This window comes from Seriola lalandi, unplaced genomic scaffold (genome assembly GCF_002814215.2).
Source record: "Seriola lalandi dorsalis isolate HSWRI2012SDOR001 ecotype SW California unplaced genomic scaffold, Sedor1 jcf7180002054522, whole genome shotgun sequence".
Lineage (NCBI taxonomy): Eukaryota > Metazoa > Chordata > Actinopteri > Carangiformes > Carangidae > Seriola > Seriola lalandi.
Window position 1 is genome coordinate 1,175,858 of NW_019525075.1, and position 141,559 is coordinate 1,317,416.

Here is a 141,559-nt window from a genome sequence, read left to right on the forward strand (position 1 = left end):
TCAGAACGTAATCTCTTCCTCAAAAAACTGTTCACTTACTACGTTTAGCAAAAGTTCACTTGCTTGCCAAATGAGAAAAATATGGCAAACAAAAATATAACTAAACAAATAAAATATGCATTTTTTTGTTTGTTTTTCTTTTTAGATGAAGAAGTTGGAGGTCACAAGGGAATGGAAACATTTGTGAAGCATCCAGAGTTCCAGAAATTAAACATTGGCTTTGCTCTCGATGAAGGTAAATAAATAACTGGTCACATTTTTCAAAAGTTACTAAATAAAAACCTGAACACTGAAGGTCACTCAGTCACTTAGTAAGTTGAAACTGGGGTCACTGGTCGTGTTAACCACGGCCACAGAAAATGATCTTGTTATTGGTTATTGGTTTTATTGAAATTTGCAATAGGGGTACATTTAGGTCTGTAAGAATGCCACAATGTCAGTATTTTGATTTTTTTTTTTGCCCATCTCTAGGCTAATGTTTCCAAAGTGAACCTGCCTGCATAGTGGTTTTTGGTACAGAGCCTGTACTTGATTTAATCTGATGTGCACAGATCAGAGAGAGTATGTGGTCACTAGGGTTAAAGTCTGATGATCAAATATTCAAATGGACCAGTCCTAGCCTGGTCAGATGCGTACACGAACTGATGAAGCCTCTTGGATGAGAGGTGAAACGTCTTCACAGACAAATAACCTAGTCGAGTTGTTTTCGATTTAAAAAAAACTCCTTTAGTATTCAAATGTTATATTACTTACTGTGTCAAATTGCCCACATTGACTTAAGGCCAAAGTCAAATGTGTGCTGATTTCAGTCTTTGGTTCTGTAGGTTCACTTTGGTTTACTTGCAAATCATACATCATGAACCGCTCTCCTTTGGCCCACAGTTAGTCCTTTTTATAGTTGTCTTTCAGTACGTTTTCTCTGCATGTGTTCTGTAGGTCTGGCTAACCCTGGTGAAGCGTTCACTGTGTTTTATGGGGAAAGGAACCCCTGGTGTGAGTATAAAATACACACAATGCAAGATAACCACACATGTGATCAGATTCCAAGACTTTCAGATTTCATCTTAGTTCTGCTTTAAACCGTGAAGGATGATAAAGTGGGTCATCCTTTACAGGGATCACAGTCCACTGCCCAGGAAGTCCAGGCCATGGGTCTAGGTTTGTGGAGAACACAGCTGCTGAGAAGCTGGTAAGTGTCAGTGTCATGCAACCAATTAATAAAACTGTTTCAATCAATGAAACCTGTTGTTACAAGGTGTGAGGAGTATTGTGTCAATGACCACGCTGTCTTTCCCTTCATAGCGCCAAGTCATAAACTCATTCCTGGACTTCAGAGAGAAGGAGAAACACAGGTAAATGCACATATATGCCATGTACAATATTATACTGTATACTTTTAATATGAAGAATATTACATTTTCTTCATATTATAGATTTTCTCACCAATATGCTGCTTGGAGTTAGTTTGGGATGATAAGTTTTAAAGGCAGCATATCTATGACACTACAATTAATGATCTGCTTTTTGCATTTATTTCTTTTTCAAATATAAAATCTTTAACAATCTTTGATTCCCTGCATGAACTCCCAGTATGAAAGTTCCCCTCTATGCTTTTATTCATACGGTGGATATAAATAATATGGTGAAAGCAGCTTACAACGGCTGTACATTTAGAATTTTGACTTTTCCAGCAGAGTAAGTGATGATTTCAGGGGTTTGTGGGTCTGCTTATGGCTGGTTCCTCCAAGAGTAATGCTACTAACATGCTTTCATGAGCTATTAATAATTTGCAGTAATAATGCCACATTCGTGTTCAAAGCTGAAGAATGTACGCAGCCCTGATTTATGGACTACACTGTTGTGGCAATAATGTGCCACCTGTGCTCAAGCACATTTATTGGGATAATAAAACAGTGATGTTATGCAGGTTGTGTGTTCCATGAATACCTTAAAATCTAAGTCTGTTGTTATGAAAAATCTTGTAATATCTTGGATTTTAACTAGTTAGTCTCTTAGAGTTTATGGACATGTGGTTTATCTAGAAATTATACATGGTAACAGTTTATTATACAGGTGCTTAATTCCTTTATAGTTTACAAAAGTTTTTGCAAAAATACAGTTCTGCTTTAGATTTCACTGCAGTGTAACTGTATTGGAATTGCAGTAATTTCATTACTACCTTGTGTGTGAATTTCAGGCTAAATACAAGTGAGTGTTTCACGCTCGGTGATGTCACCACAGTGAATATGACCATGGTCAAGGGAGGCGTGGCCTACAACGTCATCCCAGCTGAAATGGACGTCAGCTTCGACCTAAGAATACCACCTACAGTAAATCTACAGGTGTGTGAGTGGGGATGTCTGTATCTGCGGATTGACTTGTTATGGCTCATATAGTCATGCAGCCATCTGATCTACAGGTGGATGTGTCAGTGTTCAATGGCCTCCAGCTCAATGTAAACTCTACACTAACTTCTAAATTATTGTTATCCTGTCAGGAGTTTGAAAGACAGATCAAACAGTGGTGTAGGGAAGCAGGAGAAGACGTCACTTACAAATTTGCTCAGGTAGGTATACATAAACTCAGTACTCTGTCGTACAACTGCTGTTGGTTTGTTCCCGCGGTAAATAGACTAAATTAACTGCCATTCTTTGCAGAAACACATGAACCAGAATGTGACGTCAACAGAGGAGAATGATCCTTGGTGGAGTGCCTTCAGTGTAGCCTGTAAGGCAATGTGAGTACACTGTGCACACTAATGTATACGCTGCTTGTGTTTTCACATTTTCTTTTTCATGTTAGAGTGCAGATCCACAGGTACAGGTACAGATGCTCTATAAAGTATAAAATATAATTTCTATTGACACATCCACTAAAATTACTAAAGTATATTGTGATAACTTTAACCTCAATCTTGGTCCCATTTCCATCTACTGTTGTATCTAATTTAACACAGGTGAAATTTATTTGATCAGTTAAGCCTTTCTAATTTTACTCTCTGGCTGACAGAAATTTAACATCTGTAGATGAGCAATAGAGCGTTCAGATTTCCCAATAAAACAGTGTCCACTGTATTAGTGTATCATCAAAGATTTTTTCTTACACATCCCTTTTAATATATTCACTCCATAAATCTTCACACCTTAGCTGCAAACGTTCACACAGCTCCCACAAAAGAAGCGTTCTGTCTACCCTGGCTACAGTTACCGATCTGAGGAAAAGCTGATTTTTCCTTTTTCAACTGTTGTTTGTTGCTGTAAATATACAAGGCTCTGGTCATATCTGACACAGCTTGTAGCAGTCTAAGGATGTTTTTTGGAAATGTTAATCCAGATAGCTGTAGCTGACAAAACCATAAAGTCACTATAGGTCTGTATTGAGTCTGTCCTTGTCAATATCTCCTTTGTAGGAATATGACTCTGGAAAAAGAGATATTTCCAGCTGCCACAGATAGCCGTTTTATCCGAGCAGTAAGTATAAGTAGCAGTAGCAGATCAGTAGTTTTTGCCATTTCATTCATCTATTTATGATGACATTTGACGTTGGATATTTATGTTTGATGAATCTAGGTGGGTATCCCTGCTATCGGCTTTTCCCCAATGAACAGGACACCAATCCTGCTGCACGATCACAACGAGTATCTGAATGAGCAAGTCTTCCTGAAAGGCATCAGCATGTACGAGAGGCTCATCCCGGCTCTTGCCAGCGTTCCTGGCTTTCCTGATGAGGCTTAGATAAGCCCTCAGTTTTAATCCTCTCTAAAACGTATATCACTGATGATCTGAATATTTAACTTGAAAAAATTGCAGAGATTACCAAAGATTAATAATATCATTAAGCCAAACTGGTACTATTGATTTTTTTTTCTTTTTTTTCTTTTTTTCTTTTTTTTTTTTATGATTCTCAGGATATAGGCACAGTAAGCTTTGCATTACTCAGTATTGCAGCAGTTTTTTTTTAACAACATAATATGTCAACATTGTTGATTGAGTGTGCCTGTGTGTTTGCAGTCTTGAAGAAATATCACCAGTTGTGTAAGCCATGTTTTTCCATTAGAACGTATCAGCTGACTAACATGTGAAGATAACTTTGATTGATAAATTCTTAGATCAAACGTCAGTTAATAGCGACTTTTTAAATTTAGCTTGATTTAAAAATGATAATTCCAGAGATAGAATTTTATTTAATAAACTAGACTTGAATAAATATATTTGTTCATTTCTTCAGTAATAATATTCTCTTTTACACAAGTTAGTGATTTGTATGATGCCACACTGACATGCAATTGAAAAGACCTATGAATGAGCTGTGGAGGAACATTTCTTAGTGCCTAAGGCAAAGGCATTTAACCTCTAACCCAGTGGTTCCCAACCTGTGGGCTGCATAGGTATTGCAGGTGGGCTGATAAATCATTTGCAAAACAGTATAATTTTGGTGACATAATGTAATTATAAAAATATCTAAATATAAATAATGTTTTTAAATGTTTTAAAATGAAATGATCTTTAAAAACATTAAACATGTTTGAAAAACTCCTTTCATTGTTTTTTCTTTTTCTCTTTGTATTAAGCCCTGTCACTGTGATAAGCCAAAAGTAGGAACTTTTACGATGTCACCACTGGACCACATCATATCCTTTGCCGTGGCAAAAACTGGAGTTTCAAAATGGATAGCCGGTTAGCAACAGGAGGAGTCAGGAGACAGATGGTGAATAGTCAAGTGATTTTTCACCCACCTAACAAAAAAAAAAAATTGAGCTTCTACATGTTTCCCCTGCTTTCAGCTCAGTCCTGAATCTATGATGGTCACTTTAAGCCACACCTGGCTTACAGGATGGCAATGTCAGTTAATCGGTCCACCACTATGGTCCAGGCTAAAATATCTCAACAGCAAAGGGACGGAATGCCATGAAACTTGTTTGTTAAAAGTTTGGACACTCTCCCACGTGTGTCCAAACTTTTGACCTACTATATGGTCCCCAGAGGATAAACCCTACAGGTTTTGACTCTGCCTCTGAACCAACCATGAGGCTCATAATTGTGGTTTTTAGTAAAGCATCACACATCTACTGAATGCCACCATATTAGTGCAGATTTCTATCTTGAATTGTAATAACTTTGGTGATGCCCTGACCTTTCATCTAGGCCATCATCAGGCCTACATTTTAATTTTCCTAATACTGATTTATGACATAATACCTTCAAAGCTAATGAAAATCTCATTAGCCTCAGTTTTACTTGGTGATAGTGCTAATAGGCAAACGTTTGCATGCTAAGATGCTATGGTAAGGTGGTGATAATGACAAACCTGTTAAACATCAATATGTTGGCATTGTCAATGTGAGGTGTTCACATTAGCATTTATTTATATGGCTGACTTCTCCCGTCTGTAACTAGCATTTTAGCATATAACATTTAAAATCCAGTGTAAATGTAAAACTGGCCTACAGTCATTGTCAATGTGTAGGGGCCAGCTATTATGTCTCTGTATTTATGGTTGTTTATAAGAGCAGCCTACATCAAGCTCACCTCGGGTGGTAGTGTAGAGTAAGGCGGAGTCTATATTTGTGGCACAGGTGCGGCAGACCGGCCAGTGATGCGTGTGTAACGCAGAGATCTTACGGCTTTTACCGCTCTCACACCGGACACACCGGACACACGTAAAAGCCAAGCCAGCCATCATATCATCAAATTTTGTTTGCACCATAGAAGTAATTTACTGTAACCTGAATTCTTGATTAAACTTGAACTTCACCCAACAGTGACTATTACCTGGACACCCAGGCCACAGCGCTGCAAAAGCTGCCTGTTGTCTTCTGGATAACGGCGAATTCATCCCAACAGGACAGAAAAGGTTGAGGTTGCTGACACCGACTAACACAAATCAAAGGAGGCTCCCGAGGTGAGTGTATACACCTGTATGGATGTTTTAATCGCTTTTTGGAAGCGGCAGTGGGCTGCATTGAGGAGGATTGTTGTGTAGCTATTGCTGAAGTCAGAAAAACTGAAAGGAAGAGATTATTGCTCAACCATGTGATTATGAATGTGTTGTATGGACAAGCAGAAAGTACACAGGTTGTGCCATCAACTTGGCACAGCATCTGTGTTGGGACCCTACGCATTTGTTGAAATTTAATGATATGCCATAGTTACTGTTGTCATGTCCATATGAATCTCAATATCCTTTGCTTGTGAGGTCACACAATGTTGTATTTGTGTATTTATGTTTGGTCGGACATCATGTATAGATGAAACACATGGCACTTTTGAGCCTTGAACCAAAGTTGGGGTGTTCCCTTTTTGGCACAAACTCATTTGTCTTTGGGTTAAATTCAAGCCTTTGCTGTTTACGTCCTTTGCTCACATAGGAACTCATTCAGCTTGAATGGGCCTGTCCCCCAGCATCACTGCCTTCCAGCACAGAAAGTCTTGCAGCAGCAGCTATTTGTGTATCAAGCTCAAGTTGCTTCTTTTTTCTTTCCTGTCTGCATTTCTCCTCTGTTGCCCTAGTTCATGTCTCTTTTGCAGAGCAACAGCTTGCTCCATCAAAGCTTTGCTTTTACACGTGCAGATGAAATTAGAAACAGATGATATTAGACACATTATCTTCAGAATTAATGTCATCTTGGCACATAGATTTTGCATTTCCATCTTCATCATCATCATCATCATTTGCATTTTCACCATCATTATCAAATCAAATCAAATCTCCCTTCAACCATATGTAGCCTTTTTTGGGTGAAATCATACTTCCTGCTTTCTTTGTTCCCCCTCGGGAAACTCTGAGCAATGTGTTATGGAGCTCAGAGACATTTTGACCTAGGCTTTTGAACATTTTCCTTAGAAGCCAAGAGAATGGTGATATTTATTTTTAACTGCTATGTCTGAAAGTGCCATTCCTTTCCTCTTGAAGCTTATTGGTTACTTTCAGACTACCATTGCAACCAAACACTGGACTGTCTCACTCAGCCCGAATCACAGAATGTTTTCACAGGCTAAACAGCTGTGAATCTCACGTCTGTTGCTACACAGGGCCAGCAAATACTGTGCACTGGCTTCAATCATCGATCACAGGATCCTATTACAGAGACTACAACGTGTCATTGGCATTAAAGAAACTGCACTAGGCTGGTGTAAGTCATACTTTGATAGATTCGTTTCGAGTTTGTTGGAGGTTTCTTCCTGTTAAAAGGAGTTTTTCCTCCTCCTTGTCGCCAAGTGCTTGCTCTTTGTGGGGACTGTTGGGTTTCTCTCTATAATAAAGTAAGGTCTTGACCTTACCCTGTAAAGTGCTTTTAGATAATGTATATTATGATTTGGCACTATATAAATAAAATTGAATTGAAAGTGAACCTGCACAGAACACTTACCTTGCAGCAACCATTGCAGCTACCAACCATACTGTAACTCCTAAGCCAACAGTGCAACTGCTGTTACAAGAAATGTGTCAAAAAAACATGTCCTGCGATCACGACAGGACGGTTGCTGGACCTGGAGAAAGTGGTGGCTGCTGCTTCAAACCAAGGGACCTCAGAGGACCCAAACATGCACAGCTGCATCACTTTACAGATGCCAGCAACCATGTTTATGGCACAGTATCTTATGTGAGGTTGGATAACCTGGAAGAAGGTACTTATCTTTCATTTATGTTGGGTAAAGCCAGAGTCGCACCATTAAAGTGGACAACCAGTCTGTTGAGGAAGGAACTACAACTTCAGTTGGAGAAGTCGTGCTTCACCATTGTAATGAAGTCTGTGCTGAAGTATATTAATGATGAGACCAAACAATTTCACACGTTTGTGGCAAATAGAGTGGCATCTATAAGGGAAGCAACAAATGCCAGAGGTGGAATGGCCGAGACTATTTGATCTACAGCCTATTTCCTCTAAAGATCCAGAGGTCAAAGGGGATAGATATATTGGCAAATGTCATCATCACAGATTCAGAAAGTGCAACAACCAAATTCATGAACTATTTTCCTAAGTGGGCTAAACTCAAGATCTCTGTCGCTTGGTTCCGTAGGCTCAAAACTATTTTTCTGGAGCTAAGGAGAAAGACGAAGGAAATTGTGGCTCTAACTGTTGCTGGCTCAACCAAACAACCAGAACAATTAAAAGAGGAGATGGCAATGGAGATGCCATTGGTAGTCAACCACTATCTGTAAGTGACCACTCCAGAGGAGAATCTGACATCATCCGCTTCAGTCAGCAAGCCATGTTCAGGGAAGAAAACTCTTGGTTGACTGTCCTTGAAGTAACTTTGTTTGTTTGTTTTTTGGAAAGTGTAGCAAGTGTAGTGTAAGGAAAACCAGTGATATCTACAGATTATATCCTATGTTGAACTATGATTAATCTCCAAGCATCAACATGTATCCAATCTCATTCTGTGATACATTCACCAACATGCTGGGAGAAATCATATGCTCTCCACTTTGGACGAAATTACTGGATTGCAAATGCCAAGTCTGCCTGCCGAAGGATAATATCAGACTGTGTGGTTTATTGACAGGACAGCCAAGTGAAAAGAAAATGGCTGACATGCCAAAGGAGAGAATTAGTCCAGACTTGTCTTCTTTTACTAACGTAGGAGTGGACTACTGTGGGCCCATTGAGGTTAAGAGAGGACGTGCTATGGTCAAAAGGTATGCAGCCATTTTTAGCTGCATGTCTAGCAGAGTTGTACATTTGGAGATTGCTTACTCTCTGAATACTGACTTCTGGATTAATGCCATAAGAAAGTTCTGGTGTGACAGAGGCCACGTCTGTCATTTGTGTCAGACAACACCACTAATTTTGTTGGAACATAGCGAGACTTAAGCTTTGGCTCTGTTGTATTCTTATAGCAAATCCCCTAAACAAGATGTTATTTTTATTCAGGAGAACCTGCTCTAAATTACAAAAAATAAAATAGAGAATAAACAAGGGTGTCATGAAATGGAGGCGAGAAATAAAAAATGTCTTTTGATTTGTAATGCTGTTTACATGAGGTAAAGGTCGGTCTCATCTACAGCTCAGCTCCCTTTGGATTTGTCGTCCAATTAACAGTGTATGGCTCTCCAAGGGGGACTGGCAGGAAGACTGAGCAGTCAGTAATTAGTCTTCTCTCTCCCCAGGACATGACAGCAGTATTAACACATGGGGCCGTCAGGGAGACGACTAAAAGCTGAGCCCACATCCTTCCTCCCAGAGGGGGCAGGAATAGGTGCAGTCATCCTGTCAGGTCAGCTGTCGAGCATCTGAATATATTGCTGCAGAAAGACTATAGCTGCTGTTAAACAGTTTATCAGAGAAAAGTTCCTTGTTCCACTATTTCAGGAAAGCTTTTCATGAATTTGACACATTACAACCATTTCAACCATTACATTACAGCCTGGTCTTTCTGTATTGTGACCAAAGCCAGTCAATTGCTATATAAGCATGATATTTCTCAGGAAATAAAAATCCATCCCTCTTACTCTCTCTCCCTTGGTCAGAAGTCAGGATCAGATTCAATGGCAATGACTGTTAGGCAAGGTGAGGTGGGGGTTCAAGTCTCAGTCAAGGACACCTGAACAGGGGGGTTTTGCCCACATGGAGACATTTAACTTGACTCCTGCAGTCTCCCCACACACCCTGCTGTGGTGTTAACAGGTTTATTATTATAATACACAAACAGTTCTCAAAGATTTATTGCAAGTAGGGGACTGACTTATGCTTCCCGTGCTTGTGAGCTATGAAATGAAACATCACTTTATACACTATATGTCTCAGAGTAGAGTCTCAGTTCTCTGGTTTTCCTGCTTCTGGGGAGAGCTGTTATTATTCACAGATGCTGCAGTGTATGAAGGAACATGCTGTACATACTGTAAATCGTCCAGCTGAAAGGCATGTTTCTCTACTGTGATCTCCAGCACTGCAACTACAACAGTCCTCTGGTGGTAATTACAGCCAACCCCTCTTGTAAAGACCATGTGATTCTCCATTAAGTGGGAATTAATTGTAGTCTGCTCGAGATAGCAGTTCAGTGATCACAATACAGTGGTCAGTACATTTTGTTGTACTGTTACACTATTGTTCTTGAATATATTTCATGTTCTGTAGCTTAGGAAATTTATTTTGAGTATAAGCTGAAAAGCTGGAGTAGTAAAAGCACAATGTGATAAACCAGCAGTCTACACAGCCACTGTTAAAGAGGGTTGTTGGTTTCTTATGCTGTGTTTTTATATCTGAAACACTATTGATCAGTTGTACTTAATAGCCTGTGAAAGATTCAAAACAAATTTATAATTTTCCTTTCACTTCCATCAATTGATGATTTAAGTCCCATGTTGCTTCTCACTTGCCCTTTATTTTTCAACTCCTTGGTTTTCATATATTCTGTTACACATTTTAAATGTATCATTCTAAATCGTTTTTGCTTATACCAAGCATGTCTAAAATATAAAATATAATACAGTATATATCACTGTTCCTGCACAGCAGAAAGATCATTGGATATGACTATCAGAGCCGCTGTGTATTACAGTAATATTATGGTATGACCCTATAGATTTCAGTGATATGATAATTTGATATAAATATTTAACTGGGTGTTGTCTGCCTCCAACATCACTCCTGCAGTTGCTCTAATCTTTATTCATGGCTGATGTTTGATCTCCTCAAACTGGACATGAAAGACATACTCAGACACTTCTTATTATAATATAACCAGCAAGGAAAATAAGAAATAATGTGCAGGCAAAATGGGAAACAGATAACAGACTTATTTTACACAGATTATTTAGATGTGAATCGGCAATGTCATACCTTTAATGTAATGCAGCTGTAAATGATGTTGACTTTTACAGCTGTATTTAGTATGCATCAAATTACAAACTGACCCCTGTCTGAAGCCTCCTGCAACAAAAGATCCACACTTGACACTCCTCTGCAAAGATATACAAAATACTGCTGCACACTATAAAAAAATTGCCAAAAGAAAGCCTGAGATGCATGTTATATTTTCTTAAAGCTTAGCTATCCTGAAGTGAAACGAGTTTAAACAGGTTTGCAAATTTATTTTATTGTAATGAAATGTTACTGTAGCCTCAGTATATGTATGAAGAAAATAATAAACCAAAATAAATATTGGACTTCATGATACAATTCTGGTCATGATCAGGAGCACAAAAACGTGTTTAGGAAATCCCTATTTTTAATTGACTTATTTGACTCCCATTAATAAATGTCAATACTAACTTCAAACAAGGGCTCTGACTGAGGGGCCCCTTGATCCCTGAGGCCCCTAGGCCTGTGCTGTGCCTGATGGGACTATTCAGTAATTTATCCATGCACATAGACATCTGAAATGTGTCAATGGGCCTGGACTAGTCAAAGATTTTAGTAAAGGTGGTGACAACCGGAAACAACAGTTTAATCTTTAACTAGCTATTTCAGTTAAATGTCCAAAACCAAATGATTTACAGAAGGCTAAATGTGGGATTTGTAGGGCCCTTGGGGGTTGGGGCCCGATTGGTGATGCAGTCTTTTGGGGGAGTGAAGCAGTAGTTTTAACGGTTTCTTAATTTAGTTGCAGTCAGTGACCCTCAAGTGCTTTAACTGTAGCATCCTCCAGGCCTCCAGTGCCTCATACAGACGAGCTGGCGGTCAGTCTTGAATAAAAACTAAATTTATGCCGATGACAAATCCCACGTGGCTCTGCAGAGATAAATAAAGCCAAACTAGACTCTTCTACTGCTCCTCTGTTGCCTGGTGAGCGTGAACGCGCCTGGATCCACGGGCTGCTGGAGAGAGAGAGAGAAAGAGAGACAGAGAGAGAGAGAGAGAGAAAGAGAGAGAGGGGGAGAGAGCTGTTGTGGACGCGCCGGCCTGTGAGCTTGTGGTGGTGGTGGTGTATGTGGGAGCAGGAGGAGAGACTCTGCAGTGTCTTGGCAGCTGCATTCGTGCATCTCCCATCGTCCGCGATGCCTCCACGGCCATTGCCTGCCTCCTCCGCGTCCACTTGACAATAGAAACCGATATGAACTCGTCGGGAAACTGAGCCGGAGGTTCACACCACAGCTCCTCGTTTATATGTCCCCGGAGACAGTCCGGAGCGCTTCATTCACGCACCGAAACCCCGTGACGAGAATATTTTTTTAATGGAAAATGGCGATAGGCAAAAGGTCTTGCAGCATCGTCTGCTTGGTATCTATCCAGATTATCTTGATTTTCAGCGCATCGTGGCCTGGAGCAGCGGCTCTCACATTCCCCCAGCAATACACGTAAGTAATAGGCACCCTGATTGAAAACATAGCGGGGCTCTGATGGGAGACAACTTTGGGCTTGTCCACTCAGCTCTGTTGCCAGGAGATACTTCAGTCATCCTGTTTTATTTTTTGCCGTTATATAATTTGACAGTGTTGGCGATTACATCAATGTAAACGCTGGGTATTTAAAGCTCAGGGCTCTGTAAGGTGTAGTCCACACTATGACTGGGCATACATGAGAAAGCTATTGAGATCATTTACAGGCATATATTGTTTTAGTCAAACAGAAGAGCTAATTATCAAGTTGGCCTTAATATTAGATATAATTAGTAGGATTTGGACAATAATTTATATGCTCCATTACTATATGATTAGTTCTAGCCTTCATTTGAAATTCCCTGAATAGTTAAAGCTATAGAGCAATTGGTATATTTCCTAAAAAAATGATGTTTATATCATTCAACATTACACTCATTACCCTAATGTTTTTCCTTTAATGTTAAATCTGGGTGTCATTAATTTAAAAAAAAATAATGGCAGTGATGGCGAGCAGTGATGTGAAGTGAGACTTAACTTTGAGTAAATGAATGCCAGTGAAGGAATAGGTGAGGTTGACCATGGCTTTAATTAGTTTAAGTTGTCAGAGACTATATTTGGCACCTACCATCAAGTCTGTGCAATTGTTGCAAAACTGAAGAGGGTTTTTTTTCTTTTCTTTTTTTTTTCCCTTCTCTGTGTTCCCCCTGCTGTTCTTGTGCGCCAGTACTAGATTTTTCCATGCCTGCTTTCAAGTAAAGAGCAAAACATTTATTTTATTTTGTGAAACACCCGCCTTTCGACAACCTTTTGAGTCAACCAACAGTACCATAATAGCTACTAGTAGTACTGCATGCCTCAGTAGTACTAGTAGTAGGTCTACTACATTGAATAGAAGAATAAAGGTGTGGTTTTTTACTGTGAATACTGGTGGAATTCCTGCATTAGAAGCATTCCTCTTCTGTTTTTTTTCCTTTTTTTAATCGATCGCGTGCTTAGTTCTTCATTCTTAACCTTTAACCCATTACTGTTAAGTACAGCTGGCACTTAAGTTGAGACTGCAGTTATCCGGGCCCACCTCCAGGCTCTGCAATCAGGCTGCTCTGGAGGGAGGAACAGGCCAGATGGTCCACTCATCTTCGGGGCACACAGTGAGGGATTTCTGGCCAATCACAACTGGAGAACCAAGATGTATTTACCAATTAGGAATGGGATCTATAAATCTGGGAGGTGTGTGTATGTGTGAATTTCATGATGAATTGGGTTATTTCAAGTAGGGTATAGCTGCTGCTCTCTCCTCCTGCTGCTGCTCCTCCTCCTCCTCCTCCTTTGCACGGATTTTTCTGCTGAGTGCTCTGAAACAGCTACACAGCCCTCTGCCCTGGGTCTCTTCATGTAAGCTAAATGAAGCAGAATCGCTACGCTGAAGAACAGCATCTCATTCCAATTAAGAATTAATACTGCAGCAGTGAGGATTTATTCCCCTTCTCCCTCTCTCACTTCGCCCTCTCCACTCCCGCCCCTTCTGTCTTGACTCTGCCTCATGCTTTCTGTCTCTGCATATAGATAGATAGATAGATATTTGGCAATATTTTTTTTCCAGTCTAGGAAGAGTGGCATCCTCATCCTGCACAGAACAAGACTTTGACACTAGAGGCTGGAGTCTGCATCGTGCTACTAAAAAACTTGGTTAAGGTTATGGGGAAAATCATGGTTTTAAGGCTGTAACTTTATTGACCAATTAATCCAACGGTTCTCAAAGTGTGGGAAATGCATGATCCTCAGTAGAAAAATGTGGAATAGACCTAAAGCTGGATGAATTGGACTCATATGGGAACAACAAACAAACAAGAGTGCTCTGATGCGAGCAAGGCTGTCAGTGTTTCAGTTAGCAAGATTTATTCTACAAAAACAATTAGTAAAGTGCAACGTGTGTGGAGGTTGAACAGAGGCAGGAAGAAAAACCGGCTGATGCTCAACTGGTGAGAAGAAACACATGAAAACACAAGCAAAATGTAATCAATGTACAGTGATCTAAAACAGAGGAGCAGCGTATACTCACATTTCGGCATTTGTGCTTCTTTGTTGATTAGGTTTCTTTTGATTGACAAGACAGTTAAATCTAGTACTTGTTGCAGCACTGCTTGTTTTTGGTTAAATTTGTGGTTCAAGTCAGAACTGGCTTTTTCTTTTTTCTTTTTTTTTAAACCAAACATCATGTTTCTACAGTGGCCCTGAGAGCTCAACACTGCAACTCAATAAGACACATGCAAATGCACAAAAGACAAGTAAATTTAGAAAACATCTTCATCAATTTGACAACACAACCAAATACAGAAATATGTTGTACATGTGTGAAATTGATGGAGACATTTTCCTGAATTTGCTGTGTCTTCTTAAGTTGTAGTGCGTTGAGCTGTGAAGGCCACCATATGTTCCCCTCACCTAAGCATTGTGTTTAGAGCTGCCTGAACATAATCATAAAAATGTTCATTACAATTTGCTTGTGGGGAAATAAAAGAAATGTCAAGGCACCTGGTTAACACACACACTCATGCTGAGGAAGGCAGAGTCCAAACATCTTGTTTGTGTAGTGGACTTTTGCCAAATATTTAATAACAAGACTGAGAGTTTGTAGCCATGCTAACAGCTCTGTGAGACTACAGTGGTGCTTTCGGTTGAATTCTACTGTCAGCATGCTAACATGCTCACAATGACATACTGTGATAACTATGTTTATCATGTTAGCCATGTTTATTGTGTTTGAATCCTATAATTAGCCAATTAGTACAAAAGGTATTGGATCACTGGAGTCATACCAGTTCATCTTGAGATAGAAATGAATGTATGAAACAAATTCTTGACAGTCCATCCAACAGCTGTTGAAACATTTCATTTGAAACCATGAACGTGAACCTCAGTAGAGGAAAAAATCGAGATCAACAAAGTCAGTAGAATTCATTGTCTGAGGACCACCAATGTCCGCACAAGATTTCATGTCCAATCCATCCAGTTGCTGCTGAAATATATCAGTCTGGAACCAATGTGGTGAACTGACCGATAGACTTGACACTGCCATCCCTAGAGCCATGCCCCTTACATTGCTAAAATTGTAACTGGGACCGCGTTATGCCTCCTACAAATCATATTTACTACTGCAAGTGAATATGAATTGAATTTTTAGCAGGCTATGGTTCTAAATAGATAAATTGATAGAACCCATACACATAAACCTCTAAATGTCTCCTCTACCTGCCTCCACCTATCGCTCTGCTGCTCCACCCTCTCAACCTCTCATTCTCTCCACTGTAAGTGAATATGGGTCACATCACGCAGAGCTCCTCTCGCTCTTGTCCCAGGGGTGTGTGAGAATAGCAGGTAACAGAGTAGAAGCACAAGCCGCCTCATCGCAGCACTGCGATACAGACTTTTCTGATATCCCTCTCTAGAGGAGAGCAAATGGAGCACATGATAAAATAACTTGGGTTTGTGCTTTAGCTGCACTGACTCACACAGCTAAAGCTGCTCTGCAGTTCTGTGGGCTACAGTCATGTAAGAAAACTGGCACATACTAATGTAATAGTTTATGTTAAAAATCCTATTTGACCTATTTCAAGGATTAAAGATAACACTGAAATTTAAGTTTCCCTAAATGTATAGAGGCACTGAATAATAATCCTAAATGGTAGTCCTAAGTGACACTGAGACAAGTCCACTCTCAATGTATTTTATATCAGAGACAGCAAATCTGATAATGTCAGAAATTTAATTCTCACAATGTTATTGGTGCTATAAACCACATCTACAAACTAACAAAGCACTGTTTATGTGTTAAGTAAAAAAACTTTTTGCTGCATTTTCGAAAAAAAAAAAAAAAAACCGAGGGCAAACTGCTTTGTTTAGCTGAAGCCTGAAGAGGGCAGTTTGCTGAAACATTTTTTGCAGCAGTTTCAAAACGTAGGCGGTGCAGATGGATGGTGTAAATTCATGAAGCATTTGTTGCATCTGACATGCTTCAAAATTGATATTGCACAGTGTGACACAGTTTGCGGTCGAGATTTTATAGAACCCATTTTGCGCATGTAATGATCCTGTAAGTCTGTACATGTACTCCTCTCTTACACTTTATAGATTTTCCTCTATGTGAGGATTGCTGATGTTATCACTAAATATGCACACGTGAAAACTTTTTTTGATGAGAGATCAACAGACTGTGTAAAGTTAGACTGTTCAGAGAATAATCCCGAGATCACCTGTGAAAGTTTCAAGGATATTTTTATTTTAGATATATTTCTACCAAACATATAAGAATTGTGTGAAAAGGACAAGATGCTGACTCGCCATTGTTCCGTGCAATCTTTTATAGTTGGGAAAAGTGTCTCTGTGGCAGGAACTGTTCATTTATCATTTCATAAAAACATTAGATCAGCCAAGGTGGCCTTGGTTTCAGCGCTCACAGTAATAACATTAACACATTGGCCTATGACAGCTTAATAGAAAATTAAGCTCAATGACAACTGGAGTATGTTTTTGAAATAGTTTATCAGGCAATGCATATGTTTCCTGATGGTTACTACATTCACAGTTGTCACCACGGAGAGGGTAAAAAGCTGCTCCCTGCTGCAGCTCTTTTTCACTTACTGCCTCAAACTGAAAATAATTTCACTTTTAGATAGTGCTGTGGTCGTCAAAGACTCTTCATCAGGCATTCAATCATGTCTTTAATGGGCCCTCAGAGTGATAGTCTTGATGTTGCTAGATGGCTTACATCTTAGTTTTTCACACCGTTCCCTTAACTTGGCATTTTGTAGAAACCCAGAGGTAATGTTCTACTTCAGTGAAAAAAGTCTAGTCCTGTACTGAGGGCTCTCTATTCATCTTCAGGTCCGAAAGTGTTTCACGCCCTAAGTTTCAGCTGATACTAGCATCAAAAGAGAAAGGGAAAGCTTGGCAACATCCAAAAAAAAGTTGTGTCTTGCTGTGGATCTGGACAGTTGAGTTGAGATTTGTGGCTCGTCTGACACTAGAAACAAGCTCGACAAGACTTTAATCTGTGTTGCTGTCTTGTAACTCTGCTGGGAGCTGTCTGACTGATAATGGATCGACTCTGTGGGCACTTACAGGATTTTCTCGGTATTAAGATTTATTTCCCTGGTTCAAACTAATTTAGGTAAAAAGCTCAAATAAATGTTTCACCACCCCAAAGACTTCTTTTAATTCTTTTGGCCATGCAGACGGAACTGTAGGATCATCTGATCAGCCAATGAGTGAAGGTTGAAACACTGGAAGGAGGCAGGTGAACGGAGGGAGCTAGGAATCTTTAGTGAGGCTACGACCATTCAGTGATCCTCAGGGTATCTTGAGGATAGGGTGGCAAATTCTGAGCATACAGGGAGTCTGTAACATAAATAGTATAGTATTTACTCATCTTTAGAGCATGTTTAGCATCTAAGCAGTTCTGTTCCCTGTGGCGTCAATGTTGCATAAATGCACTGAATATGAAAGACACTGGTTCTTATACCGCAGTGTGCTGCTTGTGTTCTGATAGGTTGTGTAGGATTGTGTGTGCTGCTTTGAAGTTGCTGATTGGGATGTGATTATGCCACAGTATCTGTCACTGAGAGCACATCTTAGAGGAAGAGAGTCAGAGCAATGAAGATAGTGTGATGCCGTTTTTTGTTTCATCGATTCAAAATCATCATGGACTTATGGCACACTGTATTTATCAAAAGATTTTCCACAGAGACATTGTGGAAAATATGTGGTTCTGTAGAGTTCCCATTATGGGTTCTCGTTATATATTTTTCTTTAAATGATATCCTCAGTATAAGTGAACCAGACTCTCCTAGATGATGTAACAACCCTGTAGGTTAATGCTGTAGCCAGCAGTTTTATTTCATCTTCGAGAAATTTTGTCATTTTGGTGTGATGGATGACTCTAACTACGATAATACCCATGAGCCCTGAGCTACTAGTCTTTGTGCTTGTTTTATGTCTGTTTATCATATTGCGTGGAAGAAATGCGATTTTGTGCCCCTGTAAACTGAACATTGTATATGGCATATGGTATATGTAATGACTACATTGTACCATGAGAAAAATCCAGTCAGAGGCATCAGAGTCGTAGCTAATTAAAAATGCATCGTTGGTGCAGTTGGGAAGAAAACATATAAAGTTGTTGAATTCAACCAATATTAACACAGAATCCAAAAGTGAATTGATTTAATCTCCATGCTGTAAAATCAATTTCCTCAACAGTGAAATCTTCAGCTGCCGCCTGCTGTTACCAGCAAATGTAATAGAATTTATTCAGACTTTATAGTGATCATGCATTATTCCAAGGTGGTTGACGCTAATGCTAACAGGCTAGATTAGCTTCCTTTGTTGTGCTACATTGTTGTAGCAGTGCGTTACCAAGTGAAATTGGACACAAACATAATCAGAGAAACATAACACCTATAAAATGATCTCATTTGTATAAGTGCTAGTATTGGATTTTATTTTGATGTCCCTGTCAGCTGCATTTGCAGCCATTCTGCCAGCAGTTTGTATATATGAGAAGTGTTTATAGGGAAGTTGAAACAACAATTAGTTGTAATTAAATGTTTTCTTTCATATAATTGTTTTTATCTTGAAATAATTAAATGCAGAGAAAGAGTGTGCTGGCCAAATTCTCTGACCCTACATGCCTCTCGTCTTTGTCCCACTGCCATCTGACCTTGTGATTGTTTGGAGTAGTCCACACTTGAGGCTGTGGTCACTGGCAGGTCAGGTAAATCTCAAAAGCTTGTTAACCAGTTGCAGTTGTTTTCTGAATGTGATCTAAATAGAAATAGATTTTACTTACAGAAAAGATTTATACCTGTATTTTTATTGAAAGGAGAAAAAACTTAAACTGCAAATTTCTATTTTCGGGACACTGGCAAGAAAGCAGCTGGCCTCTAAAGATTCATCCTGAGTTTCCTTTTATGTCACTTCAATGCTTGACGTTTCTCCCTGTGAGTTTACATTCTAAAAATAATGAAATTGATCTAGAAGGAAAGAGAAGATGGTGTTTCTGAAGGAGATACTATATCCAAGTGCATTAAACAAGTCCAGTATGGTTTTCTGGACATCCTAAAGGAGCAATATATACTTGCAGTACATATTTTGAATTTGGAGAATCAGAAGCCCTTTATTGGACTGTGCGTCCTCAGTTCGTTGTTAAAGCCTCTTCAACATCCAGGAGGATGTTTGTGTGGGCTGGGAGGGAATTAGCTGCTGGGGCCACGTGTGCTGATATACTGCTGGCTTGTGGTTCTGGCATTTCTGGTGTGTGTCCGCTGGTGGGTGTGATTAATGTGTTGGAGTTGACATTTAACAGAGAGATTATTAGGAGTGCTGCTGCTGTTGGAATCGTATTAATTAAATATCAAGATAGCCAAACCTTTTATTGGTCAAAAATGTTCCTGTTGATTCTGGCAGTGCCCCATCATCAGGTGCAGTGGTTGTCGTCGTTGTTGTTGTTGTTGTTGTTGATGATATCACTGGTGTTTCCGCTGCTGACTTTGATGAATTCTCAACACACTGTTTCACTACCCCAGCCTGGGGACTCACTCTTAACAAATCCAGCTCATGTTGTGAGCGTTTGTGTGTCCAGTAGTGAATGTTTCGACATTACAAAGGAATTTGCACATCATAAACAAAATCTTTAGGATGAAAAGTGGGGAAGGAACTGACAGACTTCTATTGTAGAGCATGGTCATCCAGCTAGCTGAAGAATAGGCCAGTGGTTTATTATAGTGGGTTATGTTAAGCCTTTTTATGATATACAGTAGATATCATGTCCTCTGAATAACTTAACAATTTTTATTTTTTTTCTGAATAGAACAGTAACTTTGTCCTCGTTTAGATCATTTAACCAGGTGATTAGAAATACAATTACGTTTCTACATTTCTATCATCAAACATTAAGAATTTTGAATATATTTTTCAGACAAAACAGATTGTAAATATAAATTTGGAGTCCTCTGATGTAACTGAACACAAAGTAGAATTGTATAAAATCAGGTTTTGGCCAAATATAGCACAGTAATGTACTGTAATACTGCACTGTAAAATTACAATAAGTGACATCTTCAGAGAAAGTTGTGTGTGGATTTTGTCTTCTGGTTCAGAACAGTGTAGGAAAATATGGACTCAACCATAAACAGAAAACAACCTTCATTTGACTGCAGTTCATTGTCTGAACAGCAGCTTGACAACACAAGATCATCAAAACTCCATGACATATTTCAAATTTTCAGCTTTAAGGTGTTCTGCTCAGAGATTGTTAAATATGCGTACATGTGCAGTACAGTATACCTCTCCCTCTCGCCGCTCACATCACAGCGGATGTTTTATTTATTCTGGCTCATTAGTTGCTCTGTCTCTGACATTGTGACAAATTCCAGTTGCATCAAGTAATGTGCGGCTGCCACCGCAGATTTTAAAAAGCTATTTATGTACCGAATAATGATGTAGCAAATGGTATATATTTCTTTGCTTTGGAAATATCCTTTCACAGAATTATGATGATTAGTCAACAAAGCTGATTAGGTGGTGTTAGTAAAATCTCAGGGCTTACTCTCAACTTTAAAGATGGATGCAGCTCTTGTAAGCTTCTTTTCTGTTGCTGAACTGGTGTAATCAGTGGTAATAAGACGAATGGATGTATTATTTTCTTGAAGGGATATTGTTGATAGGTTACCAGTCAAGTTTTCCTGCATGTGTCTGTAATGTCTGGATCACTGGAGCCTTTTTTATTGTGTAGGTTGCAACGTAGAAGCACATTTTGTATTCATTTAATACATTTTAAAACGATATTCATTTATTTATTTATTTATTTCAATGAGAGCCAAAAGAAATAATCCTCTAATTTACAGAGTACGGTTGTCTCTTTGAAGCCGTTTATGTGTTTTAGTTTTTTCTTAAATTAAGCACATTTTCATAATTTGTGTTGTGATCCTTGCAGTGCTAAAAGCTATTTTTGTTGCAACACCACTGCATACTTCTGTAAAACACACACACACACACACACACACACACACACACACACACACACACACACACACACACACACACACTCATCTTTTTCATTTGTCGAAGTTGTGTGACAATCAGCCTTTGATGTTTATCCACAGGATAATGCACTGGGCCAGACGCATCGAGCAGGAGATTGACAGAGTCTTTCAGCAAATCACTGGAGCTCAGCAGTTGAAAGGGGTGAGTGTGTAACTCTCTTTTTTTTTTTCACATTGTACAGGTCTTATTCATCATAGTGCTGCATAAACTCAATTAGAAAGCACAGAGCAGAGAAGTCAATGTGCAAGACAGCTGTAAATCCATTAAGTTAGAGCTAAGGCGAAATAAGTGCATAAAACAGGAAGACAATCACAGTCTGCCTTTTAAAAACCACTTTGTTTCTTCTTTCATGATTTTCTGGGACACCGTGTAGAGTAATGAACAGCCAATAACATAATGTTTTCCCAGGACAGACATAAAACTCTCTCTGAAAGCTGTTATATTCAGCAGTTTTCAAAATGTATGCTCTGCTTTTTAGATGTTGTGGCCAAATTTTGCTGGCACTTCTATTGTTTGCAATGATTATCAATCTTGAACACATTGTACGATTTCTTTGAAGCTGAAGGGCTGCCTGAACACAGGCCAACAGTGGTTAGATTTAGAATATCTAGAGTAATGTTTCATGAGGTCATGAGTTTTTTAACTTAAACATTCATGAATATTAATCCAGACCTTTCACAAGCTGACCATGTATTGCCTGTGTTAAGTGTTAATGGCAGAACGGCTCATCTGTCACTGTTTTCATGCACATGACACGTATCTGTCATCAAGCTCCCAGTTAGAAGTCATTACATATTCACATCTGGTGCATTTTCACATTACGTTTTACATTACATACAGTAAGGTAATCTGATTCCTGCTGCTCTGCAGTAACCTGATTTTCAAACCATCATACCCTGTAAATCCTAGAGAAACCTGGTTTCTTTATTGAGGTTAAATGGGCTCAATTTCAAACAGTTATTAGATTTCTAACAGGACATGGTTTTAGAAAGAGATATTTCTGTTGAAAACTTAGCATAAGGTTGGTGATATTCTCATTTATTTCAAACTGTTGACAAACCTCATGAAAAGGTAAAAACCAACACACACTTCCTCGCAGCTCCAAGTCCATTGGTTCCAACTGAAGAAATCTTTACAAACAGCTCACAGGTCATTTAAAAAAAAATAAAAAGGATAAATAGTTGGGCATATGTGTTTTCAGCAAGCAAAATGCCTATGAAATAATGCATTTGTGGGGACTATTTTCAACCACAGATTTGATGTGCTTGTAAGAATTTACAGACTTTGTATGTGAGTCTAAATGAACGACAGTGTCCAAGTTCATTGTAATCAAACAATGTGCAACAATGTATCTCGTGTGTGTTGGAGCTCTGTGGCACAGAGGAAGTAGCTAGATCGAGCTTATTTGGTCAATTCATTGTTAGTTTTGGAAATGTAATATATCACCTTATCTTTTAAATGTAACTTTCCTATGCTGTACCACAAAAGATTCAATTCGATTCAGCTCCATTGTAGTAGAGAAATTTGAGTACAACAATACAAGTGATAAAATATTATTTTTTTAATTTGTTATTTTATCAAACTCCTGTAAGGGGAAAGGACAAATCTGAATTAATCGGCATTAATCAATAGTTGTCAAGTATTTGATGGTTACAGTTTCTCAAATGTGAGGATTCTTTTTCTTTTATAATACTACATGCAACAGAACTGATCTTTGTGGAAGAAACTGAAAAGTTTAAACCACAAAATGATAAGTTTCAACCACATATACTGAAAACTGGGGGTGTCCAGTTTCCTGCTTTCTCTCACAGTAATGTTAACATTGTTGTCCATCGTTGGGGAATACATGTCTCACTCATCAGGATATCATTTACCTGTCGTGTCCAACAAGTATCGGGTTATTTCACATCCTCACTGTAACAGGTGGCTTGGAGTGAGGGTTGTCCCTGAAAAGACGAATGCCAAAAATCAGGACCAAAGATCATCTGCAGGGGGCAAGAGAACCGTGCCCTGGGAAGATGTGTGGGGGCGTTCCCTCAGCAGAGAGCGGCAGCACGTGTCCTCTCTGTTTGTGTCACAGCAGAGCAGATGGTCAGCCTGCAGCCTGCAGTAATGCCTTGATGTGAGACTCACTTGTTCATTCTGTCCTCATTAATCCGTCTATGCTCCTAAACCACTCTGGTTCTGTTAAGAAATTGTTCTGCTCTGCCTGGAACGCTCCGCGCAATCTTCTCTTGTTGAGGAAATGCCTGAAATTCAAATTAAATGTAATTTTCAATTCCTCAACCACAAAGCCATGATAATTATGATATGTCTCTGTGGTACAGCCCGCGCTCGACATTGGATATTCAACATCAGCATGCTAACGTTCACACAATGAAGCTGGTGTTCAGAACGTATGACATTTACCATGTTCAAAATCTTAGTTACGCCTGTTAGCATGGGAGCGGATTACTATTCTGTCAACGAATACCAAACATCTTATTGTGTTTGGGTCAAATTTGAGGTTGTGTTGTGCAGCCACTGGTAACTTCAGAGTGGTGAAGAATTGTTTTCCTGTAAATAGTTTAAATGTTGGCCATTAGCAAAATGTCAGCAATTTGGCGATATGTGATTTTAAGGGCAAAAAATGACGTGATTATAAATTATACTGCAGAAGTAAATAATTAAATACATAAATAAATGCATAAATAAATGGATTTTAGTAATGAAAAATGCTACTTCTACATATCCCCATTTATTCATTTATTTATTTCTGTGTCTGTACATTAATTAGGACGGCGGTCCTACCTTAGTCTAAAGCCAGATTGGTTATGGCAGTGTGATCCATTGGATGAATCTACTACTACTGCTTAGACTTGTTCCTTTGTCTGACAATGGAAACAGAAAAACATGTAAATGAGAAAAGCTTTATTGGAAATTCAGCAGTATTAAAATACTGTATATGTGAACACAAAGAGAAGGAGAGACGCAAACAGATAAAGGGCTGAAAACCGGGTGTTACAAGGCTGAGTGTGAATACGACATGATCACGCACATATAGAAATATATACATGAATAAATCTAGAAACGCATGACTAAATGAATAGATATATAAATGAATAATTAAATAATGCAGAAATAAATAAATAAATACAAGTAGACTGTATGATTAAATAGAAAAATGTAAAAATACAGAAATAGCCTTTTTCATGATCAAAATGTATTTATTTTGCATTCATTTATGTATTTAATTATTTATTTTCTTTCTTTCTTTATTTATACTTATTTTTTGTCCTTCATACACAGTTCACAGAAACACACTGTTCATTACTGCATGTTCCCATCTGTGCATCGTGGGCCAGTAAAGCATCTGGTCAGTACACGACTTGAGGGATGTCTTCAATTTCAATTTGTAAAGTCCATTTATAGGTTGAGGGCTGTCACATGGTATGTATGCAGGTTTGCCAAATGTATTTATCCAGGTCACTGTCTCCACTCCTGTCCTGTCTTCATCTTCTGTCTGACATCTGTCCTCATAGTGAACAGAGTGTGATGGGCTAAAACAACACTAGATACCAAGGCTTGAATTTTTTTTTATTTTTTCTTTAGATTTTGGAGCTCAAGGCATTAAAATTACTGCTTTGTGCTCCTGTTTGTGATAAAACATGTCCTGAGCAGGTGGAAACTTGCATCCACTTCACTTCCTGATCCGGCTTATTTCGAGCCATTATCGAACATTTCATATACTGTGTGAACCTTGTCTGTCTTTGCACCTCAGTTCGCTCATGCAGTTACAGTGTTATTCATTCTGAGTTGGAATGAGCTTGAAACAAAACTGAATTTAAAAAAAAAAAATATGCCTATAACAAAAATATTACAGGAGTTTTACTCCATGCAGCATTATCTGCTTTCACTCTAGTGACATTCCCAGATGTCTCCTGATGACCTTAAAGCTCTCAGGTGTCAGACATCACGAGGAATAGTTTGCAAGGCCATATTTCAGATCCTCTAAAGTTAACTGTGATGTGCTTCCATGTGTGGTCTAATTTAACTCCAGGCCCTCTGGAGAAGAGCATTAAGAACATCATCTGGGCGAATCTGGCTCTTTCAGTTTGCAGAAAGCTTTAGACCCAAGGTCAGAGTTATTCTTCCCAGCCAGGGAGTCTAGTCAGATGAGTGGTTTCAAATGGGTTTTTATATACACATAACAAATATGTAATTTCTTTGGTAGTTTTTATTTTCATTGGAACACAAGATAAACCTCAATCTAAGGGACAATCTGCCTCTTATATGAAACGATATCACAGGCTGTTGCACTTCAAGTCTCACATTCAACCAGGCAGCTCGACAGGATTTTTAAGGTGGTCCAAACCTCATAATCATCTCACCATGACTTTATTGCACAAAGTCATGCTTTGGCTCTGTGATGTTATATTGTTATTACAGACCACAGGAAACGTCTTCCATTATTACACAAGTGTGTTTTTTTTTCATGTAGCAGTCACGAGTCAATGTGTTGTCTTTGATTTCAAAGACTCTTTTTAGAGAAATGTCATGTTTTGATCCGTCAATAACAAGATTGTTCTTTTATTTTAAAGAGTTGAGGAAGATAATCTTAACATGGATACTTTTACTTTATGGCTAAAAGAATATCTGCCACATGGTGTCAGCGTCATTTAGGAATAAAACTCTGTGATTCCTCTGTGAAAACTATTCCAAAGACAACAGACATTGTGTTTGGATAGATTACATGAAAGGAGCCATATTTAGATTTGGATTGAACATACAAACACAACAACTGACTATTCCCTTGTGTCGGTATTTAAATATAAAAAGGATTTGCTTTTGCAAATTCATGAGCTTTGAATAATAAGGCTGTGTCTGCTTTCAGGAATGCTCTCTGAGATGTTGCAATTCAGATTTTCCCTTTTTGCATCTACTTTCTTAAATGTTTCCTTCTCTAGTTTTACAAAATACAGACTTATCAAATAACATCACTCACATACTGCCCATAACAATCAACTGCATTAATGGCAACGAAGCTTTTTGCCAAGTCAGCTTAGACAATAAAAGTCAAGGGTTACAAATTGTCAATAGAAAGACATTAGGTCAGCAGAAACAGGCCTTACAGACTGACTGTGCAGCTGTTATTGCTCTTACGTTTTTGACATTGTCCATTAAAAATTTACAGATATACAATGAAGAAAGAAGACGATTTAGTCTGGTGAAGAATCAGCCTCGGAAGATTGTGGAGAAGGTGGCCTCAGACATAGAAAGACTCCTGGCTAAGAAGCGTAAAGCCCTTGACGTAAGTATATCTTTTTCCGGACAAATATGAAACACTGTATTGACACCACCGACTGTGCGATTCCACAGTATGTGCTGCTTATTTCGTCTTCTGTTTTAATGTAAATGTGAGGTGAACTCTCTCAGAACTAAATTGTAGCAGTGAGTGATCAAGTAAAATTAAGCATATTATCTATTGAATGTTTTAAATGGAATATAATTTCATGTAATAACAATGCAGAATTACATTTATACATTTCAATTTTATCTTTTATTTTACAGTACAAAATTCTTGTAAGAGACACCAGGTGTTAGCTCTGAGTGAGATCCATCCAGTGGTAATGAGAATTCGATTTGTTTATCCATTGGGAAACTTCTGGATGAGTTTGCTGACAAAGCAAATCAACTCTCTTGCAACACTTGCATTAAAGTTTAGTAAAGATTTAACAGCCTTTCATTGTTGTTTGTTTCCACAAAGCAGCAACATCTCAGCTGCAGATGATACACAGTATATGCAGAAGATTGATTTTCTATTGTTTTAATGTCTGGTAGTAGCTACAGGGTTTGCAAAATACAACCAAAAAACTTGGCAATGACAGAGAGGTATTTGAAAGACAGCTTTCCTGATGTTGTCAGAACAGTTCTGGTGTGGTACAAAATGCAGACTGAATAAAGAAAATGCAATTTACAAATACCAGTAATCCCAGGTCTGTCTCGGAGGAACCCACACTCTGTCACAGTGTTCGTCCCTACTGAGACAAGACACGTCATTAAACTTTCTCCTCTAACGATTCTCTCTTTTCGACATTTAGAGGTTAGCCAGTGAAGCAGAGCGGCTCCAGCGAGAGCATCTATGGCAGGATGGGATCAAGGTAAGACTTGAAAACCGTACATACGATTTGAGTGGTAACACTGCTGAGGGCCATACAGCACGATCCTTCATCTGATTACCATTATTGACCCTTCTTATCGCTGTGTTCCATGTAAACTGCATTTAAACCCAAAAACCTCCATTTGTCTATGTTAGGTCATCACTTTAAGCCCAGACAGTTCGTTGCAGCGTTGGTGGTTCATTGCATCTGTCAGTGCATCTGTCTTTTTATTCGTTGATCGGTCATGTCCCGTCTTTCTTGTTGAAGGTTTCTTCAACACATTTTGCTGTTTCTTCATGTCTGTAGTGGATCTGAACTCGAGGTGATCTACAGTAACACAGTTTGGTCGTCAGTGGGAAAATGTCAAGGAAGTAGAATGATATTGTTTGCTGTGTGATCTTTTAACCACTGTTGTTTTAAATTCACTATCATGGTTTACTATAGACAATGCTTTAGTCACTGATACATCTACTGTAGATATACAACAGTGACCTCGGTTCGCAACAATATTAATTATTTTTTATATTATTTTTATTAAGGATTTTGTCTGTATTTCTTTACAAAATTGTAGTATAGGATAATTTTAGAATGAAGACATCACGTTAACCTTTTACTCCTCTGTCAATCAAAAGATGTAAATTCAAACCAGATGGGCTTGTCTCGGAGCGCTGTGGCTCTAAGCGGCGACTTGAGAATGAAAGAACATTTACACCAGTCAGCTGAGCAGATCCCTGAGCGTTTGGCTGGGTGAAACAGATGACTGGGTGCACTCAGCCGTGCGGTTCTGTTGAGTCCTACACACAGTGGCATTCCACTTTTCCACTCGGCCTGCTTCATACGCCCAACAAAATGAGACAGGGTTAACCTCATCCTCTCACATCCTCCTCGGAGGCACTGACCCCCCCCCCCCCTTTCATTTTAGAGGACTACACTGGTGGTTTTTCATGTTTTATCCCATTATTTGAAAACTGTGTGTATGTCATAACACTGTCAACCATGCTATAAGCTTTTAATTTGATTTCCTTCCTTCCAGTGATCTATTGATTTCAATTATTTCTGTATATGAAAATTGACCTGAAAGGTCTTCATTCAATACGGCTGATTTTATGAATGTCTTCACAAATAAAATGACCTCAGTTAGAGATTAAATCACAACAGCTAACTAAACGAAGATTGCGGTGAGATTGTTATATCAGCTGCCGATTCCGAGAGTAAGACTGAACATTCAATCCAAACATCTCTCGCAGAATAAAGTGATACATCTTATCACATTAAACAGGTGAAATATTTGGCAGAGTACTGAAGCAGTTCTCACAGGCTCAGATCTAAAGAAACAGAGCTCTCGGGAGAGGTTCACATGCAGGATTAGAAATGTCACTTCTTTGGACTGACTGATAAAGAGCACTGGCTGATAATGTCTGGTTGTGTCAGATCTGTACTCCACGGAGAAAAAGGAGATCTGTATAAGTAGCAGCAAAAACACAGCAGACAGAAGGGAAAGTTGTAATGTTTAGTTGAATTCTGATATAGGCTGAGGTCTTCTTAGGAGATATGATTTGATAATCAGAACAGACCCAAAAATAGAGAAATATCAGCCTTTGAATAGATGTCACGATTATTCTGAAGTATGTTGAGTCTCGGCAAAAACTAAGACTAACAGATGGCTGAGCTCTGCCCGGGCCCTACAGCCTGTCTACTGATTCATAATGTGACAGTATGGAGCAGAAAACAATGGCAAACATTTGGTAGTTACAGATTTGCAAATGGGGCAATTTGCTGCTTTTCTCTATTTTGTATCATTATGTTCTTATGTCCTGCCGCCACGCTACATGGTATGCAGGATATTATGTCATCATGCCGGCTTCTGTTTCTCTTCATAGTAAAAACCTCATTCTAACACCACAGGCATGGCATAGATGATCTGATTAGATTTTGGAGCATCTTTTATCAATTAGTATGTTAAGGAGTGAACACAGATTTCTCAAGAATTGCTGTAACTAATTAACACTTAAAGCTAACAAGTTCAAACTGACGACAGATATGTAGTTTGCAAAAACAAACATTTTTGGTGTGAAAAATCTTTGTTAATTAATCAGCTGCTTGGCTCTTAAAGGATGAAACAGATTTTTCTTGTGAACACAATAACTCAAGAACAACACATGAGCAGAAACGTCATACTTACACCACAGCTACCCCATATGAAATAGATTATATAATTACACTTTGGTGTGCCTGGTTGCATGAATTTACATATTAATGAGGTAAAATAGATTTTTTGAAACTTATGTGAGCATTCTTGATGAGAAACTGCTTTGTCTTTTGTTAACATTTCATAAATTGAATGGTCTACAGTGGTCTACTTGCTGCCAATCAACATCAGTACTCCTGGTTCTTGTGAGACAATGAGCTGTGATGCACAGTTGTAGCTCCTCTTTGTGTGATGCAGTCCAAGCAACATGTGTTTGTTTGTCTCCCAGTCTTTTGAAATGTTATCACTAGTACCCTTGACCAATATAAAGTCAGAAAGGTTAGTGACTTTGTTTGACCTTGAGGTTTGTCGTTGCACTGCATCCATTTTCTCCTATGTAATTTCTGGGTTTTATGCTATTTTAATCCACGATTTCCTGTCGGTTACAGATTTGACTGATTGGATTACTGTTCTGTAATGAGCTGTCACATTTGACACCTTTTTTAAAATTACAGTTAAATGTATTATGTAATTGGATTTTTCCAGGCAGAACCTAACCTCTACATTCCTGTAATCCATCGTAGATTTTTTTCTGTAACGATTCACATCAAATGCATCTTTGTTTGTGAATAGATTTGGTTATTCTGAAAGAAAATGTGCATTATGTCTATGTTTGAAGATAAAAAGGTGAATTAAAGAAAAACAAAAAAGGTGTTAGTGAGCACTGTTATCATTAATCAAAATAATCTTTAGATGCAACCCTGAATCTGTACCCTCTCTATGTCTAGTAGGTGACGTGACCTACATACAAGTGATTATCTGTCCTCATATTGTTTCATGGTTGTCATATCTGCGTCTGTTTTCCTCCAGGAGCTGGACATGGCTTATTATGACTCTAAAGCTGAGCTGGATTATGTGAGTAAGGGACAAATAACCAGGTTCCTCTGCTTTTTTTATACTTATTGAGGCTTTCCAGCAGAAGGAAGATTTTTTTAAATTTTTTTATGTTATTTATCAAATGTGTCTGATTTGAAATATATTTTTATATTATAAGGCAATTTAAAGCAATGAAATACATGTGAAATGGTTTCTGTTGTTGTCATATAGTATTCCATGGATGGAGAAGGAGAGGTGGAAAACCCATCACACATCAAGCTGGAGTTTGTTTATGATCCAAACTTCAAAAACAATGTCAACTATTCATACACAGCTGTTCAGATTCCCACAGATATTTATAAAGGAGGCAAGTGGTTCTCTTACTATTCCTTTGTTCTTTTCCACTGCACCTTGTAATGATATCAAATACTTATGATTTAATTTAACTAATTTTACATATTTTATTGCGTCTTTCATGTCGGATTCTTTTCCCATCAGCTCCAGTCATTCTGAATGAGTTGAACTGGACGCAGGCGCTGGAGAAAGTCTTCATGGAGAACAGCCGGGAGGATCCGTCACTGCTGTGGCAAGCGTTCGGGAGTGCGACGGGCGTCACCCGCTACTATCCAGGCACGTTTCAATGTGGAATATTAAGAGGGAATTTTGTGTGTTATTTTTAAAATAATTGAACAAAGCCTAATTCAAATTTACATTTTCTTTTACTTTTACAGCGACACCTTGGAAAGCACCTGATAAAATCGACCTGTATGATGTCAGGAGGAGGCCCTGGTACAGTATGCTGCTGCTGCATTTGCTATTGTTGGCTTTTCACATGTGCACTGAATGTAGAGGGTTGAAATTGTGTATCCTCTCTTTTCCTTTGTCACAGGTACATCCAGGGCGCCTCATCCCCTAAAGATATGGTCATTCTTGTTGATGTGTAAGTAATTAATGATGTTTGAGAAAGATAAGTTGGGAATTCTCTTGCCTTTAGTAATTTGCTTAAATGTGGGTATACTGGCATAAATACAGTATTTGTGTGAAGCTTCTACTACTGCTGTGAACCAAGGAACATAAAAACCTTTTTCTTTCCTCGCAGTTTTAAATAATTAACTGCTGTTGAAATCTATTTGTGATTTCTTTCTTCTTTCTCACTAACAATTGAACAGACCATTTATGTTGTTGCTTCACACACGTAGGCAGCGTCTTTGGGCTCTTGGTGCTATTTGGCCTTCAGTACTGAAGAGAGAGGCTGGACTAAAGTTGTTGTGTTGTAGGAAAACAATGCACCTGGCACACGCTCTGCAGCTCATCCTGCTTATCATGTGCAGACAGCCCAATGATTAAGTTAGAAATGATTCAGAGACAAATATAATTTTAATTTAAAATAAATTATAAATTTAAAGGGAGCTGACAAAAGAATTAATGTAAAAAGGGTAGGTGAAATAAGCTAAGGCTTCAGCCTATACCTTTTCGGTCCTGTTTTGATTCTTGTTTATCTTGTTGGAAAATAACTTAACTAAACTAAACGAGAAGACACTAGAACAAAGGAGTGTTACAACATATAGTGGATACACAATTTAAGGCGACATGACCTTTATTGAAGTTGACTATTTAAAAGAATAGTACGTCCTTCCCATCTAACTCTCTGTCAGAAAACAAATAAGCACATTCGCCGCCAAAATGTCAAATTATTGCTTTAATCTTCAACATGATCAGACAAGTTTTCTTTCCTGTGTGAGAGCGTGCTCTGCTGAGTGTATTCAGACTCATGGCCATGGTCGAGTGCAGCAATCTGTTGTTGTCACCATACTGGACTGTCCCCATGTTTGCTATTCATTTTGTTGATAAAGGGTTTTTCATTAGCCCTCTTTCCAAGGTTAATCCTATTATTCAGTGGAATGAGGAACATAGGAGAGAAACCCTTACGAATGATCAACATGAAACATGTTTGTTTGCTCACCACATAAAGTATGCGTCAAGCTTGCCAATCAGGCAGCCGTGTACTCAAGTAAAAATAGGAAACAATAAGTAAGGAACAATGAACATTTTCTAACCCCATATGTTCACCCGCAGTGAAGGAATACTGCTGAGTAAACCACAGGCCAAAAACACAAAATCTATTTGAATTCATTCACACCAGGGTTTTTGTGCTTGTAATTTTAGCAGCGCTGCTGAAAATTGTGTTTGGGTTTATGCAAACTGCACAGTAGTGCGTTCCTCTGTGGACTGAAAAATACAGCAGGAGGGAATGGAAATACAATCAAATGGCTACTGAAAAGGATTTATCAAAACTGGTTAATCACTGCTGCAGGGGAAACTGTGTGTGTGAGTGAACATCTGTAACATCAATACTACTGAGGACTTTAGTCAGGCACTCGAGGGAGAGAGAGTGTGCATTGTAATAGAAGGAGTTACTGTACTTTTGAAATAGGTAGAGCTTATATTTTAAAATCTGTTTAGGCAGTAACAGAGTTGGCCAAAAAATCTTTGGTAAATTTGATTGATGATTTTTTAATTTTTTTTATATAATTCTGAAGGGATTTTAAAATTTAACCGCTGATCTTTTTGTTGACTCAATATGTCCTCATGTATCCTCCATCGTGGAGGGTTTTTGCACTGAGCTCATATACAACTTCAGTGTTAGTAAATACTCTGCTGAACTGAAACATGCACTACTATAATTTTTCAGACCTATGCATATGTAAACTCTTTGCTGTATTCCTGTGTGTGTATTTAAGCATGTGATTGGGGTGATGCTTGCGTGTTTCCTCAGGAGCGGTAGTGTCAGCGGACTCACCCTAAAACTGATCAAAGCGTCCGTGATGGAAATGCTGGACACTTTGTCTGATGACGACTATGTCAACGTGGCCAGGGTTAGTGTCTGCTACACTTACCATTATCACTGATCTCTCTATCTTCTACTTGTTTCCTTAATTTTGAAGTCTTATATATATATATATATATATATATATATATATTTTAACCCTGTCCGTGTCTCTCGTTGTGTTTCAGTTCAATGAGAAGGCCGAGGCCGTGGTTCCTTGCTTCAAACATCTCGTCCAGGCTAATGTGCGCAACAAAAAGATCTTCAAGGATGCAGTGCAGCAGATGCAGGCTAAAGGCACCACTGACTACAAGTCTGGATTTCATTTTGCCTTCAACCAGCTGTTAAATGTAACTGACATATTGGTTTAGATTATGTTAATACCAATGTCTTCACACACTGTTTAACTGTATCCTCCAAACTCATTTTCTTTCTTTCAGAAGACAAATGTACCCCGGGCTAACTGCAATAAAATAATCATGCTGTTTACTGATGGAGGGGAGGACAGAGCTCAGGACGTCTTCATGCAATACAACTGGCCCAACAAAACGGTTGGTTTCTTCTGATTCTTTCACCTCCAGTGCTTTACCAGGATCTATTGTGGTGTCTTAATTGCCCTCTGAAAACTTGTGTTTAATTTGCTCTATTTGCCCCCCCCTAAGGTTCGAGTATTCACCTTTTCTGTGGGTCAACACAACTATGATGTCACTCCTTTACAATGGATTGCATGCACCAATAAAGGTGAGCTGAATTTTCTTTGTAATTCATTCATTTTACTTTATTGCTAATATCACATACTATACAGCAGTGATTCCCAGCCTTTTCTGTCTGCTCTAACCCCATAGTCCTGCTAGATGAGCTCAAGTACCCTGTCATCAACACCCCCTGTCATGTTCCAAATATGTTCGTATCAGTGGATTATAAACTGGATGTTATTTGACAGTATTACTTATAAAAAACTCTCATACAGCTTAAATGCTGCTTTGGGCAGTTTATTACCATTTATCTATTACTTTAAGCTATTAGTTTCAACAGTTTATTCGTCACTTCAAGCTATGTTTAAACATGCCAACTAGTTTCCATGCTCTCAGGTTGACTGGCTTCTTACTGCTTATTCTATTTATTTAAGATCATTCATAATCCTATTTGGCTGTTTATTTTCCTCATTATAATGTATGTTTATTTATTCAAATCACATTTACAGTTTTTTAGTTGAGTTTTGTTAATTAGTTGAGCTTTTCACTTACCCTCTGGCAACCGCAGAAGTTCCCCTGGGCTACAACTTGCCGTGGTTGGGTATCACTGCAGTAAATTAGGAAAACTACACAATACGGATGCAATTGCCCCTTTATCACAAAAAAGGAGACTCCAGAGGGTTTTCAGAGGGTAAGTCTGCAGTCTGTAATTCATTTGCAACACTCCAAAATAATAAAGCAAATGAAAGAGTCCTTACTTTTTGTGCTGAGTCCACACTGGATCGTTGTTATAAGTTGGACTTTAAAACCGTGATACATATTGGCTGTGCTTTCCTGCCACATGTAAAGTATCAGCAGTAAATTGAGCACATGTATTTCTTTATCTCTTCATTCATTCCCATAATAGGCCCACTCTATCAGTCCATACTATAGAAGAGTTTATCACTTTATTACTTTATATTGATTAATTGAAGCCTAGAAGTGCACTTAATAAATAAATAAATAAATAAATAAATAAATAAATCACTGAGCCAAATGTACATACACTGATCCTACTAATGGGCCTATGAGCAGTCCAGTGTCCATACTCTGTTCGCTCACGCAGAGGTCAGTTATGTTCATGCAGATCAGATGTGCTGTCAACTGAGAGATCTTTCCAGAAGAACTCGTGTTTGTGAGGATTGTTGTTGCTCGTGCAGGGGCACTGACTTACTGACACAGAGAATACTGAAAGAGTTGCCCTTTGTTTATACAGTGTTTTAGTTTTGCATGCAGGTTTTGCTATTATTCTGACATGACTGGCTGGATTTAAGCTGAGGGGGAACATTTTTTTATCCGAGGCTTCACTGACCCCAGATCAGTTCCTACAATAAGTCAGCTTCACAGCCGATGATGGCACATGCAGTTATTTGGTATTCTGTGTTGTTGACTGTTAAAGACTATGGCCCACATCATTTTATCAGACAATTTGTGTTTATTAATTAATAATAATACTTATGAATAAACATTTGATTGAACTTTGTATTATATATTTAATTTGTAGTAAAATATCAGACAGACACTTTGTATAAAGAAGTTAATGTAAATTTAATTTTAACATAGTCTCAGTCTATTCTTCACTCCTGACTGCAGAAGAGGTGCAGTGTTGTAGATTAAGAACTACAATAATAACTACCCAAAATGCCCTCTGTCAAGCCCTGAGTCGGCCAATAGCAGGCCTACAAAGGTGATGTGTGATGGCTGCATCACATCAGTCATCTCAGTTTCATGCAAACCTTGTAATGATTAACATCAAGAAGAACATTGTATTGTATTATATTATATTGTATAGTAGGTTTCCTCCTATAGTTATGATGACAATATTAGATATGCTATTTGGTATATATATATATATAATTAATAATTAATTGTTGCTGTTTTTACAAAGCAGAAAGGGGTCAACCTAAAAATAAAACATTTCCTTAAAAAATGAATGGCACGTTTATCTATTAATAATCTGTTTAATTTGTAATTTTTAACAGGAGAGACCTTATTATTAAATTACTTTGGAGCTGAGAGCAATTCTTTATATTTGGGAACATTTGGCACTTCTTCTTAATTGTAAGAATAAGAGCAAAGTGATGTCACGATTTTGACGCCAAAAATACCAAAATTGTAATCGGAGTGGCTGTGCACTTACTTCCAGATCTTACATTTAAAAATCCTGATTTGAGATAATCTGATCTAATGGTCTTGACTGAACTGTACAAACACAGATACCTCAGTTTTAAAAGTGAGTGGTATTCCTGTTTAAGCTTCCTGTCTGTGGGATTTAAGTGGCTGAGTCACTGGGTCTAGTAGCATCTAGTAAAATCTGGAATATTTATGAGCACCACTCTGTTTTTTTCTAATAGCATCGCTCACACTTGCTCTTTTTCTCTCTCTTTTTCTCTCTCTGTTTGTCTTTTTTCTCTGTTGCTTGCCAGGTTACTATTTTGAGATCCGTTCCATCTGTGCTATAAGGATTAACACCCAGGTGGGTTTGTCTAGTGCCTCTGACACAGCTGATCCCCGTTCACTGTTTCTAGTTCTCCTTGTGGCGCTCACTCACTTTGTAGACATCTACCTCTACTTCCATTTATTTGCACGCCCATTCTCACACCCTGCAGATGTTGGTTTGTTTTTAAAGTTCAAGCCGGTCACGTATCTCTTCTGTTTTGTCAGGAGTACCTCGATGTGCTGGGGCGCCCCATGGTTCTGGCAGGCAGCGATGCCAAACAGGTTCAGTGGACCAATGTGTATCAGGATGCATTGGTGAGACTCCATTGGGTGGATTTTTATCAAACATAGTAAACGCATTGCACACACTGAAAAGTTCATGATTTATATTATTTGGGGTTTGTCATTTGAACCTGCAGGGTCTTGGCATGGTAGTAACTGGGACTTTGCCTGTATTTAATCTCACCATGGATGGAAACTCACAGGTAACTGGTAGTAACATGTCAGGCTGAGTGTTTTTATGTTATTACATATTACATTATTACATATTGACATATTGCAGGTTACGGTCACTTTCTCTGTTTGCTAATGCAACATTTCAAAGGCAGGATTTAGCTCTGTTGTGTAATATGACAGAATACTTAATGGCAACCTTTAGAGGAATATTTCAATATTTTCTAACAATTAGATAAAAAGACTGATACTACTCATTACTGTACAGTAAATTTTAAACCACCAGTTAGCTTAACCTAGCATAAAGAGGAAAGAAGAGGGAAAAAATGACACAGGTTATTTGCTGGACTATTAGCCAAACTAAACTAAGATAAGATAAGCTAAGCCGAAATAACCAACTTTGCTTCATACTTACCATAGAGCTCTAAGAGTGGTATCAAGGTATTTCCTAAATCCTGAACTATTCCTATTCCTATTTAAATGTATTGCTGCTGTTGTCTTACCAGAATCAGCTGATATTAGGTGTCATGGGAGTTGACGTGCATCTTGATGAGATAAAGCGACTGACGCCACGCTACAATGTATGTACATCCCATTAGCACCACTATCAGTCACACATTTCCTCATTTTTATTTTTAATGGACAATACAAACACAGTATCACACATTATGTCTCATTTTTTGTCTCCTAAACAGCTTGGAGCCAACGGATACATATTTGCCATTGATCCAAATGGATATCTTCTCCTACATCCTAACCTCCAACCAAAGGTGATCTATATTTAACCTGGCAAAAAGCATTAAATTTACACTGTGGATAGTTGTTTTGAGAACCAGTGGGAATAGCCATTAGAGGTCAATTTAAACTGGGTACAGATTGACTACAGTTCATTGATGATCAGCATGCTATTTCACCTGTTTTACATGCGATGTGACTCTAATGTAAATGTCTTTTTCGCACTCACTCCTTTCAGCTTGTGAACCTCCCTGAACCTGTGACGCTGGACTTCCTAGACGCAGAGGTGGAGGACACCAACAAAGAGGAGGTGAGCACTTAGTGCCAAGTGGAACCGAAAAAGTTTCAGGCGTTTTTTGTTCCATGCTGTTTGTTAAGCTCATGTTCAAATTTATTCCTGGGCCGGTGAGCAACATTATCTGCCTCGGGACAATCTGCATACCAGTCCGCAGGGTCCTGTGCAGGTAACTTATAACTTATAACACTGTGTTTTCATGCTCTAGATCCGCCGACAAATGATTGATGGAAGACCAGGGGACATGCAGGTCAAAACACTGATCAAGTCGATTGACGAGGCACGTAATTTTTCTTTTGAAAAGCTTTTCATATTTCACCTCTTTAGTCTGACTGTAGCTCTCATGTAGAGTTCAGTGACATATCAAACAGCGTTTATTTATCAGGTCTAATCTGGGGTAACCTCTTATTGTTGCAGTATTGGCCTAGATGTCTCAGTTACAATACAGCTGGTTACCATTAAGTAGACCTGGTGACACCACATACTTTTATAGATTTACAATGCTGTTTAACAAAATGTAAAATTCCAAAAGTTTAAAGCTGAAATATTAATCACTGCAGAGCTGCTTCTAAGTCACCTTTGTCCTACTTTACTGAGCACTGCACACAACTCTATGTGGAGTAAGTTATGATACATTTGGAGAAATCATTTTTAACTCTCACTATGCTTTCATTTCCAAACAAGTGGTAAAGGTAACTGTGTAACACTCTCACCACGTGATCCATTCACTAGCTGTTGTAGTCCATGTTGGTGTAAAAACATATTGTAACTATCACTTTTTTCTACCGTTCGAAGTTGAAAATATAAACCCATTTGTCTTCCATTTGTTGTGTTTATAAATGTTATTGGTGTAAAGAAAACGCTGCATCAGTGTCATCAGTGTTAGCGCCTATATTAAAAGATATCATCACAGATTATGTTAATTGAATCTATGAGGGTTGTGTTCTGTGGGCTCAGCAGACAGTGAAATGTATCATTGCTTATATAAGATGGGAAAAACTGCAATATTAAAACCCAGGTTGCAAAAAAATCACAGTCACACCTCCACAAAACGACATTGCACACATGTTAAAGTAAAATTGGGTAACCTGTAGCCTGTTTACTTTGACTGAGTATTGAAATAACTCTTTTACTATAGAATTACATTGATGAGGTATACAGGGGTTACACCTGGACTCCTATCAACGGCACAGATTACAGGTGAGTGGCCGCGATGTTATGCATTATAAATAATACCCGATCAGCTGTGCCCTGGTGAGTGCTGCACACAGGGATGGATTCACTCATAAGACCCTTCCTCTCCCTGTCTCTCCTCATTCATGCGCCTTCCTGTTGGGATGCTGCCCCTTGCAGTCTTGGCTTGGTACTACCCCCCTACAATGATTACTACATCCAGGCAGACCTGAGTGATGTGATGCTGCAGCTCCAGTGTGAGTACCAGCGAGGCAGCGCTCTCACATATCTGTTTTTATATAGAGAAGTAAGATATACAATAGATGAGATGAAAAATATAACATCACCTCTCTGTGTTACAGATATGCAGTCGCTGCTGCCCAGCTCCTTTGAATCATCAGGACATGTGTTTCTAGCTCCACGGTGACTCTGATCTCTCCCTTCCCTCTCTTCATTTCACTCTTTCTTCTGTCTGTTAGTAAAGAAAACATCATTATTTATTTATGTTCTCCCTCTGCAGGGAGTACTGCAAGCGTCTGCACCTTTCTGACAACAACACCCAGTTTTTGCAGAACTTCCTTTCGCTCATTCTGGATATTTCTCCAGAATCTGATGAGTGTGAGTTACATGTGCTCTAACCGCTTTCAGCAGTAGTTTATCTGCCGCACCGCAGATACACCAATGAGATTATCTGCTTGTCTTTTTGTCTCAGGTGACCAAAGCCTCATCCACAACCTGATTTTGGATTCTAGGATTATTGGGCAGCTGGCCTCTCGTGTATGGAAGAACAAGGACCTGAATTCGTGAGTGAGCTTGTTGTTGCTCTGTACAGTGTATTTACACACCATCTACCGTGGCAAAAAAATGTGCCTCTGAGAAAGAGACACATCATGCAAAACACTGAATTTTCTAAGTCAAAACTGATTCTTACAGGTACGGCTTCCTGGCTGTGTTTGCATCCACAGATGGTGGAATAACGCGAGTTTTCCCCAACATGTGAGTAAGATTGATATACTTAAAAATTCACACAGAGAAATCTCACAAATATTCTATCTATTTTTTTTCCATATAACATTTAATGATTTGTGTTGTGTTTGTACAACAGAGCTGCTGAATTATGGGAGGAAGATCCTGAACCCTTTAATTCAAATTACTATAGACGGAGCCTCGACAACAGAGGTTACATGTTCAGAGCTCCACCCAGATCCTGTGAGTAACTGCAAAATGATGGTTAATTTCAGTTAAACCTGAACTCAAAATGATAAATTCAGCATTTATTCGCTTGTGACATACGACTGTAAGTTGTCATCAGCTTTTTAATTGCACGTTTTGTTCATGAACAGCTTTGGACGACCCTGTAGGTGCAGAAAACGGCACTCTTGGAATTCTGGTCAGTTCCGCTGTAGAGGTTAATTTAGGAGGCAAACTGCTCAAACCCGCAGGTAAGAAAAACACTTTCACGTGGAAAGTCACAACTTGATGTGGTATATTGAGCAATGTGGGGTTCTCAGCATTATCAAAAGTATATTTCAGCTACTTCTGCGCTGCCTCCTTGTTACTGTTTTTGGTCTGCTGCTGTGCATCTCATCATTCAGTGGTTGGAGTGAAGCTGGACATGGAAGCATGGGTCGACAAGTTTAAGATCCTGGCCAGCAACGTGTCAGACAGTCGTCAGGGCTCGCACAAGGTTCACCACAATGTCACTGTTTTACTTATAATCATTAATCACCCAAAGAAAACTGAATTTACTTCAACAAAAGTGACATTGTCTCATTACACATTTTGTTAAACAGTGCGGACCATCCAGAAGTTGCGAAATGGACTGTGAAGTGAACACTGATGTAAGAACCTTTTTGTCTCATTTATTTTACTCTCATATTAACACAACCACTGGACTGTGGCAAATTAGTTTAAATTTAGAGGTTTAGCTGTTTTTTACTGAGGGTCCTATTCAGGCAGTCAACTCACAGATAAAAGGAGCCCTTGTAAATGCTCACATCTCCAGTGCAAATTATACAATCCACAGCTGCCTGTATGTATGGACGATTAAGAGGGTGAGGATGTTTCAGGTTGTGAGACTGTGGACGATATTACCCTGTGGAAACAACTTCTTAACAAGTGTTTTGGTCAAATATTGAGGCCTAAAATTGTATTTTCTTTAAAAAGGCATAAAAAAGCAAGAAAAAAAAATCTATGAGGTGAGATTATTTCAACAGCTTTTCACACATACTAATTTATCTCAAAAATCCTCTTCAGTCCTGGAACCTTGATATTAGATCAGCGATTTGCCTTATTCTGTTGTGACGTTAAATAAATAGAAAACTTTGGGCAAATATACAGAAATAATCACTTTTTATAAAAATTCTTTTCTATAAAAATTATAAATTAGAAAGTTGTTTTTTGCAATATTAAATATCCATTTACTGTTAATAAATATCCTGCAGCATGTGTTAAGATATTGAATTTTCAGTTTCACAATCTGCTGTTTTCTCTCTAGTGATGTCATGCCAACCTTTATCCTGAGATTTTCTGCTGCTCTTCAATGATATACTAAACAGGTAAAGATGCTGCTATGTTAACTGTGTTGTTCTGTTGTCTGTAGGACCTCCTCTGCTATCTCATTGATGATGGTGGGTTTCTGGTTATGTCCAATCAGAGAGATCACTGGAAAAAGGTATGTCCTTGGATGTTTTTTTCTTCCTTCAGATTTTTAGTGAATTGGTTTTTGGGGTTTTGATAAACCCAGACACATTTTTGTTTTCATGATAGACGATGAAGTGTTGCATGTTTGTATCATGTCTCTCCACTGGATCAATAAAATATTCAGCTCAGCTGAATTCCCAGGAGGAGAATGAAACAAATGGAAACCAGTAATAAACTTTATGTTAAACCACCATGTGATGCTGTTTCCCCAAATATACCTGTCTTTCCTTTCTTTCATTCCATCACAGATCGGTCTTTTCTTTGGTGATGTGGACCCTTATCTGATGCACGCGCTCTACAACAACTCTATTTTCTCCCGCCGTCAGTCTTTTCACTACCAGTCTGCATGTGAACCAGTCAGCAGCAGCCACACCGGTGCAGCACCGAGAGGCATCTTTGTGGTAAGAGACGGACTGCAGATTTTAGACTATGGGACAGTTTAACATCTGCTTTGATCTCTTACTATACTCTGTGTCTGCAGCCGTCCATTGCTGACATCCTCAGCTTGGCCTGGTGGACGTCCACAGTGGCATGGTGAGACTTTGTTTACTGCAAATCAAATGGCACCAGGAGCATGTGAGCTGCCAACAATCTTAACTGTGTCCAGACTTCTGCACATGAAACCAGGAAGGAATTTTTTTTTTCATGCTTGGCAGCTACCGGTCCATGCTCGACTATTTTCAGCTCAGTGTCAATGTAGCACATGACATGTGTTAAACTCTAATTTATTGATGTTTCCAGAACATACTTTTCTTTAACAAGGTGCAATGTGACAACTATTTCAGGTCTGTGGTCCAGCAGCTACTGTATGGACTGGCCTACAACAGCTTGCTCTACCAAGGTTAAGCATCAACTCAATCTCTGTGTGTGTGTGTGTGTGTGTGTGGAAATATCTGCATGAAGTGATGGATTAATTGCTTTTAGTTTGATTATAAAAGGATAATAAATAGATTTATTTTAAAAAGCAAAATCCACAAAAATATGTGTAATCAATCAAAAATCAGTGTTCCAAGTATATACAGCAGTTTATTTGCATTTTGGCCTTATTTTTCCTTATTTCCTTATTTTTAATGTCCCCAGTAAATTAGGACTCAACAACAGTGTTCTTGCACCAGGAAACAACAACAACTTTAGGATGAATATGTACATAAAATCTGTGTGAAAACGAATGTAAACCAAAATACAACAACAACTGCTAAAACTAAAATTATGAGCTTTAGGAATGTTTCACAAATGCCACATAAAATACTGAGTTTATGTGTGTGTTTGCCTTTTAGACGATGTCCTAGTTGAAGGTTTTGAGACAAAAGAAAGCAGCTGTGTGACCATCCAGAGCCAGTTCTACTTCACAAACACCACCAACTCCTACAACGTGCTGCAGGACTGTGGAAACTGCTCACGGTGTGTTTTCTGGAGCGTCAGCAGAATATGTTAGCAGTGTGCCCTCAGACATGCACTGTACATATGGAATCAGCTAAATATCCATCACTGTCTCCTGTAGGCTGTTCCACGCGAAGCGGATAGAAAACACCAACCTGCTCTTTGTTGTTGCTGAGACGCTTCCCTGCAGCTCCTGTGAGATCGAGAGATTGACCCAGGTGAGGACGGAGTGTATCCTTTCTGTGCTCACACCCTCTGTGGTGCTTTAATCTGTGCTGAGGGTGGAAAGTTCATCCATCTTGTGCGGCCGGTTGAGTCCACTGTTACTGTTACCTCCCTTAAGTAAAAACCAACAGTTCAGGAGGAGAATCCGTGTGAAGTACTGAGCAACGCACGATATCGTAAAGGCCCGACTTCCTGCTTTGACTACAGTGCCTTAGTAAGTATGTTCACTTGATTGACAAGTTATTAGGAACAACTCGCTAAAACGAATACAACAATCCTGCAATAAATCCTTCTACATCAAGGTTATAATGTTCAGTTTTTATTGAGAGCTGTTTTAGAGATGTTTTGATTCATCTCCATGATAATTTTGGAGCACGATGTAGACTGTGGTGCTGTTGAACTGTTGCATCATACAGAGATGTGTTTCTATTATTTAGCCTACCTGCTACAAAACAACAGAAAACACCTGTCCATAGAAATATATGTTTTCCAAGCATATAAATGATATTTTGTAGAGAAATTTTTATCACATGAAGAATAACTTCATTTTACCCGCCGAAAATGTCAGTGTGTTTGCTGTTTGTTTTTTGTTATCCTGATAACCTCTGCCACTCAGAGATCTGTGTCCTCCCAACCTTTTATGAAACTCCTTTTGTTAGTGACTCTCTACTTAGCTATCATGGTTTGTAGCTACACATTTGGAAAACCTGAAAATCATTTATGTAGTTCCTGGAAAAAAACAAAAACATTATCTGACTCAATATAGATAAATCTATGAATGTTACATCTCATTTTTATATGGTGATGAACATGCTGTAGTAATTTTTTTTTTTTTTTTTTTTTTTTTTTTTTTTAAAGGAACTACATTAATGAGCTCAGCTTAGTTAGCTAATGCTTATGTGGCAGAAGTCAGCTGTCAACCAAGATAGCTAGTCTGCAAGCTAATAAAGCACAGACTAACTTACAAACAGAATTTCATAAAGTTTCCTGAAACTTGGAGAGTAACCAAAACTCTATTTATCTACTCTAGTTTGGCTGCTCTGTGTCTTAATCCTTACTATTGTCTCTGTGCTAGATTATTCTTTGTGTGATAATAATCACTACTGTAATTTATATGCTTGAAAAATAAGCTTTTCTGTCGATGAAATGTTCCATAGCATGCTGAAGGCTGAGGCACAGATTCCATATATGAAGTGCAAACAACCACAAGTGCTACTGCTCCATTTGCTCTGGAAAAGAGGATTTATTGTTGACTCTCTTTGCAGGAAAACACGTCAGAGTGTGGACGGGGTCATTCTCTGGAGTCCTCCATAGGAGTCCTTCTCTTTATTCAGCTTATTCTGCCTCTCTTTCATCTCTGACACGTGCAAACATCTTTCATCTCTTTGGGTTAAGGCTCGGATCTACTGAAGGTCAGATCAAACAGCAACTGCAAAATCCTTTTTCTTTTTTTCTTTTTTTTTAATCTACAAAAAGCACACGATGCATTGTGCTAGTGGTAAAAAAGTACCTGGATCAGCTCTTTGTTATTTTTTTGCCTTATTGCATATGCATTTGTTGGTGTTTGAGGGCTTAAATGCAAAATATAGGTAAAGAATGTGTTGAGTGTGCATGCTACTTACACTAGGACAAGCATGTTTGAAATTTTTTGCACATGGGCTCAGCCACATAATCAATCACGCAAAAAGTCAGGGAGGCAGCCTAAATATACTTTTAATAGGCCAATAAATAAGCAACCTGCTGGAATAGATGTACTGAAGGGAGGTTATCATAACATACCGTAGGAATACTTTGTATCAGGTAAAAGTCAAAATTTAAAAATAAATAAAATAGTCCCTAACATATTAATATGGAAGCAGCATTTTGATGTTGTAACTCGTCAAGATGGAGCTAATTTTCACTACTTTATACACTGCTGAGTATTATGTCTGTAACAATCTATTTAATAAAATTTTCTGTGTAAAATCGTAAAATGAGAAGTAAGAACTTCTGTCAATTATGTAGTGGAGTAAAAAGTCCAATATTTTTCTCTACAATATAGTGAAGTTGAATAATTAAAAGTGCTCTGTGCAGTTAAAGCTTCTGTTTACATGCGCAGTTCAAAACTAGGGCCCACTTACAAAAGCATGGCTCTACGAGTGGTCGGAAACTCCACATGGTACCTTTTTAAATAGCATAAAGTGGAAATACTTCAGTAAAGTACAAGCAACCACAACAATACACCCAAAGACAGTAGCATACTAAATGGTCTACATTTAAATACAAAGCTGGACACGCCTGGTTTTTATTCAGAGGATTTCACAGTTGAGTGATTCAACTGCTTTCATGAGACATTATTCTGAGTTTTTAGATCTTTGATTGTATAGTATTGTTAAACAACTCTGAATCTGCTGTAATTTATTTAAATTTTTGTTGGTATGGATTTAAAGTTTTCATACAGTACAACTCCTGGGTAAAGCAGTCCTCGGCATTTCCACAAATGACAATTTTACATGTGCACACCACACATTGAGATAACTGCTGCAGCATGAGCATGTAAATAAATAGACAATAAATAGACAGAATTGGCTGCTGGTTTAGCTTTAGGGTTCAAACTCCCACCTGTAGTTCGCTCAGACACTGCTTGTGGCAACTTTAGCTTTTGTTGGCTTAAAATGAATTATCTACTCCTGTTTTCTTTTGCATGTGGGGTCCTGGTAACGGTTGCTGTACATAAAGGAGTAATGCACGTAGAGCTGTTTCTAGTCAATAGTAGATCCGGGCCTGAACCTCACATTCACTTCAGTGTCTTTCAGTCCACCTCTGACCTTTGCCAAGACAATTTCAGTATTATAAATTGTATCATATGTGACCCAGAATGATTTCTTGCTGCCATTTTTGTCTCTTAAATCTCTTTAAATCCAACAGACAGAATTTCTGACAGAAGTTAGATGATTGAGAAGAGTTTTTTTTTTTTTTCTCCTAAAATTATTTTCTCAGAGCACTTTGACACATGAGACAACAGATCAGAAAAGCCAGTATGATGAGTTATACCAGTGTTAGACCTTCAGCAAGATTTTGTGACTTTTCATGACACACATCAGTGATAAAACATCCATGTAGTTTAATTGTGATACAAAGATTGTTTAAGTCAGGGTTTGTGTTGTTGAAATGCTTCCACAGATGCGGGGTATGATCTTGAAGTGCTTCCAGTCAGTTCCAGTAAGAGGTTGTTAAAAGATGTAAAAATCAAACAGAAGACCAAAATCATCAAACATTCATTGATTTTGAGTAGAAGTGCATCCTCAATTGACTATAATATTTAAGAGCAGGTGAAACTGCGCAGTGTTTAATGCAATAATTCTATTATAATTGGATACTTTATTCTAGCAGTGATATTTGGTTTGTGATCAAATGAAGAGTAATTCAAATGCAGTGTTATCTGTGTAGTCCTATAGCACACAATGTGCAGACGTCTGTGTGTGGCCGACATGTTTTTAAATGTGTTTGTTGTTTGATTGATGGGAAGCTCTTTGTCCCTGTTTTTGTATCTTGTATCATCACTATTTGTCAAATCTGAATTTATGCACTTATGTATGCTTCTGTATGGGGAATGTAGCTTCTGAACAGCTTTCGGTGTTACCAATATATTATTAGTATGTGATGCTTTTTGACCCTGAGTTGAGATTCCCCTGATGTCTCATTGAAAGTGATGATTCTCTGTGGTAGAATATTTTCATTTTATCATGCATACCTCGTCTTCACAGCGATGTCTGATTCAACTTTTTATAACATGATGGAGCTGTAAGACTTACCAGTTTAGTCACAGTGAGCTGTCTGCCCAGTGCTGAATGTATGGGCTCATTACTACATGAGCTACAAGTTGTTTTTTTTTGTTTTTTTTAAATCTTTATTTATTTATTTTACCAAACTCCATTTATAGTTTAATATGACAAACAATCTTTTTAAAGATGTTTAAAAACACGTAAGACATACAGAAACAAATTGTTCTTCCTCATCAAAAAATCCTGATTCTTAGAAAATGCAAATCTTTTTTGCTTCAAAAGTTTAACTGCTGGACACAAGTCATCTCCTACTTTACTATTAAGTCTGTTCTCAATATATGTGCATTGGAGGATCCAAGTTTCCACATGACACTGGAGGGAGTTGATTATTGATTATTGGCCCCAAACTAATTATGATGTCACAAATCATGCTTGTGTACACACATGTTAAAGTCTGATTTACAAAGAATGAAATTTTCCCTCTTCAAAAGATGTTTGTGAAATGTGAAAACTGCCTTCTAATGTCGAACTCCGCACATACATCATTCTTCACAGTGGAGGTCAAACATCTAGGTAAAAGCAAGAAAATCTATTTTGAGTGGAGGAGGACTTTAAACCACTTTAAAGCAACAAAGACTGACAGTGGTAGAGACTTTGTGACCTCAAAGTGTATCCATAAAGAGTTATGCATGATAAAACCCTGAAAACATTTTCCCACAGTGACTTATCAGCCCCTCACTCTGGTTACAGAGTTAGTGGGAGATATTTTTAAAAAGCTTTTCTGACAAAATATTTGTAAAATGCTATTTCCCCCCCCCCCCGTCTGCCAGGGTGCTCCACCCTGCAGTGCCTTGTTGCACTTGTTTTGGATGGCAGGAACATTTGGTTCTTAGCTGTGGAAGTTCATCCTGCAGGCCATGTGACAGACACACTTGAATTTCAAGGGTTGCTATGGTTCAACTCTAAATGGACTCCTTGGTCAGCGATTATATATTAAAAAAAAATGCTCTTCATGAACTTAGATTTTTAAAGAGCACAACAGAAGTGTGTTGAGCAGCTGGCCTCCCCTCCTGCCTTCTCATGGACAGATGTTTGTCGATGCGATGAGAACAAACCCTGCTGCCCTTCTGCTTCGTGTCGTTTCTCTCTACACTGTGGTTCAGCCTTGAATCAAAGCACAGACACTGTCCATTTTCATAGGTTTCTACTTCGTCCCATCTGCACACTGTATATTCTGTATTTGAAGCCTGTTGGAAACATGTACTTTTCCATTAGGAAACGAGTGAATGTTTATGTACAGTATACCTACTGTTGTGCTTCTCTACTGTACCCCAGCATGGTGGGGACCTGGAGAAACAGATTAAAGCTCAACACTGTTTGGAGACCTCAGTTAAAAAATAAAAAAAACCCACTGCAACAAAAAACTAACAACAACAAAAAAAAAGCTTTTACTCTGAGACCTGCAGTCGGGTCATATTGCATTATTCAAACAACACTGTTGTACATTGACGGAAAGACATTTTGTGGAACTCTTTATAGCCTACAATATATTACTACTGTTGAGGTCAGTGTTGTAGTTTTGTTTTAAATTATCAGTATTTATTTGCATGATATTTTGGACGATTTACAGATTTGTGTACATAGCCTGATGGATATTTTACATTCCTGTCCGCATCCAGCTCTCCATCACTCTGGGGAGACGCGATGGCGCCCTCTGTGGATATTTCGGGTGATGTGGAGGCCTCAGAGCTCTTTGCTGTGTGTAAACAAATGAAGCTGAAAGTTTGACTTCAGTGAAGCCTACAATAACTGTCAGTGTTTGCAACTTAGGTGTTTTGCCGCAAGTAAAAAGCACAGAGATGTTAAGAGTTATGAGCAACATACTGCCTGATCAAACTTTTGTCATTTACTTATGAAAAATGTCTCCAAGTGACATAAAAACGCTGATAATGATTTATGCATTTAAAGGCTGTACAACAACCAAACAAGGCAGTGGCATGTGTGGGGATTAATGAACTTTGTTTATAAAATAGATTTAAATGTTGCTTATTTAATTTATATATGTATTATTTTAGTTATGATTGATTTATTTGGGTATTGTGAAGAATATTTGTATTGAGCAGAAAGGAACTGAATGTGATTGAAGCTTGTGTGGGCACAATAAGCAGTTTACAAGAAAATCTGCAAAACAAACAAAAATATATATATTTACTGTATGTCTATGTCATTTTATTTGCTGAGTATCAAAAGATAAGAATGTTAATGTTTTTGCTGTAACTTTGCTTTTCGTTTTGCTGACGTTGTCGTTTACTCGGGACAGTTTCCTCTCTTTGTGCCAGTCTCCAACGCCACCTCATTTTTGTACAGACGATGTGAAGCAGTCTGCAGAAGATGAAGGTTAACTTTGTAAAGATTTTGTCAGTCACATTACAAAATAGATATTTAAATGTTTATATCTTTGGTGATTAAATGCTATTGATATTTTTCACTTCAGCTCTGAATTGTTATTGTTTCATCATTGATTTATGATTTTTTTTTTATCACCACTCATGTTAATAATTAAACAGATGTAAAGTGGCCCCTGTGCAGATGGTCTCACAAATCCTCATACAACCATAATATTCTATACAGTAGAAGGCTCCTCAGTCCAATTTACTAAAGGACAGAGCTTTAAAGCCAAGAAGACCTGCAAATTGTTAAAGGTTTTACTTATTTTTAATTAATTAGACAAATATTCTTTATTTATATTATTTTCAGAGTAATCTTTCCTCTCATCATAAAAGACACCACGAAATCCAAGTGAAGCAGAAAGAATGAAAGTTTGAAGAAGTTAAAAAGTAATTAAGCAGAAAAACAGAGTTTTCTTCCAGTGGCGGTTCTAGCTTGTATGGTGCCCTGGGCAAATACCCCCTTCAGTCCCCCCTCATCCAGCTACAATACAGACACACTATTCTGCACAAACTAACTAACAGGTTATCATAACTTTTAAAAACTAAATAAATGATACCAATTATACACAATCATAAATACCAAAATAAAGTAAAAAGAATAGAAAGATTCTCTGTCTCTTATACACTGTTGCACAGAAAGTTGGAATAAAATATTTTTTTACCTCTTTCCATGAAATAATTGTGACAGTGTGATTTATTTCATTTCACCTGGGTAATTGGGACACATAATGTAATCATTGCACCTGGTCAAAAGTGATTACTGATGCATTTAAATAGGAATAAACAGAGGATTGTGTCTGAAAACAAAATTATTCCAACTTTATGGGCAACAATGTATATACAAAACAACAAGGGACACAAGGGAACCTAATTAACCTGCACACTTCAAACAAGACACACACATTTTAAATTGCACAACTGTCATGTCTCTCTCTCTCTCTCTCTCTCTCTCTCTCTCTCTCTCTATATATATATATATATATATATATAGATATATAGATATATACATACATAGTATTATGAATTAATTGCGTAGCTATTCTCGGTGTAGCTATTCCTGGTGTGACTGATTTTACTAATTGCATTAGTGCTGTACATAGATAGAAATGCACTATTTCATAGATTCCCCCACTCCAGTGGGGAGACGTGTGGCCAGATTACCCCCATGGCATAATATCTGAATTTACATTCACATGTACATATATGTACATGTGTTGAATTTTCCATATATGAAATATGTGTACATATGAGGTAAAATCATAGCTTATGTATGTAAAAATTTAGATATGAAACCATATATCGTGTTTTGACATGTATGTCTAGCTAATGGAAACATGTATTTTTAGTATGTCTGTTTATATTATATGTTACATTAATATACATCCATCCCATAGCCTGTTAGTATATGTTCATATTATTTATGTGAATATAAAAGATAGACATGTATGTTTAAAATTAAGAAAATCATATACAAACATATATAATTTCAATAAGGATTTTGTTTTAAAAAAGTGGATTGATTTTATACTAATATAACTGATTATATCCTCTTATAGGTGACACATATGTCAACATTATGCATAGTATACTAAGGCATAAAAACGTAATAGTATAGTAAGGCATAAAAAGTCAGAAAAACGTCACAGTATAGTAAGGCATAAAAACATCGTAGTATAGTAAGGCATAAAAAGTCATAAAAGAGTCAGAGTATAGTTAAGCATAAAAAGTAATCAAAACATTATAGTATAGTCAGGTATAAAAAGTGATGAAAACGACATAGTATAGTAAGGCAAAAAATGTGAAAAAAACGACATAGTATAGTATGGCAAAAACTTTTTAAAAATGACAAAGTGTAATAAAGCATAAAATCATCAGAAAACCTCATATTATAGCAAGGTATGAAGACGTCATAGCATAGTAAGGCCCTAAAAGCAAAAAAAAAAACAACATAGTATAGTATGGCAAAAAACGTGAAAAACACCATAGTATAATAACCAATAAAAACATCAATAAAATATCATAGTATAGTAAGGTATGAAGACGTAATAGTATAATAAAGCTCTAAAAGTGAAGAAGACACATAGTATGGTATGAGAATTTTTTTTTTAAAAATGACAAAGTATAATAAAACATCAAACCATCAGAAAACATCATATTATTGCAAGGTATGAAGACGTAACAGTATAATAAAGCCTTAAAAGTACAAAAAACGACATAGTATAGTATGGCAAAAAAACTGAAAAAAATGACAAAATATAATAAAGCATAAAACCATCAGAAATCCTCATATTATCGCAAGGTATGAAGCAGTCATGGTATAATAAGGCCTTAAAAGCAAAAAAAAAAAGACATAATATAGTATGGCAAAAAACGTGAAAAAACGACATAGTATAGTATGGCAAAAAATTCAAAAAAATGACAAAGTATAATAAAGCATAAAACCATCAGAAAACGTCATATTATCGCAAGGTATGAAGACGTCATGGAATAATAAGGCCCTAAAAGCAAAAAAAAAACAGTATAAAGGTGAAGAAAACGACATAGGTCAGTATGGAAAAAAACATGAAAAAAATTACAAAATATAATAAAGCATAAAATCATCAGAAAACGTCATATTATCGCAAGGTATGAATACGTCATGGTATAATAAGGCCCTAAAAGCAAAAAAACAACATAGTATAGTATGGCAAAAAACGTGAAAAAAGTATATAGTATAATAAGTGTAGTAAGTAAGTTTCATAAAAATGTCTTGGTGTACTCAAGCCTAGAAGCCACATATAGCTGTATATTCTCAAAGGGAAATGGGATTCATTAAAGTACTTTGCAGAAAGTTTCCAAGTGGGGTTTGAACTCTGCACCTTCTCATTGGGAGTCCACAGCTTTAACCACTGCACTGCGATGCTAGTGCTTAAGAGGACATCATAGTCAGAGTCTCAGACATAAAAGTCTAGGAAGGTGCTAAGGAAAATGGTATCCAGGCTAAAAAAGGTCATAGTATATAAGGCATAAAAACATAGAAAAACTTCATAGTATAGTAAGATATGAAGACGTCATAGCATAGTAAGGCCCTAAAAGCAAAAAACACAACATAGTATAGTATGGCAAAAAAAACTGAAAAAATGACAAAGTATAATAAAGCATAAAACCATCAGAAAACGTCATATTATCACAAAGTATGAAGACGTAATGGAATAATAAGGCCCTAAAAGCAAAAAACACAACATAGTATAGTATGGCAAAAAAACTGAAAAAATGACAAAATATAATAAAGTATAAAACCATCAGAAAACCTCATATTGTCGCATGGTATGAAGCCGTCATGGTATAATAAAGCTCTAAAAGTGAAAAAAACGACATAGCATAGTATGGCAAAAAACGTGAAAAAAGGACATAGTAAAGTATGGCAAAAATTGTTAAAAAATGACAAAGTATAATAAAGCATAAAACCATCAGAAAACGTCATATTAGCGCAAGGTATGAAGACGTCATGGTATAATAAGGCCTTAAAAGAAAAAAAATTGACATAATATAGTATGGCAAAAAAACGTGAAAAAACGACATAGTATAGCATGGCAAAAAAACTGAAAAAATGACAAAATATAATAAAGCATAAAACCATCAGAAAACTTCATATTATCGCAAGGTATGAAGACGTCATGGTATAATAAAGCCTTAAAAACCAAAGAAAACAACATAGCATAGCATGGCAAAAAATTGAAAAAATTACAAAATATAATAAAGCATAAAATCATCAGAAAACATCATAGTATGGCAAGGTATTAAGAGGTCATGGTATAATAAGGCCCTAAAAGCAAAAAAAAACAATATAAAGGTGAAGAAAACGACATAGCATAGTATGGCAAAAAACGTGAAAAAACGACATAGTATAGCATGGCAAAAAAACAGAAAAAATTACAAAATATAATAAAGCATAAAACCATCAGAAAACGTCATATTATCGCAAGGTATGAAGACATCATGGTATAATAAGGCCTTAAAAGCAAAAAACACAACATAGTATAGTATGGCAAAAAAACAGAAAAAATGACAAAGTATAATAAAGCATAAAACCATCAGAAAACGTCATATTATTGCAAAGTATGAAGCAGTCATGGTATAATAAAGCTCTAAAAGTAAAAAAAAAACGACATAGTATAGTATAGCAAAAAACGTGAAAAAACGACATAGTATAGCATGGCAAAAAAAATGAAAAAATGACAAAATATAATAAAGCATAAAACCATCAGAAAACGTCATATTATCGCAAGGTATGAAGCCGTCATAGTATAATAAAGCTCTAAAAGTGAAAAAAACAACATAGTATAGTATAGAAAAAAAACGTGAAAAAAGGACATAGTAAAGTATGGCAAAAATTGTTAAAAAATTACAAAATATAATAAAGCATAAAACCATCAGAAAACCTCATATTATCACAAGGTATGAAGCCGTCATAGTATAATAAAGCTCTAAAAGTGAAAAAAACGACATAGTATAATATAGCAAAAAACGTGAAAAAAGGACAAAGTATAATAAAGCATAAAACCATTAGGAAAACCTCATATTATTGCAAGGTATGAAGCCGTCATGGTATAATAAAGCCTTAAAAGGAAAAAAAACGACATAGTATAGTATGGCAAAAAACGTGAAAAAACGACATAGTGCGTAAGTTTCATAAAAACATCTTCATGAACTCAAGCCTAGAAGCCACAGATAGCTGAATATCCTCAAAGGGAAATGGAATTCATGAAAGTACTATGCAAGTGGGGTTTGAACTCTACACCTTCTCATTGGGCGTCCACAGCTTTAACCACTGCACTGCCATGCTAGTTCTTAAGAGTACATCTTAGTCACGATTAGTAAAAGTCTAAGGAAGGTGCTAAGGAAAATGGTATCCAGGCAAAAAAAGGTTATACTATAGAAAGGCATAAAAACGTCATATTATAGTAAGGCATAAAAAGTCATAGTATAGTAAGGCATAAAAAGTCATAAAAACGACATAGTATAGTAAGGTATGAAAACGACACAGTATAGTAAGGCATAAAAAGTCATAAAAATGTCACAGTATAGTAAGGCATAAAAATTTCAAAAAATGTCATAGTATAGGGAGGTATAAAATTGTCAAAAAATTTCATAGTATAGTAAGGCATAAAAAGTAAAAAAAAAAGTCATAGTATAGTTAAGCATAAAAAGTAATCAAAACATTATAGTATAGTCAGGTATAAAAAGTGATGAAAACATCGTAGTATAGTAAGGCATAAAAACGTCATAGTATAGTAAGGCATAAAAAGTCATAAAAATGACATAGTATAGTAAGGTATAAAAACGTCATAGTATAGTAAGGCATAAAAAAGGCAAAGAACATCATAGTATATTAGTGCGTTCAGTGGCACAGTGGGTTGAGCAGGCGCCCCATATGTAGAGGCCACAGTCCTCGTTCCAATCCCGCATCGGATGGCCCTTTACTGCATGTCATTTCCCCTCTTTCTGCCTCCCCATTTCCTGTCTCTCTGTACTGTGCTGTCCAATAAAGGCATAAAAAGCCCCAAAAAATATATTTAAAAAAAAAAAGTCATAGTATAGTAAGGCATAAATAGTCAAAAAATGTTGTGGACAATAAGGCATAAAAATGTCAAAAAACATCATAGTATAGTAAGGCATAAGAAAGTCATAGTATATTAGGGCTTAAAAAGTCATAGTATAGTAAGGCATAAAAATGTTAAAAACGTCATAGTATAGTATGTCAGAAAAATGTGGGCCCTCTGTGCTAGTCATTTTAAAACCATGTTGGAGCTTTGGTTTGGTTGTGTTGTTTCTGTTGCTGCACCATACAACATTCCATTCACACACTTCTTCACACATGCACTCACTTACACTGCTGATTTTACAGATTACACATGCCATTGTTAGTTTAAGTTCTTCTCCTAAATTTATTGTCTGTTTTTTTTAAATAAAACATTTGTTAATTCTCTTGTCTGTGTCCCTCCTTTGTCATGGCCGTGCTGCCTGGTTTGTGACATAAGGCATAAAAAGTCATAATATAGTAAGCAATAAAAAAGTAAAGCATAAAAAAGTCATAGTATATTAAGGTATAAAAAAGTCATATGATAGTAAATCATAAAAACCTCATAGTATAGTAAGGATAAAAAAAGTCACATTATATTAAGGCATAAAATTCATAGTATAATAAAGCATAAACTACACACAGAAATGCCCCAGGCCAGGGAAGTCATTGTATAGTAAGGCATAAAAAAGTCAATTAGCATTGACAGTTAACCTAATGTGCATGTCTTTGGACTGCAGGAAGAAGCAGAGTGCACAGAGAGAATCCACACAGGCACAGGGAGAACATTCAAACCCCACTCAGAAGGCCCAGGGATTCGAACTCAGAACCTTCTCACTATGAGACGACAGGTCTAACCATTGTACCGCTGTGCCAACCCATAAATAAATCATAGTATAGTAATTCATAAAAAGGTCATATTATTTAAGGCATTAGAGTCACCAATAAACCTAATGTGCATGTCTTTGGACTTTGTGTAGTCATAGTGTAGTAAGGCATAAAAACATCACAGTATTGTCAGGGTTTTGTGCTTTTAAGACCCAAAATGCAGACCATCCAAAAGTGAAGGTGGAAAAAGATGTTTTATTAAATAACAAAAAGGGAAGCTTACAAACAGAACACAAATCCAAAATAAACCAGCAAGGAACAAAAAAAACAGAAAATTCAAGAACTACAGAAAACACTGGAGAACAATGAATGGGAACACTGGAGTGAAATAGTACAACCGGGAAAAGCAGAATACAGGAACAAACAGGAGTACCATGGCAAACGGGACAAACTGACAAAGACTTATGGGTGTACAGAGACTAAATAGACAAGGGTAATTGAACACAGGTGAATCACATTAGGGTGGGTGAGACAACCTACTAGGAGGGAAACAGTACCAATCCAGGAAGTAAATAATGTAAGACCCACAAGGCAAGTGATTACAAAATAAAACAGGAAATAAATCAAATCCAAAACAATCAAACATAAAGTGTCCAAAAGAATCCAAAGTCCAAAAGTGTCAAAACAAAAAGTGTCCGTCATTCAAACCATGACATGACTCTGTGGATCTCTCATCCCTCCATGGGGAGACAGAGAGAGGAGAGGAACAGGGCTAGAGAAGGAGCTCGAGGGCCGGACAGACAGGCAGGGCACCTCTAGGGATGGCTCTGAGGCCGAACAGGCAGACTGGGGAACTCAGGAGGATGGCCCAGAGGCTAGACAGACTGGGGAAGCTGCATAAGAGAAAATCGGCTGGGGTGAAGGCAGGACCTCTCTGGAGGTTGAGCTGGAGACCGACACGCAAGACCGAGTTTCTCCGGAGGACGAAGGCTGGTCCCCTCGGGAAGCTGAGTAGGAGGGCGACAATGAAGGCAGATCCCCTTGGGAAACCGAGCATGAGGGCGATGACGAAGGCAGGACCCCTCAGGAGGCCGAGCTGGAGGGCAGAACCACTGGTAGAGCCCCTCTGGAGGGCGAGCAGGAGGCTGGCATCGCAGGCGGATCCCTTCTGGAGGGCAGGCAGGAGTTGGCCGGACTAGTGACTGGGGACCAGGTGCGGGAGGCAGCCATACCACCAACAGGAGATCAGGAGCAGGAAGCAGCTGAACTGCCGACCAGAAACTAGGGTTTGATGTAGGCCAGGCCACCAACTGGGGGTCAGGAGCTGCGGACATCCGGACCACCAGCCGGAAATCAGGAACAAAGGGTGGCTGAACCGGCAACAGAAAACCAAGAGCTGAGTTTGGCCAGACCGCCATTCGCCAACAGGTCAGTGACAACTCGAAACCAAGCACACAAGGGAAGTGATTTCAAAATAAAATAAAATCAGATACAAAACAATGAAACATAAAATGTCCAAAACAATGAAACATAAAAATGTCCAAAACAATGAAACATAAAATGTCCAAAAGTATCAAAACAAAAAGGGTCTGTCATGCAAACCATGACAAGTATAGTAAGTCATAAAGACGTAGCACCTTCTCACTGTGAGGCGACAGTTGGACTACCGTGCTACCTCATAAATAAATTACAGTATAACAAGGCATAAAACGTCATAGTACAGTAAGGCATAAAAAGTCATTGCAAGGCATAAAAATGTCATACTATGAAAGGCATAAAAAAGTAATTGCATAGTGAGGCATAAAAAAGTCAGTTAGAGTTGCCAATTAACTTAATGTGAATTTTTTTTGGGCTGTGGGAGGAAAGAAAACTGATCGCACAAATGTAATAATTTTTTTTTTGCGAGTGCCCTGCCACCCCACAACAAGATGCCCATGTCGCCCATATCTAAATCCACCACTGTCTTCTTCACAGGATTTGTACATGAAAAGTAAACAGTTAAGAAATTCAGGGTTGAGGCAGCATTTACTGAAAAAGGAGCCTTTAAAGGAGCCCATGATATTAATTTAGTGTTTGTCTCTGGATTACTGACAGTGTAATGTATGAAATCAATCTTAAGCATTTATTAATCTTTTGATTATTTTTTCAATTATTGTTTACCCTATAAAATAGCAGAAAATAGAAAATAATAGCCACCAGAAGTTCCAAGCGTTGAAGGAATCATGAAATATTTGACAATTTTTGTCTGACAAAACAATTCAATGATTATCAAAACTGACTGTTGCTGATTTATTTTCTGTAAATTGACTTGTCAATTAGCCGACAAATCATTTTATCATTGAATGAAAGTGGGCTGTTGTACTTTGTTTAGTTCCTCCTTCTCAGTCTTTTAACACTGAGCCTGCGACAAAAATATTTATATGGGCCCTTAAATGAGGTACAGGTATGGTTAGTCAGATTCTTAGAGAGTCAGTTATGTCCTGGCAGGAGACTGTAGGTTTACAACGCAGTGCTCTTGGGTGAAGTGAAGCTCCTGAAGGCTTCATTACTCCAGTATATTCCAGCTGGCATTATCTAATGCAGAGAGACTTCTGTGTCAGCTGTTGAGGATTAAAACATGAATTTTGGGCGGCCTGGTGAGGACCAGAAAAGAAATCCAAGAGTCAAGTCTGGTGTACATTTGCTCCCAGTGTCAGTCAGTAAGGATATCAAACAGTAGGCTGGGGTTTTCAAAGGAAACATGATATGTCACTAGCTACTGCCACAGACACTTACAGTTATGGGTGTGGGGTTTTGGGATGTTTTGGCTTCTCCGATTCAATAAACCAGCACTCCTGCTTGTCAGCTGCTCTCAATAGCCTTGCTTGGATAAGTGATACCTTCTATCCAGCAGGCATACTGGCATCATTATGTGACTCAAAGAGAAATACACTGTCTGATTTAGCCATGATATCAGAGCATCAGTGTTTGGCAAAGCCGTTTAAATCTTATTTTCATTTAATGCATCATGTGAGGTATAACCAACAAAGCTCAGAGGCTCCTGTCTCACAAGTTGAACATAAGAGTCAGTGAAGAGATGAAGCTTTCAGGAGAGACAAGGTTCGATGCTGCAGAGTATGAACTCCCTTTGGGTAAAACTGCTTTTAATTACATTGTTTTCAAGGATGAGCAGGTATAACTACCAGATAGATGGAAAACTAGTTTCAGCATCAGCTGTTGTATCTAAAACCTTTTTTATGTCTTACAAATATGATGACATACTATATTTCTACATATGTTTGCATTTCAAATTATTTTTCTGAAAAATTACGAAAAAAATGTTCAGTTGGTTGTGTTTGAAAGCTATGATTGATTACATACTTACAATTATGTACTAATTTAGCTCTTAATCTTCTATCAAAATCTGATATACTGTGGTCTTAAACTGGTCAATGACCGACAGAACTAGTGTGTAAATCAAGCTAATGATGCATCTCCCTGAGGTGGACATAAATGTTCATGTGTGTCTTTTTGTGAATCCAAAACTAAAGTAACATACCATCTTTTCTTGCCTGTTGATATTTATGCTTAAGACAGTAAAAGGACCAAAATACACAGTTTAAAGGGACAAATACTCATAAAATGTGCAACTGTCTCCTGTGTGTTAGGCACAGAGAGTCCTCTAACAATAACTGCACTAGTATAAAGTCGTGTCTGACTCACAATGAGCCAAAGATTCAGGAGCAAACAGGTGCAATAAGATCAGTGGTGGGAGAGAGGCAGCTGTCATTTGTCACAGTGTAAATGAAATGGCTCCCCAAAGAGGAAACACATAGTACTGAGCGGCTGCTGTGCTGCAGAGGACTGTGGAATTTATGTATCTTATTTATCTTTCTCTGCTGTCAGGAAGAGCAGTGATGTAACAAGCAAAACACGCTTCATCTTTACTCCCACTTGCCACTTCGCAATATTGATTAAACAATTAATGTCTTGGAAAAAACAATGCCTCTACCAAGAGTTGACATATGAGGGCTCCAGCTGTGTTGTGTAACAGCGTGTGTTGAATTTGCACTGCTGTGTAGGATGAACACTTCATTGCAGGTAGACCAAGTCAGAGAAGCCCTACAGGCTGCAGGTATGTGTCAGACAATGACGAAGATGTGTTTTTAAATTTAGTACAATTAAGTGAAAAGTTTTGTATTAAAGATAAAATAAAATAAAAATCGAAATAATATCTAAGAGTTGGCATTTGTTATTCCTTTTGTTGCAGCCCTAAGTTCACTCTCTGGTGGTATTTTTTAATATGCTCAATGAAATTAGAGGCTGACTTTTGTATTTGAATTAACCCTATTAAACTAGGTGTGTTTTATCAATCTGCCCACCACTTTCTCACTCACTGCAGAATTGTTCACCTCTCTAAGATGTAGGTATTCATCCTAATCTAAGTAAAACTTTTCATCTCATCACTGAAATGTAATGTTCTGATTAAGAAAACCTGATGAAGGCTCATGTGTCAAAAGACTGTCAAACAGATTGGAATTGTTCCTGGATGTTCATGTGGATGTTTTGCTCAGTGACACAGTACTGTCTCTCCCATGTTTACTACATTTCCTCTTACTCTACTCTACTCTACTTCTCAGAATGTTTTTCCGTCGTGACATGTGAAGATGAGACATGTAAGATGCACTTCTTTTTCTTTAACTCAGGGGTGGTGCTTCTTGTTTTTGTGGTGCAAAGAAACATTTAAAGGCGGCACATTGGCAACATATATTTATTGAATGTACACTACAATACTTAGTGAGAGCTGTTAAATAAAAAATCATATTTTATGATTTTCATCTATATCTCTCAAAGATGTTGCTGATTATTCTTCAGCGTCCTTTGCCTAAAATGGAGAGAAATAAAGATAATGAATATTCCACAGACAGGAAAACTATTCTGTCATGCAACACATGTTGTAGTTTTTCACTCTTGCCATTTAAAAAAAAAATTAAAAGGAAAAATTAAAAATTAAAAGAAAACAGTCACCAGTTAGAAATCTGGAGCAGTCCCACAACTGTTATGTATACTGCTTTCCTCTAACACAATAAAGGACCACTTGACATTTTACGGCTCGTTAATTGAGTTACATGTCTTACTTACTTTTCCAATTTCCCGACTCTTTGCTCTCAGCTTGTTGACCTGAGACTCAGCGATGTCAGCTCTCTCCTGAGCCTCCTCCAGCTCGTGCTGAACCTTCCTGTACCTGGAGAGATGAGTGTTGGCCTGCTCCTCCTGTGGGGAAATTCAACAAAGGAGCCAACAATCATGGAGACTGAAGATGCGGAGATGAACTGATTCTGGTAATTATGTTTTTTACTGTCAGACATTTTACAGACATAATGGAAGTGTGATGATATAGTTTTTTCAGTTTCAAGGCTTTTTTTCAAGCAATACAGTTAATAAGTTTAAACAAGTTTCTGACTTACAGCCTCCTCAGACTGCCTCTTGTAGGCCTTCACTTTCAGCTGCAGCTTGTCCACCAGATCCTGAAGTCTGTTGACGTTCTTCTTGTCCTCCTCAGTCTGCAGAACCAGGAATTCATAATTAAAATGTATTCATATGCCTCATGTCTGTACCAATCAATAAGAATAATAATAATAATGATTAAGAAATACCTGATAGGTGAGCTCCTTCACTCTTCTCTCATACTTCCTTACACCTTTGACAGCCTCTGCTCCACGTCTCTGCTCACCTTCAACTTCAGCCTCAAGCTCACGCACCTGAAATAAAACCAGTGTCTGCTGTTACTTGGAGGTAAAAATGTAATACTGAAACTAAAGTTGAGATTTGGTTGGCAAGCAAATTCATCTTTACCCTGCTCTCCAGTTTCTGGAGCTGCTTCTTGCCACCCTTCATGGCCAAATTCTCAGCCTCATCCAGACGGTGCTGCAGGTCCTTCACTGTCACCTCCAGGTTCTTCTTCATCCTCTCCAAATGAGCGCTAGTGTCCTGCTCTTTCTTCAACTCTTCTGCCATCATGGCAGCCTATAACACGACAACCATGACTACAGACATTCCTCCAATAACAGAAAGAAGGAAGGAGCGATATCTGAATCATTTTGACTCACATCAGTGATGGCCTTCTTGGCCTTTTCTTCAGCATTTCTTGCTTCTTGAACAGCATCTTCTACTTCACCTTGGATCTGGACAAGGTCAGCCTCCAGCTTCTTCTTAGTGTTGATAAGGCTGGTGTTCTGTTATAAAAGAAGCAACAATGAAATTTCATGTATTTAGCTGTAGAAGAACAAAGTTTCAATTCTTGCTTGTCAGCTTTTGAGGGTACCTGAGAGTGCAGTAGTCCCACACGTTCGCTGGCATCAACCAGCTCCTGTTCAGCCACTTTGCGGCCTCTCTCCGTCTGCTCCAGTGCAACTCTCAGCTCCTCAATCTCAGCCAGCATCAGGTTGTTCCTGCGCTCCACCATGGCAACCTGCTCTTTCATGTCTTCCTGACTTCTAATGGCTTCATCAAGATGAAGCTGAGCATCCTAAATTGTAAAACATTGATAGCTATATAAGCAAAAATATTGAGTTACTTTCTAGAAAGCAGAAATGCTCTGCTACAAATCCTTAAGATACCTTGAGCTGTCCTTGCACGTTTCGCAGCTGTTTCTGGGCTTCAGCTGCCTGGCGGTTGGCATGACTCAGCTGAATCTCCATCTCATTGAGGTCTCCCTCCATCTTCTTCTTGATTCTCAGGGCATCATTTCTGCTCCTGACCTCAGCGTCCAACGTGCTCTGCATGGACTCAATCACTCTCTGGCTGTTCCTCTTGATCTGCTCAATCTCCTCGTCTTTTTCTGCAAGTTTTCTGTCAATTTCACTCTTGACTTGAGTGAGCTCAAGCTGAACACGCAGAATCTTGGACTCCTCATGCTCCAGGGTAGCCTGTGAACAAGTATGACCTTTATCAACTGGAGCACAGAACAGTTCCTTCATTAAAAATACAGAAACTGAGGCTGAGTCACAGTGAAGAAAAATAGCCATGAGGTGTTAAGTCCAAGATCCTTCACAAGATTAGTCTCACACAGATTCTGCTAATATTTTAAAACTGTCTTGCAGCTTAAACACGCTGTGCACTTTGTTCTTTTTGCAATATTTTAGATTTTGTATCTATATTTTATATTTATATTTAAATTTGGTCGTGAATTTTATATTTCACTTTTCTTTACATCTCTGCTTAAACAATGGCTGAATGATTTGGACAAGGTGGTTCTTCTGTCACTGTAACTATACGCTATCATGATTGATATGATGAATCAGTTTTACCTCAGCTTCCTCCAGAGCAGTCTGGATCTCTGATTTCTCACTTTCCACCGTCTTCTTTCCCTTCTCAAGCTCATGAATCGTCTTACCGGTCTCACCCAGTTGTTCACTCAGGTCTGAGATCTCCTCTGTTGAAGCAGGTTTATAAAGCATACATTTTAGGATAACAAGCAATGTAAAAAACATTCATATGGATACTCAACTGAGTGCATATCTATTTGAGAAAATTAAATTAACTTTCTTACGTTGCAGGTTCTTGTTCTCCCTCTTCAGGGTCTCCAAGTGGTCCAGAGTTTCTTCATAGGAGTTTTTCATCTTGAACAGCTCAGTACTCATTGAGCGAGCGTCCTTCTGAGCTCCCTCCAGCTCTGCCTGGCTCTCCTCATACTTCTGCTTCCACTCAGCCAGAACCTGAAAGTACAACAAACAAGTGAATGTTTTTGTTGCCTCATGTATATAATAAAAACCAAGTTTATACAATAAATATCTAACCTTGTCAAAGTTCCTTTGCTTCTTGTCGAGGTTAGCAGCTAGAGCATTAGCTCTCTCCACATCGATCATCAGGTCCTCCACTTCACCCTGCAGTCTCTGTTTCGTCTTTTCCAGAGAGGCACATTTTGCGTTCACAGCCTCGATGGACTCCTCAGCATCCTGAAGACGCTGGGCAAGCTTCTTCCTGTTAGAACGTACAGTAAACAGGTTTAATGATCATTTACAAAATCAATGCATGTGGAAACAGTGTGACTTCAGGACTGTCCATTACTTAGCCTCCTCCAGCTCCTCAGTGCGCTGGATGGCATCAGTCTCGTATTTGGTTCTCCACTGAGCCACCTCGCTGTTGGCCTTGGACAGTGCACGCTGCAGCTCAGCCTTGGCCTCCTGCTCCTCCTCATACTGCTCTCTGAGCAGGTCGCAGTCATGACGGGATGATTGAACAGAATGAGCCAGGGCGTTCTTGGCCTTGGAAAGAAACAAAGGCATTCATTATATAAGGCATTTCATTTTATTCACTAAACTGTATTTCGCTTCAAACTTTGAACTGTTTTAGCTGTGCAGCTTTCCAGTTCTGTGATAGTCTGTGTTTTTAATATACACATACTTTAACTTCCTCTTCAATATGCCTCTTGAGCTCTTCAGTCTGCTGGGTGTAAGCCTGCTTGCTCCGTGTCAACTGAGAGATCAGGGCTTCTTTCTCCTCCAGCTGGCGACTGATTTCACCTAAGGCATGACAGGGATGGACATTTAATTAGAAATGTCACTAATCAGAATCAGTAAAAAAAAAATGCATCAAATATAATATTCTCACCATTCTCCGTTTGCAGTCTTGCCCTTTGAACTCCAATATCATTCAGTTGTCGCACATTTTCGTCATTTTTGGTCTTCATCTCACTCAATTGATCTTCAAGAGTACGACACATTTTCTCCAGATTGGTCTTAAATGAACAAACATTATGTTTATATAAAGTAATGCAACATAGTATAATTCTGTGACAGCTGAATAATGGCAGAGGTGCAGCAGTGTAGTTTTTGTTGACAAGGTTGCATGTGAAATGTTTTTACTTTACCTTCGCTTTGGCGACAGCCTCCATATTGCTGCTGAGGTCATCGATCTCCATCTTGTATTCACTTTTCTCTTTCTCCAGCTTCTGTTTGACTCTCTGGAGGTTATCGATCTGTTCTCCCAGCTCTGCCACACTGTCAGCCTGCTTCTTGCGCAGAGCTGCCGAGGTGGCCTCGTGCTGCAGGGTGGATTCTTCAAGATCACGACGCAGCTTCTGAAACTCTGCCTCGCGCTTCTTGTTCATCTCAATCTGAACAGCAGTTGCTCCACCAGCTTCTTCGAGCCTCTCGCTGATTTCCTCAAGTTCCCTGGAGAGATCAGACCTCTGCTTCTCCACCTTGGCCCGAGCAGCCCTCTCAGCCTCAATCTCCTCCTCCAGCTCCTCAATGCGAGCCTAATATTTAAATGTTCAAAAACAGATGAACATAGCCACATTCTAATATCTTTTTGTCTACAAGTCAAGCACATCGTCAAACAAAGTGGATACTTTACCAACCTGGAGTTCCTTGATCTTTTTCTGAAGCTGAGCAGAAAGTGATTGCTCATCCTCAATCTTGCTGAGAAGCTGGTTTGTTTCAAAGTCCTTCCTGTGTAGTACAATTAATAAACACATTCAACATTTATTTTTTATTTTGAAATAAGTGAAACAATGAGTTGAGTTTATTTCATTTAAACTGCACTTCAGGAAACTTTTTCAATACAGTATGCTCTTTGGCTACTGTATGTCTTGACAAATACAGTTTGGGCAAATATACCACACTTTTTCACTTGATAAATTAATTTTCACTCACTTCTTTATTTTCTCCTCAGATTGCTGCTTGTCATTCTCCAGATCCATGATGGTTTCGTGGGCCAACTTAAGATCTCCCTCAAGCTTTCGTTTAGCTCGCTCAAGGTCCATGCGAAGCTTCTTTTCTTGCTCCAGAGAACCTTCAAGCTGTTTTAACCGAGACCAGGTGTTATTTTTGTGTTTACAGTTTTCAAGGAAACTGAAATCTGTCTATTATTACTTACATCATCCACTTGCTGCTCCAGCTTGGTCTTGGCCTTTGTCAGAGTGTTGACTTTGTCTTCCTCTGCCTGCAGATCATCAAGGACCTGCTGATGGGCCTCCTGGAGGGCTTTCTTCTCTTTGGTCAACTTGGCAATGGTCTCATCTTGAGATGCCATTTCCTCAACCAGGTTTTTAACCTAAAGAGTTTAAATAAACACATTTTTTAAATATTTGATCAAAGTATATTTACAATGCACACAGTTGAATAAACTGAAATCATGACTGTCACCTTGTTCTCAGTGGCGTGTTTCTCCTTTTCCACCTTTGCCAGGGTGAGCTCCAGGTCATCAATATCCTTCTTCAACTCAGAGCACTCATCCTCCAGCTTCCTCTTCTTTGCAGTCAACTCAGCATTCATTTCCTCCTCATCCTCCAGCCTCTCAGTTGTTTCTTTGACTTTGGCCTCAAGCTGGATTTTTGCTTTAATGAGCCCCTCACACCTTTCCTCAGCATCAGCGAGGTTTTCACCTTCCTAGATTTACAATGAAATACAATAAAATAACATTTAGTCAACTGTAAAACCCAGGATCTCAGAAGTAACACATTTTTTCTTTCTACTTAACTTACAGACTGAACTTGCAGATTCAAGTCATTCTTCTCCTGCAGGAGAGAAACCATCTTCTCCTCCAGTTCTTTCTTCTTGGCCAGAGCCTTTGCTAGCTCCTCTTTGGTCCTTTCAAAGTCCTCTTTCATTTGGGCCATCTCTTTCTCAGTCTCTGCACTCTTCAGTAGAGGCTTAATCTTGAAGTACAGCTTCATCCATGGCCAGGTTTTGACATTCATGAATGAGCGGATGTTGTACTGAATAGAGTAAATTGCCTCCCTGGGGATAATGGGTATCAAAGAAAATAAACAGATTCATTTAGATTCTGAAAGCTGTATTGATGAGAAGTATGGATTGGGTTTTCAAAACGAATATGTGGCCTAAAAATTATAATCAAGCTGTCATCCATAAACGTACAGTTGCCCTTTTGGTGTTTGAAACGTCTACAGTACCTGCGCTCCATCATCTTAACAAACTCTCTCCTCATGAGGAAACCTCTGCAGAGAGCCTGAGTCATTGTGACCAGGGCAGCAAGTTTCTCATCTCGCATCTCCTCCAGAGTTCCCAACAGACCAGCTTTGAAGAACACCTAAAAGAAAGTGTTACTTGTGTCACTTTACATGAAGGTGCACTTACTTACAGTATCGAGGTAAGTAGTTAAAAATACAAACATCCATAACAGAGAAACTGATTACCTTTGTGTGTCCAAATTTGTACTGAGTATGGTCAACATCAATAGAGCCCAAGAGTTTCTCTGAGGCCTTCTTGTTGTCAATGAACTGCCCCTCAGGGATGACACTGGCATTCAATACTTTGTATCTGTTTGGAGGGAAATTTATCATTGAAGAATACTTGATCATGAGCTGGTCAAAAAAATTGGTAATCTTAGTAGTTACCTCTGCTTGAAGTCACCATAGAGGATTCTGCTCGGGAAACCTTTCCTACAGATCCTGATACCTTCCAGCACACCGTTACACCTCAGCTGGTGGATGACCAGGAAGTTCTCCATAAGACCTTAAAGACATGCCAAGTACAGTTTTGTGTTGCATGAATACAGTATTCTTTATTATTAGTATTCTAAATTAATACTGATGTACGAATTACCTGGAGTCTTCGATTCATTGGGAATCAAACAACGTACAAAATGAGGATGAGTGCTCCTCAAGTTGGTCATCAGTTTGCCCAAATTCTCCTGAAATGTTGAAAAAAATTAAATTACTAATTATTAAAAAGGACAAGGCCTATTCCCTAGATCGGTACCATTAATAGCATTTGGGAATTTAGTTATCTAGATATTGTATTGTAGTTATGTCTTCAGGCAGTTATTTGTGTTACTTACCCTGAACAGTGCAGATACAGTCTGAAAAGACCCACCCTTTTTCTTGCCTGCCTTTTTTTGACCACCCTCAGCTGTGACATTAGGATTAAATTTGAATTATTTACATTGAAAAAATTGAATACAGTTTATTTAAACGGTGTTATTATACTACAAATGAACAACTGCATTTTAAAATGTATTGAGAACACCAGGAAACACCTCCAAATTTTGTTTTATAAAATATGATTTTTACCGTCTGATCCGGCATGTGCTGCATAGAGGTGACCCAGCAGTTTTGCTGAAGACTTCTGGTAGAGCTGAACCACTGAGTCGTTCAGGGGATCTTTGTTCTTGTCCAGCCAGCCAAGGACATTGTAATCAACAGTGCCAGCATAGTGCACCAGAGAGAAGTGGGCCTCAGGTTTTCCTTTGACCGGTTTTGGTTTCTGGAAGGGGGTACTTTTTCCAATATGCTGGTCGTACATTTTGTTCTTGAAGGTCATGTCTGTTGCCTTGGGGAACATGCACTCCTCTTCAAGGATGGAGAAAATGCCCATTGGCTGTCACAAGGAAATGATTATTTAAAACAAATGATTTCCAGTCAGACAATTTTCTGTATTTGTGAATGTACAACATCTTCTCACCTTCTCAATAAGCTCAATGCAGGCAGCCAAATCCATGCCAAAGTCAATGAACTCCCATTCAATTCCCTCTTTCTTGTACTCTTCTTGCTCCAGGACAAACATGTGGTGGTTGAAAAACTGTTGCAGTTTTTCATTGGTGAAGTTGATACAAAGCTGCTCCAAGCTGTTGAACTAAAGAGATAAAGATATCAAATGTCAGCAAAGGCCTTAACACTAATTAAGCATGAATTTATTAATACTCTAATCTTTGATGCTCCCTGATTTTGAATTGAAAACTGCAAAATTATTTAAATAAAGCTGTATAGGCTCATGTAGTATCAGCCAGACATACTTACATCAAAGATTTCAAACCCAGCAATATCCAGGACACCGATGAAATAGCTTCTTGGCTGCCTGGTATCCAGCATCTCATTGATTCTGACGACCATCCACAAGAACATTTTCTCATAGACAGACTTGCAGAGAGCCATGACGGAATTGTAGACCTGATTTTGAAAACAAAAGGTACAACATATTATAAATTGTAAAAATTAACAAAAGGTAATTCTATGTTGAGGGGTTAAAACAAGCTAAAGAACATACAGAGCTGAGACCATTAGTAGAGAAAATATTATCAACATGTTTCTTGATATGTAAAAACAGAAAAACAGACTTTGGTGTTATTTGTGTTTCGTCTCCTTTACCTGATGGACAGTTTGACCTTTGGTCACGTACTCGTTCCCGACCTTCACTCTGGGGTAGCATAATGATTTGAGCAAATCAGAAGAGTTCAGACCCATGAGGTAGGCGATTTTATCTGCCACTAAAACAAGGAGAACACAAATAGCCATCTTTAGAACTCATAATACCAGGGTGAAGTCATCAGTGCAACTCTTAAATCACAAGTCAAAGCCAGTGCTACTACATTGAAGCTGATGGTGTGTGGGTGTCATACCCTCAGTGCCATCAGGCTCAGCCTGCTCTTCACGCTGCTTCTGCTTGAATTTCATGTTCCCGTGATGTACCACAGCTCCAGTCAGCTTGTACATGCTTGCCTTCTCTTCTGCAGTGAAGCCCAGGATGTCAATAGCAGTCTGTGGTAAAAAGAGAAGGTTTTAAAACACAAGCTTATATTATTCATGGAAGTAAACAGTCGTTGCTGCACCCTACCTCCACATAAGTTTAGCATATATCACATACCACAAAGATAATACAGTTTAATTAGCTTTAAAGCAATAAGCATTGGTAAAATCAAAGTTACGTAATATTGTTAGCTATAACACAAATCAAAACTGGGGTTTCTCGGTAAAGACACTTTTAGTTTTCAAATGTGGATTTTTAATATTTCCCCCATTTAACCTAAATGGAAGAGGACATTACAACTCCACTTCATATAATTGAATCGAGTGCAACACTGTCATCAATAACAGTCTCAAAAATTACTAGTGCAGAATCAGTGGCAAAAAAACATAAATCCTCAAGCTCTCAATCTTCATTAAAATAGGATTTATTGCTTTAATGAATTGGCAACTTAGTGTTACCAATAATAACAAAAACAGTAGTAGTAGTGTATCTATAAATGTAAAAAGTAAAGTAGTCCTTACATCAGTAGCAATGAATTCTTCAATGTCATCGATACTCGTGACAGTAATTTCGCCCTGACTGACCATAGAATAGTCATATGGATTTGTGGTGATCAGCAGAGCCTCTGAAGAAAAGGAAAAAAATCCAATGTAAATAAAGCAGATTACATCACTTGCTTTCTAATGAATGATACCATTATTCACTAATGTCACACCTATCAGCTCAGGTTTGTGGCCTGTCATGAGCTGATAGAAGATGTGGTAGCTCCTCTCAGCAGACAGCTGGAACGTCACCCGAGACTTCTCCAGCAGATCTGTATGGGTTGAAGTTGTTAAAATTAAGGACAATCTCCCCTGAGTGACAGCTGAAGGATTTGATAGTATAATAAACATATAATGTGAAATCAGTATAATAAAAAAATCTTACATGTTTCAATATCAGCTGAAGCTAGCTTTCCCGTTGTCCCAAAGTGAATTCTGATAAATTTTCCCTACGCAGAAACAAGTTAACATTTAAATCAAAATTCTCATTTGTATAATGATCATTGTCACAAAACAGCAAACCATTTAAAATCAAAGAGAAATTACAAAAGAACTTACAAAACGAGAAGAATTGTCATTCCTCACAGTCTTGGCATTACCATAAGCTTCCAACAGTGGGTTTGCTGCAATGATTTGATCTTCCAGTGACCCCTAAACATAACATTCAGTTTGTCATTCTGACAGCGCTCAGATTCTTTTGATTTTAGATTTCATATTAATATCGTTCAAGTTCTTGTACCTGCATTTTTCCAGGAGCTGCATCAGCTTTTTTTCCTGAAGCCACTGCGATTGTTGCAAAGTACTGGATGACACGTTTGGTGTTGACAGTCTTTCCTGCACCGGATTCTCCACTGGGTTTAGGGATATGTAAAAATATTGTAATTCTTATATATTATATATTATCTGTTATATAAATATGTATTATTATAAATATTTAAAATGACTGATATTACTACTGTACTCAGTAATACAAAGATTTTGGCACTTACGTAATCAGGATTGACTGGTTCTCCCTGTCTGTAAGATATCAAAATGTCATACAACAGTTAAGAGTTACTTCTCCTGAAGTGCAGCACCTGTATTTATTGACACACAGTAGCTTAAAAAATGATCGATACCTTGGAGCATGAACTGATAGGCATTGTCCGAGATGGAGAAGATGTGGGGTGGAGCCTCAACCCTCTTTTTTCCTCTATATCCTGCTACAACCGATGCATCATACACTGGGAGCCACTTGTAGGGGTTCACAGTGACGCAGAACAGCCCTGAGTAGGTCTACAGTGTAAAATATTGAAGAATGATTAATTTTTCTACAAAGTTCAGTTGCGTGCAAAAGTTTAGGCACCCCTGGGAAGGTTTAGCTGATACAGGAATGGTAATGCTCCATTCCACTGTGCATCGTTGATGCACATGGAAGAGTCATCAGAAGGAAAAACCTGACTTGGGACCTCAGTGCAACAGTCTATAACTGATGTCTACAAAGCAACATCTGGATAAGCCAGAGTCAATTTGGAAACAAGTCCTGTGTTTAAATTGAGCCCACAGATTGTGTTTGGAGAGAGAATGGAGCATCACTCGATCAAAAGTACACTTTGCCAACTGTTAAGCATGTGACTTGAATTATTATGCTTTGGGTTTTGTGTGGCTGCCAGTGACACAGGAAACGTGGAAGAATGGATGCCACTAAATATCAGCAAATTCTGGACTAAAAAGAGGCTGGCTTCTACAACAGGACAATGATCCAAAGCAAACCTCAAAATCCACCACGATCTATTTCATTAACATTATCATCATTGAAAATCTCAGCAGAGCTTAAACATACTGTGTGTGTGTGTGTGTGTGTGTGTGTGTGTGTGTGTGTGTGTGTGTGTGTGTCTGCGTGCGCGCGCAGGCCAGCTTAAAAAGATATCAGAAGCTGATGTGATCTGCAGAAAAGAGTGGGTGAAAATTCTTAAATCAAGAATAGAAAGACTCATAGCTGCTACGCAAAGTACTTGCAAGCAAGCTGTGATATCTTCCAAAGAGGGGATTACTGAGTGCTGAGACTTGATAAACTGTAAAACTGTAACAATGTGTTAACTCTTGAAGAAAAGCTCATTTTTATTGTTTGTTCTCTGCCGGGGTTGTATTTACTTAACATATGTTGTTAAATGTTTGATTTTTAACGTTATCAGCCCAGGTGTGACTAAACTATTGTATACATCTGTATGTACAGTATATGCAATGACAGTAATCTCTCCTTTGCACAAAACTCACGTAGATCATCCATGCTGCATAGCGCTCTTTGAGGTTATACAGCACAGACGGCTCACTGAGGTGGGTCATCATGGCCATGTCCTCAATCTTGTCGAACTTTGGAGGGTTCATGGGGAAGACTTCATCTTCTTTTACAGTGAGAGTCTGTTACAGAGACAGAAGAGACACAGAAATAACAGTTACCATCTAGCAGTAATTTATTGTATAATTTACTGTCACAAATCCCTCATAGTTGCTGATCACAGGGGGTTTCAACTGCTGCAAACCAAATGTGACAGTAGAATGAACAATTATTTTTAGCTTGATTTTATTTTTGTTTTTCAATACATTTTTTAAAATCACAAATGATCAAAGAGTTAACATATGTCACATTAGTCTAGATCCTACATTAAAAATGTAAATCTTTGTAAAACTAAAGTGGTCTTGTTCTCACCTTTCCAGTGAGAGTCTCCACGGTGGCTTTGCCACCCTCTCTCTTCACAAGTTTCCCCTTGAGGTACATTTCAGCAGGCTCAGTCACAAAGTAAGCCGTTTTAGCATCAAAGGGAGTGTTTTGAGCTTCAATTCTCTCTCTTTCTGGCTTCCGGAGGAAAATGGCCGCCGGGCCAAAGCATTCCATTTCCGCGTCCCCCATTATTGATGACCCTTCACTGCAAGTGAGGACACAAAAGCATTCATTTTAAATACCAGAAAAGTAGATGGATGGATCCACAAATGGCGACTTCTACATCTATGTCTGTTAATACAATAGTCATAAATGGTCTACCATTACATTTGGTGAAATACATGTACCATAGCTAACGGCCAAGCAGCACTTCAAGTACCAAAAAAGTTGCAATGTTCATAGGGAACAACTGTTACATGTTTAATACATATGCACTGGTGATTAAACCATATCTCATACTGAGTTATTCTCCAAGACAAATACGTTGCTCCCAATTTACCTTGGAGCACACCAGGTGAACAGGAGTGTTTCTAGCAATCTTCAGTGCCCACTTCTGAAAAAAGGAGCAAAGATTTAAGGTTCACAAAACTTACTTGCAAGAGTTAACTCTATCATACTCTATTTTAAAACTTGTTGAGGGAAAAGAAATGTGTGTATATACATATATATATATATGTGTGTGTATATACATATGTGTGTGTGTATATATATATATATATATATATATATATATATATATATGTGTGTACACTGATAAACTAAATTAAATCTGTCTGTATTCATATACATGTTTATTCCATATTTTAAACACAATATTGACTTGAAACACAAAAAGTATGATATCTTGTACTGGACCAGTTGAATGACTAAATACATCTGGTCCACCTAGAAACTTACCTTTGCTGGGTGTCTGTCCTTGGTGGAGGTTTGCTGTTCCTTTTATATGGCGTGATCAGAGCCTATCACAAGTGTCTTGCTGTATTTGGTCATGTTGCCTGGCACTATGCTTGTGCGTTAGTTATTACTTCTGGCTGTAACGTTACACAGTTTATGAGATGTCTTCGATGTCAGATCATTGGCTGGCTCTGAATTTGTTGGGAATTGAGGTTTTTATAAATATTTATTCCTTTGCTCAAAGAAAGAAGTAGGCTGTTGATGTCTTTAGCATTGTTGTCTGAAAATGTGAGCATGAAAGCAACATTTTGAAATTATGATGCATACTACTGTGTATGCAAATGGGCTACAGATGTGAAGTTGTTTTAGTTCTTGCTCAAGGTTAAGTCAGTAGTTACAGTCCAAAGGTGTGACTAACACATCTTTATAATGCTCTCTGGCACAACAGTAACCCCTTGCTATGCTTTGGAGAAGCTTTAAAAAGTCACTGATATACTGTTTCAGAGTCCTTACAAGTCAGAAATTATTAAAAAACAAAATGAGTGCCAATGAGCTTTAAAGAAAGGGAAAGATTGCCAAGGGATGATTTCTCACAACAGTGCCAACAGCTGTTCTTATTCTTGCTCTTAAGAGGTACACAAGGGAGACTGAGACAATCCTTAAATGTAGAGCAACTGAGTGATGGATCCCAGCTCCACTTCCTTTATGTTTCACTGTTCATCTCGCCATGAAGGTTTTTTTATACATGTCAAAGTTCAGCATGTGTCTCTCTGGATTCATTTCTAAGCTGTTTTGTCCATTAAATGTCTACAGCAAGTGAAGAGACAGAGGATGCTGTCAAAATGACAAGTGTACTTGTGTACCAGACATACTTGCCAAGAACGTGGGAAACAGCCGGTACGAATTTGAAAGTGTGGGTAGAGCGCCATTAGGCACTGTTTCCATTGGAAAGAGGATCTTCTTACGGCAATGAATAAGAAGAAGAAATTCTAAAGTGGTTACCACCAAGATATAATGAGCCTCTGTCTTCAGTTAGCGTGTGTTACACGATTCCTGCTATGAAATCTTCCGTCTTATTAGGGCAAAACTCAAATATAGCACAAGGCTTGTGTTGATGCTGTAGCCAAATGCCACATGCTCAAGAGGCTTATTGTGTTTTTATGGCCTTTGATCTTTGTCTGTCACTTTCTTCATTTGTCAAGCAGCAACTGTGCTTCGGATAACAAACCAAGGTGGGTGTTGAGTAACATTCCAGTTTACTGGCTGGCCACAAAGAGCATGGATATACATTTACAGTAACAGTAGCATGCATGTTTAACATTGTCAGTATATGTATTTTTAGTTTATTTCAAATTTTTTGTATGTTTGTGAAGTGTATGATGATGCATTCTGCATTATTGTATTATAATTTTTAAAGGTAAATTTCTGCAGAAAAGGTTTGGTGTACTACACTAGTAGTTATGTGCAAACACTAATTGCCTTTGGGCTGACTCTTAGAAATGATTTACAAGATTGACTATATGTTGTGGTACGACAGTCATTTACACTATTTGTAAGTGTTCGTATGGTTATTTTATGATTACAGATTTGAACATTTTCAAACTTCTCAGCCCCTGTGTGTTTGTCTCGATGTGCATGTGAAGCTCATTAACCCTGCAGCCTCAGCTGCAGGGTCGTCAACAATCTCCAGAATGAGTTTCTCATCTATGTCTTTATGGAAACTGCTCTCTTCATATGTCTTGAACATTGTAATATCGTCTTGTAATCTTCCAATGCATGTTCACAATAAGCTGTACTCATACTGCTCCATGAACCAGTGACTGCAATTGTTGTCATTTTGGAGAAAGTCAGAACATTTTGTTTGTGACAAGGTTTAGTGTGTTGGTTAAAGTTAGCTCTCAGTGTGAGATTTTGGCCCTGGCTGCTTGTCCTTGCTTTAGAGTTCCTGAGATTGTGGTGGGAGAGGTGAGGGTGACTGTGGATCTTTCTTCAGCAGTCTATTGGACATCCACTCTATGTTGGAAGCTACTGACTTCATGTAGAAGAAAATTGTCATAATCACCAAATAATTTATGTTTAAAATACACTGTGAGTGGCCTTTCTGTGATATTGATAAGTTATTTGAAACCTTTGTGCAGTAACATGAAACAAACTTTTCTATATCTATACCTTGAACTACTGACAGCGTGTGCACAGCTTTGTTTACCATTCTGCAATCTTGGCTGAAGACCAAGGGTGACTGGGCCTTTTCTGTTAGGGCCCCCACTCTTTGGAACAGCCTCCCCTGAGGAAGTTAGACTAGCGAGCTCCTTATTCTCTTTTAAATCCCTCTTAAAGACACATTTTTGTAGGTGTGCTTTCTCAGGTCTAATGGTCTGAATTTACTGACTAATGTCTTGAATCTATTATTATACTAAATAATTCTCCTGATTCTTATTTTATCTATTAATTCAATAACTTTGGAATGTTCTTTCTCATTTTTACTCATTGTTTAAAAAAAAAATTGTTTATTGTTATTTTTCGTCCTCAGTTTTTATCTTGTCATATAAAGCATTTTCTAACTGTGTTTTGAAAGGCGCTACATGACTGTCACATTGATGTGGTGGTGGGGGTCAGTGGCATCTTCTAAACACCAGAGGGAGCCTCAAGTTGCAATGGTGTAAACATGCTACTTATATTACCAGCTTCTCTATCATCATCCTCTGGTCCACTAACATACCTCATCAACTCACACTGAGTGGCGTTAGATAGTATGTTTATCAGTCTAAAATCGTTTATTATCATATTTATATATAGATGTGTGTGTGTGGGTGGGTATGTATGTATGCATTTTTCTTCTTTTTTTTTTACGTTTTCCTGTCTATTTGTTTCTATACAGGGTCACAGAGGTACGTTGAAGTCTATCCCACCATGTATTGGACAGAAGGCAGGAAAACACCCTGTATGGTCCTAAAATATGGTATGACACATTTACACATCTAGATTTTTAAACCATCACTTGTGATTTATGTTTAGAAGTTTTAGTACATACATGTCAGCTCTTCAGTGTGTGTGCCTTTGCCTGCTCTTTGTTTCTATGTTTTGATTTTGTGAGAGTTCTGAACCCACTGGTTTTGCACACATGCATTGGTCTTAGAAATATGGAGATAAAAGATGAAATTCAGTTAATTGCTTTGCTATATAAACTCTCATTGGTTGTAATTGCTAAGTCATTACTTCATAACTGTATTATGTTTATGTTTACTTTGCCATCTTTACCTAGTGCCCTAGGAAAAGATTTGACACTCCCCTCATAAAATTTTGCAGGAAGATGTTTATAGTTTGAGTACATTTTAAAATTTCCAGTTTATTTCAGAATTACAAAGGATAGACACAACAATGTATACACTCATGTCTGCTTACTATATACAGTATATAACTGTATAAGCCTTGTTTAACTAGCCTTTCCTGTTTTGGCATTTTTAAAGACATGTTTTTATTATCTACCCAAATTCCAGTAGGTTTTCTTCGCAGTGTTCCTTAACCTCCTTTTCCATCATTCTCCCTTATTGCATGTGAAAATAATGATATTATACTGCGCAGTTTATTCTCTTTCATATATAGTTAATACCACTCAAGAGATACTGATATACGTATTTCTACTACCTGATTGCGTAGTTGGTTTATTACAGCGATTTCTTATACATAGTTTGAGGGAATAAAATCTGCCTTCTTTATTGTCCTATTTGTGATTTCATATGTCATGAAGCACTGTAGTTCACAGAGAACTGAAATTTAAGCTTATTTAAATGAATATTGAACAGCTATTACATTACACTATCGGTTGAAATGTGCAAGTGACACTAGCATAGCCAGTTGCAGAGTTCTAGTACAGGACAGCTATGTGTCACCTACTTTATGCAGCTGATTTATTACACCCTGTGCAGAGATTAAAATATTATTCACAGATCCACTCAGGCATCAGTAACTTATCTGTCCCAAGGGACCAATACTGAGCATTGCAGTTATGTCTTTGTTAGATGGGTGCTACTGGGATTTAGTGTTGTACTTCCTTAAAGTTAGAAAACTCACAAGAGACAAATAAAAGTAGAATGGTCAAAATTAAAGCAGCAGATGCCAAGATATCCTGACTTTTAGCTCATAGTATGGTTCTAAGCTACATTTCCCATCATGCAGCTCAATAGCATCTTTAGACAGACTTAGTAAACCATTTTGTTCCCATGTTATTAGCTGCTTCTACAGCCACTACATCCTGTTTCATTTCCAATCCAGAAAACCAGAAAACTAACTAACCAAACCAACAAACTGATGCTGTATTATTCCTCATCTACACAGGAAGTGGAAGAAGAAGAAGGAGAGGAAGAAAGAAGCTAATGGATGCTAAATGAGAGAAACGTCAAAGAAAAGTTTAACAGCACTGTAGGTACAAAACTAACTATTTGTTTTATAAAATTAATTCCCATTAATTTATCTAAGGGACATGTACTTCCCCCAGAACACAGTTGGAAACAATGATAAAAGGGGAGGAAAATAATACAAACAATTCTCAAAAAACCTACCCTTATTTGCTTTGGGGTGCATGACTCACAGAATGAACAAGTTAATTGTTCTTCTTTTCGTCTGTGTAATTAAAAGTATTCCTAGATTAAAAAGATTTGGGAATAAAGTGATATGGGAAGGCTCATTAAGAAATATACAAGCATGCAAAGTTAACTAAAAGACTGGATACTGGTCTGTATACCAGTGTAAAGAACCACTCACCTTTGGGGAACAAAAATAATCAGAATTACAAAAATGTCAACATAGGAATGAATATATTACTAAATATAAAATAGAAACGTGCAAAATGCAGGGAAATCCACAAACTGTTACAAACATTTAAACAATAAAAATTATACATGGTCATGAAATTGATATTGTATATTAACTAACCAGTTGCCTCTAAGCAAATTGGTTTGAAATGCCCTTTTTTATTATGGGCCTATTGAATATGTAACACTTGTCTGAATTTAATTAAAATTAAATCTTAGATTTTGTTAAAATGAATTGATGGATGGGGTGACTGCTGAAAATGTCCAGACAGGTGACAAATTGAAGAAAAAACCAACATAAACTGTTTCATCAAGAGGCTCTGTGAAAAGTCAAGTTTTTTCTTGAGATTAATCTAAAAAAAATATTAGTAGTTTTGTTGAAATGCACCACTCCCAAAGAAAGGATCATAAATCAGTAATCAGACTTACCAAATCAATTCATAGTCATTCACTGACAGCATCACGCACTAACGCATCTCGGTTCAGGGAGGTCTAGAACGAGCTGGGAAGTTGAAGGGATGACCTGGCATTCCTGTTTCTCAGTTCAGCAAACTAAACAAAAAACATTTATTGCAAAAATGCACTTACAGACTGTATTTACATTTCAAGTCATGCTGATTTTATGAAATGTTATGTCAACAGGGATTTTACCTTCACCTCATCTCCACACTTACCTGAGTATGATCTCTTGAAATTTTATGGAATCCACAAACGTGCATCATCCATGCAAATCATATTTCATAATTTTCTTTTTGTAAAAAGATGATATACAGTAGAGGACACCCAGAAATGCATGAAGTAATTTAACTATCAAGGGCTACTTGTTACTATGTGCCGGCGACAGTTATGGCCGGAGGCATTATGTTTTCAGGTTGTCCATCCATCCGTACGTACATACCATTCTCCTGAACCCTAAGTAACGCCTTGAGGGAATCGCTTCAAATTTGGTACAAAAGTTCACTTGGAGTCAAGAATGAACTGATTTGATTTTGGTGGTCATAGGTCAAGGTCACAGGTCATACACTAATTATGACACAATTTTACACAAATGTCTAATGGGATAAAATGATGAAGTGATGATATTATCCAAACGGTCAAAGGTCAACTTCACTGTGAAATCAGAATGTTCTGCAAAAACACTTCTGGCCATTATTCAGCGCTGTAACTCAGGAAGGGGAGATTGTAACCATATTTCCTGCAACTTGACTGGTTGGTGGAAGCATACAACTCTGAGTCAGTAATTCTAGTTTGATACTGATTGTATCAATATGATACAATTATTGTTAAGTAGTTTTCAGTACACCATGCCAATTAATCTACTGCATACTGGTATGCAAGTACTGAGATTTGAATATTTCTTTATGCAGTTAAATGTGTAGAATATTAGACCAACAAACTGAGAAGGAAAAGGGGAAAGTTACTTGGCTACAATTGATGTCCCTATCTTAAAAACAGTTCAAGCTTCAAGCATTCACTCTCAGGCCAGATCAGGGAGTTCAGCGTGCTCCATCACTGCATCACATATCAACAAAAAGCCATTACTGTATGTTGAATACTTTTATAAAGTGTGGCTGTATCATTTTACAATGTCAGTATCATTCTGACTTTGATGAGATGAAGACTGATGGTATAATTTTCATTTATGATGCAGTCTCCACATAAACGGCAAACAGCAAATTAATCAATAAATAAAATCATGCCTGTTGTCACAGTTATAACCTTTACAGGTAACAACTTCAATACTATGTCCCATACTTATAAATGAAAACAGTACCATAATAAGTACAGGATATTTCACAGGTGTAAACAGAAAGGCCCACTTGGTACATGTATTTTAATTATTCGACTTACCTGAACTTGCTGCCTTCAGTAAAACAAACGTAGTCATAACTTTTTGGTGTCGACTCAAGAAAAACACAAAGAAAAGTGCCATTGTATATCTTTCTTTTCCTCGCTCCCTTTCTCTCCTAACTAATTTGAATTTCTCTCTCACACAAGAGTAAATGGTAACACAAACCATACACACAAACAAAATCCTCAGTGTGCTGCGTAACACCTGCACAGAGATGTCTTATTTATCACACTCAAGGGAGTATTTGGTGAGTTCAGAAATGTCTTGGCCACCCTGAAGACTTGACAGTGTTTACAGAAAACCAACAGGTGGTCTATTATCTGAAGAAGTTGTTAATTGTTTCATTTAAACAAATATTTGCAGTTGATTATTTGTTCTACTTGTTATTTATTAATACATAAGATACAATTGAAAACCTATAAATGAAGCAATTCAGAAAATAGAGCATTCTGTAAGTGCCAGTATAGAGAATTATATAGGCTATGTTTTTGTGTGGGTCATGTGAAATTACAGCAGCTGCACTGGTCAGATAACTCTGGATCTCATATGTACATATGAGCTTCTCAGGGTCTTAATTATCTAGAATAGAGCAAAATCTTTTACCAGCTTTCCCTACCTCATCTTCTCTTGGTTGCTGAATAACATACGTTAATAGCACAATATCTTTTACAGTACTGGCACAACACAACACGACCTATTCCACACAACTAAACTAAAAAAAAAATCAAGAAGAAAAATTATCATGTGTTAATTTAGTTGTTCTTACATATTTTGATCTCTATATGTTTACTTTATCCCCCCAGGAACATATACTCTGGATGTAAATGATGATGTATATTAATAGTCATGTTGAAAAAAGTTGAATTTTCCTAAAAACGTTTTGGTTTTTAAAGATTACATTTAGTCTGACTGAAATGTGCAAAGCACTTAGGTTCATCTGATCACTGCTAGCATTGTGTTCCACTAGCACACAGCACGCTGCAACCACCAATAGTTAAGAAAGATAAGAGATAAGATATTCCTTTATTAGTCCCACAGTTGGGAAATTTGCAGTAAAGCTAATTTCTTTATATTCTAACTATATTAGCTTTGAATGCAAAGAACCACACAGTTACACATACCTCATTTCGCAGACAATTAAAGCATACATATTTGCAGCATCAGAGGCTCCTGCAGGAATTAAACCATGACCAGTGACCCATAAAACTCATCAAACTAAAGAGGAAGAGAACCAACAACAAACCTCTGTTGTGTCTACTTACCACGATACAAAACTAAATTCAACTGGATTAGATTATGACCTAGTCACAATACTGTTAGTCTGAGCCAGGAATACGGAGCTTCACAGCGTACACATTTTTCTTAGGTGCTTAGTAATAGGATGCTGAAATACATCTGACATGTAATTAACTGAAGCGTTCAATGCATTTGTAAACAATTGCAATAAGTAAGGCTTGGATATTTTTGAGCTGGAGGCTATATTTGCTTTAAGTCCTAATAAGACTGGAAAGAAATGCCAGACATATTGAATGTCACCTTTTATTGCAACTGAATCACACCACAAGAGAATACTTTTCACAGCATCCTAGGTGTCATCTTTCTTTGGGGAGAAAGCACAACAGTATAATGGACCATAATGGATCTTAAATTAGCTTCAACTAAACACTTGAGCCTCTGCTCAAGAGATGTTTGAAACAATGTCAAATGTGTCTTTGCAGATGGAGACCAAAATCCTGTCAAAATGAATATGTGGTGCACATTCACAAAGATTTTGAGTAACAGCTTAATTCCTAATTTTCATTTATATAAGATATAAAATAAAATATTTCTTGAAATACATTATATACCATTTATTCCTTCTAGTAGAACCACTGTGCACAAAGTATGGCATGTTTACATGTTAAAATGCATAGTCAAAGCCTACTGGTTAGTTTTTGGACAAGACTTAATGATTTTGATCTGGGGTTTAGCTCAATGTTTGTTTTTGTATTATGTAGGATAAGGTGACACCAGTGGCGATGATGAGATTGGGCAGCTATCTCATACCATTCTTCTTAGACAAGCTCAGTGACCTTAACAGGAGGGCTGCTCCTGCATGGTGGCCAGCGATTTCAGTATAAAAGCGGCGCTCCCAGGCTCCACCAAAGTTTTGGACTGATAGGCTGCCAGAGGAGGTAAGTCCTCTATCACGCTTTAACTGTGATCTGTGGTTTATTCATTAATCTGCTTTGTGAGTTTTTTGTCTACTTCTAATTTGAATTTGACTTTTGTAGTATCCACACAGCAACTGCATCACTTGGCATCAAAAAGGTAAATGAGATTCATGTGACTTAAATGAAAAAAAAAAAAAAAAATCAAATAAAAAATGTATTAATAAGCCATGCACTTTTTTATTTTATAGAAACCAATCTTAAATTATCTTTCTCTCAAATAAAAATATTAATAGTAGTAGTAGTAATTCTTATTTTTTTTCAACAGACGCACCATGAGTGGGGACCCAGAAATGGAGTGTTTTGGCCCGGCAGCCATATACCTCCGGAAACCTGAAAGGGAGAGAATAGAGGCTCAAAACACTCCCTTTGATGCCAAAACAGCCTACTTTGTGACTGAGCCTGCTGAAATGTATGTGAAGGGTAAAGTAGTGAAGAAGGAGGGTGGCAAAGCCACCGTGGAAATTAAGGGTGGGAAGGTATGTAGATGCAATGACACAAGTGAAAGTAATGACTACATATTCTCATGATGATGCTGACACTTTCAGTACTAATCTTACTTTGTTTTGGGGGCAGACTCTAACTGTAAAGGATGATGACATCTTCCCCATGAACCCTCCAAAGTTCGACAAGATTGAGGACATGGCCATGATGACCCACCTCAGTGAGCCGTCTGTGCTGTATAACCTCAAAGAGCGCTATGCAGCATGGATGATCTATGTAAGACCAGTTTAAATACTGTAGATAGATAGATAGATATATAGATAGATATATAGATAGATAGATAGATAGATAGATAGATAGATAGATAGATAGATAGATAGATAGATATTGTAAACATGGAGGTCACACTATATTTAAATATCCTCTTCTTAAAACAGACCTACTCAGGGCTGTTCTGCGTCACTGTGAACCCCTACAAGTGGCTCCCAGTGTATGATGCAGTGGTTGTAGCAGGATACAGAGGGAAAAAGAGGATTGAGGCTCCACCCCACATCTTCTCCATCTCTGACAATGCCTATCAGTTCATGCTCCAAGGTATTAATCATTTTATAAGCCGCTCTTTCAGAGAAACCAACCTTTGAAAATTATACAGTGTTTTAGATTGTTGTAATCGGTAAACTTGCAACCTATGGGCACACCCTGACTGCTGTAATATAAAATATCATATAGTCTCACTGTTCATGATAAATGGATGCAATAATACAGCATAAGTGTTCAAACTGCATTCTCTCAACAGATCGTGAAAATCAGTCAATCCTGATTACGTAAGTCAACACTAAAGAGAGCAAATTTTGACTAATATAACTTAGACTGATTATTTCTGTACTATTATTACTACTATTATGTCTGACTTACACTAACAAATGTGTCATATAATTAATTCTAGTGGAGAATCCGGTGCAGGAAAGACTGTCAACACCAAACGTGTCATCCAGTACTTTGCGACAATCGCAGTGGCTTCAGGAAAAAAAGCTGCTGAGCAAGTTGCTGGAAAAATGCAGGTAAATAATGTAATATACTGTACATGATGATATTTATGAAAATGAATATAAGAAAATACTAAGACACACCATGGAACATCATTTTCAGGGGTCGCTGGAGGATCAGATCATTGCAGCTAACCCACTGCTGGAGGCTTATGGAAATGCCAAAACTGTGAGGAATGACAACTCATCCCGCTTTGTAAGTGTTTGCTAACCTGAGTCTTTTCGCACAATATCAGTTTTTAAGAAGTAATAATCCTAATTCATAGTTTTCTTTTGAATAGGGTAAATTTATCAGAATCCACTTCGGAACAACTGGGAAGTTGGCCTCAGCAGACATTGAAACATGTAAGGCTAGATGTGGCACAGCACACAAACCTTAGTTTGTTCTCGTACCCTCTGTTCGTTGAGCAGAACTGACCGGTGTCTAACTGTGTGATTGACAGATCTGCTGGAGAAGTCTCGAGTGACGTTCCAGCTGTCTGCTGAGAGGAGCTACCACATCTTCTATCAGATCATGACAGGCCACAAACCTGAGCTGATAGGTGAGCAATTTAGCCATACAATATATACATTTATCGAATAAATGCGTGCTTTACCTGAATCTGTATAATGAAATAAAATCCATATTTTTCAGAGGGTCTCCTCATCACCACCAACCCTTACGACTTTCCCATGGTCAGTCATGGTGAAATCACTGTCAAAAGTATCGATGACATAGAAGAATTCATCGCCACTGATGTGAGTAGACACGCTGCAAAATCAGAAAGATTAAAAGTTACACTAACTTTAAAGGGATTAAATATCACACCTGATGTAAGGATTTCTTAGATTATGTCAATGATGGTGTGTTTTAGCAACTGATAACTCACAATGAACAAGTAAACCTTTCTGTGTAACGAAGGGTTTCTTACTGGAGATGACCTGAGAGGAACAGTTTTCAACAGATCTGTTTTTTTGATGATTCATTCTACAGACTGCCATTGACATCCTGGGCTTCACATCAGAGGAGAAGATGAGCATTTACAAGCTGACTGGAGCTGTGATGCATCATGGAAACATGAAGTTCAAGCAAAAGCAGCGTGAAGAGCAGGCTGAGCCTGATGGCACTGAGGGTAAATGAGTAAAATTTCTTAATATTATAGTTGGAGCAATTTATTTTTTACCAATATCCTGTATTCTTTTTAACTGTGTCCTATAATCAGAGATCCAGTTTCACACATACAGTAGTGTTTGTATATTCATTTATGTTTCTACTATTGAGAATAGTTGCATTGTAAAAGTTAGGGTGTCTAGAGTGTTTCAGGGTTTCTTGGCTGAAGGCCAGGTAATGAAATCAGGTAACTGGAGGGAGATCAGAGTGGACCTGCTGGTCCTTTGCACTGAAAGAAGCCAGTTAAAGATACCTCCCAGATGCTTTTCTAAGTAATGTCCTCTGAGCACACTCAACTGGCAGTAGACCCTCGGGCAGACCGAGAACATGCTGGATGCCTGGGATTGGCTCAGGATTCCCCAGGAGCAGCCTGAGGATTTGGCAATGTCGATGATGTCACTGCTACTCTGCTTAGCTTGAAGTCACTGTGGCCTTGATCCACCTAAGCAGCACAGGCTGAATGGATGGATTTTGTAAAAATACTGTAGATTCTCATACCATCACCAATCACCTTTGTAACTTGGAAACATCTTTTAGCAATATGTGTTAATCTTTGTGGTTTCTGTTTTTTATCAGAGGCTGATAAAATCGCCTACCTCATGGGTCTGAACTCTGCTGATATGCTCAAGGCACTGTGTTACCCAAGGGTCAAGGTCGGCAATGAAATGGTGGTTAAAGGTCAAACTGTGCCACAGGTAATTTACATACAGATATTAGTCTAGGAACATAAATGTATTAATTAATATGAAAATACCACTTGTCTTGCATAACCAGAACTCCAACTCTTTCCATCTTTAGGTGCATAATTCCGTCATGGCTCTCTCCAAGTCTGTCTATGAGAAAATGTTCTTGTGGATGGTCGTCAGAATCAATGAGATGCTGGATACCAAGCAGCCCAGAAACTTCTTCATCGGTGTCTTAGACATTGCTGGGTTTGAAATCTTTGATGTAAGTTAACTACACACAGCACTTGTTCGTGCAGAGTGCAGCAGCACAATTAACGTTTGGCCATTTATCATCTTTCTTATTTCAAGTTCAACAGCTTGGAGCAGCTGTGCATCAACTTCACCAATGAAAAACTGCAACAGTTTTTCAACCACCACATGTTTGTCCTGGAGCAAGAAGAGTACAAGAAAGAGGGAATTGAATGGGAGTTCATTGACTTTGGCATGGATTTGGCTGCCTGCATTGAGCTTATTGAGAAGGTACTACAGAAGAGATTTTCAATAATGAAGAAAAATGTATTTTCTCCACCATAATATGGCAGTGCAGAATTTCATTTTGTTTAATTATCAACAGCCAATGGGCATTTTCTCCATCCTTGAAGAAGAGTGCATGTTCCCCAAGGCAACAGACATGACCTTCAAGAACAAAATGTACGACCAGCATCTTGGGAAAAGTGCCCCCTTCCAGAAACCAAAACCTGCCAAAGGCAAAGCTGAGGCCCACTTCTCTCTGGTGCACTATGCTGGCACTGTTGATTACAATGTCCTTGGCTGGCTGGACAAGAACAAGGATCCCCTGAACGACTCAGTGGTTCAGCTCTACCAGAAGTCTTCAGTCAAACTGCTGGGTCACCTCTATGCAGCACATGCCGGATCAGACGGTAGTGTTTTTTCATGCTCACATATACAAGCAGAATTCCCAATAAAGCTGTTCTTAATTACATGTTTTTTCTGTTTCTGTTGTCAGACAACAGAACAAGTTTGAAATAGTGACTCAAAAGGCCTATTAAGACTGCATGTTAACTTCTACGTTATTTCCAAGCTGCTGCTCTACACGGCTAAAATCTTGATTTTAAAAAAGCAACATCACATCAACAAACACATAAATTAAAGACATAGACTGTGCTGTGATTTCAGCTGTATGCACTTGTGAAATGATCGCTCAGAGAGAAAGTTAAAAGCACAGCGCTCAGCCTCTTTCTGGGATCCACAATAGTTTTCAACTTCTGTGTTTCCTAAAAAGTGATTGAATGACCATCATACTTACCAAAGTGCAAAATGAGGATGTAAAATAAAAATAAAACTGTAAATGCTTTTTACAGATGCTAAAGGTGGAAAGAAGGGTGGTGGCAAGAAGAAGGGTGGTTCCTTCCAGACGGTGTCGGCTCTCTTCAGGGTAATTTTTATTTTTACAAATATGTTTTATACTCACTTTTCAATAGTAACACATATGATTGTGTGTAAACAGTGCACAGGGTTGTTCATAGTCGGAGATCCTAATGCCAAGCATTACACAAGGAACATGACTATAGAACATCTGTGACTTGTTAATACCAGAGATTTGTAGCAGGCCTTCTTCGTTACCTAAATGCACATTGCTGCAAATGAAGGTGTTGTATTAATTAGGAAGACTGTCCAACATGGGTGGTCTGGATTCATTCAGATTTCTAAAACATTTATTAACATAATTACATAATTATTTATTAAAAACACAAATTCTTTGAGGTAAAACAAAAAACTATACAAACAAAAACATATTTCAGTTGTGATATATATAAGTTCAGATATACCACCAAACTTTTTAACCTTTACAAATTAAAACTTCAATGTTAAGCTCATTTATCCGCCAACATTTGTATTTTTTGTGCTGTGGGGTTATGTTATCTAAAGGTTATGAAACATGTTGGGTAATGTAGTCATGTTAATGTTTTATGTAATTGTTTGGGAAAGAAATTCAAATTCAAAATGTTTTGTCTGTCACCAGGAAAACCTGGGGAAGCTGATGACCAACTTAAGGAGCACGCACCCACATTTTGTGCGCTGTTTAATTCCCAATGAATCAAAAACACCAGGTAGGTCCAAAAAAGTCACGTCTACTAACAAAAGTGTACACTGTACACGAATAGCATGCAAGTCTCATTTCCTCAACACAGCTCCTATGAGAGAGGTCTTCATGCAGTTTTATAATCATCTCATGAGCCCATAACTCATTGGAATACTTATTAATTCATTCACCTACGGTATGATTAGCTTGTCAGACCCATAGTCGCCTAAACAGTACTCTTACTATTTAAGGTCTTATGGAGAACTTCCTGGTCATCCACCAGCTGAGGTGTAACGGTGTGCTGGAAGGCATCAGGATCTGCAGGAAAGGTTTCCCCAGCAGAATCCTCTATGGTGACTTCAAGCAGAGGTACAGTAGCTACTTAGGTACCCGTTAGTCGACATATGATGATTCTGCTTTCTAGATGATCTGATTCAAGTCAATCCTTTCAGATACAAAGTATTGAATGCTAGTGTCATCCCTGAGGGGCAATTCATTGACAACAAGAAGGCCTCAGAGAAACTACTGGAATCCATAAGCGTGGACAAATCACAGTACAGATTTGGCCATACCAAGGTAAATAAAGAGACTCAATTACAATCATGAAACGGTAAAATAAATTTTAATTTTTTTTTGGTTAAGTCATTGCCATTGTATCGATGGATAGGTATTCTTCAAGGCTGGACTACTGGGTACACTTGAGGAGATGAGAGATGAAAAACTGGTCGCGCTGGTCACAATGACTCAGGCTCTCTGCAGGGGTTTCCTCATGAGACGAGAATTTGTCAAGATGATGGCAAGAAGGTTGGTTTATGATTTTATATTATAAATAAGCTGTCATGTAGAGCATTTGAAAAAAAATGAAATGAAATTTTTGATAGGCTATTAAAAATATTTCTTATATACATATATGGGATGATACAGTTTTCAAGATACTGTACGTGGTTTACATAATGTAGTGCAGGTTATGGTAGTTGTTGCAGCAGCATATTGTTCAGACTTTCCTATAAATATAATTGTCAGTGCAATTACTGGAGGACTGGCTTGCTGTTGACTCTGACCTGGTGTTTTTATGGATATGTGGGGTTGCTTCAAAGTGGTTGCTCCTAGCTAATATTCAGTACAGTCAGTACTGTGGCAGTGATGGAAAAAGCATATGTCTGACATCCTAATGAGATCCAGGGAGACAGAGGAGCCGCTCCAATAGCATTACAGAGCATAAGAATGGATGACATGAATCATTTTGGACAGATTTCTTACTAAAATCTCCATAGGTATTGCACATGATGATACTTAAGCTTTTATAATTTTGATTCGTTACTTAACACATGGTTCATTCAGCAGCATAGCAAGTGCAAGCTACTGGTTATCTCTTTGGCATCGGATTAGCCCGCCACGTGTCATTACCTCTTTGTTTTCAGTCACCGAGTTTGAGCTCTGTAGTGTAGGGACAAGGGACTCCCAGGGAAAAAGGTTACTTGCTGGACCAAAGATATCTGGATATTGAACACAGTTAATTAACACCAGACAGTTGTGTGTGAAGCTGTGGAATATCAGAGACTCAGAAGAAAAGAATTTTTGTCTTTATTAATTTGTTGTCAGGGAGGGCAAGTTTATTTAGGCAGCACCATTCAGACACAATGCAGTTAAAAGTGTGTATAAAGTAGACCACATGATCTCTTTCCTACGGTGGAGATCAGAGAGGAGGTGGATAAACTGGGGTTGCCAGTTCTTAGGGTTCATATGTGGTGCACTGTTTGATGTCTCTTCCTTTATTGACTAGGAGCTCCTCAGCTAAGGCTTGGTCCCTGAGGTCAATAACACTGTAACATGTTTCCACTGTGTTATATTGTTAAGCCCATAAACTGTATTTCTAGCCTCAATAATGGAAGTAAGGGCTGATACTGCTGCAGTAAGAAAAAGTCTCACTCAACTGTCTTTAATATGTGCATGTATATTCTATAAAACCAAACAAGAGAAGAAACCTTTCTTTTTTTGTCTTGTATCACCAGAGAGGCAATTTATTCCATCCAGTACAACATCCGCTCATTCATGAATGTCAAAACCTGGCCATGGATGAAGCTGTACTTCAGAATAAAGCCTCTGCTGAAGAGTGCAGAGACTGAGAAAGAGATGGCCCAAATGAAAGAGGACTTTGAAAGGACCAAAGAGGAGCTAGCAAAGGCCCTGGCCAAGAAGAAAGAACTGGAGGAGAAGATGGTTTCTCTCCTGCAGGAGAAGAATGACTTGCATCTGCAAGTTCAGTCTGTAAGTTAAGTAGAAAGAGGAAATGTGTTACTTCTGAGATCCTGGGTTTTACAGTTGACTAAATGTTATTTTATTGTATTTCATTGTAAATCTAGGAAAGTGAAAACCTCGCTGATGCTGAGGAAAGGTGTGAGGGGCTCATTAAAGCAAAAATCCAGCTTGAGGCCAAAGTCAAAGAGACGGCTGAGAGGCTGGAGGATGAGGAGGAAATCAACGCTGAGTTGACTGCAAAGAAGAGGAAGCTGGAGGATGAGTGCTCTGAGTTGAAGAAGGACATTGATGACCTGGAGCTCACCCTGGCGAAGGTGGAAAAGGAGAAACACGCCACTGAGAACAAGGTGACAGTCATAATTTCAGTTTATTCAACTGTGTGCATTTTAAATATACTTTGATCAAATATTAAAAAATGTAATTTATTAAAACTCTTTAGGTTAAAAACCTGGTTGAGGAAATGACTGCTCAAGATGAGACCATTGTCAAGTTGACCAAAGAGAAGAAAGCCCTCCAGGAGGCCCATCAGCAGGTCCTTGATGATCTGCAGGCAGAGGAAGACAAAGTCAACACTCTGACAAAGGCCAAGACCAAGCTGGAGCAGCAAGTGGATGATGTGAGTTTATATATGTGTTTGAAGAAAATGTTTCTGTATTAAATGTGCGTTTTGGATGCAAATAATTAAAACTGACAGTTTAGATAATTTGTGCATGCTTGCAGATACTGAGACTGGTTGAAATATTTCCATTGATACTCATTACGCTACTGTATGTGTGACTGCCTAGCTCGAAGGTTCCTTGGAACAGGAGAGGAAGCTCCGTATGGATCTTGAGCGAGTGAAAAGGAAGCTTGAAGGAGATCTGAAACTGGCCCATGAATCCATAATGGATCTGGAGAACGACAAGCAGCAGTCTGAGGAGAAAATAAAGAAGTGTGTAAAGATGGGAATTTAAATTATGACCCCCAAAATTTCTAAAATCAAGTGTTCAGCTAACATTGTTTTTCTTATTAAAGGAGGGACTTTGAGATCAGCCAGCTTCTCAGCAAGATAGAAGATGAACAGGGAATTAGTGTTCAGCTTCATAAGAAAATCAAGGAATTGCAGGTAATGTGTAAATATCAGTTTGGACTTTGTGGAGGCAAATTTTGTTGAACGTTTGTTAGTGATGGTGACTGATGGATGGACAATGTAATTCAGGTGCAGTTATTTTACACTCACTAAAATTATTAAAAAAATCTTGCAACCTTTTTGGTGCATTTACATCTTTATAAATAAGCCGTTTGAAAAATTCGAACAAACACTTAGGATTGGTGAGAAGAAAACAGTATTTTTCTTTAAAAAAAAAAATCATAACCTTATCAGTATAAACTTCAGTTGGGACTTTGAAGTGTCCTGTGGTTTACTGTCAGAACAGAAAGGCTGTTTATTTTCTCTGTATTATGAGTAATTGTCTCGTTTTTCAATAATATGATTTACGATTTGGTCAGAGACCCAAAAAGCAACTTCAGACGTACTGTCACTCAAAGTAATGAACATTTGAAGTAAGGGTTCAGCTTGCAGCACACTTAAACATGACTTTACATCACAGGCTCGCATTGAGGAGCTGGAGGAGGAGATTGAGGCTGAGAGGGCTGCTCGAGCCAAGGTAGAGAAGCAGAGGTCTGATCTCTCCAGGGAACTTGAGGAGATCAGCGAGAGGCTCGAAGAAGCTGGTGGAGCAACATCTGTACAGATTGAGATGAACAAGAAGCGCGAGGCAGAGTTTCAGAAGCTGCGTCGTGATCTTGAAGAATCCACCCTGCAGCACGAGGCCACCTCGGCAGCTCTGCGCAAGAAGCAGGCTGACAGTGTGGCAGAGCTGGGAGAACAGATCGATAACCTCCAGAGAGTCAAACAGAAGCTGGAGAAAGAGAAAAGTGAATTCAAGATGGAGATCGATGACCTCAGCAGCAATATGGAGTCTATCGCCAAATCAAAAGTAAAATCTACAAGTGATTCTTTTAATAAAAGAATAATAATTACAGTAATTCAAGCTTTATATTTTGTACAGAAGTATTATGACTATGGTGGACTTTACTACAGATTTTAGTATGTATGTTGTATATTGTTGTATATTGTAAGTATGTTGTTTATGTCTCTAGGGTAACTTGGAGAAAATGTGCCGTTCTCTTGAGGATCAACTAAGTGAACTGAAGACCAAGAATGAAGAGCATATGCGTCAGTTAAATGAAATTAATGTTCAGAGATCAAGACTTATGACTGAAAATGGTGAGTGCAGCATCTGGGATTTAAGATAAAAACAGAACCTGCAATGTTTCACAAAACAATAGAGCAACACAAATCACTAAATAAAGACGCTGAGGAAATTATTTTGTTTGATTCCAATCAGGGGAAGTTGGTCGTCAGTTGGAGGAAAAGGAGTCTCTTGTTTCACAGCTTACAAGGGGCAAACAGGCTTATATTCATCAGATTGAGGAGCTCAAAAGGCACCTCGAGGAAGAAGTCAAGGTACTGCATCACACTCTTGCTGAATGCAGCTACAAATGCCCATGTTTATTTCTTAGTAATGATGATAATGTAAAAATATGTGCGATAAATTTGCATCATATGATCATTAGGCCAAGAACGCCCTGGCTCATTCTGTTCAGTCATCCCGTCATGACTGCGACCTGCTCAGAGAGCAATATGAGGAGGAGCAGGAGGCCAAGGCTGAGCTGCAGCGTGCACTGTCCAAGGCCAACAGCGAGGTGGCTCAGTGGAGAACCAAATACGAGACTGATGCCATCCAGCGCACTGAGGAGCTGGAGGAGGCTAAGTAATGGACAGTCCTGAAGTCACACTGTTTCCACCTGCATTGATTCTGTAAATGATCATTAAACCTGTTTACTGTACGTTCTAACAGGAAGAAGCTTGCCCAGCGTCTTCAGGATGCTGAGGAGTCCATCGAGGCTGTGAACGCAAAATGTGCCTCTCTGGAAAAGACGAAGCAGAGACTGCAGGGTGAAGTGGAGGACCTGATGATCGATGTGGAGAGAGCTAATGCTCTAGCTGCTAACCTCGACAAGAAGCAAAGGAACTTTGACAAGGTTAGATATTTATTGTATAAACTTGGTTTTTATTATATACATGAGGCAACAAAAACATTCACTTGTTTGTTGTACTTTCAGGTTCTGGCTGAGTGGAAGCAGAAGTATGAGGAGAGCCAGGCAGAGCTGGAGGGAGCTCAGAAGGAGGCTCGCTCAATGAGTACTGAGCTGTTCAAGATGAAGAACTCCTATGAAGAAACTCTGGACCACTTGGAGACCCTGAAAAGGGAGAACAAGAACCTGCAACGTAAGACGATAAATCCTGCATGTGATTGTTGACATTACTTTGAAAAAGATATTTTAATAAATATATGACACATTCAAGATGAAGGATAAACAATTTACACCATATGGAAAATTAATGTAAGTTCAATTGTTTTGCAAACATTGTTTGGGCTTTAATGGCAGGCCTGATCTTACTGGAGAAAATGAGATAAAGAATTGAAGAAATACTCTAATTACAACACTAAACTAAACACAAATAATTATTACTGTATTAATGTATTACATTAATATATTTGTTTTATTTTTCTTTTCCAACAGAGGAAATCACTGATTTGACTGAACATATTGGTGAATCAGGAAAGACAATTCATGAACTGGAGAAGGGGAAAAAGATAGCAGAAAATGAGAAAGCAGAAATCCAAACTGCCTTAGAGGAAGCGGAGGTATTTAAAACGACATATTTGCAAAGTACAAACACAGACAGGGAACTCAGTAACTACAACAATTGCAACCAATCCTTAATACTTAAATTCTGAAAATGTTCTTACATTTCATTTTTTTAGGCTACACTGGAGCATGAAGAATCAAAGATACTGCGTGTCCAGCTGGAGCTCACCCAGATGAAAAATGAAATTGACAGGAAACTTGCAGAGAAGGACGAGGAGATTGATCAGATCAAGAGGAACAGCCAGAGAGTGATTGAGACCATGCAGAGCACGCTGGACGCTGAAATCAGGAGCAGAAATGATGCCCTGAGAATCAAGAAGAAGATGGAGGGAGACCTCAATGAGATGGAGATTCAGCTGAGCCATGCCAACCGCCAGGCAGCTGAAGCCCAGAAACAGCTGAGAAACGTGCAAGGACAACTCAAGGTTGGGCATAAATCTGCATAACCACATAAATATGCTTCAAAACACAGCTACATGAGAGATGTAAACATATGTAAACTGAGGAATTGTCTTAAATTCAGGACACTCTACTGCACCTTGATGAAGCCATTAGAAGTCAGGAAGACATGAAAGAGCAGGTTGCCATGGTGGAGCGCAGGAACAACCTGATGCTGGCTGAGATTGAGGAGCTGAGAGTTGCACTGGAGCAGACGGAGAGAGGCCGCAAAGTGGCTGAACAGGAACTGGTTGATGCCAGCGAGCGTGTGGGACTGCTGCACTCTCAGGTGTTATGACTGTATTTTAGAGTATTTTTAAAATATTGGACACTTTTGTAAATGTGAAAATCCCACTGTATATTTTCTTTTAGAACACAAATCTCATCAACACCAAGAAGAAGCTGGAGGCTGACCTTATCCAGATCCAAGGTGAAGTGGAAGATGCTGTTCAGGAAGCAAGAAATGCTGAAGAAAAGGCCAAGAAGGCCATCACTGATGTGAGCTCTGTTTTAGTATTTTAGCATGTAGTTAGTGCTTCGTTCAAAACCCAGCCACTTATACGGTTACATGTGAGACATTCCAGTAGTTACTTTGGAGCAGCAGTAGTACCATGGTTTTTGAAAGGATGAGTAAATGAAATGGATGACTAATTTTAAATTAAGTAAAATATACAAGGTTTGTCATGAAAAAACTCTTTCAGACAGCCATTGACAGCTTATTTGATGTCTAAAAAAACAATAGCCATACATACATCCTAGCAGCGGTCAGTGGCGATTGGTTACATAACAGCTGAAATGTTTCAGACTTACAGCTGACAATCACAGGTAGGGTAGGACAGAAGATCAAACAAAATATGACATAAGCCTTTATGAACATTATAATTGCTTTATAACTTAAAGTACATGCTTGTTGCCTTATATTTACAGCTGAACACTGTATCCTGTTGCAGTTTACCCTTTTGTTTTGCATTTGACTTACAAATTAGGCCGTACTATTGATCATTCTGCTCATTGGCATTTTTAATGATTGATTAGGCTGCCATGATGGCAGAAGAGTTGAAGAAAGAGCAGGACACCAGCAGTCATTTGGAGAGGATGAAGAAGAACCTGGAGGTGACAGTGAAGGACCTGCAGCACCGTCTGGATGAGGCTGAGAATCTGGCCATGAAGGGCGGCAAGAAGCAGCTCCAGAAGCTAGAGGCTAGGGTAAGTCTACAACATATTTCTTTTGTGTTGTGGCTCTATATCCCTGTACTTTTTGAAATACAATTGAATTGAGGACTTTCAGTTTTAGGGTATTCATATCCAACTCTGATGAGGATTATATGGATGCGAATGTCCCCAAAAAACTGCATATGTTCATTTATATTGGACTATTTTCAGATGTAACAAATCTTTTGACTTAAGAATACACATTACAGTTACATCATATGACTTTGCTGTTTGAACGCTGATGAAATCTGGACTTCTTGTTGTTAAGGTTCGAGAGCTCGAGTCTGAAGTCGAGGCTGAGCAGAAGCGTGGAGCTGAAGCTGTGAAAGCCGTCCGTAAATATGAACGCAGAGTGAAGGAAATGACTTACCAGGTACGGAGAACCAAAACATAAATCTTATATATAGTACACCTGAAAATGTAATTAAACAAATCAACTCAATATTATTATTTTAATTTCTTTCTGTAATTTGTGTTTCTAAAAACAAAATGGATGTACATTGTGTTTCAAACCCCTAGAGGGCATGAATCACCATCATATGGCTGAAGCTCCAACACTGCTTGACATACTGAGGTGATATAGAGTAGACCACAGCTAAAAATAAAAACTCTACAATTCCTGCTATAAATACATCCAGTTATGTGCTTATATTAGGATGCCACATGTGTGACATTTATAGAGGTGTTCCACAGATTTTCACTATGAAAAACTGGAAAGAGGAGGAACTGTTGAATGTACACTCACAGACTACTTGATTGACAGAGATGACAGTGTCTGTGCAGCACTGAAGGATCCTCTTTTCACATTCTGCAAGTGTTGAAAGCGACGGTATGCAGATTTATCTGCTGTCTTGCATTGAATCATATCTTCGATATGTGTAGCGTGTGCCGTTGTGCTCTTGTCAAAGTTTCTGAAATGCCTTCACTTCATTGTGGAAGATGTACATAAGAATGTGCTGTGTGCTCTCAAGTGGTTTTAAAGATATTCATGAAACAATAGGGGATGACGGACCTCCCTGTAGTTTTAGTCTCAGTTATATTATACTGTGCACTACCTCTAGGCTGAGGAGGACAAGAAGAATATCGCCCGACTTCAGGATCTGGTGGACAAGCTGCAACTCAAAGTGAAATCCTACAAGAGGCAGTCTGAGGAAGCTGTGAGTGTGAAATATTTGACACATGCAGTCCAAATATGTGTTACTCTACTAACACCTTTACTTCAAGTGTGCTTAACACCAGACGACTGACAGCATGATGCAGGCTGATTTATTGCGCGTGTGGCTTTTTATTTCATACAACCGGCAAGATGGTTCAGGGTAACACTGTAACTTAATGCTTTCCAGGAGGAGCAGGCCAACACTCACCTGTCCAGGTACAGGAAGGTTCAGCATGAGCTGGAGGAGGCTCAGGAGCGTGCTGACATCGCTGAGTCTCAAGTCAACAAGCTGAGAGCCAAGAGTCGTGAAATCGTCAGGGTATATTGATTCATTCAGCCATCATTACATTTTCTGATATAATAATTATGATACAAGAAACTTCGGTATCTTAACAGAATATTTTAACAATGTCCTTTGACAAGTAACTTCTCTCTGTCTCTTTGTATTGATTTAAAGGGAAAGGACGCTGAAGAATGAGCATCAGTCTAGACGAGACACAGCACAAGAAATCATACAATATGATCTTTTTGTCGAGTGTTTAACAAGAAATAAATCTACAAGCAATTGACTGTCTTTGCCTCTCTTAATTCTTGATTCAAATTATATAATACAAACATAGTTCAAATACAATGGTGATACCCTTTAACTTAGAGCTTGTAAAGAGATTGACAATTTTATCCAAATCAGGCAGCTTCTCAACTATAGCGACTAAACTGTCTGGAGTATTTCAATTATTTATTACAATATAATCCATTAGAAAACGATTTCAACAACTGCATACAGAGATACATATATCAAAGCCACTAAGTGCTCCTTAAGTACACAAAATTATAAATGAATACATGATTATGCATTATAAACTACAGCTCAGCTCATGCATTTACATAAGACAATTTAAAAGTACGTTCCGAGACAGAAAATAATCGGAACTTTTGAATCATAATGTAAATCCAAGAACTTACAGTAACACTGGACTTCAACTGTGATCCTGAGTGTTGTATTTTGTGTCTAAATGTGGCCAGTGTAACTTCATCATTCATTCAAGTAACACGGTTGTTAACATGGTTGTCAACTGTCGCCTGTTATCATGTCAAAGTCATCTGGGTCACAATAACTGCAAATCGTTGCCAAGTGGTGATAATGTTCCCGTCAACCTAGTGACCTTACAGTTTTTCTATACGCTTCAACACAAATGTTGCGACGTGTCGGAATGGGGTCTTGTGATGAAAATAAACCTAATAGTCGACCTCAACACACACTGATACCTCTGCTCGTGCTGCAGCATAAGCAGTGACGTCTCCGCTTATGGTTTTGATACTGTATAAATGAACATCGATCATAAATCAGTTTATAGGCGATTTATCTTTTCTGAATGCGCAATAAGATGCAAGGGAATGTAAAGAAATACAGCATTTTTGGTTTAATAATAATGAAAATAAAATCTTACTTGAGACTTGACACCAGAATTCTGACTTAAGAAACTAATCGTACTGTGGATCTACAGTCTAGTAGCTGCTTGTAATAACGTTAAAAAACAATCCTTAATAATCTGACATAAGGAATCCAAATCCTCCTATTGTTGTTTTTAAATACCTACTCCTTTATTATCTCTGACTGTGTTAGTCCATTTTTGGTAATTATATTTCACATCCAATACTGGATTGAATGATCTTCTGCAGCAATGTGATAAGTATCTTGATTTGTCAGGTATTTAAATCACTTAAGACAAAAACAATCTTTCCAGTTTGTTCAGTCTGTCTTTAAAGTATTTCTTAATGAAATTTTCATAAAATGTACTTAATCTATATAGTTTATTTATACTGCAATAAAAGAATACATTGACATGATTTTATCCCTGTTTCGAGATTCAGTTAACAACTTAACAAGTTTAATGGCTTTGTATCGTGTCTTTTGGCTGTGCATCGTTCCCATTCTGTAATTTTACATAATTTCTCTCTCTGTTATTACTTTAATTTGCACAATGATTTGACAGAGTATATATACATAGTAGAATTAAATAAATCTGAAAGCAGTGGCATTAAATTGATACAAGCGTCATTAGATCTATTCATTAATCATTTATTTTATCTGTAAAACTGGACTCACATCTTAGAGTTGTGAGTAATGGTGCCCTTTATGTCAAACAGGAGACTTAGGATCGCCAAGGAAGTGAGTGTTTTATATCAAAGGTTGTTCCACAATAAGACTTGAAGTAGTGACAAATGGCTGAGCATTGAGAACATTGCTGAGGAGACAGCTATATTTGTAGTTCTTCCAAATAAGCACAGCCAGGAGCATAAGAGATCAAGTATCACATTTTTATTGAACATATAGGCCTATTTTGTAGGGTGTGAAGTCCTCAGTATTTAGCTCTTAATGCCCTCTGCCCATCTTTGCAAGTCCAGTGTCATCTTTCAACAAGGAAAGAATGCAAACTACTACACATCATATAACATGATCCCCTTCTTGCCTCTTATGGGGAACAAACACTTGACTTAGAGAAAGGTCAAGCTACAAGCCTGGCCTTGTCTTCAGTTCATCTGTCATGACACACAGTACAACAAGACCATTTAAAGAAAGGGTTTAAAAATACATCCGCACCCTTGAGACAACACAAGCGCCCATCTAGAAAATTCTGGAGACACAAATCTAATCATCTGTTCACTGCAGGTTCCACATCGGACAATAGAGGTGTAACCCACAGTTTTAGAGTTTACTGTCCCACCGACAAATAAACCAAGATGCTATGAAGCTCAATGTTCAGGGCTTGATACGCAACAATTCATAAGAACTGCCAGAATAGGTGATGTAATAAGGTCAGAAACAGCTGACTTGTCAACAGCACGGGTTTGACACAAGGATAAAGCTGTCTTTGACTTTCAGCAGCACAGGGGGGAGATGAGCAGGTCAATGTCTGAGCCACCCGCCAAATCCCCCTTCCTGACCGGTTATACTGTCAGAAATGCAGAGACGCAACCTGATATGCTGGAAAGTACGAGCGGTGAAAGTGATTTTAAAAAAGAAGAAGAAGTACAGTTTGTTAAAATGTATGGCAATGGAAATTAGGAAGGATAAATGAATTTGGGGTAAAGATAAACAAAGAAGATGGGATTTATTATAGTTTGAAATATTATTGTTAAAGAAAGCTATGATGCCCAAACAGTGTTGAGGTTTCAGAAAAAAAAGCCATGGCCAAACAGAAACATGTTATAATGGAAATGTGAAAGAGTTAACCCCAGGCGACCACTGCAGATTTAAGTTTTCCATCATCAGTTGCACCAGAGAAAACCAATATGGTTATTTTATCATTTGTTGTTGCCACTTTTGTTGCCTCTGCTGTTATAACTGAATGTCAGTTAATAAACAAGCAACTGAAGCTCTTTACTTTTGTCCTGCGTTGATGGTTGATTGACGTTTTGTGGACATTTTTTTTTATGCTGGCGGCTCTATGAGGCTGCTCTTTGGTAAAGTGGTGCTTTGAGCTGTAGCGATGCTCACCAGCACCAAACGCAAAGTGCAGCTGAGGCTGAATGTCATTAGTTTTGCAGGAATCATGAACTTAAGTACTGGAAAATTTTGACCTGATGATGTCACAGAAAATCCAATGAAAATCAAAACATTACAATAACTGTATCAATAATTTCTGATGCTGTAATAGGTTTGTTTATGTGAGTAATGTTTGTAAACACTGGTGTAGAACAGGTTTTTCATTTACTGTGCAAGTCAACTACGGTCCAAAAAAACAAAACAACTTAAGTTCCACGAATGCCTTTTTGTGATATTTTAACAACTCTGTCTGATGTGGTCCTGGTAGTTCAACATATCAGATTTCAGAGGAAGTCCCTAGAAAGCTGAAGCCCTTTGACCTCGACTACACCCAGCCAGACGACCCTATTAAGATGGACATGTCTGTCACCAGTCTGAGCTCTAGGATTATCACACCTTCATAAACCACAACAAAAATCAAATGTGAGCTATTGAAAAATTAAATATTTGGCACTCTGTAGGTTTATAAGAGTGGTGTGAGCTTTTAGAGCCAAAAGTGGGTCAAAAATTGAAACCAATCCTCAGAATGTGTTAGTACTGTCAGTAGGGGATTAATGGAAACCTGACACTGCTTCCCTACAGACAAAACAAGCAAAGTGTACAGCAACAGAAAGAAGGCGAACGAAAGGACTAAAAACAGCAGAGGGACAGAGTAAATGAATAAATGCGTACAGTACTCATTAAGATAGCAATTAATGACTCAGACTGTCAACTTGTTGGGAAGTAATACGTACTAAAAAAAAGGAGGAACCCTGCAATCGTCACCTATCTGTTCCTTTATGCAGTATAATCAGGCCAATATGGCTGTGGAGCCTGAATTATTCCACAGTAATTGCAGAAATTCTTGGGGATAATATGTCATTAGTCTAAAAACAGGACTGCAGTGCTCTTAGACCGATTTAGATACCTGGTAAATTCAGTTCTGTTCCCAAACAGAATAGAGCGTTTGAATAATATGGCAGAGATGAGAAACATGTAAAACTTTTGACACCACTCTCTTCTGCATTAATCAATGTTATGTCAAGTATTAAGTTGTATGACAATAACATTATAAACACTGTCAAAATTACAAACATTTGAGTAGCACTTCACTCTTTTTCTCCCTATTTAGCATTTACAAATAGAATGTAAAAATATAATTCATGTTTTTCACACTATTAAATAGTTGTGAGCAGATATAAGGACATTAAGGGGTTTATTAATGTACAGTATTTGTCAAACATTACAGCTTCTTCTATGAAGACATATTTTATACTGTTACACCAGTTTGAATATATTGTCATTCAATGCCTGTTTAAAAAAGCTGCCACTTGGGTATCCACAGGAGGAGTTAAGATAGCTGACATATTCATTAATATTTAATTGATTAAACACATATATCTGAATACAACATTATACTGTCAGTTTATTAAATGTTTGTATACCTACTGATTATGAATGTTAGACACTTAATGTTACACGTTGCTGAGAGTTGTAATGATATAAAGCACACATGCCCCATGTCATGTTTTTGAACTCGAGGTGTGCATCAGTGATATTAAGGCATTTGTAATTTCATCGCATTAACTCAAACGTAGGCTCTGCTCCAAGATCACCCTTGGCTGTTATAATGAGATAATGAGACACTTTGACAGGCCTAATTATCACTCCACACTGCAGTTTTTATTTAAATATACAGCATTTTGAATGAAAATATTTTAAAATATATATATAATATTCTTATTTGCAGCATATGCAGACATTCTGACATAAGGTGTGGTGACATAGCGCTTTGCGATGGACTTTTGTATCAAGAGAACATCAAAGCAAATGCTGCCGCCATTTGTTTGACAAGTTATTTCTCACAGGATGCATGCTGTGTGTCACATTTTACAGGACAGAGGAAATTAAAGCGCTATAAATATGAATATTGTTCTACTTTCTATTGTCCTTCCTCCCTGCAGAACAAATCTAATTAGGTTTGGGATTTTATAATACGCAGACCTCAGCGTTCCTGCTATCATGAGGTATCATCATTTTCACAGGTTCTTAGATTAGCAACTCGTTCAGTCCAATTCTGCTCCTTTGTCACAGGAAAGACTTGCAAGGCTTCTGCAACAGAATACCAGTGACATATGAGAGCTTCTCCACGGCTAAACTCAGAGCCTCTGCAGTGCCAAGGTGCATTAAGGAGATTACTCTAAAGACCAAAACAATGTCTGAACTTCAGTAACTGATACAGCTGCCAGAACAATATTTACGCAAGGTTAAAAAAATGCTGCATTGTTAAGTCTTGATCTATTTATACACTTTTATATTCTGCCTCCATTTTAACAGTGTCTGGTAAAATAGTTAACAATGAGACAAACATATGTGCTTTGTCTCCACAGACACGGCAGCCCCAAGAACATTACTGTTTCTGTTTAAAACAAATAAATCAAAAACAACACATCAACTCTCTGTATGTAAGCTGATTTAACCTGGTGATGATACCAGTAAGGGGCTTTTTCAATTTATACACACTAATTAACAACAATCATTTCCATCATTCAAACAAGTGTTTGTAATATTAAATTCTTGTCATTGTCTAAAACTTGCCTCTGTAACCTCAGTGACTCTGAGAGTAAAAGCAGCAGGGAGTTTAATCTATGATAAACTGTCATCAGTGACAAAAGATGCCTGAGATCAGATTAGTGGCAAAAATACTCGAGCAAAGAGCGTAAAACTACATGACCAAATAAAGCCAGTCATTTCTGCTGAGTGTACACTGATCTCTCTATATAAGAAGGAGGGCTGGACACCCCCAAGGACTGATAGGCGACCAGTCAAGGTGAGTGAGTTACAGTCTTTTATTAGCAGGAGGAAAGCCAACAGCTTAATGAACAATGCAGGGCATGACTACTTACTGCCAGACTAAGTGAATACAGAACTGCTCTGTGTTTATGCCAGCACTTCAGTGTACAGTAAGTTCACTTTAATATGAAATACGTTAATTGCAGTTATTAATTTAAACTATTTGTGTTTCTGTCTTCAGATCCTTCATTAGAACATCATAATCTGTTTTTCTAGTGGGAGGAAAGAAGGTATGTTACTTCTTTTATCAGTGTTTAGTTTAGTCCAAAACATTTTTAATTAATAGTCGAGGACATATGTGAAAAGTATATGTGATGTGAAAGAGAAAGTTTTACCTGGTGAGTAACAATTAATAGCCAATTATAAACATCTCACTAATGATGTTTGCATCCATAAATAATCAGCGATAAATTGTTACTGTCTTTTTCTTAGTATTAGTCAGTATCTCAGGTTGTAGGGCATGTAAGAAGTCATTGCATCAACAATGATTACACAGAATATTTAACAATCTTGCAAAGTGTAAATGCGGATTTTGTATTTAATTATCTAATTGATTTGGCATAAAACGAACTTAACTAAAATCAAAGCCTTGTCAATTTTTCTCTGTTCCTCAAGTGTAGCATTCATTGTAAATTTAACAGCATTTCCTTTTTCTTCAGCAGCAGAGCACCCTCATATGTGCAGAGGATTGATGGACTGAAATAACTGAGTGCTGCCTTGTTTTTACTTACTTGCAGTGAAGGGTCATCAATAATGGGGGACTCAGAAATGGAGTGTTTTGGCCCGGCGGCCATTTACCTCCGGAAGCCAGAAAGAGAGAGAATTGAAGCTCAAAACACTCCCTTTGATGCTAAAACGGCTTACTTTGTTTCTGAGCCTGCTGAAATGTACCTCAAGGGGAAACTTGTGAAGAGAGAGGGCGGCAAAGCCACCGTGGAGACTCTCTGTGGAAAGGTGAGAGTGATCCCACTGGAATAAAACAAAGTTGTACAGTTTTGTCATATAAAAGAAGGAACATTAAAATCACATCAATTTTAATTTCACAGCCAAAACTGCCGTAAAAAACATTTTACAATATACATCTGCACTGATGCTAATGTGGTTTCAAAGAATGTTGAATGCAAGACTGAGTGATTGTCTCTTTAAAGTAAAATGAGTCGACAGTGCATGAATTCAGTGCATGTCTATAATTTCTCTCTAATCAGACAGATTAGATTTGGAGCTGATTTTGGAGTGCCAGAGAAATCTGTTTTTGATCATTTAACCTGTGGACTGTAGTACACATAGTAATGCATTGTAACCACCTCAGTCGGTCCACTGTTGTAACTTAAGTCCTGTGTCTTCTCTGTCACTGTAACAGAGTATCACTGTAAAAGACGACGCAATCTTCCCCATGAACCCTCCAAAGTTCGACAAGATTGAGGACATGGCCATGATGACCCACCTCAGTGAGCCGTCTGTGCTGTATAACCTCAAAGAGCGCTATGCAGCATGGATGATCTACGTGAGTTTGAAATAAAGCAACACATGAGCACATTAAATGTAAGATGACTACGGGGAGATGTGTGTGAGTAACAGTCCTCTCTGTCCCCACAGACCTACTCAGGGCTGTTCTGTGTCACCGTGAACCCCTACAAGTGGCTCCCAGTGTACGACTCAGTGGTTGTAGCAGGATACAGAGGAAAAAAGAGGGTTGAGGCTCCACCCCACATTTTCTCCATCTCTGATAACGCCTATCAGTTCATGCTCACTGGTGTGTGAGACAAAACTTTTCATCTTTTAAATGCAAAAGCAGGATCATATGAGATGAAAGAGACAGTTACAGTGTGTATGAAATGTTTTGAAGTTAAAAAAACTCATGGAGCATATTTCAATGGTATCTAACAGAAACCCACTGTTTAGTTCTTAAATAATTTGACCTGATATAAGAATCCATGTGATTGGTATATAGTTTTGGCATCTGTTAGATTAAATAATAGACACAAAGCAGAAAAATGCTAATCAATATGTTGCTTTTTTCACAGACCGTGAGAATCAGTCAATCCTTATCACGTAAGTTTTACTAATGTTTCCTCTAAGTCAGTGCAAGCCTGAAAACAAATGCAGTTACATGTTGAAGGAAGGTTTAAGCACATTGTATTCTTTGACATAATCGAAACAACAGAGTAGGATCAAATGGAGTCTTAACAAGCTGGTCATGGTGTTGATTGACTTGTTTTTATGCTTGAAGTGGAGAATCCGGTGCAGGAAAGACTGTCAACACCAAACGTGTCATCCAGTACTTTGCGACAATCGCAGTGGCTTCAGGAAAAAAAGCAACAGAGTCAGCTGGAAAAATGCAGGTAAATAATGTAATATACTGTACATGATGATATTTATGAAAATGAATATAAGAAAATACTAAGACACACCATGGAACATCATTTTCAGGGGTCGCTGGAGGATCAGATCATTGCAGCTAACCCACTGCTGGAGGCTTATGGAAATGCCAAAACTGTGAGGAATGACAACTCATCCCGCTTTGTAAGTGTTTGCTAACCTGAGTCTTTTCGCACAATATCAGTTTTTAAGAAGTAATAATCCTAATTCATAGTTTTCTTTTGAATAGGGTAAATTTATCAGAATCCACTTCGGAACAACTGGGAAGTTGGCCTCAGCAGACATTGAAACATGTAAGGCTAGATGTGGCACAGCACACAAACCTTAGTTTGTTCTCGTACCCTCTGTTCGTTGAGCAGAACTGACCGGTGTCTAACTGTGTGATTGACAGATCTGCTGGAGAAGTCTCGAGTGACGTTCCAGCTGTCTGCTGAGAGGAGCTACCACATCTTCTATCAGCTCATGACAGGCCACAAACCTGAGCTGATAGGTGTGACATTAGTGAATAATGGTATCATTCATTCTAAAGCAAGTGATGTATTCTGCATATTTAAATTGGGTTTTTCCTTTTCTCCAGAGGCTCTGCTGATCACCACAAATCCATATGACTATTCTATGATCAGTCAGGGTGAAATCACTGTCAAGAGTATCAATGACATTGAAGAATTCATCGCTACTGATGTAAGGACAACTTTGCTATGATGTTTGCATTTACTGCTACAACAAATCAGGCTTTTTTTTCACATTCACAATTAATATTTGCATTACTAACACTCAGTTAATAATTTATTAGAGCAATAAATCCTATTTTTTATTAAAGCTTTGAGGATTCATCATGTTGGTATTTTATTTTATTGGTGGTAGTGTACTTGATTGAATTATATGAAGAGGGGTTTCTAATGTCCTCCTCCATTTTGATATTACTAATAGCATGCTACTTATTGCTTTAAAGCTAATTAAACTATATTATCTTTGTGGTATGTGATATATGCTAAACTTATGTGGAGGTAGGGTGCAGCAACAACTGTACTTCCATGAATAATATAAGCTTGTGTTTTAAAACCTTCTCTTTTTACCACAGACTGCTATTGACATCCTGGGCTTCACTGCAGAAGAGAAGGCAAGCATGTACAAGCTGACTGGAGCTGTGATACATCACGGAAACATGAAATTCAAGCAGAAGCAGCGTGAAGAGCAGGCTGAGCCTGATGGCACTGAGGGTATGACACCCACACACCCTCAGCTTCAATGTAGTAGCACTGGCTTTGACTTGTGATTTAAGAGTTGCACTGATGACTTCACCCTGGTATTATGAGTTCTAAAGATGGCTATTTGTGTTCTCCTTGTTTTAGTGGCAGATAAAATCGCCTACCTCATGGGTCTGAACTCTGCTGATTTGCTCAAAGCATTATGCTACCCCAGAGTGAAGGTCGGGAACGAGTATGTGACCAAAGGTCAAACTGTCCCTCAGGTATAGGAGACGAAACACAAATAACACCAAAGTCTGTTTTTCTGTTTTTACATATCAAGAAACATGTTGATAATATTATCTCTACTAATGGTCTCAGCTCTGTATGTTCTTTAGCTTGTTTTAACCCCTCAACATAGAATTACCTTTTGTTAATTTTTACAATTTATAATGTGTTGTACCTTTCGTTTCCAAAATCAGGTCAACAATTCCGTCATGGCTCTCTGCAAGTCTGTCTATGAGAAAATGTTCTTGTGGATGGTCGTCAGAATCAATGAGATGCTGGATACCAGGCAGCCAAGAAGCTATTTCATCGGTGTCCTGGATATTGCTGGGTTTGAAATCTTTGATGTAAGTATGTCTGGCTGATACTACATGAGCCTATACAGCTTTATTTAAATAATTTTGCAGTTTTCAATTCAAAATCAGGGAGCATCAAAGATTAGAGTATTAATAAATTCATGCTTAATTAGTGTTAAGGCCTTTGCTGACATTTGATATCTTTATCTCTTTAGTTCAACAGCTTGGAGCAGCTTTGTATCAACTTCACCAATGAAAAACTGCAACAGTTTTTCAACCACCACATGTTTGTCCTGGAGCAAGAAGAGTACAAGAAAGAGGGAATTGAATGGGAGTTCATTGACTTTGGCATGGATTTGGCTGCCTGCATTGAGCTTATTGAGAAGGTGAGAAGATGTTGTACATTCACAAATACAGAAAATTGTCTGACTGGAAATCATTTGTTTTAAATAATCATTTCCTCGTGACAGCCAATGGGCATCTTCTCCATCCTTGAAGAGGAGTGCATGTTCCCCAAGGCAACAGACATGACCTTCAAGAACAAACTGTACGACCAGCATCTTGGGAAAAACAAGTCATTTGAAAAGCCAAAACCTGCCAAAGGCAAAGCTGAGGCCCATTTCTCTCTGGTGCACTATGCTGGCACTGTTGATTACAACATTTGTGGCTGGCTGGACAAGAACAAGGATCCCCTGAACGACTCAGTGGTTCAGCTCTACCAGAAGTCTTCAGTCAAACTGCTGGGTCACCTCTATGCAGCACATGCCGGAGCAGAAGGTACATGCTGTTATCTGTCTCAACATTATGAGATATTAAAATTCAAACTGCCCACTTCTGTTTAATTTAACCATTTCAATGTAATTACTGTTCCACTGACAGCTGAGGGCGGTGGCAAAAAAGCTGGCAAGAAGAAGGGTGGCTCCTTCCAGACTGTGTCTGCTTTGTTCAGGGTAAGTATGGAACGACTTCCATACTTCACTGCAATTATGACTCATTTGGTGCCGTTTGCAATAATGTCTAAATGTCCTTTAAATTCTTCAGGAGAATTTGGGCAAGCTGATGACCAACTTGAGGAGCACTCATCCTCATTTTGTACGTTGTTTGATTCCCAATGAATCGAAGACTCCAGGTAATCCTATTACCTATTGATTTATGCACTTAAAAAGAATACTACAGTGTCCTTTAGAGCTCAGCGCACTGCAACTTAAGAAAACATATGCAAATAGACAAAACACAAACAATTTCAGAAAATATCTTCATCAATTTGACAAAGCATGCGCCACAAATACTCACAACACAACAGACGTTTCCAGCAGACACAAAAAAGTGATGCGGGGGCATGTGGGTGGCTCACCTGGTAGAGCACGTACCATGAAGGTGTAGTCCTAACTGCAGCCGCCCGGGTTCGAGTGGCCCGTGGCCCTTTGCTGCATATCATTGCCTCTCTTCCTTTCGTTCTCTCTCTGTCTCTCTCTAACTGTTGCTGTTAGAATTAAGGCAAAAAATGACTTGTGTTGAACCTGGCTAGGACACTGGATTATATTATAATACATACATGCACACTTGTTGTTCAATGCTTTTAACTTCAAAAGTCACAAGGGATTGAACAACAAGTGCGTCCTAGCCAGGTTCATCACTTTTTAGTGTGCCCTGGAAACACTTCCGTTGTGTTGTGAGTATTTGCGGCGCATGTGTTGTCAAATTGATGATGATGTTTTTTTCTGAATTTGTTTGTGTTTTGTCTATTTGCATGTGTTTTCTCAAGTTGCAGCTGAACTCCCAGGGCCACAGTATAATACTATAACACAAAACTGTACTTGGCATGTCTTTAAGGTCTTATGGAGAACTTCCTGGTCATCCACCAGCTGAGGTGTAACGGTGTGCTGGAGGGTATCAGGATCTGTAGGAAAGGTTTCCCCAGCAGAATCCTCTATGGTGACTTCAAACAGAGGTAGCAGAAATATCGTCTTTGCAGGCATTGAAAAGTGTTTATCATCAAACTGGTGCTTTCTAACTGAATAAAAACTTTACTCGTAGATATAAAGTATTGAATGCCAGTGTCATCCCAGAGGGACAGTTTATCGACAACAAGAAGGCCTCCGAGAAACTGCTGGGATCCATCGATGTGGACCACACTCAGTACAAGTTTGGCCACACCAAGGTAGAGTAAGAAACACCCCTCTGCAAAAGGTGGTTTACAAAGGGGTATAGGATCAGCTATGGTCAAGTTACTATAATCGTTGACTCTCAGTTGTTCTTGTTGACTCTCAGGTGTTCTTCAAAGCTGGTCTGCTGGGAACTCTGGAGGAGATGAGAGATGAGAAACTGGCTGCACTGGTCACAATGACTCAGGCTCTCTGCAGAGGTTACCTCATGAGACGCGAGTTTGTCAAGATGATGGAAAGGAGGTAATGTGTCTGTCTGTTATCAATGTCTGAATTTGATCTACTTTATTTATAAAGATAAACAATGCTAACTCATTTTTTTCTTGGTTTTCATTAGAGAGGCCATTTTCTCCATCCAGTACAACATCCGCTCATTCATGAATGTCAAAACTTGGCCATGGATGAAGCTGTACTTCAAGATTAAGCCTCTGCTGAAGAGTGCAGAGACTGAGAAAGAGATGGCCCAAATGAAAGAGGACTTTGAAAAGACCAAGGAAGACCTAACAAAGGCCCTGGCCAAGAAGAAAGAACTGGAGGAGAAGATGGTTTCTCTCCTGCAGGAGAAAAATGATCTCTTGTTGCAAGTGCAGTCTGTAAGTTGCATCACCATGCTGTATGTGTAATTTCTACTTAATATCCTACATCAAATTACTGATTTGTTGAAATGAATGTCCTTGTGTTGACTTTTAGGAAGGTGAAAACCTCACTGATGCTGAGGAAAGGTGTGAGGGGCTCATCAAAGCAAAAATCCAGCTTGAAGCCAAACTCAAAGAGACGACTGAGAGGCTGGAGGATGAGGAGGAAATGAATGCTGAGTTGACTGCAAAGAAGAGGAAGCTGGAGGATGAGTGCTCTGAGTTGAAGAAGGACATTGATGACCTGGAGCTCACCCTGGCAAAGGTGGAAAAGGAGAAACATGCCACTGAGAACAAGGTGACAAGATTATTTTCTTTTAACAAGATATTTTCACATCTGTGTAGATAAAAACCATTTCCTAATTCAGGTTCATGTAAACATACATAGGTCAAAAACCTGGTTGAGGAAATGGCATCTCAAGATGAGACCATTGCCAAGTTGACCAAAGAGAAGAAAGCCCTCCAGGAGGCCCATCAGCAGGTCCTTGATGATCTGCAGGCAGAGGAAGACAAAGTCAACACTCTGACAAAGGCCAAGACCAAGCTGGAGCAGCAAGTGGACGATGTATGTAATCCACCTATGGGAGCAAATGGTGAACGTACCAATCATATCTTTATTTTAATTTTATGAAACACCTCTTTCCTTGATAGCTTGAAGGTTCCCTGGAGCAAGAAAAGAAGCTCCGTATGGATCTTGAGCGGGCAAAGAGGAAGCTTGAAGGAGATCTGAAACTTGCCCAGGAATCCATAATGGATCTTGAGAACGACAAGCAGCAGTCTGAGGAGAAAATAAAGAAGTACGAATAAGATTTTACCCATTCATTAACAGTAAAGAGTCTATGAGAGGTTCTACTGAAACACAACCTTAATACGCCATATTGTTTTCCTCCCTCTCCAGGAAGGACTTTGAGATAAGCCAGCTCCTGGGTAAGATTGAGGATGAACAGTCTCTTGGAATCCAGCTACAAAAAAAGATAAAAGAACTTCAGGTGTGTTTTTGAGCAAGTGTCAGTCAACAGCAAGCTAGCAGTCAAATATTTCGGATGATTTTCTCTTAAACCTTGTGTGTTTCAGGCTCGCATTGAGGAGCTGGAGGAGGAGATTGAGGCTGAGAGGGCTGCTCGGGCCAAGGTGGAGAAGCAGAGGTCTGATCTCTCCAGGGAACTTGAGGAGATCAGCGAGAGGCTTGAAGAAGCTGGTGGAGCAACTGCAGCTCAGATTGAGATGAACAAGAAGCGCGAGGCAGAGTTTCAGAAGCTGCGCCGTGATCTTGAAGAATCCACCCTGCAGCACGAGGCCACCTCGGCAGCTCTGCGCAAGAAGCAGGCTGACAGTGTGGCAGAGCTGGGAGAACAGATCGATAACCTCCAGAGAGTCAAACAGAAGCTGGAGAAAGAGAAAAGTGAATTCAAGATGGAGATCGATGACCTCAGCAGCAATATGGAGTCTATCGCCAAATCAAAGGTGAGAGCGCTGCATTTTCATACAGGGAGCAAAAATGTAATGATAAACAACTTTAATCTAACAAATGCTTTCTTTTATCAGGGAAACCTTGAAAAGTTGTGCAGAACATTAGAAGATCAACTGAGTGAGCTCAAATCCAAGAATGATGAGAATGTCCGTCAGCTAAACGACTTCAGTGTACAAAAAGCAAGACTTCAAACTGAAAATGGTATGAATCTCACTTTCTGGGATGTTTGCATTATCCTGAAGATAAATGCTCGGTGCTCAATGCATGGCAAGTTTCTTCGTCTGTTATTGCAGCAGTGCAAAATGTATGGTAAAATGAATGTGTTCTCAACACACCTGAATCAAACCCCTATTTTTTTACAACCCTATTTCATTCCCTTAACTCACTTCCACCTACATTTTTACAAGTGGTAAACTTGTAAAATAAAGCTCTATTCAGCAAGATGGACAGATCAAAATATTTCTTGCACAATACTAGAAACCGCAATGTGTACATAATTAGTTTTCCTTTCCTTAGTGTCATTTTCTGACATTGTCTTGCAATGTCGTTCTGATGTACATTATATTGATACTGTATCTTTCATTAGGTGAAATTGTGCGTCAGCTGGAGGAGAAAGAAGCTCTCGTTTCTCAGCTGACAAGAGGCAAGCAGGCTTTTACCCAGCAGATTGAGGAGCTGAAGAGGCACATAGAGGAGGAAGTTAAGGTACCAGTCTATGAAAGCAGACAGATAACGCCACCAGGCGATTGGTATCAAATATTGATCAGGTTTTCATTCGGATTATTAGGCCAAGAACGCCCTGGCTCATGCTGTTCAGTCAGCCCGTCATGACTGCGACCTGCTCAGAGAGCAGTATGAGGAGGAGCAAGAGGCCAAGGCTGAGCTGCAGCGTGCACTGTCCAAGGCCAACAGCGAGGTGGCTCAGTGGAGAACCAAATACGAGACTGATGCCATCCAGCGCACTGAGGAGCTGGAGGACGCTAAGTAATGGACAGTCCTGAAGTCACACTGTTTCCACCTGCATTGATTCTGTAAATGATCATTAAACCTGTTTACTGTACGTTCTAACAGGAAGAAGCTTGCCCAGCGTCTTCAGGATGCTGAGGAGTCCATCGAGGCTGTGAACGCAAAATGTGCCTCTCTGGAAAAGACGAAACAGAGACTGCAGGGTGAAGTGGAGGACCTGATGATCGATGTGGAGAGAGCTAATGCTCTAGCTGCTAACCTCGACAAGAAGCAAAGGAACTTTGACAAGGTTAAATTTTTATTTCTGCCTTGTGCATTAAAATGTAAAACACAGTATTACTGAAACTTATGGGTCTTCTTTGTGGTTTCAGGTCCTTGCAGAGTGGAAGCAGAAGTATGAAGAGAGCCAGGCAGAGCTGGAAGGATCTCAAAAAGAAGCTCGTTCTCTCAGCACTGAGATGTTCAAGCTGAAAAATTCATATGAAGAATCTTTGGATCACCTGGAGACTATAAAGAGGGAGAACAAAAACCTTCAACGTATGAAAAGTTTTAAAAATGCAGAATATTCATATACGCAAAAAAAACAAAAAGAACTGACAGTGGTCTGATTTGCAGAGTTTGGAATTTTACAGCTGATTTCTCTTTGTACACTCAGGGAATCAACCTTTCAGAAAGTTGTTTCATATGCTTTGTATAAAAGTAGGAGTGTGCCCCCCAGTGGGTCACAGATTTAATGTGCATGGTCTATGATGAACTAATATCAACTGTAATGCAGTTTATTATAGCTTTTTGTAAGTGTTCAAGTGAACAGTACTGTATATTTAATCTCAAAGTCTACCATAATGAATTCATCCCACACCTACTTAAATACCATATACACTTTGTTTCTTAAAGAGGAGATCTCCGATTTAACTGAGCAAATTGGTGAGAGTGGAAAAACCATTCATGAATTGGAGAAAGCGAAAAAGACTGCAGAGACAGAGAAGACCGAACTCCAGACTTCACTTGAAGAGGCAGAGGTACCATCAGACAAAATATCACTTTTTAAAGATCATTTTTAGAAATACTGGAACTAAACAACGTATATTTATTTTTGTCAAGGCTACCCTGGAGCATGAGGAATCCAAGATTCTCCGCATTCAGCTTGAGCTCACTCAAGTCAAGAGTGAAATTGACAGAAAACTTGCAGAGAAGGACGAGGAGATTGAGCAGATCAAGAGGAACAGCCAGAGAGTGATTGAGTCCATGCAGACCACTTTGGACGCTGAGGTCAGGAGCAGAAATGATGCCCTGAGAATCAAGAAGAAGATGGAGGGAGACCTCAATGAGATGGAGATTCAGCTGAGTCATGCCAACCGCCAGGCAGCTGAAGCCCAGAAACAGCTGCGAAACGTGCAAGGACAGCTCAAGGTACGGTAGCATATGAAAGAAAACTGCACTTTGAGTTTACTTTATTTAGACTGCATTGCAACCGTGTTTTTATTATCAATTTAGGATGCACAATTGCACCTTGATGAAGCCATTAGAGGTCATGAAGAAATGAAAGAACAGGTTGCCATGGTGGAGCGCAGGAACAACCTGATGCTGGCTGAGATTGAGGAGCTGAGAGTTGCACTGGAGCAGACGGAGAGAGGCCGCAAAGTGGCTGAACAGGAGCTGGTTGATGCCAGCGAACGTGTGGGACTACTGCACTCTCAGGTTAATACAGATTCAATGTGAAACGCCTGACAACTGAAAATTTCAGTACATAACCAAAACTGTTATTTGTTCAGAATACCAGCCTCATCAACACCAAGAAGAAACTGGAGGCTGACCTTATACAGATCCAAGGTGAAGTGGAAGATTCTGTTCAGGAAGCAAGAAATGCTGAAGAAAAGGCCAAGAAGGCCATCACTGATGTGAGTCATCTAAACAAACACATGTCTATATAGTGGTCATTTATGTACCAATTCGAGTGCTCTGACAGTTGAAACAAATTCTTCAAAATTTCAGGCTGCCATGATGGCAGAAGAGTTAAAGAAAGAGCAGGACACCAGCGGTCATTTGGAGAGGATGAAGAAGAACCTGGAGGTGACAGTGAAGGACCTGCAGCACCGTCTTGATGAAGCTGAGAATCTGGCCATGAAGGGCGGCAAGAAGCAGCTCCAGAAACTAGAGGCTAGGGTAAGTGCCATGTGGACCAACCCATTTATATTTATTGTGCAGCAGGACAATCTTTTTTCATTTCAAAATGACTGAATTCTCCGTCATTCAAGGTTCGTGAATTGGAGGCTGAAGTTGATGCTGAACAGAGGCGTGGTGCTGATGCTATCAAGGGAGTGCGTAAATATGAGAGAAGAGTAAAGGAACTAACCTATCAGGTCAGTCGCTATCCAAATGAGTTTAACTACAACAAATACTAATAATCATAACAATGTGCAGTAATGAAAACAGTAGATGCATATTTCTATCACAATTTTGTATTATTTTCTAAATTTAAAACAGACTGAGGAGGACAGGAAGAATATTGGTAGACTTCAGGATCTGGTGGACAAGCTGCAGCTCAAAGTGAAATCTTACAAGAGACAGGCTGAAGAGGCTGTGAGTACACTTAATCCTCATAATGATACACATTATGAAAATGTCAGTCAGTCGACAGGTCTTGACTTTACTGTGGCCTACTATACAGGAGGAGCAGGCCAACAGTCACCTGTCCAGGTACAGGAGGGTTCAGCATGAGATGGAGGAAGCTCAGGAGCGCGCTGACATTGCTGAGTCCCAGGTCAACAAGTTGAGGGCGAAGAGTCGTGAAATTGTCAAGGTAAAAATAACTACCTAAGATTGATCAAGTTTGCAGAAATGTTCATCTTATTAAATTTAGATTATCTCATTTCAGACCAAGGAAGCAGAGGAGTGAGGAGGAAATCACGGGTTATACATTAACAGGAAATCATACAATATGACCATCTTGTTACTTGTTCACTTTAGCATGTTAAACATGCTGTGATAGCCAAAAGTCAATAAAAGATAGATAGTTCATTGCATCTTTTTTGTGTCTGTCTCATCATTTTTTAATGCCTGATTCAGTGGTTGAATATTACAAGTCCCCTACAATTCACGACATAATTTAGACCAGATACACACAAATAAGTTACAAAATCAAATTTAAGAATCAAATATAGTCCAATAAAGTACATGGTCTGATGTTATACAGACAATACCATACATAACCATTTAAAGCGCAGATCCACACTGTGTCCTCTTAGTTGAAGTTCAAGTTAGTTCAGATTCATTGATTTACTGCATATTTATCTCTAGTATGTAAATGTATACACAAATGTCTACACAATTAGCATTACTATATACCTTCATATATAATTTTAAAGAAAAAAATATCTTTCGTTGTCTTCTTGTTGGACTTTGCAACAAGAACATATATATAAACCGTTGTATATTGACACCAAGAGAAATTATCCCTGGTCCCACTACTGCCTTAGTTTTTCTGTCAGTATTAGAACAACTACTTCCAAAACCACCAGCCTTTAAAGAAGGATCCTTTTAAAGTGTGGCCCATTTTTTCTTTGCTAAAGATAAAATGTTTTACAATGTTATAGGGAACAATGAACTGATAGCATTACACTGACCTAATTTGGTTTTGATTCGGAATATACCGAAGTCTCGGCTGGACACGCGCCCCACCTCTTTGCCCATTTTTGGATTAGCCGTCAGTTCGGCAGAGAGCAAGATACCGACCATACTGCGACGACGGAACGGCCCCATCTGAGCTTCAACCCCGCTCTTCAGAAACTATGGATAGCGTCACGGAGGATACGTCCATCTTTATTTACAGACTATGGTTACACCATGTGGCGGAGTCACGTGTGGGTGTAGTTAATTGAGAGGGGGAGGGTGTGGTAAAGGGTGTCTGCTAAAAGTTTCTAAAATGATACAATAGCACCATCTACTGTGATGCATGGTGGATAGCTTTATTTTGAAAATGATGCTCCCCAGTAGGCTGGTGTATGATACACAAAATAACTCCATCATTCATTTTATAAAATCAGAGATAATAAAGACTTTAATATAAAAGGCACTGCTAGTGACCCCAAATAAAATAGTTTATTATACCAAAGAAGTCTATGGAAAGAGAAATAAAAGTAATATTATGTTTAATTTAATATTACCAATAAAAGATATCTCAACACCATAAATAGGCTATAGTTTGGTTAAACGTTTCATAAAACTTTTTGGTTGAGACATGTGGGATAGTGTTCAATTTGCAATTTTAATTGATTTTAATTTCGATTTTAATTGATTTTAATTAATAAAATTTAAATTCTATATTTTGTTTTATGGGCCTGTCAGAAAATATTTTAAAACATGACAGCAGCAAAGGTGGAGGATGCCATTGGAATGGCAGCTGAGGTTGTAAGTGAGTCATTACAGCCCATGATTTTGGGGCTCTGTAGTAAAAGAATGTTTTCAATAAAGATTGATAAAGTTAAAGTTGTATCACTATGGCAATTTATAAACAGCCTGTGCTTATCTTCTGACAGTCAGTCCTCCTCTTATCATCTCTAACACAGAGAAGCCAAAGAGGCAGCAGGAGCCAGCAGATTGTTCAAGTGCAAGTTTTAAATAATTTATTTATTCATTCATTTGTTTGTTTGTTTGTACAATAAAATCTAATTATAGTAATGCCATGTCCTGTCAATAACCAAAGAAGTTGGAGAATATGTCTATATATATTTTAGGGTAGAAAAATACAGAGTTTGATATGTGTTCTATTGATAGTACTTTGAATAGTATAATGTTGTGGTGGCTGTAGTGGCAGCGTTGCTGTTAAAAGCAGGACAGACCATGAGCATAATAGGCAAATAATAGTATGTAATATCATGCTCTCACAGAAAGCAGACTATAAACCACTAACATGCTGAAGCAGAGCTGGTCAGATATATATAACACTTTTAATGAAGAAATCGAGTTTTGTTTTTGCATGTATGGGTTTTTTTTTTAATTATTTGCATTTATTCAATAGACTGTATAGCACAACCTGGAGTAGAAAGAGAGAGGCTGCACTGTTTAGTGTTAAGCCAGGGATGTGTTATTGGTTTAGGTCACCAGAGGTCAGCATTGCACAGCTGTCAGATGGTTGCTGTCAACAGGGAAGCTCCTGCAATGGCGTTTTAAATAGACGGATTTACCGCAAGGATTGGCGATGTTTTGTCATATTCAAAGATGCATCGCTTATTTTAAAGGATGTTAATTTTACTTAGTCCACACTGGGTCAGGTTTCTGGTCCAGTTTTCTCCCTGAGATGAGTTCCGCTGTGATTTCTGGATGCGCAGTGCGCTTTACTGCCGCTGCTGACTGGTGCTGCTGCTGCAGTGTAAACAAGACTGTCGGAGGCTGCAGCGCTGTTGTCTGTGGGTGAAAGGAGAATCACACAGTTGCGATCATAGCGGACTTCTTAGCTTAAACGAGGACAGTTTCACTATGAACCATCAGTGGTCTTTTTTCAATGCGCAACGACTACAGTGCCATTTCTGCAGGAGAGAAACTGGCCTGATCGCTCTTTAAGGATTTTCTCTTTTTTGAATCAAACTGGACATCTGTCAGTCAACACATCTGCCCCCTCTGAGCATCCAGCAAACGTTCATCTTATTGCTTGATTAATCAGATGGACTTTGCTGCTGAGGGAGTATCAGCTCCTTCTTGAGTCTCTCAGGAAAATGACTGACAACCAGGAAACCCCAGATGCTGAGGACACGACTCCGTCCGGGAGCGCGACCTTGCCGCTCCAGCCGCCGTGCGAGCGACTCTCTTGCCACAAGAGCAGCGTGTGTTCCCGCTCCTACTTCGTGGTAGTAATGGTGTTTTTTCACGTTTACATCATTAATGTTATAGCACTGCTATTTTACGTGCACTACAGCAGCGGGCAGGAGGATACGAGCCAGAGTCGTGATGCTCCCAGCAGTAACCACCAGCGCCCTGAGTCGCGACGTCCGCCATCGAAAACCGAGTTCATGCGTGATATTTCCCTCACAAGAATCGAGGGAATAAGGGTGAGTAATATGACGATGCATCACCCCTATTCTTTCATTTACTACCTCTATCTGTCTCTCACGCGCCACACCATCACCTCTCTGATTACTCTACCAGGTGGGACATGTCCAGAGGGTGTCACTGGTACCAGGCAAAGTGCATGAAATGCGGACTCTGAGTCTGAAACCTCTGCTGTTTGGTAAGAGCCAAAACACCCGTGTGCCAAAACAAATTTACAGCACACCCGTATGAGCCTCTAGTGGCCAAACAGGTTTCTTCATTTGGGGAAAGCAAACATATGTCACATTCACCAAATACTTTCCCTCTTCAGCACGACCATCCCCCAAACAAAGCCTGGCACATGTATGCTAAAATTAATGTAAGTTAGAGGAAATAGAACAAGAAGTCCTGAGGCAACTACTCCCTCAGCTCTGTACTTCTGATCCAATTAAGGGCTTAAAGAGCAAATATACAACTGTACCTAAAAAAAAACAACCAGCCATGCATCAACATACAGTTTGCAGTCATCACTTAGATTAGTTGTACTGGAGTAATGATGCTGCGCAAACATTTTCATAGTGGAAAGATCGATAGTGTATTCAAAGGGCTTCAGTGGGTCTACAGAAGTTGCCACTGATGAAATGATTCATTAGGGCTACAGTCAAGAGCTATTGTTGATTAATCTGTTGATTATTTTTCTCTACTAAACCCCAGGAACAGGAAATAGTTAAAAATTTATATGTACTACACCGTGAGACAAAGTAAAGCAGCAAATCCTCCAAGTGGAAATAGCTGCTGTTAGTTCATTTCAGCTTTAGGCTGCATAAATCTAGAGCCATTTGTAAAATGTAACATTGGTACAATATAATACAACAGGATCACAAATCAGAGAACCTGAAGCATGCAGCACAGAAAATGCTGCAATCAAGTGAAGCTGTTGACCCACGAGAGTTTCCTCTGTAGCTTTATCTCCGATTGTCTCTGTGTTTATTTCCGCAGAGATCCCTGGGTTTCTGTCGGCGGATGAGTGCCGTGTTGTGATGCAGCTGGCACAGCTAAAGGGTCTAATGGAAAGTCAGTTAATGGTGCAAGATGGTCAGGAAGAGCTGGCCAAGGAGCTCAACCTCAGCCCAGAGGAGATCTTCAACCTTCTTGATATCAACCAGGATGGACAATTGCAGCTGCACGAGGTGTATGTCAGTTTGTGGATTGTGAGGACATACTGAAGTGTGTGACATGCAGAAGTTTCTTGGTCCAGAGTTTGTTAACTTATCCTGTCTTCACTACCGTACCTCCAACAGATACTGACTCATTCTCGAGTGAGGGACGGCATCTGGCTCACACCGGAGAACCTGCGAGAAATCTACGCTGGGCTCAAAGCTGACAAGGATGGTAATGGTAAGACATCAACTTAATTCGTCACTTTAGGTTTTAACAAAGACTGTTCACTTTGCATTTTAACCAGTTTTCATTAGTGTCACAGAAATGTATCTATTTGCATATACCTACTGTCCTGAGATCATATTATTAAAGTTCCAATAGTCAAATATGATATATTTAGGCTACTTTATTCACAGTTATGCTATTATTATCCTATCCAATTATCCTATCATTTATACACTGCATTTAAAATGTTACCCTTTTCTAAAAAATCTCTATTTTCAGTCGGTTATTATATATTTTTTGTTTTAAAGTACAGAAAAAACTACCTATGTTAATTCATCTACTAGGGCTACAAACCAAAGGCATTATTGTTATTATTATTATTATTATTATCATTATTATTATTATTATTATAGGGATCATTAAGTATTAATATGATTGAAATTGTAACTGATATAGAGAATAATTGCTCTTCATTTCTATGATAATACTGCAGGTACATTTTGTACAATATATGGACACAAAATATAAACAAAGTTCATGGATATGAATGTGATGTTAAAGGGAAGGATTTAAGTGTGGCATTTGATAATTAAAGTATATTTTATATTATAGTTTTAATTGAGCCATTAATGTAGGTTTTGATGATTACCCAAAGCTTTTACAAGGCATCAGAATTTATGTACAGTCTCATTCTGGACAGGTTTGTTGAGTCTGGAAGAGTTCAGGCTTCTGAGCAATGATGCCTTTCAGCGCTTCCTGCTTCAGCGAGGGGTGAAAAGGAGTCAGCTGGTGAGGAACAGCAGACACACCTGGCTCTACCAGGGCAAAGGAGCACACCGGGTCCTCCAAGACATCAAGGCGAGGTTAGGAAGTCACAGCGTTACTAAGGATTCTTTGTGTTGTTTTATTTCTGTGGTTCTGCCGTCTCTTGCCTCGCTATGAATTATAAGTATAAGGTATGTTTATCTCACAAATCAAATCTGGTCATTTCAGAATGACAACTGACAGTGGTTCAGAAATATTTGTCCCACACTGTCCAATCTTTTTGATCTTTTCCTTTACCTTCCTCTAACAAAGAGTGACTCGCCTCACCCGGCTCCCACCCACATTAGTGGACCTCAGTGAGCCGCTGCAGGTGGTTCGCTATGAGGAAGGAGGGCACTACCACGCCCACCATGACAGCGGCCCTGTCTATCCTGAAACTGCCTGCACACACACACGCCTTGCGGCTAACACCTCCACCCCTTTTGAGACGTCCTGCAGGTGAGGTCACTGAGGTGCACAGTGTTGAGTTTTTCCAATAAAAAATAAATCTGTGAATTCATCTGTCCGTTGTGATTACTAAACTGTGCATTGACACTCCATTGTGACTGATGGCATGTTAGTTTGTGTGACTCTACCTTGTCAATATGGAAAAAAAAATGAGTGTGCTTGCCACTTGTTTGCAAAGTGTTTGTATGTGTGTGTTTGTGTAGGGTTTGTTTGCACCATACATGTGTGTGTCAATTTAAATCTGTGTTGCACACTTAGGTACATCACAGTTCTCTTCTACCTGAACTCTGTTGAGGGGGGCGGGGAGACCGCATTCCCTGTGGCAGACAACAGGACCTATGATGAAGTGGTGCGTAATTGTGTATGGGTCTGGAAATGTGTTCGGGGAGCCCTGCAAAAGTATTTGTGTACATACTGTGCATGTCTTTCACATCTGTGTTAGTTCACTTGTTTGTCAGTGCGTGCATGGGCCTGACATTAAGCAAACTGTGTCGCTGAGTTTGAGTGTGTGTTTTAGTCTCTCATACAGAACGACGTGGATCTCTTGGACACCAGAAGGAACTGTGACAAGAGTAACCTGAGGGTGAAGCCTACCAAAGGGACGGCTGTTTTCTGGTACAACTACCTCTCTGATGGACAAGGTAGGATTCCTATGAAAAATTCTGGCACAATTTCTAATAATAATCCTGCAATAACACTGCAAATAGGCAACTTGATAAATTCGATAATTTGATTAAAAAGTACATTTTTAATTTTTATTGATACCACTCTCATGTCAATATAATAAATATTAAGATATAGCCAGCAGCTGGTTAGCTTAGCTTAGTATTAAAACTACAACTAACAAAATCAGCACATGTAAAGATCACTAATTAACATGTCAAACCTGTTTGTTGCAATCAACACAAAAACCACAATGTAAAAATGTCATTTTGTGTCTACACTGCACAGTCATGTTGATGACACTTCATATTTTCCGACACAGACAACTAATTCATCTAACTCTGTCCAGAAGTGAACAGAGTTATTTAACATGTCAAACTATTCCTTTAAATTGTAACTGCAATTTCCACTTTACATATAATTTTTTATCAATATTCAAAATGCAAATCTATCACAGTAATGAACTGTAAAGAAAAATAAAAGAAACTACATCTATCAGCATTTTAGCATTTTATAGCATTTTATTTATTTTTTATTTTTTTTATTTCAGTTCAATTAATCTTGTCATCTAAAATCCAGTTTTCATGTTTTGGAGGCACAATTCAGGCACAGAGAAAAAGTCGACATATAAAATGTTGTCAAAAAGTTGTAGTTCAAGCTAATATTGGTGTTGTTAAAGATTAGTAGATAAAGAATTAATTGTATTTAAGGTTGATTTGTGGCTAATGTAAACTAATAATTACTTGTAATCTATACTTGTAAATTGGGTAAATCATCTTGACCACCCAGTTGAAGCAGTGTGTTTGATAGCCTGTGCGGGTCCTTCTAAAAACAGAAATCATGTAAAGGATGTTAGTAACTGAAGTTAAATGCCCCCCTCTCCCCTCAATAGGTTGGGTGGGGGAGCAGGACGAATACGCTCTGCATGGAGGCTGTGTGGTCACCCATGGCACTAAGTGGGTCGCCAATAAATGGATAAACATTGATCCGGATTACCAGAGGCAGGCTCGCTACCAGCAGCTGGTGTCACAGCAGCCAGAGGAGGAGGACGATGAAGGTCTGACTCTGAACCCTGACATACAGAGTCCGGACATACATCAAGACTTGTAGCTCATAAACCAAATTAAAAAAAAATCTACCTAGCCTTCCTCAGTCCTGTGCACAATGTTTTTGGTAACATCCTCTGTGGCCATTATGTAGAGACAAGATTTATTCAGGGAACGAGGTCACAGTGGGATTATGCAACTGTAAAGAGATGCTTTTGGTAAAAGGTTGCTCGGATATTGTTATCCTGTTATTTTTTAATCAATTATAATTTCCCATTTTAGGAATGTTGCACTAGAAACTCATACAAAGAGTTGAGACAAAAAAAAAACATTCCTTTGCATGTGTTAGCTTCACAGGTTTTGCTGTTGCTATGAGCAAAAATTGCACTTGAAAATTGAAATGGCTACTGTAAACATTTCAATGTCCTACCTTGTTACTGCTGCCATTACCAAAAAAGACTCACACACTCTCAGTGTGATGCATGTTGCCTTGTCTTTGTTCCTTGAATTCATCATTATTTTCTGCCAGATTGTCCTAGATTAAAATGCACAGTTGTTTGGATGTTTCACTGTATTCATTTATTATTTATTTTATTAATTATTTTTTTCTTTAAAAATACACTGTAACACTCTCCCACATGGAATAAAGTTAAATTAAGCTCATGTATCTGAATTCAGCATTAGTCTTCTTTTACATACCTTAAAGATAACATGCATAAATATCAATGTAAATGATTTGTTTTACACTTTACTCAGTGCTAGCATCTATTGATTTACAAATACAAGTTCTCAGCTTGTGATATTTCCTCCTGTAGATGTTTTTCCATCCTCTGTGCTGGATGTCCTGTTTGGCTTAAGTCCTTAAAGTTTTGTGCTGCCGTGCATGTCCTGAAATCAGACCAGTTTTTAGAAAGACATTTAGTTAAATTGACATGATCAAATGCTCTTAGGTCCTTTAATATGTTTGGATTGTTCAACGCTGACAATCAGCTATTAACTAACTTATGTGTTATGAAGTGTGCATACAGGGATCAGGCATTTTACACTTTGTCTGACTTTAGTGACTTGACAGTTGAGTATCAGCTTACGGACTGTCCAAACAAAGTGTCACCTGATCATACTCACCACTGATGACTCGCATCTTGGGAATGATGTTGCTCCACGGTGGTTCAGACAGTAGAGCACAGCATCGTGAACGGAGGCAAAAAGTTGTCTCTTTGTTATCGACTCGGAGAAGAAGTCACCAAGCTCCAACTGCTCCACCACAGAGGCTGAAGAGCAAACAGTTCACTCGTGGAGACATTACAAAGATTATAAAACCTTGCCATGAATTACAGTCTTAAGGAAGTGGGAAGGTATTCACTTACCCTGACAACCAGCCATGTAGATATCCACATCAATCTCACTGAAGTCCTGGAAAATCTGTCAATGTAATAAATAATGAGTATTTCTCCTCATCATCATCTAAAGTCACTAGTGCACCAATCTTTAAAAAATCTGTTTTCACATATCTTCCCCATCAAGTGATATTAAGTCTAATCAACCCAGTAACCTATCTCACCCTAGATCATCAGGGTTATCTCTTAAGCTCCCCCTATAAAACTACCAAGACAACCTGTATACATTGCTAATGCTTCTCAAATTACATTTACATTATTTGTTAAACGGATTTGACACCTGGATGTATAGTATATAAGGATCCTCCTCTAAGCTTTAAAAACAAGGGGAAATCTAGTGACATTTAAGATTTTCAGTCATGTCTTACCCTTTGTTTAAAGGAAATCTGTCCCTTTAGTACTTACATTTTTCATAGCCTTGATAGCCACTGTGTCAATGAAGTTAGCTGTGGAGAGGTCAAGAATGATGGAGTGAATATCCCAGGTCCACTTGCCCAGAGAACCCAGAGAGACCCGCTCCAGGTCACGACTCAGTGTGTCCTCACTGCTGGAGCCCAGAGTGGTGGTGTCTCCGTCCTGCAGCTCAGACATCCACCCTAAACTTGTGCAGTCTGGATCTCCTCCTTTCAGGTATTCCCATCTACAGTGGCCGTCTGGTGCTCGGGGAGAGGTTGGAATGACAAACACCGTCCCATTCTCTCTCTCCGTCCAGCCTTGTTCTTCATTGTCTGTAACATTCCCGTCCATGCATGTGTCCCTCCAGCCGGCCTCTTCCTCCACAGAGAACACCTGCTGCTGCTGCTGTTGTTTAGCTGCCCTCTGTGCTCGTCTCTGAGGAGTAATCAGCAAAAGAAGATATCTACTGTAAAGTGGTTTGTAGACTTTGTAGAGATTAGCCAATCAGACCCACAAGGAAGATTTTTGTACAAATTTTCTCATCACGTTTTGAAGAGGTGAATAAAGGGTCAAACAGCTAAAAAAAAAAAAAAGCCACTGCAGACCTTCAAATGTGTTAGTTTCTTCAAGTAATTTATGTTACGGCAGTGATGTTAAACATTTGCTGCATATTACCTCTCTCTTGGCCTGCCTCTTGGCTCGTCTCTCAGCTCTCCTTTCTCTACGTTTCTGTTTGGCCTCCTGCCTCCTCTTATAGATAATCATTTTACTGATGTCGAGCCCACTCTGAAGAAAAGCAAAACATCACCATTATATAAAAATTTAACAAAAGAGACAAGAACAAGAAATAGTCACTTTTCTTTCGAAGAATCACTTTTATGCTTTAAACTGAGAAGAGATAAGAGCTGAAACAAATAGTCAGTCAATTTATTCATCAACTGACGAAAAATGTATCTTGATAATGTATTTTGATAATCGATAAAACCATTGCAGTCATCCTGCAAAAATGTGAAGCATTTTGTTTGAATTCACCACTTTTGACTTTCAGGAAATTATAATTGGTATTTTTTTACTATGTTCTCATATTTTATACACTAAATTATTCATTCATGAATCAAAAAAATAATTGTAGGACTACCCGACAATGAAAACAATCACTAGCTGCAGCCCCAGAATAGGTTTATTAGTATTATTAAGAAAGAGGACAAACCTTTTCTTTCAGGGCCTCAAGGTAAAGCTCAGCATTGGCAAAATATACTGTAGCAGAGGAACGGAATATAGTAACACCTGCGATCTCTTTCGCCTGCCAAATAGAGAAACATCCTTAACTTTTGTTGCAGTCGGTGTGAAAAATGTTTCATTTATTATTTTCCATGTGTTTTACCTCTCTGTGTGTCTCTATATCCAAGTACAGTTCTGTGCCTGGAACATTTCCCAGCACAGAGTATGTTGGCCTAAGAATTGAATTAAAAAACACACAAAATCTCATGATGTGTTTGTGTACAGTTTTTCTTTTCTGGCAGATCTCGCAGTATAACATTAGTTACTGATGTTACTTATACTACAATGAAAAATATGCTTAGATGCAGATGAGTCTTACATCTGAGTCCTGAAAATAACAGTCAGCAGAGCAAATGTGATTGATGCTGCCAGACCCAGATCCAGATTGAGGAGCAGTGTTGACACCCAAGTGACCAACCACACCACCTGGGGGAAACAGCATGACATCACTCATTGTTTAGCAGAACAATGATAAGGAAAGAAGAATAATGACCCTGAACACATCAGTAGATTCTCTTGTGGTCTTTGCTTTTAAGGGTATTTTTTTAATTATATTACCACAAGTCATATTTTATAATAATAATAAACATAATTTATCCTCTCACCAGATCAATCTTGTTGCGCCTCCACAGCGTTACAACGTCAGCATACTGCTTGAACATGCCCTTCAGATTTACAAAGACAATCACTGCGAGGACAGCCTAAAACAAGTGCACCCACATTTTAACATGATGCACTGTGCAACCAAAAAACAAACAAACCATCACATTACAGATTACACAAAATCTATCATGTGTCACAAACATGTTCAAACTTTGTACATCAGTGTACAGTTATCAGAACCTTTGGCAGCTCCTGGAACAGTGGTCCAAGTTTCAGTATGGTCACCAACACAATTAGAGCTGAGGCCACTCCAGCCATCTGCAAGAGTAGCACAAAGGTTGTTTTATTTGTGTTTAGCAGAGATGGATTATATGACAGCGCAAATTTCCAACATTTAGTGGTAGCCTAACAACTATTAGGTCTGCTTTTTAGTAATTGATGTGGTATGTTGTTTAGACAGATAATAAATACATTTGGTAAATTGCTAAAAAAGCCAAAAACTGCAGTTCATGTGCTGGTACCATCAGGTTTTGAATTTCCACATAGGCCAGCTTGTTGTATCATTTCATTTGTAATTAAACATCATTTCCTTTTTACCCCACCTCTGTTGTCATTAACTATGTATTATTCATATTATTCATATTTACAGTACAACTATTGCATATTGCATATTTACAGTGTAAAAAATGACTTTGGATTGAGAGGTCATGCCGACTCCTTAACTGTCTCTATTTGTAATGTTGTCACTTCTGTTGTTCACTCACTTGTGTTTTCCCTCCAGTGGTCTCTTGGACGAGACTTCTAGACATGGAGGGGCAGACAGAGTAGCACTGGAAGAAGCCTCCCACTACATTACTGAGACCCAACGCCACCAGCTCCTGCAGCAGTGTGAGGACAGAGACGACAGAATTAGCAGGAGAGTACAGAGAAAAAATACAAACTATGACAATGATTATATGTTAATGGTATTAGCAGAATTCATGAGATATTTGATGCTCACCTGGTTACTGTCCACCTTGTATCCGTGTTTCAGTGCAAAGGTTTTTCCGAGTGAAATAGATATAGCATATCCAACAATAGCCAGTGCAAAAGCATCACCGATAACTTCCCCAAAAATGCTCACGTCTGGAACACTGGGGGGACTTAAACTGGTGCACAGGTAGAGGATAGGATCAGTTAGTACCAAACAACAATATGACTAATATATAATGAACACTAGTATAACTTAAATCCAAATGCTTACCCACAAGGAATTTCTCCAACAACTGAAATAGTGTAGTTGCTGTTCAGGTGGGCATAGTTTGATATCAGTGTTACTGCCACAATCTACAGCAATCAGAGACAACATACAGGCCATAAACACAAACATACAGAAAAAATTTCACAAACACGTTTCAAACCTTCAATCATTAATTATCTGGTAAATCATTTTGTAGATGTGGACTTAAGTATTAACCACAAATAGCTCAGTTTTTGCTGTGAACTGCACAAATGCAGAGACCCTGGCACTACTGCTGATTTAGCTGCTTGGTTCTACTGTGTCTGTGTTTTTTTTTTTGTTTTTTTTTAGTGCTGCAACATCAGCATCAGCACAGAGCACAGAGGTGATAACATGAACCGAGCCCAGAGAGTTTGTCCTCGTTTCAACTGACTGTGATGAGCTCCACTGGGACAGGAACTGGCAGCTTTGGACTGAGGAAGGAGTTGAGTTCCTTGGCTGCAACTAGAAACACCATAGACACAGCACTGACCACCACAGTGGGAAGATGAGTCTGTGGCAGCAAGGAGCAAACATCCTTCAGAGTCTGAAAGTAAAGATAAAACAGCGAGTGAATGAAGGCTTGCTAAACAGACTTTGATGGAACTTGGTGGAGACAGCATGATTGGATATATACAAAAAGGGTGCACAAAGGGATTAAAAAAGTCATTGAGAGAGCACTAAAGCACTTGCAGCCCTGAAACCCCTTTTGACATTATGAGGAAAGTGTATCACACTCTTTTCTGAGTGAAAATATTGCACTTGGATGTACTTTTTTTTCACAATTTACTTCTTTAAGAATTTAATCATAACCAGCCAAACTGTGGAAAAAGATAATGAGATCAGATCAGTATTGTTGAATCAACAAAAACAAAATATTTGACAGTACTCACATACACCAGTGACAACGGACCACTAAACCGTGTGGGTGAAACGCCAAAGACGTACTTCAGTTGTGCCACCACAGCATGGGCTGCAGCAGCTGTTGTGTAAGCCCGCACCAGAGGCTCAGACAAGTACGTTCCCACAAATCCAAACTTTACCAAACCCAGTGCCACCTATGCAAACAACCATGAAAGCATACATGAGTTTGGCAGCTGTAACAACAAAACAGGACATTATTATTCTGATGGGATGTTGCACTCAGACCTGAATAAGTCCTCCTAAGACAGTAGTAGCAGCTGCCACCTGCACCCTGTATGAGTCCCGCGCAGTTATGTCAATCTCTGTTGTGATGTTTGTCCCATTCATTTTGAAATTCCCATCTGGAGCAAGTCTTTCTGTCACACTGCCTACCATGATGCTGAGCACAGTGAATGTACCTGAACATAATAAAAGATACCAGTTAATACAGAGGGTATAATGGCCATTGTACATTGACAAGCTCTCTCTCTACTTACCAATGGAGATATGACGTGATGTTCCAAAAAAGAAGTAGATTAATGCTGGATAGAGGGACGTGTACAGCCCAAATACAGGAGGTAAAGAAGCCAACAATGCATACGCCATACCTGTGGAAACAGGAGTGTTGTTGCACCTGTCTCAGTTTACAAATTTTTTTTTGAAGCTTAACTATTTTTAATGGCAAATGAAATATTCTCCAGAAGGACAGTTGATATTTCTTCAAAAATATTGCTTGTGCATAACAAAAAGGTTTTTTGTCATATATCTTAAACTCATGGAACTTGACTGTGATTAACTATGTCATACCTTGAGGCAGGTGAATTATGCCCACACTGATGCCAGAGATGAGGTCTGGCATGCCATAATCCCAGACTGAGTACTTGGGCAGCCAGTATAATACAGGAAAGCTGCTCAACACACTTCGTTTCAGCTTGGGTACTGTACATCTTGAAGGGATTGAAAGAAAACACAGTGGCACAAATGAGTAATGATCATATTGGTGGATATCCTAAAGTATACATTCACTGTGAAGATGAGTCTCTGGTCATCTTTGACAAGACGATCGGAGCAGACATCTACATCTACAGTTCAGTGAGGAATTCACAAAGTCATAAAGTTTACCTTGAGGAGTCTTTAAGCCATTCAGTTACAGATGGGTGAGTGTCAGAGTGTGTTTTTCTCTGTGTTACCTCTTCCAGTCTCTGCTCATCCAGCACTTCCCTCTCCACTCTGTATTTCCCAAACCTGCGTGTAGAGTCCATTGGGCTGAATCTGTCAAACTTTCTGCAACTTTTTTTTTTTTTTACTCTTTTAATATGCAATATGGGTGTATATGATTTATTCCAGAGACTCTTGTTTACTGCAAAGTGTCCTTCAAACTGTCTACCAAAAGCTGATGCTTCAGTGCTACTGTTGGAAGAAGAACTGAATCTGCATATGTACATCGTCTCGTGTAATGATTAACTATAGTCAGGATGTTGTGGGCAGAGCCTCTTCATGATGACAATAGCTGACCGGAAGAAACAAGGAATACAATTATGCTCTTGAAGAGGAAAAAGGATCCTGAATTTGAAATGATGTTTGACAGGTGTTTTCCATCCTCTCTGTTTTTCCATTTACTAGCAAAAGTAAAGCTAATGAACCATGAAATGTCACCTGAAGGTCAACTTACATTGGTCAAGTGAACCTTTAAATGGGCTACCTTTGAACAAATTTTTTTAAGGTATGTCAAATTCAAGTGTTTTTTTCTTGAGAATCATCAAGACAAGTCAAAAAAATATAGATGTATAAATACATATTCTAACTTTATTGTGGTGGCTACAACATTTTCAAGAATATGTATGTTAAGGATCAAACATAATAGATATGGTCTGATTTTTAGGACATGTGAGCGTACAGTATAAACTGGGCCTTTAAGAGGTTGCCATCATGAAATCTGATTCCCAGCTGCCTGTTTCATTTCAGTCATACCAGGGCTGCATGCGCGTGACTGAGGCAAACAAACTGTAATGGAGAATTGTCCAAAACAAAGTACACTATAATGCAGAGGAGTGAAATTATGAGTGTCAAAATAATTCCCAGTATTTGTTACTGTCACTGATTTAAACCTTTGCAGTCCAGATCACTCAGACCTTTCTGACCCAGTTGCTGTCTGCCACGAGCACAACACTATCTATTTTTGGGTTAGTGGCTCAGAGGGCCATGGCAGTGGAGGGGGCACATAGGCTATCTTTTTCTTTTGCAATTGCTCAGACACTCACCAACCCCCCTGACTGACACACTCGGCAACAACAACAATACATGTAGCCTGATGAAAAACACGGATATTTACAGGTCTTCTTAGACCAAAGATATCAGCAGACAAGAGGCACTGATGACTTTGGTAAGACTTCTTACAAGGGGCCTGCGTACTACATGATATGGTCAGATATAGTACTAATTTGTAAGAGAGCACATGCTACTTTATATAGACAATGGTGGCATTTTGCTAAATATAAGGCTAATATAGAAATTCAGTGAATTAGAATGGTGGCTGCTGAAATATGTTCATGAAAGTTTCCTTATATTTTACCAGGAGGGCTTTCATAGTAACTCATGATATTTTAAGTCTTTCTGATGTTGTATTGATTGCTTGAGGAAATCTAGTGAAATAATTTTAGAAATATTTTCATGTCAAGAAGCATAAGATTAATATACCATTGCAAAATCAAAACAGAGTTGATATGCATAAACAGTTTTAGGATTCCAATCAGATTTCACATTACTATACACTTGTGGTTTGATATGGCACTCAACTTTGTTTCTGATTTTTTTTTTGTTGTTGTTTTTCAGACACAATCTCTTCAGTAGTTGTTCATAAGTGCATAACAACCTTTTATATAATTTTCAGAATAGTATTATTATTATAAGTTGAAGCAAAATGGATCTGACATCCAAACATGGGCTGGTGCTCCTCAACCAGTTGAAGAGAATGAAGGAGACAGAGCATCTGACCGATGTGGTATTGGTGGCTGAGGGCATCAGCTTTCCCTGTCACAGAGTTGTTCTATCCGCCTTCAGCCCTTACTTTCGTGTTATGTTCACATGTGGCCTTCGTGAGTGTAACAACAGAGAAATATTCCTGCGTGACACACCTGCAGACAGCCTGGCTATCCTCTTGAACTACATGTACTGCTCCGATCTTCCTCTCACTAACGCCAATGTACAAGGCATCTCCATTGCAGCTTTTCTCCTGCAGATGGATGATGTCTTCACCCGCTGTCAGCAGCACATGACAGAGAACATGGATGCCTCTAACTGCCTTGGTGTGTATTATTTTGCCCGTGACCTCGGCGCAGAGGAACTGGCTGACCATGCTCAGCGCTTCTTGAGGCAGCACTTTGTCCAAGTCTGCCAGAATGAGGAGGTCCTGGAGCTGGAGGCTCATCAGCTGGGGAAGCTACTAACTTCTGATGACCTTAATGTTTCCCGAGAAGAGACCATCCTGGATGTGGTCCTTCACTGGGTCAAACACAGCGCTCTGATGGATGGAGAGGTTCGTGTTCGGCACCTTCCAGAGCTCTTGAGGAAGGTCCGTTTGCCACTGATAAGCCCTGACTATTTAAGAGAGGCGATGAATAGAAATACAGCCCTGCTGGCCAATGCTGAATGTTTAGAGATGGTGAATGAAGCCCTGGAGGCCACAGCGATGCATCCCTCGGCTGCACCACGTAAACTAAAGCTGCGCTACGGCATGGAGACCACAGATCTGCTGCTCTGTGTTGGTAATGATGGTGGTGGGATTAGGTCAAGATATGGGAACTACACTGAGCGCAGCTTTTGCTACGCCCCATCCACAGGCCGAACATACTACATCACCTCACCTCGCTATGGAGAGGCTGTGGGGTATGTGTGTACTGGGGTTGTAACTGAAGGAAACGACATTATTGTGGCAGGAGAGGCAGGTGTGCGCAGAATGGCCCGACAGAAGATCATGAATGTTGAGATCTACAGGTAAGATGAATATGAAACAATTCTGCATTTGCTTGCCCCACATAGATGGTACTGATCGTTGTCTTGGGTTGCAGGTACAAAGTAGAGGCCCAAGGAAGCTGGGAGCGCCTGACTTCTGCAGAGTATCGCGATTCTTACGCCCTGGGATCACTGGGCGACACCCTGTACCTGCTCGGTGGGCAGATGAAGCTGAAGAACCAGTTTCTCATCACTAACTGTGTGGAGAGATGGTCTCTGCAGGGCGGACCCTGGCGGAGTGCAGCACCCCTGCCTATGCCTTTGGCCTATCACAGCGTGGTCAGGATGAAAGATCGCCTTTATGTGATGGGTGGTCGAACCCCACAGGTGACGTGAAAACACCCTTACATGTGTGCTTATTTCTTAGGAATTATTCAGAAACCTGCATTCACTTTGGTTCTTGTGAAATACATAAAATAATAACACATTTAATAAGAACCCGTACAGTATTAGTATGCAACTCTTCTCTGACTGCACCTGCTCTGCTTTGTCAAACCCTCCCTTCCCTTCAACCATCCAGTCATACCGAATGGATGACGAGCCTGACCGTCTTAGTAACCGCCTTCTGGAGTATGATCCAAATACAAACAAGTGGACAGAACTAGGTCCAATGAAGTACTCAAAGTACCGTTGCAGTGCTGTGGTACTCAATGGTGAAATTTTTGTGATGGGTAAGATTATTTGTTTATTTAAATTTAAAGATTTTTTGTTTTTTTTCATAAAATTATTTGAATTGCACTGATTTCTGCAAGACTTTGCTTTAAAAATGATGCTATTTTGCACCTATAGGAGGAATTGGTTGTGAAGGTGTGGACCGTGGGCAATCCCGCCACTGCCTCGATGCTGTGGAGATCTACAATGCAGATGGAGATTACTGGAGGGATGGCCCTCCTCTCCCATGTGCACAACTCTCACTGCACACCAATGCCTGTAATGCAGGAGTGGTGGGAGGCAAGATTTATGTGTGTGGATATTACAAAGGAGCAGGTAACAAAACAAAACCCATATCCAATAAAAGAAAGATGTTCAATAGGGTTTCCAAGTAAGTGTAATACTCCTTCTTCTTAACAACCCGCAGGTCGTCATGATGATATAACAAAGGACATTTTAGAGCTGGACCCTTGGGAGAACCGGTGGACAGTGGTGGCTCGTCGCGCTCTGATGCATGACAACTATGACGTCTGTTTAGTGGCAAATCTCAACCCAAGGGGACTCATGTCCCCTCCTGCAGACTTAGTGAAACAGTGACACCCCTGTCAGATCAGATCAAAGTCTGGGTTTGGGAGAATTAGTGAAGGAAATTAATTATTAATTATTAATGCACATATCACTGGGCCAAAGGCATTCATTTTTTCAAGCAGAAAAGGTCTAAGTGCTCTGCATGAAAGAGGATCTGCAGTTAATGATTTGCACGTTCTTGAACAAAAATAGAATAATTTGTAAATAGTGTTTTTGTTGCTTTTTTATTTTATTGTGTATCATCTGCAAAGAAGATTGATCACCTGAAACCTGCAGCTGTGTGAGTCATGGCTGGGATAGTATTATCAACAAATGATTTCCTTTGAAATTAGGAAATATTCAGATATGAATTATGGACTTCTGCATTCACACTAATCAAACCAAAATCCTGAGTATGTATTTGAACTGTTTTAGAGGGTAAATACTACACCCTTAATGTCTTAATGACTACAGTAAATTGACATGGCAGACCATGGAGATTGGATTATATATACATAAATCTATAAATCTATAAATCTATATATATATATATAACTAACCCTAACCCTTTTTTAGGTATGGTTTCTAAAGCAGAATAAAACACCTATTATGGAGTGGTTGTTGTGGTTTGAACACAGAATATTTTTGTTTGTTTATAATTTAAATGTGCACTTTAGTTTATTAGGTACACCTGGTTCCAACTAATGCAGTATTACACATAAGTCTTCAAATCCTGCCTTCATAAAGGTTATAGTGTTTAGTTTAGTTTTTTAACTGAAAGGTGTTTTCTAATATTTAGTCTACCCTTACCGATAAAAAACATCTGACAGTATAACAGTGAAACAAGGAGCTGGGTCTCTGTTGGTGACATGTATGGAAAGTGACATCAAGATAAAATTGTAAAGGCTGCCTTTATTATAAATTACTATTACTTACTCTTTCTACAACACAATGTGTCTTTAGAAGATCAGAATTCAGGGGTCACAGAAATTATATGATAGATACATTTGGTTCTGAGTAATTATTTAATAGAATTATTATTTGTTAGTTTATTTTCAATGTGAAGTCAGCAGTTTAAGCAATGAATGAGTTTATTTTAAAAAGTCTTCAGAGACACTTAACTGTTGACTGCAATATTTTGTCAGCAGCAAAAATGAACAAGATTAAAGACTTAAAACATGTGCAATTTGTTGTGGGTCACTCTGTCCTTAACTTACTTGTGATTAGTATCTTTTTACAACCTTCTCAAGCTCTTTCACCACCAAGTATAAGACAAAAAACATTTATCAATGTGTTAACTGTGCAAAAAACTGAATCCACAACTAACAGAACATATGTTACAAGTAATAATAAATATAATAATAAACACTTTTGGCCTAAATTGCCCTAAGAAAACAGACTGCACTGTTCTGAATCCTTTACTCATCCTTTAAAAGCCTATGTCAGAATCGCAATCCAAGTCAAACAACTGCCAGAGGCCTTCAGGTTTCACTGGGTTCCCCGTCTTGGACTCAGCTGACACCTTGTCTAAGATTGATTCAATTCCTGAGAGGCACTCAGAGCTGTTGCTCTCCTGAGACCAGCAGCTGAGAGGGGTGACTAAATGCCTCGCAGGTTCACTGGACCTTTTCTCCCTGTTCAGTGGTATCAGACAGTGAACGCTATCCTGGCTGGTTACCGTATTCAGATCATGGCGATCACAGAGAGGTGCTGAAACGTTCTGATGTTTGTTACAATTCATCAGAGAATGACTGTTTTCATCCGGCACAGTGCGCTTACTCCTCTGTGAGGGTATCAGCAGTCTCTTTTTGCGCCTCCTATGGCCTCTGAGAGTGAGTTTCCGTTTCCTAATGCTGCAGCTGGGCTCCCGAGGGGGAACTTCAACCTGCTTGTGTTCAGGGTTGTGCAATGTACATAGAAGCTGTGTGCCTTCGAGCTTGTTGTCCTGCAGGATGTCAGAGAGTGACTGTTCAAGCCCTGGCGACGTCTGGACGGCGTTGTCCATCAGTCTCTGAGAGCTGGGTTTGGCTGAATGCTCTGAGACAAGAGTGCTGAGCAGCTTCAGGGTCTCTTCAAGTACATTTTGTTCTCTCTCCTGCTCCTCTCTCAGACTCTCAAGACTACTCTTTAAAATTTGCAGATTTGAACCAAGTTCTGCTGTGGTGTCTCCACTCTTAAAGATATAAATGAGATATTGTCATCATTACTATTCAGAAACATTTACTAGTGACCAAAATATATTTTTATTGCATTGAGAGCGACATGCTATTCACCTTTTTCACATTTTCCTCCAGATTTGTCATCACTTCTTTGTGGGAATTCACTTTATTTACCAAAGTCTCAAACTGCTGGGAAATGTCACTCTGAAGGTCATTCAGATTATTTTGCACTGGGATGAACCAATAAAAACGTAAAATAGGTTAAAAAAAAAATGATTATGAAACCATATAGTGATTTAAAAAGATTAATAATAATGAATAATGAATAATAATAAGATTATTAGATTATGAGTGAACCAATGTTTAATCGTTGGGCAAAGTGCACCATCTACTGGTGACAAGAAATTCTTGCTCACTGCCTTTTTTACTAAATTAACCAGACTAGACTATATGTAGAATGTAACTTTAAATCAAAACACATCTGTCCTTTAGTAAACTTACATGTTGATGCAAAATTGTCAAATTTTTCGAGGACAGTTTGGTACACAGCCATATTTCTGTCTACCCCGGTGACCAGTTGTTGGATCTGAAAAACATTTTTTAACACATTACATGTGTAATGTAATGTCTAATGTGAGGACGGGGGTCGTATAATAAAAAAAAACAAAAAAACAAATGACAGAATAAATGCCTATCATCACTTACGTTGTTGAGAGTTTCTCTTGTATGTTGACATTCTTTGGCAAACAGATCACTGTTAAAGAAAGAGGACAGATTGTAAACAAATTCAAAGGTGAGGATGGTCATTTCTATGTAGTCTGTATTGTTGCTTTTTCTTTTTTCATCTAACTCTTAATTTTGTTTATATACAGTATGTACAGTATATGCAAAGATGTGAAGCACCTTGAGATTTGTGTTTATGAAAGATATGACACAAAATACCTGTCATTTTTTTCTTTTGCCTTTTTCCTGTCCTCTTCAAATTTATCCAGTATTCCAAAACCCCTGGTTTTGTCTTTCAGTTCTCCAAGTAGGAGAGGTTTAGTGTGATAATTGTTTGAAAACTTTGGGTCGCTCCCCTAAACAAAGACAAAATACAGAGGTAAAGAGATGTAAAACAGACATAACAATTTTTCTCATTATCAGAGAGACACCCATGGTCCCATATTTAGGTTACATTTTCCTGTCAAAAGTATTAATGGATCCATACAGAAAAACAGAAATGCATTGTATCATGGAATTATCAATACTGAAACACCTACTCTTCATACCAACAATAACCCAATTCTGCTATGAAGCACACCCACTCATTGATTTGCAAAATTGCACACAATGTCCCAATACAACCAGAGACATTATAGGGATAGATAAATCTGTAAAACATACATGGCACAATCTCTCATAGGATACATAGTCATGGACCTACAAACATGTTATGTGTTATGGTTGAGCAGGTGGTTACATTTTACCTATTTAGATCTCCATAATGTTAAGATGACACTCTTTATGGAAATATAAACTCACTGAAGGAACAAAAGAACAATTATGATAACCCCCTCAATAACATCACTTGGTATTTTTGACATTTCTCAGAGCATAGCACCCATGCAAATTTCTAGAGCTTTAGCTGTCTCATTAAGCCTGCCCAGGCCTCAGGTCACTTGTCAATACAGTATACTGAGAGTAACCTACATGTAAGTAATAAAATTTTTAATCAGTGGGGCTGTGGGGTAGTGTTTTCTTCATGCATCCAGAAGATCTTACTGCCTCACCAGGAACCACCTACAAGTCAAAGCTGATAAATCTCACCTCTTGTGAACTTTGCTGGGAGGTCCTGGATGACAAACTCATATCCTGAGACGCACCCTGAGAGTTTTCGGGCCAAAACTGAGACCCAAAGAATAACTGAGAGTCTGTCAAGCTGGAGAAGCCACAGGTAGCCATATTCCTGAAGATTGTTTTGTCCCCACAAGGTTTGATGAGTGAAGAAAGAACAAACACATAATTTGTGCAGCAAAACTGACAAAAGTAGAAATTTGGTAAATAAGCAAAACATTGTTCCATGTAGGGCTGTAGCTAACAATTACTTTATTATCTATTAATCTGCCAGTTACTTATTTATGAATTTGTTTTTGCCTATAAAATGTCAAAAACTAGTGAAAAAGGACTAGTGTAATGTAGTTACAGGAAAAATTGTTCAACCCTCAGTCCAAAACCTAAATTTATTCCTTTTATTACAAAAGAGAATCAAATCTTCATATTTCAGAAGCTAGTAATTGTGCATGAAAAATTAATAAAACGATTAACAATTGATTATCAAAATAGCTGGCAATTAATTTTCTGTCTATCAGCTAATCAACTAATTGATGCAGCTCTTTCTGTAAGTCATGATGCTGTGATCAAGTTTAGGGTTTTCAGATTTAAAACTAATGACAACAGCCATCTATATTCACAGTAGGTGATAAGGTTTAAGTTAGTTAAGTAGCCCAAGTGAGCGAACTACCTGCTTCCAGTTGGGATGCTCAGCATTTCTTTTATGTTCCTCAAATGATTCATTGCTTTTGGTTACCTGTTTGTAAAGATAACAAGTTAGGAGCAGTTTTAGCGAGTTATCTTAAGTCATCTTAACAGCATTTATACAACAGCTGACAGATGTTTCGGGTTATGCAAGTTAGCTTAGTTAGCATTAACCTAATGTAGAGAAGGCTTCATTAGTTAGTTTAGCTAGGAATTTTAACAAACCTTTACCAAAATCGTATCATATTATATTTGGTAATGTACAATGGTTATCGTGGATTAAATAGTTTTAAATCTGACTCACAGTTAAAGTAGGCAGTAAACAGGCAACGAGTAGGAGTGTTTGAATCTCCCGCCATACGTCCTTCCAGAGCGATGCTTGGCTGCATTCAGGTACCATCGAAAAAGTCCAGTTTACTACTTCGTTGGAAAACAAACGTCAAACATACATTGGGATGGTTATCTGTTTTGGGAAGATATTGTATTTAATATTTATTTATTTATGTGTTCTATGGTTTCATAAACATTTATCTATCCAGTAAGTCCCAATGTACACTCAGTTTATGAGTTCTTTGATATGTTTTCTATCCAAGTGCGAATATATCAGTTTCTCGTATTTTTTGAATCCATGCCTCACCCGTTGCTGGGCATTTTGCTTAGTCAGTCAATCAGTCAGTCAATCAGTCAGTCAGTCAGTCGGTCAGTCAATCAGTAGGTTAGTTAGTCAGTCTGTCAGTTTATTGTGCACATTGTGGAAAACTGTCCTTGGCTTCACCACGGCATTAAAAACATTGGGTTAAATAAAAGACGATTGACGTTGACAATACAGAACAATGATGAAGTGAAAAATGCTGATTCCATAAATGTGGGTTAACTAGTCTTACTGGATTACTAAAAGGGGCAACTGCCCTGGGGCCCCCAGACAGGTTAATCCAGCCATGCTAATTGTGACCTCAAATACTGTGACTTCTTAAACGCAGGTGTAACTAAAATAATCAGATTCATTGGAACTGTATTTGTGCATGCTCCCTTACTGGCAAATGTAATGGAGCCATCAATATTGTTAGCAATCACACCTGTGCTTTTTCTATTGTAAGAAAAGTCAGTTAATGACAATTTCAATTCAAGAATCAATTAATAGTTCATTTCAATAGTTTTTATATTAATTAATTTCCATTCACATTGCAATGGCATAAATTTAGGAAACATAACAATATTGGTCATTTTTCATTTATTGTCTATTGTGCATAAAATGTGTTTTAGTGAACAACATTTTCATCGTCAACATGCAGTATTTTGTCCTCAGGTCTTTAACACTCTATCTATGACACACCAGAATTATATATTGATATGCTTTTAACAACAAACTCTACTTGTAATAATAATAATAATAATAATATCAGTTATTATTATTAATTTTGTTGTTGTTGTTGTTGTTGTTGTTATTAGTATTATTAGTAGTAGTATTGGTAGTATTAGTATAATCAGTAGAAGTGGTATTTTGTATTCATTGTAATCTTTATTTTCACTAAATAATCTATTTATTTGTATGTTTTTTACGCAGACATGCACTCATTTGCCAATTTATACTAGGTACTGCTAGCTGAAAGTAATGTCTAATTAACATTACTATCAAAGTCAAGGAAATTCAATCTTAAATTTATAAACCAAAAAAGATATATGGAAAAAAAAGTAGAGGGATAAGAGCTAGGATCTGACCATTACAACCTTCATGAAAGTAAAGTTTATTTCATTACTTATTGTATCTGCTTACATTTGTTGTAGCAAGGTGCACCTGACAAACTGTCATCTGAGAATATTTGAATAAAGCATAAACAGTCAAGGTTTTATTTTGAAAAGCGCACCCGGAAGTGTATATTCTAAATGAGTAGCTGTCGCTGTAACCTACGAGCTGCATGATTATCTGTGTTTGTCCTCTAGAGGTGTGTTGATGACAAATCTGCCAACAAATATAAGTGACTGACTGATGATATCTCTGCGGCGGACGAGACCTGACGTTGACTAAACCACACCTAGGAGTTTGGGCAGGCCAAAGCCTGGTGTTTGGCTGGTGAGTTAACTTTTTGTGTCTCCAAATTCACCAATGTGTAGGTGCTTAGTCAGTGGCTGTAAACATACCCGATAATGTAAAACAGATTTAGACAGATTAGTGCATCTGCCTCTCTAACGCTGACATCGTTATTTTAGTGCTGACTGCGGCCACGCTAAGGGTATAACTTCATCCCGGTGACAGGTGCTTGCTAGCTAGCTAAACACCTCGGTTGTATCACTTAACTGAGGTTATCACATTGCAAGCCATTTTCGGAGAAATTAGCTGCGTTAACTTAGCTTTGCCCCTGAAATAATTACTTCCTAATGGAAAGGGGAATGTGTAAAAGTTACGAATTGTAACGCTAAGTGACCAGTAAAGTCACTTTTGTTGAAGACTGCCCCTCATGAATATTTAAACTGTTGTGATTGTGGGTGACTCATTTTTTTTATTTGAATGGAGCCCTTACAAAATCAAGCAGTCCAACCGAGAAAGAGAATTTAACTTGTCAAATTTATTGTGATATCAGCCAAATTAATGCAGTTGTAATAGCTATTTATGTTTTTTAAAAAAGACCATGTTAGACATTAATTTCAAACACCTGATGTTGTACATTGTTTTGGGAAAAATGTTGGGAGGCAAACCATGTACTTGGACTTTAAATTAAGAAAAAGATTCACAAGTGATGTAGCCTTGCAATACTTTTATTAATAAACAAGACTGTGAACCTGACCAGGCCTTTGATGTCAACTTTCAGTTCAATCAGT

The 141,559-nt window shown here is 38.5% G+C and overlaps 10 protein-coding genes across 13 annotated transcripts in view; 7 read left to right on the forward strand and 3 right to left on the reverse strand.

The window, feature by feature from the left end:
* Positions 1 to 4,535, forward strand: part of LOC111660709 (aminoacylase-1) — a 7,789-nt gene extending 3,254 nt beyond the window's left edge. For all 3 annotated transcript variants that reach the window (XM_023414071.2, XM_023414073.2, XM_023414072.2), the window contains exons 7-15: positions 146 to 235; positions 937 to 993; positions 1,116 to 1,189; positions 1,303 to 1,352; positions 2,198 to 2,342; positions 2,498 to 2,566; positions 2,658 to 2,737; positions 3,410 to 3,470; positions 3,570 to 4,535. In XM_023414071.2, coding sequence (XP_023269839.1) covers positions 146 to 235; positions 937 to 993; positions 1,116 to 1,189; positions 1,303 to 1,352; positions 2,198 to 2,342; positions 2,498 to 2,566; positions 2,658 to 2,737; positions 3,410 to 3,470; positions 3,570 to 3,734 — 791 coding nt within the window. In that variant the 3' untranslated portion in view covers positions 3,735 to 4,535. The remainder of the gene's footprint in view (positions 1 to 145; positions 236 to 936; positions 994 to 1,115; positions 1,190 to 1,302; positions 1,353 to 2,197; positions 2,343 to 2,497; positions 2,567 to 2,657; positions 2,738 to 3,409; positions 3,471 to 3,569) is intronic.
* Positions 4,536 to 11,878: 7,343 nt separating this feature from the next.
* On the forward strand, positions 11,879 to 49,788 carry LOC111660766 (voltage-dependent calcium channel subunit alpha-2/delta-2-like). The gene is made up of 38 exons (XM_023414157.2): positions 11,879 to 12,240; positions 21,423 to 21,504; positions 26,537 to 26,653; positions 27,444 to 27,503; positions 30,562 to 30,606; positions 30,799 to 30,934; positions 31,066 to 31,197; positions 31,299 to 31,356; positions 31,457 to 31,507; positions 33,344 to 33,443; positions 33,583 to 33,744; positions 33,835 to 33,945; positions 34,057 to 34,135; positions 36,555 to 36,604; positions 36,793 to 36,882; positions 36,987 to 37,052; positions 37,527 to 37,601; positions 37,716 to 37,790; positions 37,994 to 38,065; positions 38,259 to 38,330; positions 39,189 to 39,250; positions 39,404 to 39,480; positions 39,586 to 39,646; positions 39,744 to 39,841; positions 39,936 to 40,026; positions 40,157 to 40,219; positions 40,329 to 40,432; positions 40,567 to 40,665; positions 40,819 to 40,910; positions 41,017 to 41,064; positions 41,826 to 41,897; positions 42,175 to 42,327; positions 42,408 to 42,460; positions 42,712 to 42,767; positions 43,204 to 43,327; positions 43,428 to 43,537; positions 43,663 to 43,745; positions 44,797 to 49,788. The coding sequence occupies exons 1-38, from the start codon at positions 12,125 to 12,127 to the stop codon at positions 44,890 to 44,892; spliced, it is 3,291 nt and encodes a 1,096-aa protein (XP_023269925.1). The 5' UTR covers positions 11,879 to 12,124; the 3' UTR covers positions 44,893 to 49,788.
* Positions 49,789 to 60,869: 11,081 nt separating this feature from the next.
* On the reverse strand, positions 60,870 to 73,401 carry LOC111660756 (myosin heavy chain, fast skeletal muscle-like). Its single transcript, XM_023414143.2, has 40 exons — positions 73,345 to 73,401; positions 72,834 to 73,050; positions 72,401 to 72,544; positions 71,263 to 71,419; positions 71,134 to 71,161; positions 70,884 to 70,995; positions 70,703 to 70,795; positions 70,530 to 70,593; positions 70,318 to 70,416; positions 70,124 to 70,227; positions 69,475 to 69,613; positions 69,224 to 69,342; positions 68,876 to 69,025; positions 68,541 to 68,711; positions 68,150 to 68,456; positions 67,918 to 67,988; positions 67,683 to 67,770; positions 67,475 to 67,592; positions 67,274 to 67,397; positions 67,031 to 67,167; positions 66,602 to 66,857; positions 66,264 to 66,506; positions 65,995 to 66,171; positions 65,772 to 65,917; positions 65,477 to 65,567; positions 64,985 to 65,374; positions 64,726 to 64,852; positions 64,519 to 64,637; positions 64,183 to 64,379; positions 63,912 to 64,095; positions 63,665 to 63,830; positions 63,423 to 63,547; positions 62,733 to 63,041; positions 62,438 to 62,641; positions 62,223 to 62,348; positions 61,969 to 62,139; positions 61,770 to 61,874; positions 61,581 to 61,676; positions 61,255 to 61,386; positions 60,870 to 60,997 (listed from the first exon to the last, which is right to left on the reverse strand). Exons 2-40 carry the CDS (start codon positions 73,032 to 73,034, stop codon positions 60,977 to 60,979), a joined length of 5,811 nt encoding a protein of 1,936 aa, XP_023269911.1. The 5' UTR covers positions 73,035 to 73,050; positions 73,345 to 73,401; the 3' UTR covers positions 60,870 to 60,976.
* Positions 73,402 to 74,915: 1,514 nt separating this feature from the next.
* Positions 74,916 to 97,415, forward strand: LOC111660837 (myosin heavy chain, fast skeletal muscle-like). The gene is made up of 44 exons (XM_023414246.2): positions 74,916 to 74,971; positions 76,618 to 76,698; positions 78,075 to 78,158; positions 82,400 to 82,576; positions 82,676 to 82,712; positions 82,881 to 83,091; positions 83,189 to 83,332; positions 83,494 to 83,650; positions 83,853 to 83,880; positions 84,003 to 84,117; positions 84,206 to 84,298; positions 84,384 to 84,447; positions 84,546 to 84,644; positions 84,737 to 84,840; positions 85,076 to 85,214; positions 85,829 to 85,947; positions 86,051 to 86,200; positions 86,287 to 86,457; positions 86,552 to 86,858; positions 87,300 to 87,373; positions 87,962 to 88,049; positions 88,273 to 88,390; positions 88,474 to 88,597; positions 88,689 to 88,825; positions 90,034 to 90,289; positions 90,385 to 90,627; positions 90,720 to 90,896; positions 91,066 to 91,211; positions 91,295 to 91,385; positions 91,870 to 92,259; positions 92,423 to 92,549; positions 92,671 to 92,789; positions 92,900 to 93,096; positions 93,184 to 93,367; positions 93,449 to 93,614; positions 93,911 to 94,035; positions 94,156 to 94,464; positions 94,563 to 94,766; positions 94,850 to 94,975; positions 95,513 to 95,683; positions 95,958 to 96,062; positions 96,751 to 96,846; positions 97,033 to 97,164; positions 97,303 to 97,415. The coding sequence occupies exons 6-44, from the start codon at positions 82,888 to 82,890 to the stop codon at positions 97,321 to 97,323; spliced, it is 5,820 nt and encodes a 1,939-aa protein (XP_023270014.1). The 5' UTR covers positions 74,916 to 74,971; positions 76,618 to 76,698; positions 78,075 to 78,158; positions 82,400 to 82,576; positions 82,676 to 82,712; positions 82,881 to 82,887; the 3' UTR covers positions 97,324 to 97,415.
* Positions 97,416 to 103,405: 5,990 nt separating this feature from the next.
* LOC111660838 (myosin heavy chain, fast skeletal muscle) lies at positions 103,406 to 115,631 on the forward strand. Its single transcript, XM_023414248.2, has 40 exons — positions 103,406 to 103,454; positions 103,962 to 104,178; positions 104,585 to 104,728; positions 104,821 to 104,977; positions 105,249 to 105,276; positions 105,455 to 105,566; positions 105,655 to 105,747; positions 105,833 to 105,896; positions 105,995 to 106,093; positions 106,181 to 106,284; positions 106,685 to 106,823; positions 106,956 to 107,074; positions 107,273 to 107,422; positions 107,587 to 107,757; positions 107,842 to 108,148; positions 108,251 to 108,321; positions 108,413 to 108,500; positions 109,205 to 109,322; positions 109,409 to 109,532; positions 109,643 to 109,779; positions 109,874 to 110,129; positions 110,227 to 110,469; positions 110,560 to 110,736; positions 110,823 to 110,968; positions 111,070 to 111,160; positions 111,246 to 111,635; positions 111,717 to 111,843; positions 112,229 to 112,347; positions 112,430 to 112,626; positions 112,714 to 112,897; positions 112,980 to 113,145; positions 113,503 to 113,627; positions 113,710 to 114,018; positions 114,103 to 114,306; positions 114,381 to 114,506; positions 114,601 to 114,771; positions 114,864 to 114,968; positions 115,093 to 115,188; positions 115,277 to 115,408; positions 115,484 to 115,631. The coding sequence occupies exons 2-40, from the start codon at positions 103,978 to 103,980 to the stop codon at positions 115,502 to 115,504; spliced, it is 5,811 nt and encodes a 1,936-aa protein (XP_023270016.1). The 5' UTR covers positions 103,406 to 103,454; positions 103,962 to 103,977; the 3' UTR covers positions 115,505 to 115,631.
* A 2,113-nt stretch (positions 115,632 to 117,744) lies between these two features.
* On the forward strand, positions 117,745 to 123,561 carry p4htmb (prolyl 4-hydroxylase, transmembrane b). Of its 2 annotated transcripts, XM_023414253.2 has the most exons (10): positions 117,745 to 118,427; positions 118,520 to 118,652; positions 118,750 to 118,831; positions 119,632 to 119,822; positions 119,934 to 120,030; positions 120,719 to 120,881; positions 121,096 to 121,281; positions 121,549 to 121,639; positions 121,808 to 121,931; positions 122,846 to 123,561. In XM_023414253.2, exons 1-10 carry the CDS (start codon positions 118,345 to 118,347, stop codon positions 123,061 to 123,063), a joined length of 1,368 nt encoding a protein of 455 aa, XP_023270021.1. In that variant the 5' UTR covers positions 117,745 to 118,344; the 3' UTR covers positions 123,064 to 123,561. The 2 variants fall into 2 exon arrangements, with proteins under 2 accessions (XP_023270021.1, XP_023270020.1); XM_023414252.2 differs by having other exon boundaries at positions 117,745 to 118,652.
* Positions 123,562 to 123,589: 28 nt separating this feature from the next.
* Positions 123,590 to 130,128, reverse strand: slc26a6l1 (solute carrier family 26 member 6, like 1). Its single transcript, XM_023414249.2, has 19 exons — positions 129,960 to 130,128; positions 129,645 to 129,784; positions 129,335 to 129,445; positions 129,084 to 129,256; positions 128,828 to 128,992; positions 128,329 to 128,481; positions 127,920 to 128,002; positions 127,677 to 127,824; positions 127,441 to 127,554; positions 126,917 to 126,994; positions 126,679 to 126,774; positions 126,393 to 126,499; positions 126,177 to 126,246; positions 126,003 to 126,095; positions 125,468 to 125,578; positions 124,802 to 125,227; positions 124,367 to 124,421; positions 124,125 to 124,270; positions 123,590 to 123,887 (listed from the first exon to the last, which is right to left on the reverse strand). Exons 1-19 carry the CDS (start codon positions 130,097 to 130,099, stop codon positions 123,861 to 123,863), a joined length of 2,436 nt encoding a protein of 811 aa, XP_023270017.1. The 5' UTR covers positions 130,100 to 130,128; the 3' UTR covers positions 123,590 to 123,860.
* Positions 130,129 to 131,080: 952 nt separating this feature from the next.
* On the forward strand, positions 131,081 to 135,247 carry kbtbd12 (kelch repeat and BTB (POZ) domain containing 12). Its single transcript, XM_023414240.2, has 6 exons — positions 131,081 to 131,220; positions 131,670 to 132,830; positions 132,905 to 133,175; positions 133,369 to 133,519; positions 133,638 to 133,835; positions 133,927 to 135,247. Exons 2-6 carry the CDS (start codon positions 131,758 to 131,760, stop codon positions 134,094 to 134,096), a joined length of 1,863 nt encoding a protein of 620 aa, XP_023270008.1. The 5' UTR covers positions 131,081 to 131,220; positions 131,670 to 131,757; the 3' UTR covers positions 134,097 to 135,247.
* Positions 135,140 to 138,289, reverse strand: iho1 (interactor of HORMAD1 1). The gene is made up of 6 exons (XM_087176003.1): positions 138,035 to 138,289; positions 137,168 to 137,304; positions 136,931 to 136,979; positions 136,727 to 136,811; positions 136,340 to 136,455; positions 135,140 to 136,239 (listed from the first exon to the last, which is right to left on the reverse strand). Exons 1-6 carry the CDS (start codon positions 138,287 to 138,289, stop codon positions 135,496 to 135,498), a joined length of 1,386 nt encoding a protein of 461 aa, XP_087032129.1. The 3' UTR covers positions 135,140 to 135,495.
* Positions 138,290 to 140,642: 2,353 nt separating this feature from the next.
* The window catches only part of cunh1orf159 (chromosome unknown C1orf159 homolog), a 5,955-nt gene continuing 5,038 nt past the window's right edge, over positions 140,643 to 141,559 (forward strand). The window contains exon 1 of the mRNA XM_023414105.2: positions 140,643 to 140,813. The gene's annotated coding sequence lies outside the window, so the exon portion shown is untranslated. The remainder of the gene's footprint in view (positions 140,814 to 141,559) is intronic.

Bases quoted from the DNA above. Each gene is read 5' to 3' on its own strand.
- LOC111660837 (XM_023414246.2), top strand. From the start codon at position 82,888: ATGAGTGGGGACCCAGAAATGGAGTGTTTTGGCCCGGCAGCCATATAC. The intron at 90,897-91,065 runs GTGAGTTTATAT...GTGACTGCCTAG, and splicing joins TGGAGCAGCAAGTGGATGAT to CTCGAAGGTTCCTTGGAACA. The intron at 94,767-94,849 runs GTGTTATGACTG...ATTTTCTTTTAG, and splicing joins TGGGACTGCTGCACTCTCAG to AACACAAATCTCATCAACAC.
- kbtbd12 (XM_023414240.2), top strand. From the start codon at position 131,758: ATGGATCTGACATCCAAACATGGGCTGGTGCTCCTCAACCAGTTGAAG. The intron at 133,176-133,368 runs GTGACGTGAAAA...TCAACCATCCAG, and splicing joins TGGGTGGTCGAACCCCACAG to TCATACCGAATGGATGACGA. The intron at 133,836-133,926 runs GTAACAAAACAA...AACAACCCGCAG, and splicing joins TGGATATTACAAAGGAGCAG to GTCGTCATGATGATATAACA.
- LOC111660756 (XM_023414143.2), bottom strand. From the start codon at position 73,034: ATGGGGGACGCGGAAATGGAATGCTTTGGCCCGGCGGCCATTTTCCTC. The intron at 70,996-71,133 runs GTAAGTGCCAAA...CCCTAAACCCAG, and splicing joins AACCAGTCAATCCTGATTAC to TGGAGAATCCGGTGCAGGAA. The intron at 63,042-63,422 runs GTAAAACTGATT...ACTTGTTCACAG, and splicing joins CTGCTCTGGAGGAAGCTGAG to GCTACCCTGGAGCATGAGGA.
- slc26a6l1 (XM_023414249.2), bottom strand. From the start codon at position 130,099: ATGGACTCTACACGCAGGTTTGGGAAATACAGAGTGGAGAGGGAAGTG. The intron at 126,995-127,440 runs GTGAGTGAACAA...CTACTCTTGCAG, and splicing joins CCACTGGAGGGAAAACACAA to ATGGCTGGAGTGGCCTCAGC. The intron at 126,096-126,176 runs GTAAAACACATG...TCTATTTGGCAG, and splicing joins ATATAGAGACACACAGAGAG to GCGAAAGAGATCGCAGGTGT.
- LOC111660766 (XM_023414157.2), top strand. From the start codon at position 12,125: ATGGCGATAGGCAAAAGGTCTTGCAGCATCGTCTGCTTGGTATCTATC. The intron at 27,504-30,561 runs GTAAGACTTGAA...GTTTTCCTCCAG, and splicing joins TATGGCAGGATGGGATCAAG to GAGCTGGACATGGCTTATTA. The intron at 39,251-39,403 runs GTGAGTGGCCGC...TGCCCCTTGCAG, and splicing joins ATCAACGGCACAGATTACAG to TCTTGGCTTGGTACTACCCC.
- iho1 (XM_087176003.1), bottom strand. From the start codon at position 138,289: ATGGAACAATGTTTTGCTTATTTACCAAATTTCTACTTTTGTCAGTTT. The intron at 136,456-136,726 runs GTAAGTTTACTA...GGTTCATCCCAG, and splicing joins TGACAATTTTGCATCAACAT to TGCAAAATAATCTGAATGAC. The intron at 136,240-136,339 runs GTGAATAGCATG...TATATCTTTAAG, and splicing joins TGGAGGAAAATGTGAAAAAG to AGTGGAGACACCACAGCAGA.
- p4htmb (XM_023414252.2), top strand. From the start codon at position 118,320: ATGACTGACAACCAGGAAACCCCAGATGCTGAGGACACGACTCCGTCC. The intron at 120,031-120,718 runs GTAAGACATCAA...CATTCTGGACAG, and splicing joins AGCTGACAAGGATGGTAATG to GTTTGTTGAGTCTGGAAGAG. The intron at 121,282-121,548 runs GTGAGGTCACTG...TTGCACACTTAG, and splicing joins CCTTTTGAGACGTCCTGCAG to GTACATCACAGTTCTCTTCT.
- LOC111660838 (XM_023414248.2), top strand. From the start codon at position 103,978: ATGGGGGACTCAGAAATGGAGTGTTTTGGCCCGGCGGCCATTTACCTC. The intron at 106,094-106,180 runs GTGTGACATTAG...CCTTTTCTCCAG, and splicing joins CCACAAACCTGAGCTGATAG to AGGCTCTGCTGATCACCACA. The intron at 110,470-110,559 runs GTGACAAGATTA...AAACATACATAG, and splicing joins AACATGCCACTGAGAACAAG to GTCAAAAACCTGGTTGAGGA.